Raw genomic sequence first — 143,518 nt, forward strand, 5'->3', positions numbered from 1 at the left:
AAACCCTGCCCGTACTTTCATACCACTTCCTTGATGAAAATCTTCCCAATTTCCTTTTAGGGAATGAATCATTCCTTCACCTGCCTCCTACAGCACTTGATTTGTATCTTTCCTTTGGCAGTTGTATTCTTCTGTATCAGGTTATAGTTTTTTGTGTCCGCGTCTGTTTCTCCCACTAAATGGTGAGCTTCTCAAGGTGGCCGAGGAACTTGTCTTACCCAACTCTGACTTCTCATACAGCGTGGCCAACCTCTGTCATATGGTGGGTGCTCAATAAATGCGTGGAATGACATGAAATTACAGTGGCTAAGTTCTTCTACTTTCTATATTGTGACTCTCTGGGAAAGCAGTTGAGATGGTAGGCAGATGACCAACTGGTTTTATATTCATTTCTCTCCTGTGCATCTTGAAAGGGGCAGGAAGAGGAAGAGAGTTAAAGCTATCTGTGGATCCATATTCTAGAGATTTCAGCCAGGGATCCTGAGAAGGGGTAATAATATATATAATAGCTAACATGTGCAGACTCTTACTTATACTTTCACACCCATTAACTCTGCTGGGTCTCACCAGGACTCTGGAAAGTAGGCTGGGTGGCAGCATTTGGCTTGTCCCCAAAGTTTCAGTTGAGAAAACCAAGGCTCAGAAAAATGAAGTGATTTGCTCAAGATTCCATCAATGTAAAGTAGGGCTGGGACTCAAACCCGGACCTGTGGACTGCAAATGCCATGTTCTTGATATTGTAGAGGTGACGAGGACACCGTCTATCCTCCTCTTTTTTTTTTTTTTTTTTAATTTTTTTTTTCAACGTTTTTTATTTATTTTTGGGACAGAGAGAGACAGAGCATGAACGGGGGAGGGGCAGAGAGAGAGGGAGACACAGAATCGGAAACAGGCTCCAGGCTCCGAGCCATCAGCCCAGAGCCTGACTCGGGGCTCGAACTCACAGACCGCGAGATCGTGACCTGGCTGAAGTCGGACGCTTAACCGACTGCGCCACCCAGGCGCCCCATCCTCCTCTTGATAAACATTTGCAGAAGGAAACCCATGGCTTAAGCCTTGATAAGGTGTATCTGCACCAGGCCTCAGTTTTTACGCTCATGAATGTTTCTCTGCTTATCTAGCAGTTTAGCTCCTCGAGGGTAAGGGCCATGCCTATTCCTTTATTTCCTTCCCCCCAAAGCCTCCGGTCTTTGGCAAACCCCACACCGTTGCTGGATCTCGGTTTCCATGTCTGTAAAATGAGGAATCTGAGCTAGAAGTTTAAATTGGGTCACACTCCCACCAGCGCCCAGGGCAGAGCCCGGCCGACAGTGTCCAGCACCTTCTCGGTGGACGACTCCCAGCTCCAACACTAGAGGCCTCCAGGACTCCAGCTGACATGGTGGAGTGTGTACCCTGCACGTTGTAGCCTCTTTCCAGGCTGGCTGTGGAAACTGAGCCTCCTCCAGACAGCAGGGCTGCTCCGCTCACACGGATCAAGTTGGGAGCCTCATTAGTCATGTCAGATGACATAGTTAACACTTGGGGCCGGCACAGCCAGTTCATCAAAAGCTCCTATGTGCCTGGCTCCATCGCTGCAGCTGAGGAACTACTGTATGTGGAGCAAGCAGCACATCAGAGGAGCAGGGCCAGAGTGCTTCCAAATTGGTTTTGATTAATTGCATAGACATGTCTTTAATTGGTGCCAGGGTAGCAGCCAGAGAACTTATGGGAAAGCAGGATGTTATGCTTTCATTCCCTGAAGTCCCATAAAGCAGTGAAAGATGAGGAACAGAATCACTGCTCGTTGAAAATTTATTGACCGTGCAGACCCAGAAAACACAAATAACTATCTGAATCAAAACCTAACCTCATTTTCCCAACTCATTGGAAGCCATGCATGTTCCTCTCTGCACCCCCGCCTGCCTGCTGAGATGTACAACTGAGCAAAAGGTGTGATTTCTAAGAAGTGAGTGCCTTAGTACAGTGACAGCACACTCAGCTTTCCCAGATGGGCGCAGAGGTACCTGGGAAGGCCCCTCCCCTTGGAAATATCTCTCCCTCCAGCCCATCATCATCCTAGGAACTGAGATTAGAGGCTGATTCACTTTGGATGACACATTCGTTCACGTATTCATTCTTTCTTTTCCACCTCTTGGAGATTTAAGTCACATGTACTGAGTGTGTGCTAAATACAAAACACTTCTGGTGCCAGGAGGACTATAGAAGGGAGTGAACTAGAGACCTTCTGTCAGGGAAATGGTTACCCAGAAGAAAAGAGAGGACAGATCCCCAGACGAACTAACAACACGTGGTGAGCACGTCACATTGAAGATGAAGCTTTGGGCTTTGGCACCAAGAGGACTTGAGTTCAAATCCTAGCTCTGATTCTGATTACCGAGACACCTCGCAAGTCACTTTTGATGCTCTCTGAGTTTTAACTACAAAATGGGATAATAACACTTAGCATAGATGGCGGTTGTGAGGCTTATGAGAGCAGAACTGAAAGGCCCCAGCACAGGGCCTGGCACTGATCAGTAAGTGGCCGCTAATTCTGAAGAAGTGTCACCCAGGGAGGTTCTGACAGAGTACTACGTGAGTGTTCATATATTTGAGGAACACGTAAATGTTTACTGATCACAGACTCTGGGCCAGGCTCTGTCCTGGGCGGTAGGAGTTTAAACAGGAAGCGCAATCCTTGGTGAGACTGAGGTCCACAGGGGAGTAGCGATGCTGTAGTATGGAAGGAATGGCAAATTGTTACAGGTAAGCGGACAGACACGTACTTGGACTTGGCGTCAATGGGGAGGAAAGGAGACAGTCACTTTGATCTGGGAAAATTAGGGTAGAGTTGCCTAAACATGAGATGCTTGAGCCAAGTCCTAAAAGATAAAAAGATTTTCATCTGCAGATAAAGCGAGAGCAAGTATTTCACACACAAGGCCAGTTTCCTTTTGTTCCTAGAGCAAGCAAAGGTTATCCCCTTGGATCTTGGAATCAGCTGCTCTCTTTGTATGGAAAGTTCTTCCCTTAGATATTCACAAAGCTGCCTCCTTCTTGACCTGGTATTTTCCTATTTGTTCCTTTGTTTATTGTACGGCTCCCCCACTAGAATGACAGGTCCATGAGATCATGAGATCTTGGCTGTCTTTTTCTCCACTCTATTAGAACATTGTTTGGCATAGTGTAGGTGTCGAATATATGTTTGTTGCAGGAATAAACAAAAGGACGCAGAGGAGGGCATATTGCAATCAAGGAACTATAAGCACCGTGCGTGGTGCACAGTGGACACTGAGTTCTTTTCTCATAAAGCTGAACAATGAGGAATGCCTGCAGCATAGCCCGGAGGAATTGAGGTGGGGGGGAGGGGGGTGGGTAACAGAAGAGGTGGCCTCTGAGCTGTGCCCTGACAGCAGAGAAGGATGGCAACGTGATGGGAATGTTAGGAATGGGATCAGCAGGATTAAATCAGATAACTTACAAATCTTTTCCAACCTTGAGCCTCTAAGGATTTCTCCCAAACAAATCATCTCCTGCCACCTTTCCTGGTCCCCTCACCCACACCCCTCCTTTCCACTCCACCCTGTCTGGAGGCTGTAAGGGCATCTGACACACCATTTCCTGCCAATGTAAATCATGGACCGATGTATGATGCTCATTCTTGGTTTTTACCATCCCCCAGGTGGAGATGGTCCCATAACTCAGGGTGGAGGCCACAAGCAAAGCCAGCCTTTCCACAGGGTGGCAAATAAGGGGGAACTGTTTACCCACCAGCACCTTCCTGGCCCTGCTCCCAGATAATTTTATGTCCTCTGGTCCTGGATCTGCTCCTTAGTTGGATGCACCCCAGTTCACTTGCTGGAGCACTGATGTGTGACTGTTTAACTGCTGCTTCCTGTCCCAGGGATCCCGGGCTTCAGGGAGCATGGGAAAGAGACAAGAAAGGGAGCTTTATATGAGGTAAGCTTTGACAGTAATAACAAAGGCCAAAAACCTAACTTATGCTTACATAGTGCTTAACAATTTACAAAGCCCTAGAGAACTCCTATTCATCCTTCAAGACCCTGCACGAATGTTACCTCTTTTCACCAGCCTTCAACTTTCCCAGGCAGAGCTAATCCTTCCCTCCACACTTTGTAAAACCTCCATTATACCCCTAACTACCTTGTAATAAATTTATTTGTGTACATGTCTCATTTCCTCCATTAAACCATCAACCCCTCAGGGGCAGATCTCTTCTCTCCTACTAAAACCCATTTTTTTCTTTCTTTCAAAGTAATTTTCATTACACATATTTTTCTAATTATAAAAGCAATACTTATAGTAACAATGATCAAAAATTGTATGTATAAAAGTATAGTGAAGAAAATTTTAAATCACCTGTAATTTCACCCAGATAAAACCACTGATAACATTTTGAGTACACCTTGAGCCTTTTTTTTTAGCATATAGAAAGTAAAAATGGGAATATAGAATGCATGTAGTTTTACAGTCATATTTGATCACTTATTCTATTGTGAATGTATTTATTTATTTGTTTGTTTGTTTGTTTATTTAGAGGGGGCACAAGTGAGCGAGAGGCAGAGAGAGAGAATCCCACAAGGGGCAGAGAGAGAGTGAGAGAGAGAGAGAAAGAGAGAGAAATGGGGCTCACCTGAAGCAGGGCTTGGGCTCACCCGAAGCAGGGCTATTGTGAACATCTTTAAACATCATTGATGGGGGCGCCTGGGTGGCTCAGTTGGTTAAGCGTCCGACTTTGGGTCAGGGCATGATCTCACGGTTCGTGGGTTCGAGCCTCACGTCAGGTTCTGTGCTGACAGCACAGAGCCTGGAGCCTGCTTCAGATTCTGTGTCTCCCTCTCTCTGTGCCCCTCTCCAGCTCATACCCTGTCTCTCTCTTTCTCTCAAAGATAGATAAACATTAAATTTAAAAACATCTGATGATTCTTCAAAAACATCATTTTTAATGATTGCCTTATTTAATTTAATGAATATACCACAATTTACTTGACAGTTTCCCCGTTGCGGGACATTTGGGCTAGTTACTTCTTTTCACTATTTTGCAAATAAAATGAATAGCTGTATACGTAAATCTTTGTCTGCATCTTTGACTAGTTCCCTAAGAAAGATTCCTAGAGAGGGAATTTCTAGGTCAACTGGTTTAAACTCCTTAAAGCTTCCCAATGCTCACTGCCAAATTGCTCTGAGAAGGCAATACCAGTTTACAATTCCACCATTACTTGGAGTGGACCCATGTCTGGTGCCTTAACTTGCATTAAGTATATCCCATTGGTATATATTTACCAAGTCTAGTGGTCTTCTCACAATGCCTCTCAAGGTGAGTAATTTTAAAAAATATTTTTTTAATGTTTTTATTTATTTTTGAGAAACAGAGAGAGACAGAGCACGAGTGGGGTAGGGGCAGAGAGAGAAGGAGACAGAGAATTCGAAGCAAGTTCCAGGCTCTGAGCTGTCAGCACGAACTGTGAGATCACAACCTGAGCCAAAGTCGGACACTTAAGCGACTGAGCCACCCAGGAGCCCTTCTTTCTTCTTCTTCTTCTTCTTCTTTTTTTTTTTTAACGTTTATTTATTTTTGAGAGAGAGAGCAAGAGCAGGGGAGGGGCAGAGAGAGAGGGGAACAGAAGGTCTGAAGCAGGATCCTCGTTGACAGCAGTGAGCTTGACGTAGGGCTCAAACTCACAAACTGCGAGATCATGACCTGAGCTGAAGTTGGGCACTCAACTGACTGAGTCACCCAGGTGCCCTGAGTAATTTTTCTTAAACACAGCAGAAATGATACAGCCAAACTAAGAGTTGTCTTCTTCTAAGATGTCAACCTGGGAGGGTATATTTATTGCAACAGTGCTTCAGCTATTTTAAACATTTCTGTAACTTAAGTTGAAAATTGCCTGAGGGGGCACCTGGGTGGCTCAGTTCGTTGAGCGTCCGACCTCGGCTCAGGTCATGATCTCACATTTCTTAGGTTCGAGCCCCGAGTCAGGCTCTGTGCTGACAGCTCAGAGCCTGGAGCCTGCTTCAGATTCTGTGTCTCCCTCTCTCTCTGCCCCTCCCCCGCTCACGCTTTGTCTCACTCTGTTTCTCAAAAATAAATAAATGTAAAAAAAAGAAAAAAAAAAAGAAAATTGCCTGAGAAGCCGACAATCCATGCTTTTACTTCTAAATTGCAATACAGGGGCTCCTGGGTGGCTCAGTCAGTTAAGTGACTCTTGATTTTGGCTCAGATCATGCTCTCACGGTTTGTGGATTCCAGCCCTGTGTCAGGCTCTGCATTGAAAATATGGATCCTGCTTGGGATTCTCTCTGTACCTCTCTCTCTGTCCTTCCTTGAGAGTGTGTGCTTTCTCTCTCTCAAAATAAATAAATAAACATTAAAAAAAAATAAATTGCAATACAGTTGTCTTTGGGGCATGATTTAATTTTAAGTTTATTTATTTTGAAAGAGAGAGAGAGAGCAGGGGAGGAGCAGAGAGAGAGAGAGGAAGAGAGAGAATCCCAAGCAGGCTCCACACTGTCAGTGCAGAGCCTGATGCAGGGCTTGAACTCACGAACTGTGAGATCAAGGCCTGAGCTGAAGTCAGTTGCTTAACTGACTGAGCCACTCAGGCGCACCTGGGGAATGATTTTTAAAATTTTTGGCACTAGTCATACGTCATTAGGAACTGATGGTAAATGAGACGAGGAGCTGCGGCTAGGGTTGGGGTCAGAAATGAGGTGTAATTTTACAGTAATGATTGAGGTCTTTTTATGACTTGTGAAGGCGAATCCCACTGGAATCCCGGGCAGTGGTGGTATCATCAGGACAAGTGCTGAGCCTGCTGAGGCTCCCAGCGTGACGGTTCCAAAGTGGCTGCATTCAGGCAGAGGCATGGGTCTAGCATGTGGAATTATGGAAACTTTTCCCATGACTTCATGGTTGCTCCACGTACAGCCCCAGGGTTAGGCATCAGCTTATTTAAAGCTAATCTCTTTTCACCTTCTCTCTTCATCAAGCCCACTTGGGCCTGATGTGTCTCCAAAAGCAAGACCTTAAGGGCCGGTTTAGTGGGGAGGGGGTGCATGGCGAGAGAATGGAAAGAGCCTCAGAATGCCATCAGGAAGTCTGCATTCTGGGTCTGAGGCCTGCCTCTGCCTTTTACCAGCTGTGTATTAGGTCTCATTTGTAAAAGATCCTACTTCATAGGATTGTTAGGAGAAACGGATGGGTGCCTGGGTGGCTCAGTCAGTTAAGCTTCTGACTTTGGCTCAGGTTATGATCTCACGGTTTGTGAGTCTGAGCCCACATCAGGCTCTGTGCTGACAGCTCAGAGCTTGGAGCCTGCTTTGGATTCTGTCTCCCTCTCTCTCTCTGCCCCTCCCCTACTCACTTTCTGCCTCTCTCTCTCAAATATAAATAAACCTTAAAAAACTAAAAAGAAATGAAGAACACATATAAACCACACACAGATACACAGAGGCACATACAACATGCATTGAGCACTTTTACTCTGTGCCAAGTACTGTGTTTTATATGCATGCAACATGCCCTGTCATTGGCCAGCCAGAAGCCATTTCTCCTATGTTACCTCCCACCACCTCTCCCTTGTTGTTAGGAGTGGCCTTGTGGCCCAGTTCTGGTCAAAGAGATTTAGGTAGAACTGGGAATTTAGGTAGAACTGCCTGGGAATTAATGGGGGAGATTTTGCTTTCCTAATGAAACAAGACAGCTGAGTCTGAACTGTCCTCTCACCTCAACCCTTTCTTGCCTTGAACTTGGAGGTGAAGGCCAAGCATTGCAGTCATCTTGTAATTCAGACGGAAAGGGCAAAGGAGCACCTCTGGAATTCTTGGTATGCCAGAAAATAACTACCTATTTGTTCAAGTCATTGCTCATTATCATTACTTGCAGCTAAAAATATTCCAATGGGCATCCACAGAAACTATCCATACATAATAGATGCTTAATAAAGGGTTTCTATTAAAAAAATTTTTTTTAAATCTTTATTTTTGAGAGAGAGAGACAGAATGCAGAGTGTGAGCAGGGGAGGAACAGAGTGTGAGACATAGAATCCAAAGCAGGCTCCAGGCTCTGAGCCGTCAGCACAAAGCCCGATGTGGGGCTCGAATTCACAGACTGTGAGATCATGACCTGAGCCCAAGTTGGACGCTCAACCGACTGAGCCACCCAAGCGCCCCAAGGATTTCTATTTAAACTCATGTTTACCTACATTTCCTCCCTCTAAAGCACTAATGATATTAATGATGTTTATCTCATATTTATGCATTACTTCACAATTTTCATAAGCTTTTCACATCCATTTTCTCATTTGATCCTCACAACTCTGCAAGGAAGGCAACTTTTTATCCTAAAGACTTTTTTTGTTTTTTAAATTTTAGTTAACATACAGTGCAATATTGGTTTCAGGAGCAGAATTCATTGATTCAGCACTTATATACAACCCCCAGTGCTCATCACAAGTACCCTTCTTAATACCTATCATCCATCTAGCCCACCCCTCACCCACCTCCCTCCATCAACCCTCAGTTCGTTCTCTATTGTTAACAGTCTCTTGTGGTTTGTATCCCTCTCTCTCTTCCCCTCCCCCAAATCCCCTTTGTTCATCTGTTTTGTTTCTTAAATCCCACATACGTGTGAAGTGATACAGTATTTGTCTTTCTCTGATTGATTTATTTTGCTTAGCATAATACATTCTAGTTCCATCCACGTCATTGCAAATTTCATTCTTTTTGATGACTGAGTAGTATTCCATTGCATGCATATATATATATATATATATATATATATATATATATATCACATCTTCTTTATCCATTCATCAGTCGATGGACGTTTGGGTTCTCTCCACAGTTCGGTTATTGTTGATAATGCTGCTATAAATGGGGTGCATGGACCCCTTCAAATCAGTATTTTTGTATCCTTTGGGTAATTACCTAATAGTGTAATTGCTAGATCGTAGGGTAGTTCTATTTTTAGTTTTTTGAGGAACCTCCGTACTGTTCCACAGCGGCTACACCGGTTTGTATCCCCACCAACAGTGCAAGAGGGTTCCCCTTTCTCAGGATCCTCGCCATCTCCTGTTGTTTCTTATGTTGTTAATTTTAGCCATTCTGACAGGTGTGAGGGGGTATCTCATTTTGATTTGTTTTTCCCTGATGATAAGTGATGTTGAGAAATTTTTCATGTTTCTATTAGCCATCTAGATGCCTTTTTAATTGCACAAGGATATGTAAAAAGTATTCTAGAATGCTTCTATGTTACATATAGGCTTCTCTCCTCTCCTCTTCTTTCTTTTTTCTTCTTTCCTTCCCACCTTCCCTGCCAGTCCTGGGCCTGTTTTTCCTAGACCGATTCCCTAAGCCCTCTCCTGCTCTGTTCTGTTTTGTAACACAGGGAAGTAGATCCATTCAGCCTGTGAATCCAGGCTCTAGGACATTTGGCTTCCAGCTGAGTTTGGCCAAAGTTTGGGCCTGATGTGTCTCCAAAAGTACTAGCCAGAGATTGGGAGTAGGTATAGGGGGAGAAAAAGCCAAGGTGTTTCTTTTCCTCCCCATCTGCCTCAGGTGACATCTCCATTGCTCCTGCTCCCATGGACAGGCCTGCTAGGGCTCAAGCTGCTCATCACCTGGCTCCTGGGCCCTGGTGACCCTGGCTTCCCGCTCTGCCCCTTTGCCTTATGCGTGGCAGTGGTTCCTGCTCTTGCTAAGTTCTGGGATGCCTCTCCATCCCCTGTCCCGCCACCTGTGTAACCAATCCATCTCATTAAGGCTCCTCCACTGTAAATAATTGAGGTGTCTTCCTTCTGCTCAGATCTGAACTGATCTGCATCAATCTACCAAACCTTGGCTGGGTGCCCACTCATGGCTGGGCTCCGTGCAGGATGCACAGGGAAAGAGGTGCTCCCAGGTTAAGGGAGCTAAGTGAAAAGCCTCAGAGTATTCCCAAACCCAGCAGAACTTACAGGTAAGTTCTGCCATGACCCGGGCTTCCTCCTTCTTTCAGAGGCAAGCCAAAAACAGTGCACAAGACCCTTGGTATGTCCCGTTCACTGTCCATTGCACAAGTAATTTTGGGGATGCTTCTGGATGGAGAGGGAAATGCCTGTTGGCTTTCACATTCTCCCAGTCAAATGCTACTACCAGGGGTTCTCAGGTTTAAGAAAGCCCAGCTTCCACAAATTGTTTTTTACTCCCTCTTTTTCTCCCCCAAACAGCCTTGCATAGGAAGCAGGAGGAATCTTTTCCAGAGTATTTGTTTCAGCAAAATGCCATGGGTGAATTGCCCATAAAGGCTAACAATGGAGAAAAGTCAGAGGTACCAAGTGCCTTCTAGATACCTAGATATCTTGCATGAGATTTGGAGACAACTTGAACACAAAACCTATTTCCCCACTTAAAAGTTTATGGCTTTGGCAATTTAGACAATTATTCTGAGCTTCACTTTTCTTATGTGTGTAATGGCAACAATAAGTGTCTTCTTCAGGGAATTATTGTTTCTCATTATTGCAACATCCAGAAACATGACCAACTACGTTAATATAGATAGATGCCCCATCCCACTCCCTGCTACAGACACATAGAGATGCTAGATGAACTCCAGCAGAAATGTTTTATTTTTACTACCAGATCTGAAAAATGTGAAGAGAAGGCCCAAGATGTCAGAAATGAAAAAGAAATGAAATCTCAAAGCCAGAACAGGGTACAGGTGATGTGCCTTAGCAGCACACAGGGTTTTCACACTTAGCTATCTAGATCCTACGGGCTGTGGGCTAGGGTTCCACCGTACATTAAGGAGTGGGAGATGAGGTTTCAGTCCCAGCCAGGTGAGGAAGCTGGAACAGAGACCCCTGAATAAAGCCCTGACATTGGAAGATCTGCCCCCTTCCACGCAAAGGACTGGGAAACTGTACCCCAGCGTTAGCGAACTTGTAAGGAAGCCTCATGTCTAAAGAGGCTGTAGGTGGGGGGAAAGGACACTCATGAGAAATGAGAACCCTAATCTCTGCCAAATGCATATGGAGGAGGTGTTAAATTTACTTTGCCTATATGCACAGGCACCTACTGAGATAAAGTGACATAAAAATTGGTCCAGGCCATTAAAATTCTTAGGTTAGGACTGAAGTCAGACCTATTAAAATTCTTAGGTTAGGGCTGAAAGGTATATTCAAAATAGCTCTGTGGGGATGCTTAACAATCCAGGGCTTGAGGAAGTCACTAGGAAAAACAATCCCTGATGAAGAGACTCACAAAATATAACAAACCACATGTGGAAAGAAATGACCAAAATAGAGCGTCAAAGCACATAACAAACTAGATAGAAAAGGGGTAAAAATAGAACCATCTGAAAGAGACTCTGAATTAGGATGATTAAAACAGAGATAAGAAAAGGAATAGAAGCCATAATAATAATAATAATAATAATAATAATAATAAAACAGAATAGTAGGAGAAAAGAGTTGGGAGACTTGAAAAACATCCACATAGAACTTCCAGAAATGAAAAGCAGCCCCTGAAATTAAAAACTCAACGGATGAGTCAAACTACATATATTAGATGTAGTTGAAGAGGTATTAGAAGAGAGATTTGAGGAAACCACCCCAAATGGAGTAAAGACAGAAAAGGATAGAAGCCTTCAATAAGAGCTTAAGAGATATGAAGGATAAAAAGAAAAATTCAAGCATAGGCGTTCCAGAAAGATTTAATAGAGGGAATGGTAGAAAATCATTACTTAAAATATTATAGCTGTATTAGTAAGGGTTCTCCAGAGAAACAGAACCAACATATGTGCGTAGGGATATGTATATGTGTATACATGCACACACACACACACACACACACAGAAATTCATTATAAGGAATTGGCTTACACAACCATGGCAGCTGACAAGTCCCAAGGTTTGCAGTTGGCAAGCTGGACACCCACGAGACCCAATGGTATATTTCCAGTCTGAGTATGAAGGCCTGAGAACCTTGAGAGCCAGTGGTGTAAGTTCTAGTCTGGAAGCCAGCAGGCTTGAGACCCAAGAGAAGCTGATGTTTCAGTTTGAATCTGGAGGCCAGAGAGGGCAAATATCTCAACTCAAACAGCTAGGCAGGAAGAGTTCTTTCTTACCCGTCGGGAGAGTCAGCCTTTTTGTTCTAGTCAGGCCTGATCTGATGAGGGCCACCCACATTAGGGAGGGCAATCTGTTATGTGTCACCCCAAAATGCCCTCACAGACACACCCAGGATAATGTTTGACCAAATACCTGGGTGCCCCCATGGCCCGTTCATACCCTGATGAAACTGTGAAACTGCAAGGCCAAGAGAAAAAAAAATAAAAGCTCTCCGTGAAGAGGGACAGATTTCCAATGTGTTAATTGCAATGAAGGCAGCCTTCTCATCAGCAACAGCAGAAACCAAAAGACAGAAGGATAATATTTGCAAAGCATGGAAAGAAAATAAATCTCAACACGGAATTCTATACACAGTTAAATTCATAAGCGAGAGCTAGCTTTTCAGACAATTTCAGACACGCAAAGCCAATGAGTTTACCTCACACAAACTCTCGCTGAAAGACCACTAGGGGATATGCTTCAGTGAGAAAATTCAGTCCAGAAAGAAGATGTAAGGAGTGGGATACAAGTGAGGTCAGGGCTCCAGCCGGCTCCCCTGTCAGCCCGGAGAGCCGAGTATGAACATTCCAGGAATTTTGAGATCTGCCTGCTAAATATGGTCATCGTTGAACATCAAATTATATAAACTTACAGTTAAATGAATGATTTCTTTAAAAAGGTGAAAAAAAATCCTCACAAATGCATCACTTCTTAATTATTTTACTACAATGCTTCTACTATCTACGTTCTTGGGGTTATTCGTATTTCTTGTATCTAATGGAAGAAGGTGCTACAAAATTGTGTGCTAGTGTGCATTTCTCCTCATCTCTGTATTTCAGTGATGTCAGGTTGGCAACCTGAGCATTTATACCCCAGAGATCAACAAATGCTACAAATCAGGGCTCCCTTACCCAATACCAACGTAAAAACTAGTTGTTAAAACATCTATCAGCACACCACTGAATACAAGAAACAGCGGTTTCCACTTCCAGGTATGTATCCGAGAACTGAAAACATATATCCACAAAAATACTTGGACACATAAGTTCACAGCAACCTTATGCATAACAGCCAAAGGGGGGAAACAATTTAAATGTCCATCAACTAGTGACTAGCAAATAAAATGTTGTTTATCCATACAGTGGAATAGTATTCAGGCATAAAAAGAACGAAGTACTGATGCATGACCCAACATGGATGAGCCTTGAAAACATTATGCTACGTGAAAGAAGCCAGACATGAAAAGCCATATATTATATGATTCCATTTATTGAAATTTCTAGAACAGGCAAATCCATAGAGACAGAAAGTAGTTTAGTGGTTGCCAGGGGCTGGAGATAGGAGGGAATGGGGAGTGACCGGTAATAGATATGGGATTTCTTTGGGGGGTGATGCAAATGTTCTAAAATCGGATAGTGGTGATGGTCACACAATTTTGTGAATATACTAAAAACTGCAGAATTGTATACTTAAAAAGGGTGAATTTCATTGTACGTGAATTATATATTTAAAAAAATTTTTTTAATGTTTATTTATTTTTGAAAGAGAGAGAGACAGAATGTGAGTGGGGGCAGGGGGCAGAGAGAGAGGGAGACACAGAATCCAAAGCAGACTCCAGGCTCCAAGCTGTCAGCATAGAGCTGGATGTTGGGCTCGAATTCACAAACTGTGAGATCATGACCGAAGCTGAAGTCAGACGCTCAACCGACTGACCCACCCGGGAGCCCCACGTGAATTATATTTTGATAAAACGAAGGGACTAAAGAAAGGTAGGCAAAGAAATTAATACCCAGGCTTGTAAATATAAATAATACCGGCTGTTAAATCATCTAATGGGGAGGGGAGGGTGGTTAAAATAAATTGGAACCAAAATACTAAAAACCAAATTACTGGAAGATGGAGGGGGTGGAGATTGGAAATAAAGAATTCTAAGGATCCTGAAATCTTCACAACGAGCTAGAGATAGTGACTGACTTAACAACGTTATTTCAAGTGTGCACATTAATAATGGAAGAACTCCCACTGAAAGAACAGAATTAGAATGTATAACTTCCAAACCATTAGTGAGAATAAAAAGGAAGTAGAGAAAACACCTAAATCAAAGACATCAGGATAAAAGAATAAAGCAAACATGTGGCAAACCAACAAAACAATGGAAAAAATCGCCGATATATCATCCTAATAAGAAATATAAACATGACTGAGACAAGACAAAGATTCTCAGATTCGATTTTTAAAAATCCAGCTGTACGTTGATTACAAGAACACATTCACAAGGTAATGAACCAGAAATTTTAAAAGGCTGGGGGAAAATATACTGAGTCAACACTAATGAAATAATGCAATCATAATAGATTTTAAGGCAAAAAGCATTGTTAGAGATACGGTCATATGCTTTAGTGACAAAAGGGACAGTTCATCAGGAAGATATAATGACCTAGAACCTCTCTGTACCAACGGAAAAAAACACTGCCTCCAGATAAGATTATGCGGAGACAAGGACAAATCCACATAGAGATTCTAACACGTCTTCCTCAGTAGCTGATTAAGTTGATGAAATATTTGTAAGGCTGTAGGAGATTTGAAGACCACAACAGTCAAGCTTTTTCTTTTCATCTTTCTACACACACACACTCCCAGGCCTCGAAAGTTCCTCCTCCCTGTAGCTGCGGAGTCCACTGCCAAAATTTGTGGATTCTCACAGTACAGTGGGTTGGTTCTGTGCCAATCCCCTTTCATCCTATAGCTAGTTCTTGGCTCAGACTGTAGTTGCCTCTTGCCTGAACCACTATAATTGTCTCCTAATTGACCCCCCTGTATTTATGGAGGATCGCCCAAATGACATGTGGCTCAGTAGTTTCATTTTGATGCTATATATTTTATCTTTGGATTAGGCCAGACTAAAGGTATTATGATATTTCAGTCACAGTGGAAGTACTTTTACTAAACTGAGTTCTAGTGTGAAGTTATTGGTTATTTGGAGGGATGGTAAAGACAGAATCCTAGGAAACTCCCTCTGGCTGGTATATTATTCCAGGTACATACAGTTCTCTCTCTATGAGGAATCTTGTGGGGGAAATATTCTGAAATCTATGCTTCTGTCCAACCAATTTCTATATATTTTATGGACACCAAATCATGCAACTGATATTTCCACTTTGCTAGGGTCACTAGGAAACTCAGTCAAATTGGTAGGCCACTTTTTTTTAATGTTTTTTAAAATTTATTCTTGCGAGAGAGAGAACACGAGCCGGGGAGTGGCAGAGAGAGAGAGACACAGAATCTGAAGCGGGCTTCAGGCTCTGACCTGTCAGCATAGAGCCCCATGCGGGGCTTGAACTCACTAACCGTGAGATCATGACCTGAGCTGACGTCAGATGCTTAACTGACAGAGCCACCCAGGCGCCCCCGCAGGCCACTTTTAACAGGTATATAAATAACTAGTATTTATTGAATACTTGCTGTGAAGCAAGCACTGCTCCAAATGCTTTACATGTTTTAATCTATTTAACCCCCATCTCATTCCAATGAAATATGACCACTGAGTCTTCAGCATGCATGTGAGGAAAATACCTGAGACCAGAGAGAGAACTATCCCAAAGAACTAGAAGGAACGATTCCCAAAGATCACCCAGGCTCAGTTCCTGTTCCAACATTCAGAGTAGCAGGCATGTTTCACAAGGCATCAGGTTCATTACAATAGTGGGGCAAAATTAGCCCTAGACTAATATTGCTCTGGTTCCTTCTAACAAGGTTTAAAGGTAATACCCAAAAGTTATTTCCAGAATTGCAAAATCCTTCGATTGAAACTGACCAAGATAAGTAGAATGGGTAGATAAGAACATTAAAACAGTTACAACTGAAGCCCGTGTGTTCAAGAAGCTAGAGAAAAGACTAAGCTGTTAATTAGAGGCATAGAAGATACAAAAAAGATCCAAATCATAGTAGCAACAAACACTCAGTGCCCATATCTTGGTTTCTAAATACCATTCTCCAAGAAAAGAAACAAGCATCTTTTAGAGAAATGTTTTGATTGATGATCTAGAACAGGGAAAATACAAGATGATTCTGGAGCACACTGTAGTACTAGAAAGTAAGAAAGTGTTTAAAAACAAAGGAATGGGAGCATGTCAGAGAGACACAGAAGTCAACCTGAAAGAGCATCCAATGGCCAAAACTGGAACAATTTGAGCAACAAAATAAATAACATCGCGTTGGATTATAATGCAAAATATCAAACAAATATACATGAGATATAAATAAATATATATCTGACTGAATAAACAAATTGGGGAGAAAGATAATTATTTCACACAGAACTCCAAATAATATATGCAGATACTCCCCTTTCGCAAGAGGTGGAACTTAATCACTCCCCTTCCCTGAGTGTGGGTTGAAATGGGTGATTTGCTTCCAAAGAACAGAGTATGGAAAGGGAAAAACAGTATCTTCACTGAAGGAAAATCTATCAAAACTACCTACTCAAGTGATTAAAGTGAATGTCACCAAGGAGGTCATGTGGCTCTCACATGCCCTCTAATTTGGTGTAGTAACAAGAACACTTTACCTCCTATTCTTTCTCAAAATCCATAACCCAAGTCTAATCGTGAGGAAAACATCAGACAAACCCAAATTAAGGGATGTTATGTAAAATACATGACCAGTGCTCTGTCACTGGGGACTGGACCAGTGCTCTTTAAAACATTCAAGGTCATAAAAAACAAGATAAGATTGAGAAACCATCATGGGTCAGAAGAGACTAATGAGACATAACAACTAAATGAGATTGTTCCTGGAACAGAATAAAAGACATTAATGGAAAAGCTGTTGAAATCTGGATAAAATGTGGGGTTTTGTTAATCGTCATGCAACAACATTGGTATCTTAGTTTGGGGATAAGTGCACCCCAGTGATGTAAGATAACAACATTGGGAGAAACTAAAACTGGATGAAGGGCATTTGGGAATACTCTGTGCCATCTCCGCAAATTTTACATAAATCTAAAATTATTCCAAAATAAAAAAAAATTAAAAAACCAAGTCAAATTTCTTGAGATGGAAACTGCCATATTTGAGATGAATACGCAAAATGAGATTAAAATAGAGTGGATGTTTCCGAAGAAAGCATTAGTGAATTTGGGGACACAGCAATAAATACTAGAAGGAGGAGACAAAAAGGAAAAAATTGAACAGAATCAGTGAGCTGTGGGACAACTTCAAGTAGCCTACTATTCATGTGATTGGAGTTCCTAAAGGAGAGAGGGGCAGAAAAATATTTGAAGAAATAATGTCCATAAATTTTCCAAATTTGATGAAAAGTTTAGGCCCACAAATCCAAGAAGCTCAGTGAACCCTAAGCACAAGGACATGAATAAAACCCCCCAAAACAAAAACCAATTATACCAGGGCATATAAAATCAAATCGCTAAAGTCAGTAATAAAGAAAAGATGTTAAGAACAGCAAAAGAGGAAACAGTACATATGCAAGAACAAAGATAAGAATTACAGCAGACTCTTCCTCAGAAATAATGCAAGCCTAAAGACAGTAGAGCAAAATATTCAAGGTACAGAAAAAAAATGTCAACTTATAATTTGAAAATATCTTTCAATAACAGATGTGACAATGGGAAAAGAAAAGTCTTTTCAATAAAAGAAGCCTTTTCAATAAGCACAGGAATAACTTGAGTCCACATGCGAAAGAATGAAGTTGGGACACTTACCTCACACCATATACAAACACAAACTCAAAATGGATCAAAAACCTAAATATAATAGCTAAACTATAAAGCTCTTGGGAAAAAACATAGGGATAAATCTTCATGACTTTTGATTTGGCAACGGTTTCTTAGCACAAAGCAACCAAAATATAAGTCAATAAATAAACTGGACTTCCTCAAAATGAAAACTTTTCTGTATCAAAGGACACTATCAAGAAAGTTAAAAGACGGGGCGCCTGGGTGGCGCAGTCGGTTAAGCGTCCGACTTCAGCCAGGTCACGATCTCGCGGTCCGTGAGTTCGAGCCCCGCGTCAGGCTCTGGGCTGATGGCTCGGAGCCTGGAGCCTGTTTCCGATTCTGTGTCTCCCTCTCTCTCTGCCCCTCCCCCGTTCATGCTCTGTCTCTCTCTGTCCCAAAAATAAATAAAAAAACGTTGAAAAAAAAATTAAAAAAAAAAAAAAGAAAGTTAAAAGACAATCCATAGAATGGCAGAAAATATTTGCAAATCATATATCAAATGAAGGTCTAGTATCCAGAATATATAAAGAACTCTTCCAAGTCAACAATAAAAAGACAACCCAAATAAAAAGTGGGCAAAAAGGCTTGTGTAAGAGACATTTCTCCAAAGATACACATATGGCCAGAAAGCACACCAAAAGATGCTTGACATCATTAGTTTTTAGTTTTTAGGGGAAAAACAATGAGATTCCACTTCACATTCACTAGGATGGATATACATATATCATATCCATCCTAGTGAATATCCATCACTATATATGTGTATACATGTATACATATATACATGTATATATGTGTATATATATATATCTCCCACTATATATATAAAGGGAATCCACTATATATCCACTATACATATAAAGGGAAAATAATAGGTGTTGGCAAAAATGTGGAGAAATTGGAACCCTCACTTCATACACTGCTGGTGAGAACGTAAAACGGGCAATCACAGTGGAAACAGTCTGGCGGTTCCTCAATAAGTTAAGCATAGAAATACCATATGACCAAGCAATTCCATTCCTAAGTATATACCCAGGAGAATTAAAAATGGGTGTTCAGGGGCGCCTGGGTGGCTCAGTTGGGTAAGCGTCTGACTTTTGATCTTGGCTCAGGTCATGATCTCACAGTTTGTGAGATCGAGCCCCACATCTGGCTCTGCGCTGACAGCATGGAGCCTGCTTGGGATTTTTCTGTCCCTCTCTGCCCCTCCCCTGCTCGCACTCTCTCTCTCAAAATAAATACACATTCCAAAAAATTTTTAAAAAATAGGTGTTAAAAAAAACTGTACACACACATTCATAGTACCACTATTACTATTCATAATAGTCAAAAGATAGCAACACAAAAGTATATCAATGGATGAATGGATAAACAAAATATGGCATATCAATACAATAGAATATTATTCAGCCATAAAAAGGAATGAAGTACTGATACATGCTACAATATGGATGAATCCTGAAAACATTATGCTAAGTGAAAGAAGCCAGGCACAAAAGGCCACATATTGCATGACTACTTTTATATGAAAATTTCAGAATAAGCAAATCCATTGAGACAGAAAGTTGATTAGTGGTTACCAGGGACTCCGGGTGGTGGGGAGGAATGGGGAGTGTCTGCTTAATGGATACAAGATTTCCTTTTGGAGTGATGAAAGCCTTCTGGAACTAGATAGTGGTAGTGATTGCACAATACCATAAATATTCTAAATGTCACTGAAACGTACATTTTAAAAGGTCAATCTGGTGAATTTTGTTATGTGAACTTCGTCCCAATAAAAAAAAGCAACTACCATTGAAGTCTATTCTTTTATTCACCTAGCAAACAATTGTTGAACAATGCCAGGCAAGCTTTAATCTGGATGCGGGGAATACGGAGATTAATTAAATGTGGTTTGGCTTTTGGGGAGCCAAAGCCGGTAAGGTAAGGGAGAAAAAACATTCTGCAAACAATTCAGGTCAATTAAGTGTTAAAGTTTCCTTGACCTGAGAATGTGTGGCTGCTTTCCCATTGCAAAGAACAGCAAGGATAAGGTTAAGGCTTGAGTTGCTGAGTAGGAGTTTGCTGGGTGGATGGGGGGGGGGCGGGGGAATTCCAGGCAGAGGGCGGGATCTGTGGAAGCTCAAAAAGCTGGGGTCCAAAAGCCTCCGGTTTTCAGTACACTTTAAACCATACAGCACGTGTGCGGGCAGTGTGGAGGATGGACTTCAGGATAGTGAGGTGACAGGTTGGTAACCGCCTTCATCTGGTTGCAGTGGGTGATGCCAAGAAATGTTAGGGGAATGACATGGACCTCACTGAATGTGAGGGTCCAAGAAAGTAGGACTCCAAGATCGGGCCGCTTGGTGGGTGGTGAATCCCGCAGGTCCCTAAAGTTGGTCTGCAAGACTTTCTGTTCTCAGAGCACATCAAACCAGATTCACACCCCTCTCCCCCTTCGTATATATTCTACTTTTTTGATGATTTTTTTTTTTTTGCATTTTAAACCTACTTCCCTTTTCCTTAGGCTTCCTGTTTTCCTGTTCGAAATATGCGTTACTATGGAAATGTCATGGCACAGTATAGTGGCATTTACAAGTGAAATGTAAAAAATTTTCAGAACATCTCAAAACGCACCAAGTCTATGGTTTAGGAATATAAACCCTAATGATGTGAGAGCATTCACGCCTTCAGACACTGTGTCATAAATATAAACACACCCGGAAATTCGAGACGGCAGAGAGGAGATAGCTGAGAACTTTATTAGGATTTACGTGTCCAGATTTTAAAAACGTGTATGAGAAATATTAAAAACATAAAACCCAACACACTACTTGAAAAGGACATCTGGAAAAAATGAATGACAGAATGCCAGCATTTACTTGTGAATACACACCTCTGGTAGAAGGACCAGAGGGCCTGGACACCCCAAGGAAACTTGGAAAAACCTTTGTCCTACTTCTGTGCTATAAATATGTTCCTTAAAAATTGCATATAAATCAATGGTTGGTAAATCATATATGTATCAAACATAAGGCTGACTGCTGTTTTAAAGATACCTTCACAATGTACACATCAGTAAAGGCAATTATTACCAATGGAGTAATGGAAAAAAACTCACTGCACTGAGTGAAATTCAAGGTCCTTCATTATTATCCTGGCTCCGCCACCAGCTGGATGTGTGATTCAAGAAAATCACTCAACCTCCCTGGGCCAATTTCCTCATCGAATCTGATTTGTGGTTCAATGGATTCCTCATCGAATTCCTCATCGAATCTGAGTTGTGATTCTGAATTTTCTCTTAGTAGGTTCCTAGAGCAAGGTATAGGGGTACTGGCCTCCAGCCTAACATCTAGTTGCTTCTGAGAGACAATACCTCACACTGAATCCTGGGGATGGTATAGCCAGCAGGCCACTTACCACTGCTCTGTGTATTTTGTCTCTCTGTACCCCACTTTCTCATTCCTACAATCACCCTGTGTATGATCATCCTAACTTTTTGCCCCAAATTCTGTGTAAAAGCTTGTTCCTTACAGTCGTCCTCTGGAAAAGACTGACAGTTGAAGGTGGGAGCCCATTCTCAGTGGTCTCTCCACCTCTGGCCCTGCCTCCATGCCACGAGGCCGGGCACAGCCTCAGGGCAAGGGCTGTACCCTCTGTGCCTACCACAGGCCCAGACCTGAAGAGGAAATTCAGTAAATGAATGGATGTTTCTGGAGGAGGAAGATGAGCCAGGGAAATGGGTCTGGTGAAGTACCTGAACCCCTAGGGGTGAACTTTTGGCTGCTATTTTCCAACATTCCTTGAACCTTCCAAAATTTCCACAATGGGGCAGAAATATAAACATACCATAAGCATTAAACCCGCCTTTTCCTGGCTTTTTGTCAATGCCCTGGTATCCCATAAATAACGCAAACTTTGCCTGGCTCACCAGTACTGGGAATAGGGCATAGGGCACACAGCTTTAACAGAAACAGCCATTGTGGTCTGTGCATCTGTTTTACTTAAACAGCAATGACACCCCCGCATTTGTCTTTGTGGACCTAACACCTGCCATCTAGCCCGAGGCAAAGACCCCTGCCAACTGGCTTCAGAAAAGGCCATTTATCAACAGTGTTTAGGCACCACCTTGAGTAATCTGCCATACAGGAAGTACAAAACAAAACTGTAGGAATTATTTGTCTTCTTAAGCAAAAACAGGTTTAAGCCTTATTAACTGGCAAGAGCTAGAAGGCAGAGTCAGGATTTTTGCCGATTACTACCATGTTGTAGAGTAATTCAAGAGACATTAGGAAGACTAAAGAAGCAAAGGAAGAGGTGCCTGGGTAGCTCAGTTGGTTGAGTGTCTGACTCTTGATTTCGGCTCAGGTCATGATCTCAGGGTCATGGGGTCAAGCCAAGTCGAGCCCACCACCCCCGCTCTGGTGCTGAGCCTGCTTAAGATTCTTCTCTCTCTCCCTCTACCCCTCTCCCTTGCTTGCACTCTCTTTCTTTCTAAAAACAAAAGCAAACAAAAAACAAAACAAACAAAAAAAGGAAATTACTATCTACTTAGTACTACATGCCAAGTCTTGTGTTGGGCATCACCTATGTTATTTAATGTAAGCTTCACATCTAATCATCACTATCTAACATGCTATATTCTTGCTCTTAAATGTATGCTCAGAAGGAGGAACATTCTTTTGTCTCATTTATTGCTATATCTTTAGAGTCTAGGACAGTGTCAAATACACATAAGCAGTCAATAAATATTTGTTGAATGAACAAAACAAACAAGTCCATGAGATAAGTGTTATTATTCTCCTTTTACAGATGAGTAAACTAGAGTGCTCCAAGGGTGCAAATGAATTGCCCAAAGTCACGTGGTCTATTAAGGAGCCAGAACTAACACCCATGTTTCACTCTTCTGTTCTTTCTACAGACCAACACTTACACTTCAATATTAAAGAACTCTCTCAGCTTGGCAAATCCATAATTTATATGCCTATAGAAGATGTACGTACTCAACTGAAAGTTTGAAATTTTACTGAGAAGATGTTTGGCATTTTAATGATAAACGTTTTGCTACAGCAGCAATGGAGGACACATTTTCCCAACATAACAGTCGCATTTATGGATAGGCATTAGCTACATCATTTCTCACTTTAAAATCCTGTAACACGATTACTCTGAAGACATAGATAAAAAGCACAGCAATTCCAGATCCCACCAAAATAACATTTGCAAACTTTAGTTTTGTAAGTTACAACATTACGATGACTCATGATATGCTGTGGGATTCCCAGTTTGGAATACCAAATATTTCCATGTGCGTCCAGGTTGCTTGAGCATCCCAGTATGGGAGGAGGCAGGCTTGGCACATCAATAGGCATTTCTATCCTAAAAAAATGATATGGAAGGCTCAAGGATTCTTCAGAGAATCAACTGCAATAAAATCCATCTTGAGAATATTCACTTTGTATGAGAGAATGCGAGAATGAGGTTAATTTTGCTCAGGAGAGTATTCCATATCCTTTCCCATTGTCAGAACATACCTGATCCATTCGTGCTTTTACTTACCTAGGATTACATAACATGGTACCTTCTCATACCACTTTGCCTTTTTTGTAGGGATCCTGGTCACCTGCCTTTCCTCTCGGGCAGGCCCTTTTCCCTTCTGTCCCACTCTTGCTACCCGCAATGCAATGGCATACAGCCTCCGTATCCACCCAGACAGTTCATTATTCATGGACCAAACTAGCGGTTTGGCCTTCACTGTCTTCCATCGCCACCTTTTGGTGCTACTGTCTTATTCTGATAAAAGTAATAACATTTGGACAAATGTTGTTTAAAAGAGAAGAAATGGAAAATTTAAAAAAAAAAAAAACTTATAACCCAACCACACAGAGTTGGCATACCCGTTCTGGTCATTTAAAAGACTGAGCCTGGGTGGCTCAGTCAGTTAAGTGACTGGCTTCAACTCAGGTCATGATCTCACTGTTTGTGGGTTCGAGCCCTGAACTGGGGCTCCGTGCTGACAGTGCAGAGCCTGCTGGGGATTCTCTTTCTCTCTCCCTCTTTCTCTGCCACTCCCCGACTTGTGCTTTCTCTCTCTCTCTCTCTCTCTCTCAAAATAAATAAACTTTAAAAAAAAAGAGACAATTTTGGATTTATATATACTATTTTGTATAACACCCTTTTCACTTAATATAAGCATTTTGCCATGGTGTTTTAACTGTTCATAAACGTTAATTATAATGACTGCATAATAGTCTATTGTATGGTCATACTGTAATTTATTTAACCAATTTTCTACTGTTGGACTTCTGGGTTGTTAAGCATAAATTCTGCCCACATTTTAGACTATTTCTTTAGGACAGAGTCCCAGAAGTGGAATTAGAGCATCAGGAGATATAAACATTTTTAAAGCTCCTGATAGATACTGCCAAATTGCTTTTCAGAAAGCTGTTGCCAATTTACACTTCCAACACTGCCAGCGTGTTTTCCTACCAATACAGATCTGTCTAAAGGATAATAAAATCTAAGTGGAACATACAGTCCTCAAATTATTCACACAGTTGGAGAGGCTTCACGACCGCAGCACAGAGACTTACGGCAAAGGTCATACCTATTTTCAGGTATGCAATTAACAATAAGTTAGTGTGGGGACATGGAAGAGAAGTTCTACCCGGGTGAAGAGTAATATAATTAGATTTTAGACTGTCAGATCTAAGGCCCATGTCTGTTTTCTCCATTGCTGCACCTCAGCACACAGGACAGTGCCTGGGACATATAGTCGCTTGACAAAAATTTTTGGAATTAACACAGAACCTGCTTTCAGATGCAACTATTCAGCAGCTGTAGTATTTCGTCACTCCAGGATTCAAGAAAACTTGACTTGCTGGATTAAATACCTTTGTAAACATCTGTTCAATCCTGAGATTCTATCTCAATTTTGGGAAACCAGTTTAAATAAAGGTGACACAATACGGCTCTCTTTGGGGGAAAAGCAAGTAAAACAAGGGTACACCCTTGGCCCCAGCGTGCGCTGAATCGTGAGTGTTGTCGCTTCCACAGTAGTCACTTTCATAGGTAAGAACATAAACTCATTCAAATGCTGCCCATGGTCAAGGCAATTTTGGAACCACCTTCAGCTCCTTGTTATCACTGGTTGCAACTTGGAACCATTTGCAGCATCGCCAAAATTGTTTCTGAGATACGAAAAGGGCATAATATAGGTAGTAGTTTGTGTAATATCACTTTTAGTCAAAAACAGCATAGAACTTATTTTGTGAAACAGAATGTGGTTACGATAAACAGTCCATCATTCAGTTGTAGTTCACTCTCCTGGCATCATAAAGATTCCCTTCAATATTCTACAGTCTCCGTGCAGTAAGTGGTCAGACACTAGTGGGTCAATATGGCGTTAACATTATCGATGGAAGAGGATCAGTCATCTGTCATTTTATATACACACTTTACATACACTGGACCAGGGGCAGGCAAACTATGGTCCATGGGCCAAGCCTGGCCCATCATCTGCTTTTCTGTGGTGTATAAGCTAAAAAGTCTAAAAATGGTTTTTTACATTTTTAAATGGTTGAACAAAATCAAAATAGTATTTTGTAACATGTGAAATTCAAATTACAGTATCCATAAAGTTTTATTAGGACACGGCTATGTTCACCTACTTCCGTATTAGCTATATCTGCTTTTGCAATAAAATGCTGAGCAGTTACAACACAGACTGGATGGCCCACAAATCCTAAGACATTTCCTTTACGGAAAAAGTTTTTGTTGACCCCTTTACGAGATCCAAGGGTTGTTGGAAGTATCGAAGTTCCCCACTATAGCTTTTTTATTTCTAGATATTAATACTGGAGAAGGGTGATGCAACCGGTAAGTGTTTGCAAGGATCTGATACGGCAGACTGGAGAAGAGAAATACACGAGGGTTGCCTTGGATAGTGTGTAAAGCCTGGTAAGATCTGAGAGGTCTGATCTAACCAAGAAGCAGTTGGAGAACACAGGGTTACATATACAGTTCCAGGAGCAAAGGAACCTCTTGCTAATTGAGCCACGTGAGACCCTGGTGAGACCCAATCCCAAGGACCTAGAGGTGAAGTGGTCTGCAAATAGCAGGCTGGCTGAGCAGTGCATGTGATGTAGAGACAGTTCCCCAAGGGTATCGCCGTCCTTTACTAGATGGCCTCAAGTCATTTGGCACCCACATTTATCAAGGCATGTTCGCTGGCAAATCTGAATTCTAAGAAATGGATTTGAAAGGAAGTCTCTGGAAAGCAGGCGCCAGGTACACATTCTTCCTAAATAATAACATTTCATTGAGGATTCAGAACCAGGGGCAGAATTCAGAAGATTGCAGAACTATCCACATGTTTTTTAAAATCAAAGATTGGTGAATATTTAATTCTTTCTGGGTTTTTTTTTTTTTTCATTACCAGTGGGACAGGTGGAAGTAAAATAGTGTGGTGTGAGGGGTAGAGGAAGAATTAGATAAAATCACTGATGGGATGATCTGCCCTGGAAGGTGTCTATTCTCGTGGACTTCTAGTTGTGGAATGTAACATTCCGTGTGGATTTTGAACCAGAATGCGGATGGGGATGGAGATCAGCCTGAAAGCCAAAGAGATTCATTAAATGACTGTGTTGAGCTTGAGAATTACAGTCAAGGTTTGCAGATGGCCAGCTCTCCTCCTGATGTCCTACAGAGAGCCAGGCTTCATCTTCTATGTTTCCATGGAGCTTACCCAGAGAGGATGGGATTTGGATCTTCTATTTCTGAAAAACTTTCCTGACTCCTGAGCACCAGAGGTAACCAAATTTCCTCTTTAAGAAACCTGTTAACACTGGTTGGCTCTGGGGAGCAGAACCACTGGTGGCTAAGGGTGGGAGGGAGCTTTCTCTTCCTCCCTGTATGTCTCTTAGATAACACAAAAATAAGAACACATACCTCCATGTTGTCCCACCCTGCTTCTTGAGGATAGGAAAGCAACCTGGGGCCACTTTCCCCACTCAAGACTTTAGAGCTGAAGTGAAGAGCTGGAAGAGGGATCTAAAAATTAAGAGTTGTAATGGAAAATCTTGACCAGAAGGGGGAGAGGTGTGATCCTGAACCAGAAAACAAAGCACCAGTGTAGCAGAGGAGAGAGAGCAAACTGGTAGAGAATAGACAGAGGTGTATAAGAAAAGCCAAGGACAAGAGCCTGGGGCACGATGTTGGGTAGATTCTTGAGACTACAGGATTAGCTCAAGAAGCCTGGGTGGGAAGGTGCAGTTCAGGGTTAAAATTTGTGTCGGCAATAAAACCGATTTGGTGGGTGGGCACATAAGGGATACTGTTTTATGAGAACTCTCCTGTCTGGGGATACTCTAGATCATGATCTGGCCTCAGGTTTAGCAACTCTGAGCAGCCACGTATAGATGGTTTGCTGTGGATGAGTGTTAGGGCAGAAATTTTACTTCCCCAAATCTGAGCTGTCTTAGGGTCTATTATCATTTCATTGAATATTTTCCGGGATGCCTTGCAAATGGGCAATGGGCCCCAGTAGTACCGTAGTTCGACCTGACTAGTACTCAGCACAAGAGCTAAAGTAAAACATTAAGTCCTTTTCCTTATAGCTACTTGTAACAATTTGAATTCACACTCTTGATTACCTGCTTCCAGTAGCTGTGTCCAAACCCTGTCTGGGCCACCATTGCTTGTGGTACCCTATGCTCCAGCATGGTCTTGGTCCAGCATCTTTGGAAGGCTCACGCCAGCCCTGTTTACAGGACAGGAATGAGTCCAGAAATAAGTTCTCTCAGGTTGGAGATGTTGCCTAGAGATACTGTTGTAGGATCCTGGCCCTGGCCGAGGAGCATCCAATTCTCCAATAATTACCACTGAACCTAGCAAGGATTAATGAGGTTCAGCCCCAAAGTTGCAACAGCCAGGTACGGGGCCTTTGTTCCAGAAGTGCAGCGTTCCTGGTGGCAAGTGCTTGTGGGGAACCCAGAACCTCTTCTGATGTGGAAGACGTCAGATGACGTCCTGAAACAGAAAGTCTACAAATCGCTAAGTAGGTAGAAGTCTATGAGCTGTTGTTTGGTTTAAGATTTTTCTTGCACAAGATCTTTTATTTGTTGCATAAGGTGTAGGTTTAAGGGTGCCTCAAAACTGACAGGTGTTAGTTGGGAACATGCCATTTTTTGAAGGGGACAGAGATAGTGAAAGAACAGAACTAAAAATAACTGTGTTGAATAATTAAGTGCCGGGCTTCTCTCGACCAATATGCTTTACTAATCTACTAGTTCAATAATAGGAGCTTTGCATGTGAAAACCCTTGGGTAAAACAGACATTGGCTATTCCTGTGAAATGCTGTTTCTAACCACTTTCCACTGCATCTCCATCAGGCATTTCTGAGATGTCTCCAGTCTATGTGGTATTACTTGGAATCCACTTGGGAAAAGTTCCACTGCATAAATCCTGGCAGAGAGGCAGAAAGAGATAAAGGAGTTCGGACTTGCAGAGAATGCTTTTTTTTTTGGCATGGGGGGGGGGTGGTCTGATGGAAAAATTAGATAATCAAATAAGTGAATTATTATAAACCTAGCCACAGACTCAGGGGATGCAATTTATAAAATAATGGCATAGTTGGGGCAGAGGAAGGGAAGCAAATTATCCCAAATTGTTCATCTTCTGCAACACTATTATCTTCCTCCAGACTTTGCTATTTCAGCCAAGAGCGCCATCATTTTCACACTGATGCAGGTTTGAAGCCTCATGCTGTTTCACCTGCTTGGGAAGCTTCTGCTAATTTCTTAGCCTCCTGTCTCACCCTTCCTTATGGATCCAGTTTAGGAATCATCTCATCTGGAAGTCCACCCACCTTGTGGTGACCGTGTTTTATAATTTCACACTTTCAATGCCCAGGAGTGTTTTTAAAACTGCACGTGCTCAAAAAACACCCGACAGTGTTGGTATTAGTTATAGCTGTGTGGGAATCAGCACATGAGCAGCAGACGCCCTTAATTCAAGGTCTAGAGTATCCTCTTGTCTTCCTCCTCACACATCACAGCCTGGGCCTGAGTCTCCTCACTTATATTTTCTAGGACCAAATCCTCCTTTTCCAGCAGAGGAGTTACCCAAACGAATGGGGGTGCGAAGCATGGGACTAATGAAACAAATCCAGCTCTTCTGTGAGAGACAGGTCTGTGAGATTAGTATGGGTGGCCAACCTCTCAATACTGAGGGGTTCCTACTGAGTCATTTGGGCTGGATATGCCCTTAGCATTGCTCACTAGGTCGGCGTGCCACAGCCTTCTGTACCGTACCTCAGGTCCTGCCTGGGAAGCAGGCTGGAACTGTAGGCCTTCTTTTGGGGTCCTCCCAGAAGAATATGCCTTCCTGGGGACAGAAAGACTCCAGGGGGTCCTGTTCCCACCTTTCAATGGTATGAACCCCTGAGGCAGGATGTTGAGAACACGGGAACAGGATAGCCACAAGCTAAGGTCTGGGCAGCAAGGAGATCCAAACTTGTTAAGCAAAAGAATTCAAGAACAAACAAGTACCAGCAGTCAACAGCCAGAAGTTCTTCAAAACTGGAGGATGGCCCAGCAGTCCAGCAAGAGTAACTGGGAGGGCTGTGACATGGGGGAAGGGATGGTAAAGACTGAAAATGGAGGGGCAGCAAAGGAAGGTGCCCAACTGTGAGGCAGCTTTCTACCTCAGGCTCGGCCACCTCACATTCCTTTCACCATGGTGTGAACCAGTCCTGAGCTGCTCTGGTGGGAAGGCTTGTTGATGATGAAGCATGCAGAAGCTGGCTGGCAGGGAAGTGGTTCTGGGGATGAGATACAGGCAGAGGTATCTCCCCGCCAGCTTCACACTGGAGATGAGTCCATGTTTCAGAACTTGTTATCTTTTTCCTTACACACGAGCTATTTTTCCTAGTTTCCCTTGAAAGATCAGACCGAAAGTCAAGTTTCCCAGGCTGAGGTTCATCCTTCAAAATACCTGAGAGGACTTTTGCAGAAACTTTTCTCATATTTAAGTTTTCTTTCAGAATGAGTCTAACAGTTTCTTTATCTAAATTTAACTCTTCGGCCATCATCCTCACTGTCAACCGCCTGTTTGAACAAACCAAGTCCTTGACCTTCTGAATATTTTCATCCGTCCGGTGGGTGACTGGACGGCCACTTCGGGCGTCATCTCGAACGTCTTCCCGCCCTTCCTTAAACCTTTTGTGCCAGTCGAAAACTCTGGCCCTGGACATGACTTCATCCCCATAAGCTTCTTTTAAAAGGTGGTGGGTCTCACTTGCAGACTTGTTCAATTTGACGCAAAATTTGATACTAATCCTTTGTTCTAGATAGCGGTCACTCATTCTGGCACTTAACACAGGAACGTTAAGACCACGACTGTAAGGGAAGACAGAGAAACCAATCTCTATAGGGCTGCAAGTGGAATCATGTCGCTATTAATGCTCCTCCAGAAGCCTCACCAGGGAGGAGTAATTGCTTTTCTGAGTTTTTGCCCCTCAGCTTCCGGGTCGAGGCTGGGGAGGCCTGTCCTGAGAAGCTAACCTGGCCCGAGGGCCAAAGAGAAGCTGTAAAGCTGGGGAAAATGAAATCTACACGTCTCCGTCCAACTTGTGCACGTAGATCTGCCAAGAGTGTGCCAATCAGTCAGCAAGGTCTTCCCGATTCTGCGGCCCTTAAGAGTGTATGGCGATTTCTGCAATAGAGGCCTAAGTGGTGGCAATGGAAGCAAGCAAGGAGAGATGCACCGGCGATACGACGTGCAAGCTCGCCCCAGATCTGCAAAAACCCGCGCAAGCCAAACCTACCGAAAGTGCCGGGGGCTCGCCTGCTCTAGAGTCCCGGGAGACACGCCCGCATGCGCATTACTCTCTCCTCGCGGGGTAGGTTGTGCGCAGGCGCACTGCGGCAGCCCGCGCCAGGCCTCGCCTCCACCCCGCCACACCCCGGCCGGCGCGCTTCTTTGCGCGTGCCCGCCTGCGGAGAAGTCGGCGGAAAGGAGGGGGCGGGGGAGGAAGGCTGAGAGAAGAGAGGGCACCCCCGGGCGCCAGGGTGCATTGTGGGAAGGAGGCGGCAGCGTCCCGGGCGGGCGGGAGGTGCACCAGCGGCAGCGGCGGCGGCGGCGGTAAATCCTCCCGGCCGCTCACAGCACTGTGGAGCCGCGTCCCCAGCCCGGCCTCGGACCGCGGCGCCCCTCCTGCCCCTCGCGGCTTCTCGCCCGCCGCCCCTCCCCCCGGCGCGCCGGCCTTGCAGAGCCGGCCGGCCGGCCTGGCTCCCCTCCCCGGCCCCGACGGGCGGGCGGGCTGCCCTGAGGAGGCGGGGAGGGGAGGGCTGGGCCGGCCGGCGGGTGGGCGACGATGCCGAACTTCTGCGCTGCCCCCAACTGTACGAGGAAGAGCACGCAGTCGGACCTGGCCTTCTTCAGGTTCCCGCGGGATCCGGCCAGGTAAGCGGCGGGCGCCGAGCCGGCAGCCCGGGCCCACCTCTGCGGTGCGCACTGCCAACCGCCGGCTCCGGGGCTGCGTGGGGAGTGGGCCACGGGTCGTCGACCCCAGCCTCGGTCCCAGGTGGGGAACGGGCCTGGAGCAGCCGGCCGGCGAGCGCCCGGGGACCTCGGAGCACGTGCGCCAGCGGGGGCTCGGCGCCGAGGGCACCACCCGAACCCAGAGGCAACTGGGGCGGCGCGCGGGCGGGATGAGCTGGGTTCTCGCCCTGGTTAGCTTGCTGGGTGACCTCGGGCAGGTCGCTTTCCTCTCTAGGCTTTAGTTTCCTCAGCTGTCAAAAGAGGGACTTGGATTCTGTGGTTGTGGTCACCCCAGGGCCCTTCCTTCTTCTTGCCACCACCCCGGGACAGTGTTTCTTTTTAGAGTCCGGTCACCTTCTTTGATCTCAAGTCACAGTTACTTCCTCCATCGGGCTTGTTCACGGTTCAAATTCTGGCTCTGACCGTTACTCATTGTCTCACTTGGTTAATAATGGGGATAACGGAGGGTAGAGTGGGGGGATACGCCCACAGGCGTGGGAATTGGTATTGAAACCTCTTCCTTGAGTTAACCCACACGTTCTGGTGTCCGTTTAAAGAGTGATAGAGTAGGGACTGTGATAGTCGGAAGAATTTTCTCTGGCCTCTTCTTGTTCATTCGTTCATTTCAAACCAGTACTTACTATGTGCCGAGCACTAGTGTTAGGTGCTGGAAATTCAGATGTGGATGAGACAGTGTTGCTGCCTGCAGGAAGCTCACAGTCTGTTAAGGAGACATACGGAAGAAGGCGATTATAATATAGCACCCTGTTTATTCCACAAATATTTATTGAAGGCCTCCTGTGTGCTAGGCATTGGTCTGAGCATTGGGAGTATACAGATGAACAAATCAAAGCCCCTGCTCTCATGAAGTTTACATTCTAGCAGGAAAATAGACAAATAAATATGTAAATACAGTATGTTATATGGTGATAAATACTATGGAGAAAAGGCAAATGGGGGGGGATGAGAAATGAGTAGCAGGGGAGACACAATTGCTATTTTAAATAGGGTGGTCAAAGAAGGTCTCACTAAGAAGGAGAATTTGAGCAAAGACTAGAAGTAGGTGAGCAGGCCAACCATACAGATACCTAGGGGAAGAGCTTTCTAGTCTGTGGAAACGGTAAATGCGAAGTCAGGGCATGCATGTTACAGGTACAGCCAGAAGTACATGGACAGTAGAGCTGGTTTAAGGAAGGAGGGAGAAGGGAAAAAATGAGACCAAAAACTGTATGCATTTGTATAGTGGGGGCAAATTGTGTAGGCCATTGTAGGCCATGTAAAGCACTATGGCATTTATTCTGTGACAGGAAGTCATCCAAGGGTTTAGAGCAGAGAGACTACTTGAAACAGGATGGCTGGCTACTTGTTAAATAGGTTGTAGGGAAGCAAAGGCGAGAGCAGGAAGACCAGCTAAAGGCAATTGCAGTAATCCAGGTTAGTAGAGGAGAAGGTGGTAAGCTGTTGTATTTGAGATACATTTTGAAGGTGAAGCCAACAGGATTTGTTAAATGGTTTAGATGGAGGTTGTAAGAGAAAAGGGGAAGAATGACTCCTTTTTTTAACCTGAGCATTTACTGAGCTGTGGAAGACTGGGAGGAGCAGCTTTGGAGGAGGCATATTAAAAGTTGGTTTGGGACGTGTGAAGTTTGAGAAGCTTGATTGATGTGCAGGAATAGATGTTTTTCTTCATACCGTATCCAGAAACGAACTCAGAATGGCCCATATTTAGATCAGTAACCTAAATATTTTAGAGCTAAAACCATAAAAAGATAGTCTGGAATTTAGAGACTTCCAGACTAGAGATTGTAAATATGGGTTGTTCTGAGTTTATAGAGGGTATTTAAAGCCATGCTACGGGGTTAGTAAAGGAGTAGGTCTGAGGATTGAGCCTTGGGGCATTCCTGGTATTTAAAGTTCAGGCAGGTGAGGAAAACTAGCTCAAAAGAGTGAGGAATAGCTGTTGGGTTTTATGGGAGCAGAGAAGAGGAGCATCCGAATCTGACTGGCCTTACCCCATTAAGCATTATCTTCCTTTTACCCAAATTGTAGCCCAAGGGCATTCCTGAGAGTTTATTTCATTTGCATAATGAGGGCGCCACTAGTTGATTCTGAACCATAGATCTTTTGTATCCATATACTATAGAGAATGCTCTTTTCATTACACTCCTTGGGAGTATAGGGGTGTACAGTCTCAAATTTAGAAGGAGTTTTTAGATCTAGTGCCATTGGTCCCCTTTGAGAATCTAAGGTAAAGACTACTGGAGAAAAGACATAGACACAATTTTGCATTCCACTATCAAGGTATTTATGGACCCTTTAGGGGCCCTGTGCGTGCCTGAACAGGGGGGTCTTTGTTGAAACACCTCCAGTGACTCTTTGCTTTGTGAAGGGACATTTAAGATGTTGTAAGGGGCCCCTGGGTGACTCAGTCGGTTAAGCGTCTGACTTCGGCTCAGGTCAAGATCTCACAGTTTTTGAGTTTGAGCCCCGCGTTGGGCTCTGTGCTGACAGCTCAGAGCCTGGAGCCTGCTTCGGTTTCTGTGTCTGTCTGTCTGTCTGTCTCTCTCTCTCTCTCTCTCTCTCTCCCTCCCTCCCCACACACACACACTTGTGCTCTGTCTCCCTCCCTCTCTCTCTCTCTCTCTCTCTCTCTCTCTCTCTCAAAAATAAATAAAATGTTAAATTTTTTTAAAAAATAGATTTTGTAAAGCTTTGGCTCTTGTTTCTTCCTTGTATTGAGTGGAAACATGCCTCCCTATAATTTATGCTTTGGAGATCTGGTTTTATTCCCAGGGTCACACTGAGCAACTCTGTGCCCTTTTCCGTGTCAGAGCCCTTTAAATATTTCAAGACCAAATTATGAACTTTTCTTAACTCTTTTAACATCTTTATTGAGATAATAATAATGCATATACCACCCATTTAAAATGTATATTAAATGCACTCTTAATATACATATTTTAATGCATATTACATATTATTCAGTATATATTACATTATTAATTTTTAAACATTTGGTAAAATACATAACATAAAATTTGCCATTTTAAGTGTATAATTCAGTATATTACATGTGTATTTGTATTACATGTATACATGTAATTACATGTATTACATGTATACATGTATATTACATGTATATTACATGTGTACATGTATTACATGTATACATGTATATTACATGTATATTACATGTGTACACATGAATGTAATGTGTAATTACATTCACAGTGTTGTGCAAGTACTATCTATTTCCAAAGCTTTCTCCATTACTCCAAGCAAAATCTGTAACTGTTAAGCAATAACTCCTTTCCTCTCCCTTCCCCACCCCCCCATTCATCCCATTTTCAGTCCTTGTGTGTTCTGTGTACTTCATGGAAATGGAATCATATAATTGTTCTCTATATCTGGCTTATTTTAGTGGACATAATGTCATCAAGATCCTAACTTTTTATCTAAACCAAGTCTTCCCATACTAAGGATTTCAAATTCTTCTGTATTTGACAGTTTCTTTTTTACTGTGCCCAGAGTTAATTATAATAAAGAAGTAGTTTTCAGAGGTGTGTATTAAATTACCAACAGTATTTTTAGGGTTATTTATAATTAGTTTTTTTCCTGTAAATGAGTCAGAGAAGGTTGATAAAAGGTGACATTGCTAACCTATTCTTGAAAAGTTAATATTGTTAACTAACAATAAAGATAAATATATTTAATGCTATTAAATAGTACATTTCCCATTTGTTATTTTTGTTACTTTGTTATTTTTTATTTTATTATTATTTTTAAAAGATTTTATTTTAAGTAGTCTCTACACCCAACATGGGGTTCAAACTCAAAACCCTGAGATCGAGAGTCACATGCTCCACTGACTGAGCCAGCCAGGTGCCCGTTTGCCATTTGTTATATTTATAAATTCCACGGACACTCTTATAAACAGCTATTTGAAGTAATTTAAAATTCAAAAGTGTAGTTAATAAAGGGCACAATGTGGAATTTCAAAATATAGTACCTTTTATTGGTTTAGAAAAAGTGGCATTAATGTGCTTTTTATTTGTTTATTTTAGTTTTTTTTAATAGTTGACACAGTGTTGAACATTAGTTTCAGGTGTACAACCTAGTGATTCAACAAGTCTGTACATTACACTGTGGTCCCACAGCTGTAGCTACCGTCTGTCACCCTGCAGTGCTGTTCTAATACCATTGACTATATTTCCTATGCTGTACCTTTTATCCACATTACTTATGCATTTTTTTTTTAACTATAAAATAATTGAATCAACTCACCTTAGGCAGGTGGTACGGAGAGCATAAATTATTTAAAATTAAAGTTAAAATTTTATTTATTTATCAAAAAGTTATTTTATTTTTTTAAATTTACATCCATATTAGTTAGCATATAGTGCAACAGTGATTTCAGGAGTAGATTCCTTAATGCCCCTTACCCATTTAGCCCATCCCCCCTCCCACAACTCTTCAGTAACCCTCTGTTTGTTCTCCATATTTAAGAGTCTCTTATGTTTTGTCCCCCTCCCTGTTTTTATATTAGTTTTGCTTCCATTCCCTTATGTTCATCTGTTGTGTCTTAAAGTCCTCACATGAGTGAAGTCATATGATATCTGCCTTTCTCTAATTTCATTTAACATAATACCCCCTAGTTCCAACCATGTAGTTGCAAATGGTAAGATTTCATTCTTTTTGATTGCCAAGTAATACTCCATTGTGTGTGTGTATGTGTATATGTGTGTGTGTATATATATATATATGTGTGTGTGTGTGTGTGTGTGTGTGTGTATATATATATATATATATATATATCGTGTCTTCTTTATCCATTCATCCATCGTTGGACATTTGGACTCTTTCCATACTTTGGCTATTGTTGATAGTGCTGCTATAAACATGGGGGTGCATGTGCCCCTTCGAAAGAGCAAACCTGTATCCCTTGGATAAATACCTGGTAATGCAATTGCTGGGTCGTAGGGTAGTTCTATTTTTAATTTTTTGAGGAACCTTCATACTGTTTTCCAGAATGGCTGCACTAGCTTGCATTCCCACCAGCAGCAAAAGAGATCCTCTTTCTCTGCATCCTCGCCAACATCTGTTGTTGCCTGAGTTGGTAATGTTAGCCATTCTGACAGGTGTGAGGTGGTATCTCATTGTGGTTTTGATTTGTATTTCCCTGATGATGAATGATGTGGAGTATTTTTTCATGTGTCGGTTGGCCATCTGGATGTCTTCTTTGGAGAAGTGTCTATGCATGTCTTGTGCCCATTTCTTCACTGGATAATTTGTTTTTTTGGGTGTTGAGTTTGATAAGTTCTTTATAGACTTTGGATACTAACCCTTTATCTGATACGTCGTTTGCAAATATCTTCTCCCATTCTGTCGGTTGCCTTTTAGTTTTGCTGATTGTTTCCTTCACTGTGCAGAAGATTTTTATTTTGATGAGGTCCCAGTAGTTCATTTTTGCTTTTGTTTCCCTTGCCTCCAGAGACGTGTTGAGTAAGAAGTTGCTGTGGTCAAGATCAAAGAGGTTTTTGCCTGCTTTCTCCTCAAGGATTTTGATGGCTTCCTGTCTTATATTTAGGTCTTTCATCCATTTTGAGTTTATTTTTGTGTATGGTATAAGAAAGTGGTCCAGGCTCATTCCTCTGCATGTCGCTGTTCAGTTTTCCCAGCACCTCTTGCTGAAGAGACTGTCTTTATTCCATTGGGTATTCTTTCCTGCTTTGTTAAAGATTAGTTGGCCATATGTTTTTGGGTCCATTTCTGGGTTCTCTATTCTGTTCCATTGATCTGAGTGTCTGTTTTTGTGCCATATCAAAACCTTTTTTTTTTTAATGTTTATTTATTTTGAGAGAGAGACAGAGCGTGAGCAGAGGGGGGACAGAGAGAGAGACACAGAGTCCAAAGTAGGCTCCAGGCTCTGAGCTGTCAGCACAGACCCCAACACGGGGCTGGAACCCATGAACCACGAGATCATGACCTGACCTGAAATCGGACGCGTAATCAACTGAGCCACCCAGGCTCCCCTAAAGTTAAAAATTTTTTAAACTGCCTAAATCTGGATTGCCCCACGATGGCTTGACTAATGCCAAGGCTTGGCAGGAACCTGGGGGCAGCTCATAGTGGGGCTCATCCCCAGACTAGGTGAAGGTACAAGGAGAGCTAATGAAATGCTTCTGTTACAGTGAGCTGAACAATTGAAGCCCTCTTTTTGCTTCTCAGCCAATTAGCTCTAACTCACCCCTGAGGTGGTGAGGTCTTCCAAGGTTTTTATGGCAATTTAATCAAAGTTAATTGAGAGTTGATATACTCTGCCTTGTAAAATGTAGAAGAGTGGTTTTTTTGGGCACTCATGAAGGAGTGCCACAAAGTAAAAAACTATTTCATAATGACACTGATGTTATTTGCCTTTTTCTTGCTCATTCTTTCAGGAGTGTGCAGTGGGGTTTCTGAGGGGCTACATAACATAGTAACGTCATTGCTCAGTAAGTTGTATGTTGTGTTTTCTAAGTATGATTATATAAATGCCAATGTTTGTAGGCCCTTTCTTGGAAATGAGTGAGATAAGCCTGCCACTTCAAGGGAAACAATTGAAATTCAAGCAGAAATGACAATTTTGGAGAATTCATAGGCACCACTTTGAGCTTGACAACTCTCTAAAGCTTTTCTAATGAGATGAGTGGTGACATTGATAAATGTGACTTTTAAAATAAATTGTATAGTGGTCGTTTGCATAACTCGCTGAACTGGTATTTTCCAAATTGACCAATTTGTGATTTTACAAAGACATGCACAGATAAAAGCTCTAGTCAAAGTGTAAGATACACCAAGATGGATTTCAGTGTAATAGAGTGAGAAAGCTCATTGGTCTGGTTTCAGATTCCACATTGCAACTCATCTTTCAACGTTTTTTATTTATTTTTGGGACAGAGAGAGACAGAGCATGAACGGGGGAGGGGCAGAAAGAGAGAGGGAGACACAGAATCGGAAACAGGCTCCAGGCTCCGAGCCATCAGCCCAGAGCCTGACGCGGGGCTCGAACTCACGGACCGCGAGATCGTGACCTGGCTGAAGTCGGACGCTTAACCGACTGCGCCACCCAGGCGCCCCGCAACTCATCTTTAAGAAACCACCACTTGTGGAGTTTTGGTGTAGTATCAAAGAACATTCACAGTAATATGGGTAAGGGAGGAACATTTTAATTACCTTTTTTAACTGCATAGCAGTGTGAGGCCAGAATTTCTTCATATACTTCAGCCAAAACCACATGTGACAACAGATTAAGAGACATTAAGAAGATTTGCAGAGATGGAAAACAATGCCATTCTTTTGGCTAAATGTTTTTTGTTTGTTTTGGAAAATGCAGTTCTTTCTTTCTTCTTTTTTTCTTTTTAAGTTTATTTTAAGAGATAGCATGAGTGGGGGAGGGGGAGAGAGAGAATTCCAAGCAGGCACTGTGGAGTAGAGCCCAGTGCGTGGCTTGAACTTAAGAACCATAAGATCATGACCTGAGCTGAAACCAAGTATTGGTCACTCAACCAACTAAGGCACCCAGGTACCCCAAAACTTTTTAAATTTTAATGAAACAGTTGACTAGTGTTCCTTGAAATATGTTTTTGGAAATGCTGCATTAGTAGAGAACTATCAAAGGGAAAATAAAAAAAAAAAAAGGCTGAATAGTACTGAAAAGGTGATTAAGATGAAGATAGAAAGTGACCATTGGATTTGGCAGGGTGGAAGTCATTCATAATCTTGAGCAGTTTCAATGGAAAAGGGATAAAGCAGAAGCCTCCTTGGAATTGATTGAGGAAAGAATGTGAGATACAGTGAAAATGGGCTCTAGTTTTGCTATGTAGAGGATACAAGTTAAGAATTATTTAGATGGGATATACTAAGGCGTGTTTATGCTCATGGTAATATAGTAGGTTAAATACAGGATGTTGAGAGACCATATACAGAGAGGAAGAGGAGTCTTCTCTGTTTGTGTGTGTGTGTACATACTCATACACATATGTATACATACCTGAATCAGAAGAGTTTCCTTCAAGAAATGATCTTTGGGGCACCTGGGTGGCGCAGTCGGTTAAGCGTCCGACTTCAGCCAGGTCACGATCTCGCGGTCCGTGAGTTCGAGCCCCGCGTCAGGCTCTGGGCTGATGGCTCGGAGCCTGGAGCCTGTTTCCGATTCTGTGTCTCCCTCTCTTTCTGCCCCTCCCCCGTTCATGCTCTGTCTCTCTCTGTCCCAAAAATAAATAAAAAACGTTGAAAAAAATTAAAAAAAAAAAAAAGAAAAGAAATGATCTTTAAGATAAGATCTGAAGGCTGATCTTTGCATAGGCTTTCCTTAGCCAGGGAAGTGAAAAAAGACAAGAAGATACTAGGGTGAATAAACAGCATGGGGAACAACCCTAGAAGTAATCACAGTGCATTCATGGAACTGAAGTAAGGCATGTAAAGAGGCAGAGAGTAGAAGAGTGGTTCGATAAGAAGATTGAAAGGTAGACAAGGTCCAAATTGTTCAGGGTCTTATGACAGGTAAGGAATTGTTTCTTTATCCTAAGAGTCATGAGAAGCCACTAAAGGATCTTAAGCGGGAAAGACATTCTGAAATTGGCTCTTTAAAACGTTTACTCAGCAGGGTTGCCTGGGGCTCAGTTGGTTAAGTGTCTCTCTCTTTTTTTTTTCTAATTTTTAAAAATGTTTATTATTTGTTTTTGAGAGAGAGAGACAGAGTGCGAGCAGGGGAGGGGCAGAGAGAGCGGGGGGTGGGGGGTAGGGGGGGGACAGAATCCGAAGCAGGCTCCAGGCTCTGAGCTGTCTAGCCAGAGCCCAATACAGGGCTTGAACCCATGAACCATGAAATCATGCCCTGAGCCGAAGTCAGACGCTTAACTGATTGAACCACCCAGGCGCCCCCAAGTGTCTGACTCTTGATTTCAGCTCAGGTCATGATCTCACCATTTGTGAATTCATACCCCACATCTGGCTCTTTGCTGACAGTGTGGAGCCTGCTTGAGATTCTCTCTCTCTCTGCCCCTCCCCCACTCATGCTGTTTCTCAAAATAAACTTAAAAAAAAAAAAAAAACCCAAACCCCAAAACTTTAAAACATTTACTCTCAGCATGGAGAAGGTGTTAGGTAGAGAAAGGTAAAAGACCAGTTTGGAAGTTAGATGGATTTGGAGAGTCACTTCACCTGCTAAGGGAAAAGGCTATGGAGTCTGGAGTGCATGAACAGCGACAGAGAGATCTAGGGAATGGGAGACAGTGGTAAATTTGAGAGATAATTATATATGTGCCTAAAAGCATATTAGAGTGTGTGTGTGTGTGTACGTTTGTGTGTATACACAAACATATGCATGTACATACATGTATATATGTAAAAAAATTGTAGTCAAAAAAACTTCAATAATTGGTGTAAAACACATGTACACAGATGATCACCAAATCATAAGTGTGTGGCTTATTGGATTTTCAGAGTGACATGTCCATGAAACTTTCACCCAGATTTACATATATGTATATATATCTATATATATATAACTATATATATTATATATATTATATTATATATTATAGATATATTATATTATATATATATATAATAGATATATAATATATATTTATATATAATATATAATATAATATTATTTATTATTTATATTATATTTATTAATATTTATAATATATTTATACTATATTTATATATTATATATATAATATATATTTATATATATATTATATATATAGTATAAATATATATATTATAAATATATATATTATAAAATATTTTATATATAATATATTTTATATTATATATAAATATATAAAATATTTATATTTATATAATATTATTTATTATTTATAATATATTTATATATATATAATATAATATAATATTAATAATATATTATATATATAATTATATATATAACTATATATAATATATTATATAATATATCTATTATATATAATATATAATATAATATAATATAATTATATTATATATATAATAGATATATTATATAATAATATATTATATATATAATTATATATATAGTTATATATATAAACTATATAATTATATATATCTATATGTAACTATATATATGTATATATATGTGTATATATAAAACTAATATCCCAAATTCTCTCTCCTCTGAGGCTCTCTAAGTCATTATCCCACTCTCCCTAGTCAGAGTCACTGTCTGACTTGACACAATTAGGTTAGTTGGTTACTAACAATAAGGGACAGAGTGAAGGAATCTTTTATTGATATATGACATATATAGAAAGTGCAAAATTAGTAGACTGGAACGTGATGAATTTTTTTAAATGTTTATTTTTGAGATAGAGGGAGACAGAGGATCCCAAGCAGGTTCTGCACTGACAGTGCAGCCCTGATGCGGGGCTCAAACTGACGAACCATGAGATCATGACCTGAGTCGAAATCAAGTCGGTAGTTTAACCGACTGAGCCACCCAGGTGCCCCAGAATTTGATGAATTTTTATAAAATGAATACCCAGGTAATGTTTGAGATATAGAACATGTTTCTACCCAGAGAAACCCATTAGAGATCCAGTGCCTAAAGTTTTTATTGGGATCTGGTCACATAGACACACTCTGCCTAGCACGTACTAAAATTCTAGACTCCCAGAAGGAAGGCAGATGTTCAGTATGAATCATATTGTTTGCACAGTCTAAGCACAATGAGCCACCTTATCAGTTAGGGAAAGTTTTTGTCAGTGTAGGGAACTGCTTGTTAGCCAGATTTCCAGGCACAAGCCAAAAGGCCATCCTTACAAACAGGCCTTTATGAAGGTAGCAGTCTTGGGCCTGCTATATTAAGTTTTTTCCTGCATAATCACCATAGGTGAGTTTTGCCTGTTCTTTTTTTTTTTTTTTTTTAAATGGCATCTGATTTCTTTCTTATGTATGTATGTATGTATGTATGTATGTAATCTCTATACCCAACATGGGGCTTGAACTCACAAGAGTCACATGCTCTTGCAACTGAGCCAGCCAGGCACCTCAAGTTTTGTCTATTCTTGAACTTTATATAGAAGAAATCATGGCATGTACTCCTGGCTTATTTTGCTCAGCATTATGTTTGTGCGATCTAGCTAGTTCATTCATTTTCATTGCTGAATAGTATTCTGTATACAATAGTATACTACAGTTTATGCTCTTTACTGTTGACAGGCAAAGTTTTTTCACTTTCTTATCAATCTTTGGTATTATCTCTTTTGCATTGTAGTCATTTTTGCAGGTATGTAGTAATATTTCGTTAATGGTTTTTATTAGTATTTCCCTGATGAGATTGAGCCCTTTTTTTCCCATGAACATTTTTTTCGTGTGTATTGGCCATCTGGGTAACCAACTTTTTTTAATGTTTGTTTATTTGGGGGGGCGAGGGAGGGGCAGAGAGAGAGGGAGACAGAATCCGAAGCAGGCATCGTGCTGTCAGCTCAAAGCCTGATACGGGGCTTGAACCCATGAACTGTGAGATCACAACCTGAGCCGAAATCCAGAGTCAGTCACTTAAGCAATTGAGCCACCCAGGCACCCCAATCTGGATAACCTTTTATTGTAAGTTACTTTTCCAAGTTTCTTGCCCATTTTTATATTGGGTTGTCAAATTTATTTGCAGGAGTTGTAAAGATATAGTTTGGATATGAGTCTGTTGTTGGATATACGTATTACAGATACCTTCTTCCATTTTGTAGGTTGCCATTTCGCTCTTAAATGGCTTCTTTTAATGAAGAAAAGTTATTAACTTTAAAGTAGACAAATTAGGGAGGCCTAGGTGGCTCAGTCGGTTAAGTGTCTGACTCTGGCTCAGGTCATGATCTCACTGTTCATGAGTTTGGGCCCCGCATTGGGCTCTGTGCTGACAGTTTGGAGCCTGCCTCAGATTCTATGTCTCCCTCTCTTTGCCCCTCCCTTGCTTATGCTCGCTCTCTCTCTCTCTCAAAAATAAATAAATAAATATTTAAAAAAATAATAAAGTAGCCAAATTAATTCATCTTTTGGTTTAGAGTTTGTGCTTTCTGTTGCCTTCTTTAAATTATCTTTGTCTTGGCCAAGGTAATGGAGATAGTCTCCTGTGTTATCTTTTAGCAGCTTATTGTTTTACTTCCATAGTTAGATCTACAGTCTACTTGGTATTTATTTTTGTGTATATGATACAGAAGTAGGGGTCAGATTAATTTTTTTCATATGGCTATTGAATTTACTCAGCACTATTAAATATTTTTTTAAAGTTTATTTTGAGAAAGAGAGGGAGAGAGAATCCCAAGCAGGCTCCACGTTGTCAGCATGAAGCTTGATGTGGGGCTGGATCTCACAAACTGTGAGATCATGATCTCAGCTGAAATCAAGAGTTGGACACTTAACCAACTGAGACACTCAGGTGCCCTGACTCAATGCTATTTGTTGTAAAAACAAAACAAAACAAAAAAATTTTGTCTTTGCTGCTGTGCAGTACTACCTTAGTCTTAAGTGTCCGTAGCTCTCCATTTTGTTTCATTGTTTTATCCTTGTCCCAATACCACACTGTCTTACTAAGCTTTATAATAAATCTTAATATCTGATAGTGTAAGTCTTTCAACTTTTTTTCTCACAGTTATCTTAACTATTCTTAGTCCTTTGAATTTCTGTATAAAAAGTTTTAGAATTGCCATCTCTCTCTCTCTCTCTCTCTCTCTCTCTCTCTCACTCTCTCTCACTCTCTCACACACACACACACACACACATTCAAAGAGACATGCACAAAAGAACTTGTTGGGATTTTGATTGTATTGAATCAGTAAATCAATTTAGGGAAGATTGATATATTTAGAATTCAGTGTACTAATCCATGAATTTATCATTTAAGTTATTTAAAAAATCTTTTCATTTAGGGGCATCTAGGTGGCTCAGTCGGTTAAGCGTCCCACTTTTGGTTTTGGCTCAGGTCATGATCTCATGTTTCGTGAGTTCAAGCTCTGCATTGGGCTCTGCTCTGACAGCTCAGAGCCTGCTTGGGATTCCCTCTTCCCTCCCCTCCCCTCCCCTCCCCTCCCCTCCCCTCCCCTCCCCTCCCCTTATTTCTCTCTCTCTCCTGCCTCTCCCCTCCCACTCGTGCCCACTCTCTCTCTCTCAAAATAAATAAACTTAAAACATTTTTTTTTTTTTGTTACAGGTCTTGCACATCTTTCACTAGATTTACTTCTTGGTGTGCTCACTTTGGCAGCACATATACTAGATTTACTTCTTGGTATTTGATGTGGAAGACAAGATGTAGTTAATCGGGCTTTCTGCCCAATCTATTCTTGATTGAATCTGAGTGCTTGTGGTATAGGAAAGCTGTCTCAACTTAGTTCAGAGATCATACAGACAGTAGTATTCTGTATGGAAGGTCTTCAGAGATGTAAGAATTAAAAAACAGCTGTAACAGTATGGCAAATTATTTTATAGTAAGACAGTTTTTATACTAAGTATTTGGACGTTGAAAGATGAAAGTTTATGAAATCATATTGCACAACTGTGCAAAATATTAAAATATGGACATCATAGGCATCATTGGCATCATAGGCATCATTGCTGTGCAATAATACTTGGTTGAATGAGAAGCTATACTATTTAGGTGTGGTTTTAGTTTCAGTTAGATAATCAACATTTCACCATGGTTTTACATATTCAGAGTGGAGGGAATTAAGTGTCAGTGTGTGTGTGTGTGTGTGTGTGTGTGTGTGTGTGTAGGTGTAAACTGTAATGTTAAGACATAATATACTATGATGTGATTATAAAATGAATGTGTTTTCAGATTTGTGACTCTTTGTGACAGAATTTTTATTCCTAGAAACTTGAGAAATAAAGGAAAGAAAGATCTAGTTGTAACCTTTAGCAAATTACTTCATATTTCTGTCTTCATTTCTTCATCTGCATAAGGGGGATAATGTACCCCTTTTGGAAAGGACATAGAACAGTGTCTGGCTCATAGCAAGTGCTTAGTATGCATCATTGTTGTTTTCGTTTTTCTGCAGATATGTAGGTACCAAGAGGGCATGGACTTGGTCTGTTCATTATCTTCAACACCTTCTGTGTGCTAGATTGTGTAGGAACAATCCCTGCAGTCCTGGAGTTTACAATCTACATATCTTACAGTCTGTACATATTGTAGATTATTAATAAATTATGTTCATAATAAGGCAAATTAACACAGGCGTCATGCTCCTGTAAGAAACTGTAATTATTTATAAAACATCTATTTACTAATTTTTTGTAATGACATTGTTGTTTCATAACCTTATTTAAGTTGAAGTCCCGAGGGAGTGTGTTAGGCTGTTGATTTCATGGTTGTGCAACTTTTGCTTGAACTACTGATAATTGATTCCTCTCTGGTGCTAGGATGTGCTGAGAATTGAAAGACTCAGGTTTAAGTTCTAGTTTTGCTGCTGATTTTGTACATGACTCTGAGCAAGTTATTTCTTAATCTTGTCTATAATTGAATGTATTAAATGATTTCTAAGATTTCTTCCAGCTCTCATTTTGTTTTCAATCATCTTCTCCAAATTACATCATGTTCTGCAGGTAGAAGGGAGCAGGAATCCATTGTCCATAATATTTATTTGTCTTATAACTGAATACTAAAATTTATTTATTTATTTAAAAAAGATTTTTTTTCATGTTTATTTTTGAGAGAGACAGAGACAGAGCATGAGCAGGAGAGGGGAAGAGAGAGAGGGAGACACAGAATCCTCAGCAGGCTCCAGGCTTTGAGCTGTCAGCACAGAGCCTGACTTGGGGCTCGAACCCATGAATCATGAGATCATGACCTGAGCTGAAGTCGGACGCTCAACCGACTGAGCCACCCAGGTGCCCCTGAATACTGAAATTTAAACGGTGAGCTCATATTTCATAATTGGTTTTATTTTGGTTTTATTTATAGGTGCCAGAAGTGGGTGGAGAATTGCAGGAGAGCAGACTTAGAAGATAAAACACCTGATCAGCTAAATAAACATTATCGATTATGTGCCAAACACTTTGAGACCTCTATGATCTGCAGAACTGTAAGTAATAGAAGGGCTTGGGTTTTTTTTTGTTTTCTCTCTCTCTCATTCACTCAGTATCTGGTTGGCAGTGTAAATCTGTATCTGTTAATGTTGGAGTGTATTCTTATATCCTGCCACTTTTTTTTTTTTTTTTTAAAGATGAAGACAAATTTGGAGCTGAATAGTATCTAATTTGTTCTTAAAAGCCTGGTATTTTTTTTTAACCCCTCTGTTTCTGATGCCCCATTACTACTCAACAGAGGTTGCCCTTTTTACATTTCTTATGCAGCCTTCAGAAAATTTCATTTTTTTATTTTTAATTTTTTAAAGAAAATTTTAGATGATTATAAAAGTGTTTGTTTAAGGTAAAGTTTGTGTTTTTATTTGGAGCAGATTCTCCAGAGCTTTTTTTATGAGTGAAATCTTTATCAAGAAATGGAGCTCTTTGTTTTCATGTTTTTGTATGTACTGGTAGAACCAACCCTTAATTTTTATGTGCAAGTTACAACAAGAAGAAAATTGTATAATTAATGTGAAAAATAATTTCTTTCAATAATTTGCAATTTCGTATCAAACCTGGATCTCTCAAGCTTACTTCTGTTAACTATGTGAATTTGGCCAGGTCACTTTCCCTTCTGGGTCCCGAATTCTAATAAGAAGATTAAACCAGATAATTTCTGAAATCTAAGATTTTTAACCCTCTGTGATTCTGTTATTGCTATGACTTAGACAAACAGGGCAGATTTGATTGAAATGAAGCAGATTTGAAACACTTAAACTAGGGAGATAGTTTTGTTAAATAATATCTTCTTATTTAGGTGTAACTAATGTATCATCTCAGATATTGGGATAGACATAAACTTGATTTGAAGATACACTATATATTGTTATGCAGCAATTTATTTTGATATTTTTTTCAGATACATTTTGCAGAGGCTTCAGAAAACTAAAGAATGATTGGGTTATTTTATTTCTCAAAATTAATTGAAGCAGATACTTGTGAAGTCATTGGGAGGTGAGCCAATTCCGGTTCAACAGTTTAATCACAAATATTTGAGGGATATTTTTGCCTTGTTTTGTTAAGAGGGTAATAATGATCAACCAAAATAGGGGATTTTGTATGTTTAAAAGGCAAACTACTTTTATGTTCTTGACATTAAGTAAAAATATCCCAAATTATTATTTTAAATACACAAGCCATAATGCATTTTTATTTAATAATAAATATGGTCTCTTAATTACATAATTCCAATAAGATTGTTGTGAGACATGTAAAATTGTAGTTCCTCATATTCTTGTTTAGTCAGAGCATAGGACAGAAAGATGAGCTATTTTTGCTTTTTAAATTTCCACAAGATTCTTAAATCTTGAATAAATTAATGCAAATGCGAGAAAATGTTGTCTCTACACATGATATCTGTATCTAAATGTTTGAGAGTTTTGACTTCATTAGTTTGGCATTGAAGGTCTCATCAGTAAACATTCATGGCTAGTTCCACTGAAGCCAGATACTATCCTTGATGCTAGAGTAAGGTCACTGCTTTATGCTCAAACCTTAATTCAGCAGTTGAAGATTAAATCTTGATACTGAGTTAAAACTATCCTGCACATAAATTGAAAATAGCTCTTTTTGGAATGCGTACTTATAAATAAATATTTCTAAAAAGTAACATGTTTTTAATTCATGTTCTGTTTTTCGGTCTGTAATTTGGTTTGTAGCAAATTGATGTGAATTTAAGAAATTCATTAGGAATGTTTTATCCCTCCTTATTTAATAATTGGTAAGATATCAAGAGTGGACTGTATATGTTTGTGTCTGTTGTGACATGTTTGCTAAGTGGGAAAGATGAGATGTTTGGGGTATAGTATAGTTTTTGCTCCCTTCAGTGATTGTGTCACTGATCAATCTCTGATTCAGACTTCTTAATAGACTCAGGATAATTGGCCCAGCACTAGAAGCTGAGTGGCATTGAGAAATAGATTTTCTTTTTGTTTTTTATGAGGCATGGGGGTGATCTAGAAAATGAATCTGAATAGAAATACTTCCCAAATGTGTTTAACAACTCTTTAGATAAAACTTGAGATAGTGTGTTCCCTTTAGTTATATATTTTTTCTTCATATCATCCTAATCTTCCTTCTCTGGATGAAAAAATATAGATAGGAGTTGTTATTTTTGTTTGGCATATACTTTGAACATGCTTTAATAATCAGCTTTGAAATAATTGCTGCTCCCAAGAAAGCTTTTTATTTCTTTTATTTTTCTTAAAGTTTATTTATTTTGAGAGAGGTGAGGGGCTTGGGGGGAAAGGCAGGGAGAAAGAGAATCCCAAGCAGGCTCTGCACTGTCCGCACAGAGCTTGACCCAGGGCTCAAACTCATGAACTGTGAGATCATGACCTGAGTCGAAATCAAGAGTCGGACACTTAACCGACTGAGCCACTCAGGTGCGCCCAAGAAAGCTTTTTAAAAAGAAGAGTATTTTGTCTTTATCAGTGCAGATCTGTGAAGAAATTAAAAGACATTGTTTCTTTGACTAGCTGGGGTGAACATATGCAGTTATTTATCTGTTACTCTTCCTGTTAATAAAATTCTTGTCCCTACCCGACCTCTGGGTTGGCTGCTGAAGACTGTCAACATCTAAGTATGCATCTAGCGTCTAGCCAGGTTGGATTAGGTTAACGGGAATTAGGATAGAGAATGGTCATCCTTCAGTGATAAGAACATTAGAATTAGAAATTTAGAAATACCTAGTTTAGTGTTTGCAGAAATATGATTATATATATCATGGTATAAATGAATTCAAGTGGCACATGAATCAGTTTTTATTTTAGGAATTTCACAATATGTGTTAAAAATATAGCTCATGAAAATCATTATTTTATAGTTTTTATTGCTTAAGACAATGCTGACTTAAAAAGTCAGTGGATTATGTGAGAGTGCAGATGGTGGTATGCAAGTGTTATCATTAGTATGTGAATAATTTCAATTTGGGAAATATGGTCTAGCTCAACACTAGAAATTTATTCAGAAGAGGCAACTGAGGCCCAGAAAGGGAAAGTATTTGGCTAGGATCTCACAGTGAGTTACTGGTAGAATTTGGACTAGTTCCTAGGTCTCCTGGGTCCCACCAGTCCATCGTACCTTGATACTTCTCAGTAATAGTAGTGAAAAGTGGATAGAACCACGGGGAAAGTAGGGAAGAATTAAGAACATAGAAAGGGATAGATTGAGAAACTCTTGTGCCTGCTGTAGATTTGGTGGGCTCATGGAAGAGCTAAACAGTGAAGTAGCTGGGAGGATGAATTAGAAATATATATGCAAAATGCAAATATATTTTATTTTTTATGCTTACCATGAACTTCGTTCCTTAATTTAAAATAGTAAGATTGCCAGAAGGGCAAAAACAAAAAGAGTTAGAAATAATACCTGATCTGGACGGACATCATCATTCTGCAAGTCTCTACACTTTAGAGCTGGAGGTGAAGGAGTACTGGGGAAGTCATTAACATAGCATTTTCTTTATGTGTAATACATTCTTAAGGACTGTCTCTGAATTAACACATTTTTCTTTTTCAGAGTCCTTATAGGACAGTTCTTCGAGATAATGCAATACCAACAATATTTGATCTTACCAGTCATTTGAACAATCCACATAGTAGACACAGAAAACGAATAAAAGAATTGGTATGTCAAACGTGCTTTTGGCTTTCCCACCCCCCCCCCATAATACTGTGAAATCAAATATAGATGCATTCATCTTAAAATTGAACCCAAGTTACTATTTCCGAAGGTAACATGGGAAATAAATGCTGTGGTTATTATTGAAGAAGGATGGATGTAAGATGATTAGTGTTTAAATTGGAAAATTGTTCTCAAATTTAGCCAGTTGATACTCATTGACTTGGGCCAAAGTGTGCTGTTAATTATAGGCCACTAGCACATTCCCTTCCTGGGAACAAAACAAAACACTACCTTTTCTTTTGTAGTGAGGAAAGTGGAACTGAGGGATATTTCCAGAATTCAGGACAAAGGGATAAAGAAAGGGAAAGTATGAAAGTTAAGACATGGATACTTTTACCTAGAGATAATGGTTCCGTCACTATTAAGTACTGACAGGGTTAGAAAAAGCTTTTAAATCTCTGTTTATGGCATCATTTATGCATGTTTTCATGTTCCTTTGATACCCTTTAGTTCTAATAATTGAAACCTACCACTTGTTGTTAATATTAGGTGAACAAAATTAAATTAATCAAGGCTCTTCAGTCCATGACTTTCTGCCATCATTGCCACCAGCAAGACCCTTATTTTGTTTATTATTTTTTCTCTTCCTTCCACTATTACCATTCCCGTTTTCTCCCCCTCTTTTTGGTATTCATGTTAATGTATTTAATATTTGTCATTTTAGTCTACCTACTGTGTGCTTTTTTAAGACAACATTTATCTCATTTTCCTCATTTTTTCTTTGTTTACCTTTCATATTTAGATCTTTGATCCATTTGGGCTTTGTATGTATGGTGTTCAGTAGAGATCTAATTTTATTTTTCTCCTTATAGAGAATCAGTTTTCTCAATATGGTCTGTTAATCTGTCCTTTCCTTCACTGGTTTTAAGGTGCCACCCCTGTCATATACCAAGTTTCCATATATGCACAGTGTTTCTGGGAGCTCTGTTCTGTTTATTGGAAAATGTGTTTGTTCACATATGTACCACTGTTCACAACAGTACCACATATGTACTGCTTTTATTACCATGGCTTTATAATTTATCTTACTTGCAAATACAGTGGTTTCTTAACTCTTCTTTTTCAAAATTGTCTTAGCTACTTGTGGACCTTTATTCCGCCATATGAATTTGAGAATTCTTTCGTCCAGTTCTTCTAGAAATTGCATTGGGATTTTCAACACAAATGCTTTGGATTAACATCTTAAAATATTAATTGGTCCCACCCATAAACAGAAAAAAATAGCTTTCAGGTAACAGCAGCCATTGACCAGACTAAATACTAGTTCTTTGAATACACTATTAACATACTTTAAGGAGTGCAGAAAGTCAAAAATTTGAAAAAACTTTAGGGTTTTTGCTGCAGTTTTTTAAAAGAGAACAATGTGTACATTCCTTAAATTACTTCCTAAATACATTATGGTTTTTGTTGGTATAGGTTATGTATTCTGGTTGAGATTGTTTCCAGCAATTTTGAAGAACTAATTTTGGTTAATTCCTACTAGTCTTTGGAGTTTTCTATGAAGTTGATTTTATCATCTCCAAATAAGGACAAATTTGCCTCCTCTAATCCTCATAATTTTAATTTTTTCTGTTGCTTGTGTTACTGTTTAGTCAGGATCCTGAGAAGTGCTGTGTTGAACAGTCCCAGTAATGTCACAGATGATATGCTTGCCTTGTTGCATTAAGTGTGATGTTTGTTGCTGATACTGTTAAAGAGGGTTTTTTGGGTTTCTTTTATTTGAGACAGTGTGTGTTAGTGAGGAGAAGGGCAGAGTCTTAAGCAGTCTCTTTGCTCAACATGGAACCCAATACAGGGCTCAATCCCATGACACTGGGATAATGACCTCAGCCAAAATCAAGAGTCTGACACTCAACTGACTGAGCCACCCAGGTGCCCCTGATACTGTTTTTATCAAGTTAAGGAAATTCCTTTCATTCCCTTTTAGTCCTCATATTCCGAATTTTTATCATAACTTGTTGAACTTACCAAAAGCTTTAACTGCATCTATTGAGTAGAAAAATTCAGGTTTTTTTAATGTAGTGAATAGCTGATGGATTTCTGGTGTTGAACCATCTTTGCATTCCTGTGATGAACCCTAACTGATTGCATTATCTCTCTTCATTTGTTTGATTTAGTTGGTTGATATTTTATTTAGGATTTTGCATTTATAAGTATTGTCCTGTAATTTTCTTCCGTTGTACTCCTCTTATCCAGTTAATGATGTCAGGGTTCTATTAGCCTTATAAAATTAGTTGGATAGTTTTCCTTTTCTCTCAGATTTTCTGGAAAAACTTGTATAAGGTATATACTCTCTGCTCATGAAAGTTAAACCATAAAACCATCAGAGTGCTTGGGGTGGGTGAGGGAATATTTTGTTTGCAATTTTGATTCATTTATTGGTTTTCTCTTGTATTTCATTTGTTTTTAAGAACTGCATATAGGATTTTGGAGCGCTTGTGTTTTTCTGACCCTAAGATTATTTAAAAAAAATTTTTTTAATGTTTGTTTTTTAGAGCAAGAATGACGGAGGGAGGGAGAGAGAACTAGCAGGGGAGGGGCAGGGGGAGACACGGAATCCGAAGCAGGCTCCAGGTTCTGAACTGTCAGCACAGAGCCAGACACGGGCTCGAACCCATGAACTGTAAGATCATGACCTGAATCAAAGTCGGACGCCTAACTGACTGAACCACCCAGGCATCCCTGATCCTAAAATGATTTTAATATTGTTTGCAAGGAAATCAGTTAGTATTATCAATGATTGTTGCATTGTGATTTATTTGGTTTCATCTTGATTTGAGAGATTTATTTTTTGGCTCTTTTTCTGACTTCTTGAATGTTTAGCTCATATTTGTATGTATTCACAGTTGTACATGTCTAAGTGTGTTTTAGCTGTATCCCATAATTATAGACATGTAGTGCTTTTGTTGATTAGTCAGGAGTGTTTTGTAAATTCCCCTGTTCCTTTAACATAGGGTTATTTTTGTTTTTAGTTTCCAGGCATGGGTTTATTTTTTAAAACCATTTTGTAGCTTTTATTTTGTAATATTAAGTTATTAATAATTCATGGAGTATATATGTAGTCTGTGTGATATTGATTCTTTCTAGTTTTTGCATTTGTTATTTCTATTGAAGTGTGATGCTAGCCTAATTCTTGTTACTTTTTAGATGATTTGCTTTTCTCCCTCAAAGTCTTTAGTATTTTTTCTTTATATTTGACATTTTTAATTTTGCTAACCTGTGTCTAGATGGTTTTTTAGTTATCCAGACTGACACCTTTAAGTTCTGAGAAATCCTCAGTTTTTATTTCTTCATACATTTCTTTCCCTCTATTTATTTATTTTTCTGGGATGTCTCCTAGATGAATGGTGACACACCACTGTAGTTTTCCACATCAGCTCTCTTCTTAGCCCTACGTACCAGGAGTGAGGAGCTCAGCCACTTCCCATCCTCCAGCTACCATTTCCCTATATTCTGCCCCTTGGGAACCTCAAATACCTTAATGCAGACATACTCTTATAGGTTTGCCATCCTTGTAACTGTAGCTCATGGGATAAGGAGGGAATGTTCTAGATTGGCTAGCCTGCTGATGTTTCTTGTTATCAGTATCATGTTCCTGTGCTGCCTAGCAGGTACCCTTCTAACTCAAGCTGTCACTGGTAGTGCTCCTTGCCTGCTCCTGAATAGTAATGGGGTGGTTTGTGGTTTAAGCATTGCAGTGGGTTAGAGGAAGAGAAAGGACATAACTGGAAAGTTCTTCCTCGGTTTAATCCTGTATGTACTTGGCCCTCTATGCTGTATGCATCCATTTCTCTTCCATACTGGTACTATGTTACTTTCTGCTTCCCAGGGAATTCTCACAGCTTTTGTGTTAGGTTCTGGGATCCAGCAACTCTCTCTTACGTGGCATCCCCCAGGAACAAATTGGAGGGGACATGATTTGTGACCCCTTGGATTTGACGCCAAGCACCATCCTGTACTTTCATGCCTTTTATTAGCTTTCAAACACTTGTGACCCAAAGTTAAGTTGATTTAAGTATAAAGTAAGTTAAGCGATGTATTCTTTCTCCTCAGTGTTTTTAAAAAAACTTAATAAAGTTTATTTATTTATTTTGAGAAGGTGAGAAAGCGGGGAGGGCAGAGAGAGAGAGAATCCGTGCTCTCAGCATGGAGCTGGCTCACGAACCCGGAGAGCATGACTTGAGCCAAAATCAAGAGTAGGATGCTTAACGGAGTGAAGCACCCAGGCACCCTGTCTCCTCTAGTATTTTATTATGAGCTTGGAATCATTAGTAAATTATTTTTCTGGTTTTTCTGTCATTTCTATGTTTGAAGAATGTATTCATTGTAAGGAATTTATGCTTTCGAAGGAATTAAATTTGAGTCACAGTATGCTTTTTACTTATGAGTCTACAGTGATGTGCTAGAGTTCAGTTTTCTTAAAGGTGTTTTTTTTTTTTTTTCTTCTTTTTTCTTGTCACTTAGAGTGAAGATGAAATCAGGACACTGAAACAGAAAAAAAGTAAGTGATAGTGTTAATGACTGAACTTCTGAATGCCTTTTAAAAAGGCCTTGACCTGGTAAGGACAAATAAATATGTTGTATGTCCAAAACCTACCGTGAGAGTGATGTAAGAGTGTGGTAGGCATTTTCCTGTGGTCTGGAATTGTCTGTGAGACAGAAGTCTTAGTTTAGTTTCTTGATTGAGTGCTACTGTGCCACGTACTTGGCCGCTTCCCTACTAGCTGTGCTCTTGGTGTGTGGTGGGGTGGCAGGCACACAGTGTCCCCATGGAGGGAAGGAAAGGCAGCAGTAAAGGACAAGAGCAGAATCTTTGTCCACCCGATGTGTGGTGCATCATAAGTTCTTGATAAATGTTTAAGGAAAAGTGCTTTGAGGACACTTAGCCTAATAGAGAGTAGGAGTCACAGTAGCCTTTCTGCAGGTGCTGATGCCTGACCTGTGTCACCAAAGGATGAGGACTAGTCGTTGTTTTTGTTTTTGTCTATTATTACTATTATTCCTCCTTCTCGGTCTCCTCCTCCTACTGTGCTATTATTAATATTATTTTTATTAACATAACTGTTTATGTTAAGTCTTTAGGTGCTTTACTTAGTTCATTTAATTCTGACAGTAGTCCTGAGGGAGTCAGGCAAAGGAGGGAGATGTATTCTGCGCAGAAGTAGAGTAGCTTGAAACAGGGTGCCTGATTTGGAGAATTATACTCATTTTGTTGTTAGAGCTTCTAATATCCTATGATGATTAGAAAATGAACCTAGAGGGGACCACAGGGTCTAGGACTTGCAAGGTTGTGTATATGACTATGGGCAGGACACTAACCTCAGAGGCTCAGTTTTTCAATCCACGTACAAAGAGATTTGGCTAATACTTCTAGTAGTCTATTATTTGCCCTAAAAATTGCGTCAATATACCTTATGTTATGTTGGCTTATATAATTCTCATCTCCCATATTAAAGTGTAGCTTAATGATTTCATAGAAATTGCATTAGCATGGACCTTGGAACCAGACACGTTTGGATTTGAATTTCACCTTCATCCTTTTAACTACATCTGTGACCTTGGGCAATTATTTACTTTCCTCATTTGTCAAGCGGGATTGATAGCACCTGCCTATAGAGGGAGTAATGTGATACATATAAAATGCCAACACAGTGCTTCAATAAATATTAGTTCTCTTCCTCTTTTTCCTGAGGGCACGGACCGTTACTGGTCTGGACGTGTTTTATGTGACGTGCCTTGTTAAGTTTGTAAGAAATCGTTCCTCTCTTATATATAACATTTACATGTAGGATTAAAATCTCTGTATACAGTTTTTGTCTCCACTAGAGTGTGTCTTATTTTAACCTCTGTATCCTAGTCTGTGGTCCAATAGGTACGTTGTGAATGTTGAATGGATGAGCTCCTGAATTTAAATATTTAACCAATCAAAAACATGATTTTTTTTGTTTGTATCATTCCTCATGAGCCTGTTTATAAAATTGATTCTTTGTTTTCCAGTTGATGAAACTTCTGAACAGGAACAAAAACATAAAGAAATAAACAACAGCAATGCTCAGAACCCCAGTGCAGAAGAAGGGGGTGAAGAACAGGATGAAGACATTTTACCTCTAACCCTTGAAGAGAAAGAAAACAAAGAATACTTAAAATCTTTATTTGAAATTTTAATTCTAATGGGAAAACAAAACATCCCTCTGGATGGGCATGAAACTGATGGACTCCCAGAGGGTCTCTTTACCCCGGATAACTTTCAAGCACTCCTGGAGTGCCGGATAAATTCTGGTGAAGAGGTTCTGAGAAAGCGCTTTGAGACAACAGCAGTTAACACATTGTTCTGCTCGAAAACACAGCAGAAGCAGATGCTAGAGATCTGTGAGAGCTGCATTCGGGAGGAAACCCTCAGGGAAGTGAGAGACTCCCACTTCTTTTCCATCATCACTGACGACGTAGTGGACATAGCAGGAGAAGAGCACTTGCCTGTGCTGGTGAGGTTTGTCGATGAGTCTCATAACCTGAGAGAGGAATTTGTGGGCTTCTTGCCTTATGAAGCTGATGCAGAAATTTTGGCTGTGAAATTTCACACCATGATAACTGAGAAGTGGGGATTGAACATGGAGTATTGTCGTGGCCAGGCTTACATTGTGTCCAGTGGATTTTCTTCCAAAATGAAAGTTGTTGCTTCTAGGCTTTTAGAGAAATATCCCCAAGCTGTCTACACACTTTGCTCTTCCTGTGCCTTAAATATGTGGTTGGCAAAATCCGTGCCTGTTGTGGGAGTGTCTGTTGCATTAGGAACCATTGAGGAAGTCTGTTCTTTCTTCCATCGATCTCCGCAACTGCTTTTAGAGCTTGACAATGTCATTTCTGTCCTCTTTCAGAACAATGAGGAAAAGGGTAAAGAACTCAAGGAAATTTGCCATTCTCAGTGGACAGGTAGGCACGATGCTTTCGAAATTTTAGTGGACCTCCTACAAGCACTTGTTTTATGTTTAGATGGTATAAATAGTGACACAAACATTAGATGGAATAACTATATAGCTGGCCGAGCGTTTGTACTCTGTAGTGCGGTAACAGATTTTGATTTCGTCGTTACCATTGTCGTTCTTAAAAATGTTCTATCTTTTACAAGAGCCTTTGGGAAAAATCTCCAGGGGCAAACCTCCGATGTCTTCTTTGCAGCCAGTAGCTTGACTGCAGTACTGCATTCACTGAATGAAGTGATGGAAAATATCGAAGTTTATCATGAATTTTGGTTTGAAGAAGCCACAAATTTGGCTACTAAACTTGATATTCAGATGAAGCTCCCTGGGAAGTTCCGCAGAGCCCAGCAAGGTAACCTGGAATCTCAGCTAACCTCCGAGAGTTACTATAAAGAAACTCTAAGTGTCCCAACAGTGGAACACATTATTCAGGAACTGAAAGATATATTCTCAGAACAGCACCTCAAAGCTCTTAAATGCTTGTCTCTGGTGCCCTCTGTCATGGGACAGCTCAAATTTAATACATCGGAGGAGCACCATGCTGACATGTACAGGAGTGACTTACCCAACCCGGACACACTCTCAGCTGAGCTGCATTGTTGGAGAATCAAGTGGAAACACAGAGGGAAAGATATAGAGCTTCCATCCACCATTTATGAAGCCCTGCATCTGCCAGACATCAAGTTTTTTCCTAATGTTTACGCATTGCTGAAAGTCCTATGCATTCTTCCTGTGATGAAGGTTGAGAATGAACGCTATGAAAATGGGCGAAAGCGTCTCAAAGCATACCTGAGGAACACTTTGACAGACCAAAGGTCAAGTAACTTGGCTTTGCTTAACATAAATTTTGATATAAAACATGATCTGGATTTAATGGTGGACACCTATATCAAACTCTATACAACTAAGTCAGAGCTTCCTACAGATAACTCAGAAACCATTGAAAATACCTAGGAGACTTTTAAAGTAGGCTTTCTTTTATGTTTGATATTTGGAAAAATCTGTAAGAAATTTGAAAACATCTTACGGAAAAGCTGTCAGGTATACGTAGGCCACTTAATCACTGAATATCTTGACCTGTCGACCTCTCATTGAGTACATTAGCCATTGATAATCTGCCTATTTAAATGGCCCCCGTTTGAACTCTTATGCTTTGGAGACATAACTGTTCTTCCAGAAGATAGCGTTGAAAGTGCCACATTACATTTCTGTGGGATCTCTGCTAATGGCACTTTGGAATTGTTTTAGTTAAGTCATTTTAGACATAACATTTATTATCACTGGATCCAGTTGTCGGGTATTGAGTTATCAGTTCTTAGAAGAAATAGATTTGGAAGAGGTGTGGGAGAAAGGAATATATTTCATAAAATGTTACAATGAAGCTCATGAGTGACCTGGAGTGTTAAGTATGTTAAAAATCTGTAATGGAGATTTAAGGGAGTTATCAGACAGCTAGAGAGAGAGAGAGAATGGAAAACATGTGAGCTTGCAAGGATTTCAGTGTAGATTTTGTCTTTATCAAACGAACTTAAAGGAACAAGTTACAGTTAGAGTTTGAATGGGCTAGCCTGCCATTGTCGGTCCACATTGGGTTGTTGCTGTTTACATTCCTTTGTTGAGCCTACATCTTCATAAGCTTTTTAGCAGGTATTTGTTGAACACCTCTGTTTCATGGTCAAGACAGGATCAGAGGCCATGGATACTGACAACTGATTTGTCTGTTTTCCTCTGTCTTTTTCCATGACTGTATCTACTGCCTCGTCTTGATTTCTAAACAAAACCTGGAAAACCTACAAAAATAAGTGTTTTGTGGTTTACCTAGGAATAATACAGAAAATATTACTGTTATTTTTGGTGAAGAAAATCAATTTTGTATAGTTTATTTCAACCTAAATAAAATGTGAATTTTGTTTAAAGTTCGGGCACATTATTTTTGGTGGGGACAAAACAGATTCTTGTGGTAAATTGTTTTTTCAAAAATATCTCCTTCACAATTGAAGAATGTAGGTTTTTGGTTTGTTTTTTTTTGGGGGGGGTGGTATATAGCTTACTACTTGGTATATAAAAGGTTCTTTAATAACTAAATAATAAGGTTCATCTAACTGATGTTTTTTAATATTATATGCTATATGACCCTGTTACAAATTTTCAGGGTTTGTGTAATTGTTGATGGCTAAAATGTAAACACGTGAATATAATTGCAGAGATGTCATTGGATTATGTTGGGATACCTTAGTGTTATATCTGAGTTTCAGAAAACGGAACGGGGTGCGTTTGCAGAGTGCAGGTCTTAATGATAGCTGGAAGTGCATTTGCCTGTCGTGGACAAGGCTGGTGGATGTGTCAGAGCAGGACACGTTACTCATGCAGGTTATAAAAAAGATAACAGAGTTTATCTTATAGTCAGAGCTCTAAGAGGTGCCTCTGTCTTTGGCAGAAAGAATTGGTCAGCTTCATGATGGCAGGATGACAATGAGGGAAACAGAGCCGGCCTTCTAATACCTGCTTCTAGTCCTTAGGGTATTTCAGAGTGGTGTGACCTTGGTAGATTTTTTAACCTGGGTATGTTTCCTCAACTATAAAAACCACATTTGTGGGGCGCTTGGCTGGCTTAGTCGAAAGAGCACGCAACTCTTGATCTTGGGGTTGTGAGTTCAAGCCCCACTTTGGGTATAGAGATTTACTTAAATAAAAACTTAAAAAAATAATAAAAATAAAAACCACACTTATTTATAGTTATGCCATGAAGGGTAGATAATTTATCATCAGTTACCTGTGGCTGCTTGGCAACATCCCAAAACTTAGCAGCTTAAAAAAACCAGTTCATCTCGTTTCTCAGTTTTGTGGCTTGGTTGAGTGGTTCTTTTGCTGGTGTCATGTGGGTACTCTGCATTCTGCTGGCAGATTGGCTGGGGGCTGGGTGGAACAGCTGGGCCTCTCCATGTGGTCTTTTACCTTGGGCTTAGGGCATAGTGGTCTCAGTACCAAGGAGGCAAAGGCAGGAGCTTCAAAGCCTGAGCTCAAGAACTCACAGAACATCACTTTCACCACATTCTTTTGGTCACAGGAGGTCATGAGGCTGGCCCAGATTCAAGGCGTGAGGAAATCGGCTCCTCATCCTGAAAAGACAAGCTGCAAAACGCAGCCCTGTTTGCAGTCTGCCGTAATCATGTATGCAAAACAGCCATGCAACAAGCATTGGTTAAGCTTCTAAGGTGCCCATCATTTGTTTTTATAATCTGTATATTCTCTAAATTAATGTGGGACTGTAGTGAAAGCCCCCAAACCCTAATTTATTAAATGCATTTTTACAAACTCTGGGTCTTTGAAGATAGATGGAGTCATTGGGTCACGTAAAACTGGGATTGTCATTTTCGCAAGATTAGATAGAAAGTTGTGGGTGTTGTGACTGCTTATGAATTAATATGAATATTCCACAAATATCAGATGAATGCCGACTGTGTGCCAGGCTTAAGGGCTGCGCTTTCTCACTCACTGGCGCTTGCAGTCTTGAGTTGCAAGTACAAGTTACAGAAGTACAGTTGTACTTATTTGTAACTATACATAAACACACTTTACAGAGTTAGGTGAATCGAATTTATTAAAAGTAAAAGTAAAGAAGACAGGCCATCTATAAAAGCATGTGCAGTTTTTAAAAAAATGCTGTATTTAAACAGTTGGCAAAATATGCCAGAAAATAGATTTAGATTTAAGATTCAGCTAATCTAACTGGAAGAATTTTTGCTTTTGACATGTCCACTCAGATTTTTGGGAAAGAAAAAAAGTTAACATAGTTGAAGCCTAACTAGGATGTGTTACCTGAAAAATGAGAGCAAACACTTTATTAGTAATTTTGTGTCATTTTTATTTAATTCTTAACAAAAACCCTGAGGTGAATAGTAATTGAGTTGAAAGAGACCCTTCTTGAGGCCAGTTCCTCTGCAGTGACTTAATTGGACCTAGTTTTGTGTAATTTTAGGGACAGCTACTTTTTAAGTGCTATTGAAAGAGTGATTCATAAAGCAGGAAAGTTGTCCTTGCAGTGTTTATTAATATTTACATGATACCTTAGAGCTTACAGAGCACTGTGACTATATCATTCAAGTTCTCCGAAAAAAGCAACTTATTATCCCCATTTTTCGGTTGAGCAGTCAAGCTCACAGAGGTAAATGAATTGCCCCAAATTATATAGCTAATAAGTTGCCATAGCCAGATATTTCAGTCCTTCAATCTTAAAATTGATTATGAAAGCCACTTCATTCTTATGGTTTATAAAAGAAATATTTGCTTTAGGAATAGGCTTCTTTTATGTTCCTGCTTTATCCATTGCCAGCTTTCAGCACAGCATCTCTAGAATGTGCTCATTATAGTCAACATGGGTTCTTTGCAAAAAAAAAAAAAAAAAAACCTGAAACTTCTGAGACTTCACAAACTGGGTGTAGAAATGCTGCCACCTTTGTTTGGCTGCCAAGACACTACCACAAAGGACTGTAGATCCAGGTCCATTTATTTCACAAGAGTGGGTGCAGCTGTCTTCTTGCTGTAATCAAATGCTCCTCTGTAGCCAGCTTTTTGTGGCCAGAAAAAGCAAAGTAATTTTTAGTACAGATTAGCATAAAAATCTCTACTAGATCGGTTTCAGGAAACAATTACTAGCTTAGAAACAACAATAAGTGTGATCTATAGGTTGGTTAAAATGGCAGTTAGTTTCCAGACTTTTTTAAATGCCCTTTATTTCTCACCATGAATACTATATAAATAGAATACACTACCTGCCGCTGTATTTGGTTTCGTAAATTATTTGGACAGGGTGAACAACAGACTTCAAAACTAAGTAGAGGTAGTAAATCTGCCCTTTTTAATGAGTTTGAATTTACAGTAGTAGTTTAAACATCTGGAAATTTAAAGTCTTAATTCATTCCAAATGTTCAACAAGGATCTATTGCAAAGAGGATATTGTAATGGGGGTGGGGGGATCAAGAAAACGACTATTGACTCAATTTGAAGCCTTTCTAGTTTTCTGTATATACATTAATCACATAAAACTTGGGAGGCTGACAGTTCAAAAAGGTAGAGATGGACCCAGATATCTAAGTTGGCATGCTTATAGAAGAATAATTTTTAAGAGAGGGCAGTTGTAACAAGGATGAGGTTTTAAGTGCTGTTATTATCTAAGGTATGGCCAGATAGTGCTGCTGTGTTCTATTTTTCTTCTGGATGCGAGGTGGGCTTTTTATAATTGTTATTTAAACTGGACTGAGGGGACTCAAATCCTGTGACTTATAAATTGTAATTTTGATTAATGCATCTTGTAATCCAAGAATCTGGTCTGCAGCCAGCACCTAGCATGAGACCAAGCATTCATTTAGTGCACACTTCCTGAGCCCCTACTGGTTGGTCATTAGGTGTTGGTCTGATTTTCTTACGGCAAAACGGTTGTGGCCGCAGGAGGATCAGTAGTCCTTGTCTGTGGCAGCTGCTGCTAACTGTTCATCCTTTGCCAGTGCTGTGCTGAAGCACTTTAAACTTACCCAACCTGTGAAAAAGGCAATATGATCCCCCCTTTTTTTCAGGTGAAAACCTAAGGATTAGAAAGTTACGTGGCTAGTGAACATTTGAACGAGGATTTCAGCGTGATGTAAAGATTTACAAATCTAATTTGTTGTCTCTTATAGTTTGCTTTTCATGTTAATTTTCAAATACTGTCTTGAATGCCTGTAGTGGTCAATCTTTTTAGCCCCAGGCATGAGGCTAGGTGTCATGGATACAAAGATGAATGAAGTGGAGCCCATGCCTTGGATGCAAAGGTAAATAAGCTTGATCCCATACTTCGGTCAGCTGAGTCACCTGGGGAAGCCAGACCTGCAAGTCAGGATCTGCCAGGAACTAGGCTAAAGGTAGGGTATTGGTATAATTGATCATCCCATCCAGAGCACTTTTGGGAGTATAAGGAGGCACTTTTAATAGTTATGCCAGATAAACCGGGACTCTCCAGAGCAAACCAGGACTTATGGTCACTCTAGCTAGAGGAAAATCCACGGTGTGAGTGGAGCCGACTGGAGGAGGTGATGCCCCAGGTACACTTGGAGTGCAAGGTGTGAGACCTGTTCTCGTCTCTGGTCATCACCCTCACACCCTTGCAGTTCGCTCTTCAGACCTCAGCTTAGATGACACTTTTCTGGAGGCTTCTGGTCCCTGAAATCTGAGTCAAGTGACCCTTACATGTGCTCCCAGGCTTGCCTGGCTCTTCCATTAAATGTAAGCCCTGTGAGAACCTGTGTGGTTTCTACATGTCTCCCTGTTTGAGGCTAAGAGAAGACAGTAGGGAACAGCCTTTGCAGCAGCCTATAAACACAGCAATGTTTGTTTTCCCACATATTGCCTCCTTGGATTGATAATGGTATATAAAACTAAGCCAACTTCACCAACAATTGCCAGTAAGTCCAGTTGGAATAGGTTTGGAGCCGCTGAGAAATTGACATTTGTTAAGAGTAGACCCACCTTTGAAAGTTGTGTGTACATGGGACTACATGACTCTAAATATTTTTAGATTAGTCCCTCGCTTCTCAGTGAAAATGTGACTTGTTATCTTAGTATTAGAAATATATATATACAGTTGACCCTTGAACAACTCAGGGATTAGGGGCACTGGCTCCCCTGCACAGCTGAAAATTGTGTATAACTTTAGGCTCTTCAAAAACTTAACCAGTAGCCTCCTATCGACCGGAAGCCTTACTGATAACATAGTTGATGAACACATATTTTGTATGTTATATGTTGTTATGTACTTTATTCTTACAATAATACCTAACTTTATCTTATCTTTTTGGTATTTCTAGGCTATGCAGTTCATCAATGAATTTTTTCAAATTGCCTCAAATCTCCAAAAAAATTTCCCAATATACTTATTGAAGATAATCTACTTGTAAGTGGACCTGTGTTCAAACCTGTGTTGTTCAGAGGTCAACTGTTAGGTTCTTCATTTCCCCTCAAAAAACAGTAGATAATCATTGTGATATTCAGTATCCTATTTCAGGCTTTCAAGATATCTGATGAAGACAGTACTTCTTCCTCAAACCAGTATCACACATGTTAAGCTGTTAAAATCTACATGGCAGTAGAGTTTTAGAGCCAGAAGGAGTTTGGGAAACTATATAGACAAACTCTCATTTTACAGAGGACTGGACAGGGCATCGTGCTCTGGATGATGCCCTCAGTGGTGGCAGAGGCCAAGGGAGAACAGAAGTGTTCCTACAGTGTTGTGCTCTGCCATGCCACACAGACATAAGATGGAGAGCCTGAGAGAATCATTTCTTGGCAGGTGAGCAGTGTCCACCCTTTAAGCTGTTACTAATGTAAACAGTAATCCCATAAGTATGTCAGCTTTATAGGAGATTTATTAAGCAGGCCAGGATCTGGGGTTAGTTTGTGTTACTATAAAATTTTGATTTAAAAAATATTTGGTATTGCTTACATCTTATTTGGCAAATTCCTATTCTTGGTGTGATTATTTTTCTTTAGAAGAGTACATGTGGTTGGATTATGGGTTTACAAAACCTTTTTCCTAAAAAAAAAAAAAAAAAAAAAATGTTGAAAGCTTTCCTTATGATTGCATCTCGTGGGATTTGGGCTTCGTTTTAATGAGAGCAGCTACTATGTATTGAGCACTTACTATGTACCAAATATCATCTTAGGTACTTTGTATGCATCATACATTTAGCTTCACCATAATCTGATGCCGTAGGTGTTGCTGTCCTCATTTCACGGGTGCCAAAGTGACTTGTCCAAGGCCATTCAGTGGTGGAGTGGGATTCAAACACCAGCTGATTCTGGTAGACTGGGTTGCTCCTCAGAGTAGAAGTATCCACCTTTTAAAAAATGTGTGAAAATATGTGAAAAGACTTGGAGAAAAGTACATCAAAATACTAACGATTAACTCTTGGTGGTGGGCGTATGAGGAATTACGAATTTTTCTTTGGCATCTACTGTTTTCCAAATTTTCTATAATGTGTATATTTTTCCTATCTCAGAAAAGATTAAGTAGCATTCTGGAAAAGAACATTTGAATTTCAAAAGCATTTACGTGAAAACATTTTTCTTGCAGAGGGTTTGTTACTACTTTCCCAGTTGCTTTTAACACACATCATGCCAGGCATTGTGCCAGGCATTTTTGCTACAAAGATAAGATACTGACACTGGGGGCAAGTTGTTAGGCTGCTGATTCTTAAGGTCCAGCTCAAGCGCCACTAGTGCACCCGCACCTCTTGCCCCCAGTTACTTCTTAACCATCTCTGCCGTTGCCACTGTAGTTCAAACCACCATCCGCTCTCTCTCTCTCTCCCTCCCTCCCTCCAAGTTTGTGTTACAGCTACTAGCCAGAGTGATCCTGGACCTCCTCTTCTCAGGGCTTTCCAGTGGTCTTAGACCAGAATCCAAGCTCCAACTGGGACTGGATGTACGTGATCTGGTCCTCTGCCAACCTCTGGCATCTCCTACTCTGGTTCTTGTTCACGCTGCCGACTAGTATAGTTTCGTTTTGGTTTCTCCCACTCACCAAGCCCATTCAGAGAAGCTCGTTGAGGACCTTTATACTTGCTATGCTGTGAAGGCTGTTTAACCCAGTTAGCTTCTAGTTCACTTTTGCATCATTTTGATCTTTTCTTAAATATTATCTCCACAGAGAAGTTTTCTCTGCCTCCCCTTTCAAAACTAGTCTCCCTTTACTAGAAATGATCAGTCTTGCATTCTCGTGTGTAAGTTCTCTGAGGGCTGAGACCTTGTGTTCACCGCAGTTGTGTCCCAGTGCCCTAAACGGTGCGTGGCGTGCAATAGGTGCTTTGTATTTGTTGAGTGAATGGCCAGATGATGTGTTCTAGTATCAGTGGGAAATTCAGAGTGGCTGGAGGGCTGAGCGGAGGAAAGCAGCTGGAGCTGAGGATGGAAAGGCATAGGGAGCTGTCCAGTCTCTGAAAACCTTTGAAATTCCTGCTTAGGATTAGCCGTCATCCTCTGGTCAGGGCATACTCCAAGAGATGCTAAGAGCCTGGGCCTCTTTCCTGTGTGAATTGCCACAGGAGTAGAGTCCTTCATAGGTGCACAGATGAATATGGCAGAGTTCGGCCTGCAGTTTCTGGGCATGTTTAGAAAATGCGAGAGCACAGTTGAACTAAAAAGCAAACCCTACATTGGTCACTGTTAATCATAATTAATAACATCTGTGATTTGTATAGTCTTTCTTCCAAAGTGTTCCAAGTCTTGAGACGTGATCCCTTTGGTTCCCCCCAGGCCCTGCCACAATAATGACCTTGGCATGTGACTCACCACCCTCCTCTGCCATATAATACCCTCTTATTTATCACCCGTCTTACCCCTTCCTTTCCAAGTCAAGTAATTTCTGCCTTGTTTTTTCTTCTCTTCCTTCCCTTCTCAAACCACAACCCATATAATTTTCATTGCCCTCTTTAGTACCTGTTTGTGTCTTGGCTCCAGCCTTCTTATAGAGAAGGGGAGCAGACCTAGAACGGTAGGGAGGGAGAGGTGTGCACTTTTAAATTGCCTCCGTTTTGTAGTGGCGTTTTCCTCTGAGCTGCAATTCCTTTTCCAGCTTTGCAGTCTCCCTGGGTAATAGATGACTGAACACCAAGGGGGCTGCTGGTGCTTTAAAATCATTAGCAATCTCAGTGCTCATTTGAGGTTAAAGTCTCTACCTGTAGTAGGAGATTATCAGTATGCTTAAATAATAGAATTAAAGTAATGGTTTCTGCTATGCTTCATATAATGACACTTACACTTAAGAAGGAACTTAATATTTATTGGGTGCCTCCTGTATGCCAGGCACTGTGTGAGATACATTATGTACATAATCTCATTTAAGACTCACATTTTGATGAGGCTGATAAATTATCCCCATGAGAGAACTGAATTTCAAGGAAATTATTTGCCTGCAGTCACATGGTCCATGTCTGTCTGAAGCCAGAGCCTGTGTCTTTGCAAAACACTGTGCAGCTAGCCTCAAACTGCCTCCCCCGCCCACAGCAGGTGAGAGTGCCCCCAGGGTCTTTGCAGACCTGTCCTTTCAGTCTTCCCGAAACCTATGAGATTGGTGGTGTCATCCCCAGCCGACTTGCCAAAATACAGCACCACTGGGACTCAACTCATGTCTCCTCTAGCTCTGTGGCCCTGTGATTCGGAGTCTGGTGTTTGGGGAAGGTTCTGTGCACATCACTGTGTTAGATGAGGGATCTGAGTCCAGCTCTAGAAAAGTTAGAGCATTGGTGGGCTATGCCAGAGGGGCCAGACCACAACCTCTGTGACATCAGTGAGAGCAGGGATGTGGGTACCCATTCCCCTGGGGAGGCCTGGACGAGACTGCTATCCCTTTCCTGCTGGTGAGAGTGAAGGCGGGCCTGGCTGGGACCTGGAAGCACCCGAATGACAGCAGGGGCAGAGCTGGCCAGACCAGCAGTACAGAGTAGAGGTTTGGTGTGAGGACAGCCAGCCAGTGCTGCTGCTTGGGAGCGGTAACCACTTTACCTCACTGACTTCAGGTGTCACTCTGTTTATTGCGCAGTCATGGGCAACCCTCACCACAGCTTGGAATGCTACTTTGTCCAAGGGAAGACTTGGCTCACCTGAGTGCTGGTTATGGTTAACTGCCCCAGAACAAGCAGGAGGTATTGAGCACGTGAAGACCCTGGAGACCCACTTCTCTTCTGTGCCCTTAAGAGAGAGGTTAGGCAGGTTGCTGCCCCTCCCCGGGCCTCAGTCTTCTCATCTGTGAAGCGGGATGCGAATATCTCCATGATTAAGGACGAAGTATTTAGTCAGTTACATATGCGATCATGTTACTGAAATGCTCTGATGCAAAAATGCTTCCAGATGAAATTAAGAAAGGATGAGCTTCACGCCAAAGGACCTGCAGAGACTTCTTGGAGCAGTGTGGTATGGGTAGGTCCCAAGGGCTGGACAGGGGTCAGCAGGGAAAGATGCAGAGTTCAGGCAGACAGCTGGGGCAGCAGCCCAGGAGTCCTTCCAGACAGGGAGGACCACTGCTCTGTCTCTTCCCTTCCCATCTGACTCCATCAGCGCCTCCCACGCTCACAGCTCCAGCCTTCAGCTCTCAGTTCTGAGAGGCTATTAGTTATGAGACCCACTTTCAATTAAATAGCAGCTTTTAGGGGAATAAAAAAGTGTCTCCACTGTAAACACACCTTGGTTTTAAGTTGCATCTTGGTTTCAAAACCATTAAGTTGTGGGGAAAAAGTGTATCTTAGAATTGAGAAAATACTAAATATGTCACTTCAGAATAAATACTACCAAAAAAAGTTCATCATGTGGACCTTGAGACCAATATTCGTGTTCCTGTTCTGCCACATACTAACTTTATCATTCCGGGCAAGTCGCTTGATTTCCCTAAGCATCAATTCATTTTTTAAATGGTCTATAAATTGCCTGGGCATAGGAGATGAGCAGTTAAGGTTATTTGAATCCGAATGTTGATTCATTTTGGAAAGAGATCTGTAGAACATATTTTGTCTAAAATTAGGGGTTGCCATAGTTAAGAAAACCCCACAAACCTATATATTGTCATTTTAGGATAGTATAACAGAGCAGTGGTTCTCAGCCTGGGGAGATTTTAACCATCAAGTGACATCGGGCAATTTTGGGCATTTTTGGTTGTCATAGCTGGTGTGGAGAGGGAGCTACTGGCATCTAGTGTGTAGATGAACATCCATCAATGCGTAGGACAAACCCCCGCCCCCCCAGAACAAAGGACTTTCTGGCCCCAAATGTCCATAGCATGAGGGTATGAAATCCTGACACAGAGATTAGGAATATTGGTTGTGGAGCCCAGCTATCTGGATTTGAACCCTGGCTCTGCCACCTGCCAGCTGTGTATTCTTGGGTCAGTTACCTGACCTGCGTCCTCTGGAGGAGAATAGTAATGGTTTCTGCCACATGGGGTGGTTGTGAGGTTTACTAGGACTTAATTTAGGTAGAGAATTTCAAGTGGAAACTGGCTTTCAGGAAGCACCCAGTAAGTGTCAGATGTTAAGGAGTTGAATAAGCACTAGACTTTGTGAATATATTTGGTGACCAGAACTAGGACCTCAAATAAGTGAGTTAACTCCTTGTGCCCCAGTTTCTCCATCTGTTAAAAAAAAAATGCGATGGAGGGGCGCCTGGGTGGATCAGTTGGTTAAGCATCTGACTTTGGCTCAGATCATGATCTCACAGCTTGTGGGTTCGAGCCCTGCATCCGTCTCTGCTCTGACAACTCAGAGCCTGGAGCCTGCTTTGGATTCTGGGTCTCCCGCTCTCTCTGCCCTTCCCCCCACTTGCACTCTGTCTCTCTCTCTCTCTCTCTCTGTCTCAAAATAAACTTAATTAAAAAAATTTTTTTAATGTGATGGAGATCAAATGAAATCAAGAAGATGATAGCACACTGGAAACAGTGGAAAATTTTACAAAGACATTTGTGTCATTATTACTGCCTCAAAAGCCAGTAAGAGAATGTCCTGGGGTGACGCAGTGAACTCTCCTGGGTCGGGCTGTAACTCAGAAGGAACAACAAGAGAGAGGAGGTGCTCGGAGCAGCACGTTGCAGGCCCAGCAACGGACGGCACCTTAAGTACATCCTCAGCTGTGAGTCCAGGAAGTTGCCTTTATTGCATAGTTATGTGCAAACTGCGCCCCGGCTCCACATACCACTTTCCCCGGAGGAGTACTTGGCGAATCAGCATACACGCCTGTTCTGCAGGCTCTAAACTCAGGGAAAAACAACAGCTTAGATGGAAAGAAAGTCCTGCAAAGTCCCTTGGCCAGGGATCTGTTCCTGCTCTGCCTGTGTCTTCTCTGGCCCATTTTCTCAGCACTGAGACGAAGGAACTGGATTGCTGGCCTGGACTACAAGATCTGCCTGAACTCTAGCTCTGACCATACGGGATTGAGTGAGGATTATCTTAACAATTATATCAGCAAACAGTTAATGTAGCAGAATTGTGTCAAGCAATTTACATAAATAAACTCACGTAATTCATAGAACGACATTGTGAAACAGAGTATAACGTCCATATCACTGATGGTATCACCGAAGCTCAGAGACATTGAGCAACTTGCCCAAGAATGCATATAGAGCCAGGTCCACACTACTGTTGACCAACACACCGCAGTACCCCAAGCCAGATGTGCAAAGAGCCTGGGAAGCACTAGGCACTTAATATCTGTTCATCGAGTTTAGTAAATGAATGCCCAAGGGCAGATCACAAAGTGGCCTGTTCCTTCTCCAGTTCTGTCCATCCCTGCCTCTTATCACCTCATCCCCTCTCCTTGCCTGGGCTCCCAGTGCCTGCTCACTCTGGCCAAGAGCTTGGCACCTCTGGGCAGCACGTAAAACTGTTCTCTAAGGGACCTTCAGGGGCAGCAGCAGAGACTAGCCTTTCCCACTATTCCATCTGGTGAACCCACTCTGTGCCAAGCCTGGGGGTTGGGCACACAGCTGAGTCATCTTGAGCATCTGCTCTGAGGGGGATCCACATCTGTGCGGCGTCAGTGGGGTGAGAGGGAGACTGATGAGAATACCAGCTAGTTATAAGCAGAATGATGCAAGCAAGTCTTGAAAGGGAAAGGCTCGGAGAAGCCTTCCCTGGGGGTGAGGATGCTTTGAAATTTGCATACCTATACTTGGTGTAGACTGGGCCACAGCTGCCTTCCCATCCATCCCAATTTATCCTCCTCCACTCAGTGTCCTGGCACCACACAATTGAAAACGAAACAATAGTCTCTCTAGCAGCCCGGAACCTGCACTGGGGAAGAAGGGAGAAAGAAACTACTGCTAAGCGCCTACTATGCCAGGTACTTTCATCTACTTGAACTTAATACTCTTCAGAAACCAGTGAGGTAGACACACTCATTGTAGAGTTAGGGAAAATGAAGTTCAAAGAGGGTAGGCAATTTGCTGAAGGTTCCAGAGGAAATTGCTTATCGGTTGGCCTCTTTCTGTTCTGGATCCCCGTGCAGGTCCACCCTCACACCACCTCTCTGAGAGAGGCCAGCGTTGGGGTGTCCAGTGAGCTGTAGAGGCTGGGTGGGGAGTGTGGGTGGCTCAGTTTCTGCAGACCCCCACAAGGTTCTCTGGTCAAAACAATTCAAGGGAGGGGCGCCTGGGTGGCTCAGTTGGTTAAGCGTCTGACTTCGGCCCGGGGCATGGTTTCCCGGCTCGTGAGTTCGAGCAGAGCCTGGAGCCTGCTTTGGATTCTGTGTCTCCCTCTCTGTCTCTCTACCCCCTCCCCCTCTCCCCCACTCATGCTTTGTCGCTCTCTCTCAAAAACAAACATTTTTAAAAATTAAAGAAAAAAAACAAACGGGAGTGCCCGCCTTCTCTGGAGTGCCCATTGGAGACCGTCTCAAGGGCAAGGGCACATAATGTGGTAAGACACCTGCAGATCTACATCCAGAGGTGGGCATTTTTCTCAGTGGGGTTTGGATAGAGATGAGAGGGTGAGGGAGAGGCTTAGGAGAGAGGGACTTCTCCACCTGTCCCTGGGACTGCCCAAGATCGGGCCAGCAGGCTGCTTTGGGACCTGCAGTCAGACCTCCAGAGTGGAAGTTCTGCCTGCACCACCCATAACGAATAGGATTGTGGACACATGTATAACAAGCTACTGCATCACCCATTATTGACCTGAGCACAATCACCCCTCTTAGTTTAATTTTCCACTCTATCCCTCCCTCTTCCCTCCCTCAGTCATTCCTCTATTGCACTCAGCAATTACTTTCTTTCAATAAGTGTCTGGGGACACTTGTCAGGCATCTGTAGAATTTTGCCAGGATCCAAGAAGCCTTCATCATAGTGCAGAAAGCATAAGACCCAAGCCTTGACGGATGACTTAAACTTTGGCAGGTAGAAATGGGTTAAAATGAAGAGCAGTCCAGACAGAAGGGATGGTGTGTGAGTGAAGACAGAGAAGTAGTAAAATCTGTAAGAAGTGTGAGCAATAACTTGTCATCCACTTAGGCAGAACACTGTTTCCCAAGAATATTTGACCACGGAGCATCTCACAAGATAAGTGACCTGAGGAATGTACTTCAAGAAAGACTGAGGCACAGAGTGGGGGCGTGGGGCAGAGAATAGTGTGTGTAAAGGCATCTGTGCTTGCTGCTGGAGGTGGTGATTCTCAGCATCTATTCCACGGGATACTGGCCCCCAGAGGTTCTCTGTGGTCCTGCAATAAGCGTGGGAAGTACCACATACAGTGTCCTCCTCAGGATTCACGAGGCACAGTGGTATATTAAAGGCTACACCCCCACATACCCAAAATCCTGCAGCAAAGACACGTTAACTTTGCTTAACCCTGCATGGACCGAACTTCCTTTACCACGAATCCCTTTGTTTCAGGGAACATTTTTATTTGGGGGACTAGAGGGTTAATTATTATTATTTTTTTTAATTTAAAATGTACTTATGAATGCATTTCAGACAGAGCAGTGGGGTATCCTGTGAAAATTGTCTTTCCAGCCTTGGCTCCCTTAGACCTAGTTTTCTTCACGGGGTAGTTTCTGTATCGTCCCAGAGAATTCTAGGGTACACAGGATGTAAATGTATATTTTCTTTTCAAAATGCACATGAAGGCAACTGATAAGCACGTCTCTTCTGCACGTGTATTCCATCCTAGGGATATGTGATATGTGATTAGGCATTCCTCTAGTATTGGCATCAAGAGATTTCCTAGTCTTAGGGCTCCTGGGTGGCTTAGTCGGTTGAGCATCCGACTTCAGCTCAGGTCATGATCTCGTGGTTTATGAGTTGGAGCCCTGCACTGGGCTCACTGTTATCAGCACAGAACCCACTTGGGATCCTCTGTCCACGCCCCCACCCCCGTCCCTCCCCCGCTCACACTCTCTCAAAAATAAATAAACATTAAAAAAAAAAGATCTTTCCTAGTCTTTCCTAGTCTTTTGTTCATCTGAACCACGGGTTGGTTGCTGTGGCCTGCTGGCTAAATCTGGCCCTCTTTCTTTCTTTCTTTCTTTCTTTTTTTTTTTTTTTTTTTTTAGCAGTGAACCCCTATGGGTCTCAAGCCTAAAATCGTTACTGTCTGGTCCTTTATAGCTCCAAACAATACTGTAATGAATCTCCTTACCCATTCTTGGAAACACTTGCAAGTAGATCTCTCCTAAATATATCCTATTTGGTCTAAACCAGTCTGAGGGACACAGCTCCCTGTTTAATTGATTTTTCTTTTGTTTGAAGTGAGGTTAAGCATCTTTTCACAGATATAAAAATGTTTATTTTTCTTTTTTGTAAATTTCATTTCTTTCCAATTGAATAAAGAATAGGAACAAAGGTATTTTTCTTACTGCCTTATAAAAATATTAAAGGAATTAGCATTTTGTCTGTCTTGTGTATAAATGTTTCCTCCATTTTTCGTTTGTCTGACTTTGTTTATGGGCTTTTTTTTTTTTTTTCCACGCAGAGATGTACTCTGTGAAGTGAAGGTGAGTTCAGGTACTGACGGCATAGGGGGTGGGAGGACCTGACCCAAGCAGGTGGTTCTTGTTTTTGGAGCCCCTGTCTTGTTCTAGGTCCTGGGAATCCAGTGGTGAACAAGACAGGCAGAGCCTCTGCCATGATGGTGATGATGGGAGAGTAGGGCAGTGTTCAGCGAGAATGTCACAGGGAAACCTCCCCCTGTGGAGGAACTACCCAGGGATCCAGGCTGCAGGAGGAGCGTTCTGAGCGATGATCCATTCAAGGCTAGACCTCAGAGAGATGGAGGTTTCAGAGTTCATGTTCCTGGTGCCCAAGGCATCCTGGGTGGTGGTGAGGCACCTGGCACAGCCATGTCTGGCTGCTGGGGGCAAGGACGAGAGTCCAGGAAGCCTCCTTGACAGAAAGTTGCCCTATCAGGGTCTGCCCAAGGCAGGAGTCTTGTCTCTGTACAGAGAAGGAAAGCGACTCCCAGGGCTAAGCCATGGCCAGTAGAGACTAAACTGAAGTCTGAGTGGTTAGGACTGGTTGGGGCAGTGCTGAAGTGTTGCTCTAGGAGCAGCAGAGGATGGGAGGAAGATGCTGACCTCTGCTGGAGTGAAGGCCTCTCCCTGCTCATCCACGGCCCTGGCCTTGTGCACACCTCTCAAGAAGACTAAGAGGGACAGAAAACCACATGTGCAAAAGAGGGTGGCAACCGGGGAGGGAAGACGGGCAGGAGGGAGCAGTGATGAGAGAGAGGGGCCGAGAGCCTCAGGCCTTGAATGCCAGGCTAAGGCAGCGAGAGGCTGATGGGGGTGATGAGGGCCAGGAAGTCTGGGAGCTGCTTTCCTGTCTGGAGCCCCACTCCCTGGGCTCCTTGTAGGCAATGACAAGGAAGAGGGGGGAGCCGTGGGGAGAGCCAAGAGCTCACAAAGGTTCCGCTGTGCTTGGCCAGGGCCTCCGCCAGAGCCCGCTTGCCTGCTTGCTTGCTCCGGGGGAAGGATCTGATTCGGAGAAAGGTGGTTGCCCGCGGCCCAGGGCCAGGCCTGCTGGCTGCTAGCCCAGCACAGAGCCCCCACTCCAGGATTCCCATCCCGGGGCCTCCTCGTTCCTCTTTATTTTGGTGCTCTCTGTTAGGCCCCGGTAAAATTCCACAGCCTTGAACTGAGGACTCACTCGGTGCTGGGGGGCCAGTGCTCACCTGAGGACCTGAGGGGGAGGGGTGCACAGGATGGGCCAGTGAGCACTTCATAGAGCAAGAAACACGTGGAAGCTGCCCCGCACTGAGCACCTACTGTATGCCAAGCACTAGGCATTTGTAGGTTTCACATTCAGTCCTCCCAGCAAGCTAGCATGGTAGGTATTCTTTCCATTTTACAGACGAGAAAAGAAAATCCAAGAAAGGCTAAGTGACTTGCCCAGGGACGATAGTGAGTCAATAGTAGGGCTAGAATTCTGACTCAAGTCAGCCCTGCCTGTGAATCTAAGCTCTACTTCAACCCTAGAGTGCTGAGTGCAGGATATGACCCTGTGCCTTACACATGTCTGGCACAGAGTGAGGTTCCCATGAAAGCTGACTCTATCCTGTACTCTCTCTGCTGGAGCTTGTGAACTCATGGCAATTCTTGAGGCCAGTAACCTTCCTCTCGATTTAGTGATGCGAGCTCAGAGAGGCCAAGCAACCGCTCAAGGTCACATAGCTTTGCAGCAGAGGATGGGGGAAGTCGGGGGAAATTTAGAAGTGAGTGGGGCAGAGCGAGCCAGCCCAAGTAATGACAGGAGTTTTCAGGATGCCCAGGGTGCCAACTGAAGACCGGAGGTATCCCTGCGAGCTGGGTGGCAGTGCTGCTCACGGAGTATTCCGCCCTGCCTCTCAATGGGGTTCTCACTCACCAGAAGAGCAGTGCTCCAACAGCTGGTCTCAGGACACCTACCTGGCCTCGTGTGTTTCCTATGATACCTGCAGCAAGAAAGGGCCTTAACTGGGCCTATTTCCTCTTCTGTCAGATGAGAGCAGCTGGAATAGGTCTTTGATTTTCCTTTTTCAGCAGTGGTACCTTTAAAAGAATCTTAAATTGAACCTCAATATTCTTTCATCCATTCAACAAACTATTGAGACCTTCCAGGTGCCTGGAACATATGGCCGACCGGATTTTCTTCCTAATTAAGTGTCCCCAACCCTCTGCTCGGGACTAAAATCGGCCACCTGGGCCACATCCTCATCTGGGAGCCTACCCACTGTAGAGTTGGCCTGAGAGACTCACCGTCTGTGCTGACAGGGACCTTAGAGATATTCACATACGGACAGCCAACCACATCACAGATTAGATGATGAAAGGCCCAAAGGGCAGACCAGGCCGTGGGGCCCATGACAATCTCTTCATGGCATCATTAATCGAAGAGACTTTGCAGAGTCATTTGAGACTGGGCACGTCTATGAGGAGAGAGAAGCAGGGAGGAGGCATGGCCTGAGCAAAGCCCTCGAGGTGGGAAAGAAGCTGTTTTGCAGAGGCCAAGCCCCTCCACCTTCTGTCTCCTGCCTGGCAGAGCCTTCTGAATAACCTCCCTCTCCTCCACTCACTCCCGCTATCCTCTGCCCAGAGCCAGGGTGCCAGCTTGGGTCTGGTGACAGCAGCCTCAAAGGAGGTGTTGGATGGCTGAAGCCCTCCACTGTAGAAGCTCTGGCATCTTCCACAAGCCCAGCCTCGCCAAGCTGTCCTCCTGCCAAGCTGGAGAGTGGCTGGCTCCTGAGGGGGACCCTCTCCAGGCAGGTAACTTGATCCCCGGCAGCACAGCACCAGCCCATCTCTGGCTACCAGAGCCAGAGCCCCAAGGGGTTTATGGCAACCGGGCAGGACCTCGGAGCAGTTTTCAGGGTCAGGAGAAGGAGCTACCAGGAAGAGTTGGGGCTGACAGGCCAGAGGCCCGGGTTCCAGCCCCAACCCTTCGCCAACTTGCTGTGTGATTTTGGGTAAATCACTTCCTCCCTCCAGGCCTCAGTTTTCACGTAAGGGAGTCTGACAGAGGGGTGGTTCCCAGAAGCCTGGATGGACTGAGCGGCCCGGGTCTCTGACACAGGGCTCCTTGGTCTGCCGCATCCCTTTCAGGTCGAGGTCTGATTGCTGTGCGCTGGGTGGTCAAGGTGCCTGCTGGCTCTGAATCCCACCACCTGGCCTCCTGCCCCTTCAGGTAGGAGGGGGAGCAGGGCCTGGTGCTTGCTGTCTCAGTTCTCAGCTCTCAGAACATTCTGAATTCGGTGGGACTCCACTGGGTGTGGTTTCCATTTCCTTCAAGATAACCAAGTGAAACAGGGTTTTTCCTCAACAACTGCAATAAAGCTTAGGAACAAGCTGGATATAGAACTCTACTTCCTGTCTGAATCCCTAAGTTGACAAAACCAACGTGTGAGTGATATTGTGAAATAGCTTTGATTGTTCCTCCCTGGGATTTTTTTCACTATCATATCATTTATTTTATTTTTTTATAGAATGAGGACATGTCCCTTTTGGCACAAAGGCCTGACTTTTTTTTTTTTCTTAATGTTAATTTATTTATCTTGAAGGAGAGAGGGGTGAGGGAGAGAGAGAGAGAGAGAGAGAGAGAGAGAATCCCAAGCAGTCTCCACGCTATCAGAATCCAAGACACGGGGCTCCATCTCACAAATGGTGAGATCATGACCTGAGCTGAAATCAAGTGTCGGACATTTAAGTGACTGAGCCGCCCAGGCACCCCCCCATCATATCATTTTTTTACTATCACACATATTATTTTTTTACTCTTGTCTTATAAAGTATGCTCTTATAAACTTACCACTGCCCTTTTTTAGAAGGACTGTTCTTTACTGAGATGATTCCTTTCCCAATTTACAGCATTAAAATGTCTTTTTTTTTAGATGAAATGACGGGGTGATAGTACATGGTAGTTCTTGGAGTAAATTTTTTACGAAGTCAAACACGTAGAAGAGTCATGCTCACACGTGTCCAGCCTGATGCGTTCCCACTAAGTGAACACACCACATAACCACCACCCGGATCAGGAACAGAGCATAGTGACAGTTCTTTCTCTAATGTTCTTTCCCAAGCAAAATAAGAAGTTGGCAACTTTACGTTATTCTCCCCACTATTTAGAATGTGCCCATCTGTAAAACCTAACATTTGGGGGCCTTCTGGGCCAGCTGATCTAATGTCCCGGGCAGGGTGAGCGCTCTGTGGCTCTGCCTGAGCCCTCGGAGCTGGCATCTTCGATGCTGCACCAACCAGAGGGAAGTAGGCCTGGCCTGGGACTCTGCCCAACCAATGCCCGAGGACAGGGCGAATCTGGCCAGATATCCCTCCAGATGTGGACCTCAGCACTGCTGGCTGCTGAAAGCCAGGGCCAAGGGACAGTGAAGAGGAGTGGCTTTGGGCAAGAGATGCCGGGGGGATGAATCATTTCTTCCACCCAGAACTCTCTCCAGCCGCTTTTCATTAGCCATTACTCTTCCCTTTCACCCACTCACATTCCTACACACCTAAGAATCCCTAGGGGCTCTTTTGTGCACCAACATTGCCTCTCTCCCCCAACTCAATTCCCAGGTGATGCTTCCCAGACTCAGGAGGTCATTCTCTACCTCTTGTCTTTATTGATTTATGGAGAAATCCTGGCACCTTTCTGAAAGATGAAGGAATTTGTTCAAAATCACACGGCATGCTGGGAGTCCAGGAGGCCACATCCGCTCCACCAAGGCAAGGCACATTTATCAAGGACTTGCTTTGTGCCAAAAACATAGGTAAGGGTGACTGTAAGGAAAAAGAGGCTTTCTGTTCAATAAGTATTAAGTGTTATTCTGTTCAATAGCACGTGCCCAGCCCTCACGACATACTGACCATTCACGCATTCAGCAAATATTTATTGAGCAGCTTCTCTGTGTCACTTGGCTGTAGTTACTGTCCTTGGGGAGTTCACAGCCTGGTGGAAAGAAAGAATACCCACAGATGAAGCTAGACAGTGATCATAGCAATCAGAGTGGGATAAGGGATGGGGGAAAGGAAGGGTCATATGAGGCTGCGGGGACCATGGAAGGCTTCTGGAAGGCATGGCATTTGAATTTGCCCCTCAGTAGATGAACTACATTCCACCTACTACTTAGCTTAGCTCCCCAGAGTCCCCCCAGAACGTTCTTCTCCTGCTAGCATTTCAGTATCGGTCAGTATTAGGCTAAGCCTTCTGCTAAAAATGACCGCCCTCCTGCCACTAGTAGCCTCAGCTCAGGGGTTTGTTGTCACTCAATTAAAAAAAATTAGTTGTGGGGCGCCTGGGTGGCTCAGTCGGTTAAGCGGCCGACTTCGGCTCAGGTCATGATCTCGCGGTCCGTGAGTTCGAGCCCCGCGTCGGGCTCTGTGCTGACAGCTCAGAGCCTGGAGCCCGTTTCAGATTCTGTGTCTCCCTCTCTCTGACCCTCCCCCCGTTCATGCTCGTCTCTCTCTGTCTCAAAAATAAATAAACGTTAAAAAAAAAAATTAAAAAAAAAATAAAAAAAATACTCTATGATTACTTTTCCTTTCCTGCCTAACAATTACAGTTATGTAATCTCTCAATATGTTTAAATGTGTTGGGTAGTCTGCCAGTTTCATTTCCTTGGAGAAATCTCTTCCAGAGTCTCCCATCCTGTTCCAGAGAGGATTGGTTGCTTTCTACTGCACAACTGTTGGCCTGGGGACTCCTCTGCCCCTCCTTTGTGGCATTTTCTCTTCCTTAGATACCATGTCCTCCCCTTTCTTGGTTTGCTCACTTGTTCATTTCTGCTAAAGCACATCCTCCAGCAGCTTCCTGAGAAAGTGTGCAAAGAGATCTTACATGACTAAATAGGTCTTTATTCTCTCTTCACTCTTTATAATCATTTGGCTGGGCCCAGAATTCTGGGATGGAAATAATTCCCCTTGGAATTTTGAAGGCACTTTGCCATTAGCTTCTAGGTCCCATCTTGCTATTAAGAAACCCAATGTCAGTATATTTCTTAATCTTTTGTGTGAATCCTGCTTCTTTTTTTTCTTCTATCCAGAAGTTTTTGTGATCTTCTCTTTGTTCCCAGAGTTCTGAGATTTTGACGTCATGGTATCAGTCTACGTTCATCCATTGTGCTGAGTCCTCAAGGGGTCATTTCAAGCTGACACTCATGTAGTTCAGTCCTAGGATATTTTTTTCCTAATCCCTCTTCCTAGAATCCCTGTCATTCAGATGTTGAGTTCCCTTAACTCGCCCTCTAAACATCTTGTCTTTTCTGCTTTCCATTTCTTAGCCTTTTGGTCTGTTTTCTCAAATTTATATCTAACAATTCTTTTGAGTTTTTCATTTTCTGCTATCATCATTTTTAATTTCCAAGAGTCATTTAAAAAAATTTTTTTTAATGTTTATTTATTTTTGAGAGACAGATGGAGTGTGAGTGGGGGAGGGGCAGAGAGAGGGAGATACAGAATCCAAAGCAGGCTCCGGGCTCTGAGCTGTCAGCACGGAGCCTGATGTGGGGCTTGAACTCACGAACCGTGAGATCATGACCTGAGCTGAAGTTGGACGCTCAACCGACTGAGCCACCCGGGTGCCCCCCAAGAGTTCTTTTTCTTGTCACTCATGGATGCAATTAAAGATACATTAATGATGGTTTTCTCTTTCAAGCCTTCTGCTTTTTGCATAGTTGCTATCTTCCAAGTTTCTCCCCTTGTTGTTTGTTCTAACCTCTTTCTTATTAGAAGCTTTCCCTCAGACGCTTACTCATCTGCTCATAGTAGTCTGTTCATATTTAAACACGGGGCACTAAAACACAGATTGGATACCTTATGGACACGATTGGGGCTGGGTGCATGGAGCTGGTTGGGTCGTTCCATGTTTTTTTTCTGTTGAGCTGGTCAAGAAAAAAGCTCCTTTAATCTCCTGGCTGGGGGGGGGGAGCGGGGGGGTGGTAGGGGTTACTATCTCAGCAGCCAGAGTTTGGGTAGTTGAATGGAGAAAAAAGACTAGAGACATCAATATTGGGTCCACAAGTAATTACTTGATTCTGTTGTCAGAGCGCCCCCAGAATAGAGATCCTCTGCTACTCGCTTTTGAGAATGGACCTTTAGCATTCGACTAAACACTAAAGGTGAGGAGGGTATCTGGGAGTCTAATTGCCTCTTAAATAGATTTTCAAGCAATCTTCCTATTTTAAGCCTCCCCACCACCCACCCAATTTCCAGAAGTACCTGGTACAGCCAACTCCCGAACCATTTGGGGATTTCACAGTGTAAATTGGGCCGCTTTTCAGCTTTCTTTATTGCCTATTTAGAATTCAATCGCTTACTATTCTTTGTTGGCTGTGTCTGGTTTCTAATATTTTGAAAAGTCCCTTTACTGTTGTTTTAGTTGGTTTCAGGAAAGACCACAGTGTGTGTTCAACTTGCTATCCTTATCCTATTTCAATTTTTAAATGAACAGCCACAACACGTTTTAGAGCAGGAATTCTCTGCTGCCAATTTATAGAAGCAAACTGAGGGTAACCAGCATATGGAAGAGGCCTTCCCCACTAGTTCTTTACCCCACTAGTTCTTTTCTGGCTCTAAAAGCCGAGGCCAAAAGCCGTCCTTTGTGATGCCTTCCTCAGTCTCCCAAGCTTGTACCTGGTTTTACCCAAGTTGGGTCTACTGAGTGATAGACATTCTGGAGAAGCTTACAGACATTATCCTTTACGCTTTACACCTATAGAGACTCAGGGGGATCCACAGACCAAGATCCCCCCACCAGTGAGTGACAGGATTGAGATTTGAACTCAGGTCTGTCTCCATCGCTGAAATTGACATCATCGTTAATTCTGAGGAGTCTCGAAGGAGGAGCTCACATTCTAGTGGGGAAAAAAAAGGGCACATGTACCTCAGCCCCAAGCGCAGGAAAGGAGTACCAAATAGGAGTAAAGAAGCTGAGTGGTGGGCAGTTCAGAGGAAGGAGGGCTTCAACCCGAGGGACTGAATCAGGATGGGCTTTACAGAGGAGGTGGTCCCTGAGCTCATCACCATACCAGGCTGACCTCTCCCCTTGCTTAGAGGATTGGAGGACTGGCAGTGACAGCTAATAATATCCGTTGGTGGTGGTTCGTTTGCAAAGCACTTTCCTGTAAATCTCTTTGACTTTAGAGAACCCTGCGGGCTGTTATCTCCGCCTTTAGGCACGGAGAAAATCGAGGCACGGAGAGGTTAATCACCAGCTCCTGGTTCCCCAGGGGAAAATCAGAATTCAAATCCGTCTCTTCCAAGTTCAGGCTCTCTGCGTCCCCCAGCCTGTCCATGCTTGCTTTATCCTGGCCATCAGTTGAGGGGAGCCTTCCTAGTCTAAAATATCTCTTCACCAATATTTCACAACGTGTGGGTGTATGGCCTGCTTGTTTTGGGCCCCACTCCAGGCCCACCTAATTTCTGGGAGACGAGGACCTAAAATCTGCATCTTAACAACTTGTCCCGGTGGTTCTCGTGCCCACCCAAGAGTGAGCTGCCCTCGGCCTACGGCGATGCCACGTGGCGCAGCGGGCAGAGCGCGGACCAGGACTCGGCAGTGCCCTTCTTGGCTCTGTCTCAGGACCGCCTCAGTTTTCCGCCTGTGAAGTGGGCCGAGTCACGAGAGGCAGTGCCACAGCGCCTCGATCTGCTTACCCCACGAGCAGAGCGGAGCTGCACACCTGCCTCCCTCCCCAGGCTCCTTCCCACCTCCATCCGCCCGCCCCGCCCCGCCCCGCCCCGCCCCGCCTGGAGTGGAAGGAAAACAGCTGGGGACTCTCCGCTTCCAGGCTGCGGTCGCCTCCGAATGGGCAGCGGACGGGTCCCGAGGTTGGGGACTCTGGGCCGCTTTCCGCACGCGCCGAAGCCCCGCCGGGGACCGCAGGGAACCCGAGCGAGCGGCGCATCCCGCCCGCGGGGCAGTCGCGGCCCCCGCGGCCCCGCCTCCCTCCCCGCTGCCCTCCGGCAGCCCATAAATATTCCCTGGGCCCGGAGGAGGCGGAAACGGCCTTTCCAGCGCGCCTTCTGGCGCGGGTTCACCTTCCCCTTCGCGGAGCCGGTGCAGAAACCTGGACGGGACTCAGCGCCTGGCCACGGCGCCGAGGGGCGCATGCGCGCGCGGGTGCCTGGCGCCCGAGCTGGGGATTCTGGAGCTCTGGGTGCGGGGTAGGGGGTGCGGGGTGAGGGAGCGTGGGCAGCGGAAGCCACCAGACCCACCTCGGGACTCTGCAGGAGGCTCCCCACTCGACCCAGGAGGCAGGGAAGGCTTCCTGAAGATATGTAAGCTAAGCTCTGAAAGCTGAAAGAATACGAGGGGCAGAGGGCACAGACTATGAAAAGGCCAAGAGGGTGGCATTTGGGGGAAATTACCATCACTGTATTGAGTTCAAGGTGACGTGTCAGAGGCTGGAGAGGGTACCAAGGGCCAACGAAGCAGAGTCTTTTAAATTAGGCTAGGCAGGACCGTGGCCTGGACAGATTATTCGCTTTTAAGACAGACCCCTCTGGCTTGGCGTGGGAGGTGGCATTTAGGGGTTGCAGGAACATGGGTGAAGAGTCTGTAGACAGAGGCCATGGGAGCTGGGCCAGAGTAACTGCAGTGGAAATGGAGAAAACGGGGATGGGCTGGAGAATTTCTGAGTGGAATGGGGTAGGACTCTGTGATATGATAGACTGGACGTAGGGATCAAGAAGTGAGTGATGGGTGGATGGTCTAGCTTTTCCTAAGTAGGAAGCAAGAGGGAGGATGATGCCTCCTCCTACAATGAGTCCCTCCTGGAAAATCCTCCTCTTTCCCTATCCATCCAACTTTAGTCAGAGCCTCACTCAACGTCCCACCTCACCACCTCCAGGAAGCCTTCTCCGCTCCCTTATGGATTTCAGAACATCAAAGCTTGTATTTGGTTATTTGCTGTGTTGATTAGTTCTAGTATTAATTTGTGTGCATCAGCCCTCAAGGGAGCTGGAAGTGGTTAAGTGGTTAAGATCACGTTAGAATCTTAGCTCTCCTGCAGAATTTGCTCTTCGACCTGCGAAAGTCAGTCACTCTAAGCCTCACTTTCGTCTGTACAATGGGGCGGATAATCTTGAAGGATTCCATATGACTGGCATATGATATGTGCCCAGTAAGTGAGCTTTTTCTTTTTTTTCCCCCAGTAGAGTTGGTCAGCCTGGAGACCAAACAAGGGCGTCTACAGTGTCTCCTGAAACTTCTTGTCTGGGGCTTTTGGATAGAGATAACAGTGGGGTAATAGAAAGATTTTAAGGCCAGGGATTGGAAGGCATGAGTTCCTGCTGAGGACTTCCTATGCGACTTGAAGCAAGTCAGGGCCCCTTTGTCTACCTTGGACAGCAGGGAATGGGGTGGATGGCCCCAGAGATCCCCACTGCTACCCTTGGTCATTCGGTTTCTGGTGGAGTTCCCTAGCTCCCAGAAGGCCCTGAGCCCTGTGGGATAAGAGTGCTTTAATCCACTGGGACTCACTGAGGTCACAGCCAGGCCCCTGGGACTGGTGCCCCTTCCCGGGTGGACAGTAGATGGCGCCGAAGCTCTGTTTATCCAGCCTCAGGGGCGGGGCTACCTGGCCTTCACCTAGGCGGGTGAAACGCCTTATCCAGCGCGGCCCTGGTGCTTCTGGACCCTATCTTCTGCTAGTGAGGCTCTGAGAAAGGCCTGGCTGGGCTTTTCTCTCCCTCCTCCAGAAGCTGGGAAAGCCACTTGCTTTGCTTTCCAGAGCCACAGGATGTGTGAGCAGGGAGAGCCTCCAGGGCTCTCCTGGCCCATTTCACTGAGGCCCAGAGGGAGAGGGGGGCTCGCTTGAGTGGGTTAACAGCCCAAGAGTGGTGTCAGTGTGCTGGATGTGGCAGGTCGTCCCGTCCTTCCTTCCTCCTAAGCCCCTCACCAGTTTCCTCCTCCTTGCTATCCCACTTGCTTTGGCCACTCATTCCCGCTCAGTCCTCAACCATCTGCCTGGCCAGGACCATCATCCCAGCCTCCTCGCAGGCCCCTGTCCTGTGGATTTCTTCTATGGCTGCCTGTGCCTCTCCCCACCCCTGTCCAGGGATTTTCTCACACTTAGATCCTACCATCACCCTCCCCTGCTGAAGCCCTTCCCTGCCCCACTGCCCTGGAGGTGCCTTAGTCCAGCGGTCCCGGCCTTGGTCATTGGCCTGAGGCCCTCTCCCTCTCCCAGGCCTCAGCCATGCAAGTCTGCTCTGAGCCCCTCACACCTTTGCCCATGCCGATCCTCCCTTCCCTGTCATACTGTCAAACTCCTACTCATCCTCCACCACTCAGCGGAGCCTCCCAGATGTGGGGGCCCAGGTGCTCCTCCTCAGCTCCCATGCCTGTGACTGCAGTATGTGGACACCCCTGTGCTCGTCTCCTCTGCTGGGTGACCCTAAGAGCCTCTGGGTGGGGACCTTGGCGCAGGGTTTGGCCTCCCATTGGCGCTCCGTCTTTTGGGGTGAATAACAGGATAAGTGTGCCGGGAAGAGCATTACCGGATCATAGCACACTGCTGTGGGCCAGGCCACATCGCCTCTCAACCACCACAGCACAGACAGGTCAGAGACTGCGGTTTTATCATCCCCGTTTTACAGGAGAGGAGATGCATGTGCAGAAGGTCACGTGGCCAATGAGTGAGCGAGTGGAGCCGAGCTCAGCAGCCTGTGGGCACCGTAAGGCCTCAGGCCACAGCTGAAGGGGGCTGCAGGGTGGTGGGAGCCACACGTGCCCGAGGATGAGTAAGGCTAGTGTGGGGCTATCAGGAGGCCACTGGGGATGCCTGGGGCAGAGGTCCCTCAAGAAATGAGGCTCCCACCCTGTCTTAGAGCGTTCAGAGCCCCCAGCTGTTCTGAGCCAGGCAGGGACTTGGGGCCTGAGTACCGGAAGTGTTCCTGTGGCAGCTATGAGGGAGAGACCAGTGCCTGGTAGCCAGGGAAGAGGTTGACCTGGTGATCCAGGGAGAGGCAAGGCCCCGCTTGGCGGGTGGCTCATGGTCTGGCATCGAGCTGGGCTGAAATAACAAGGCTTTCCAAGGAGCTCTGTGGTCAGCAGGCTGGAAGCTGGGAAGCCAGAGGTAAGGCTGTCCACAGAAGGCAGGACGTGGTAACAAGCTGCAAATATTTGCTGCAGAGGGACCTAGGGGCTGGGGCTGGGCAAAAGGAGGGGACTGTGGAGTTTCTCAGGTTTCTGGGTCACAGTGTCAATAATGGGATTGTCTTCAGCTTGCTGTACAACATTGGTGTGGTCTAAACACCAATAAGGAAATTTCTAGCCTGGAGTCCCCCAAGGAGCCCCTGGGTCTGGGTGCCCAGTCTTGAAGTTGCACAGAAGCCAGAAATAGCAGGGCCCCGCGGCTGACACCTGAGCCCTTCATTATCTGAAGGAGAAACTGAGGCCCAAAGAGGGACTGTGCCTGCCCCGTCCCACAACAAGCCAGGCCCAGAACCCGGGTCTCCTGATTCCCAGTCTGATTTGGTGGCGACTCGAAGCACATTCCCTCCTGTTGTTCCGAGACTTGTGCTCAGATTCTTTGGGGGAACCGTTGGAGGTCATTTGCTACAGCCCCTGTAGCTGGGCAGCCCTCCCTTAACCCTCACCCCCTGGGAGGGAGCGTTCGAAACGCCTTCCTGGTTTAAATTCATGCGGAGAGTGCCGGAGAACTTCTTTGGGTCTACCCTTGCCCCCTCTAGCTGCACCCAACCTGCTTGGGGATGTGTTTGGGGCAGGGCGGTGTGAGGAGTTGCTGGTCAGGAGAGGGGTGTCTCCTAACCAAGGGGTGTCTGCTCAGTGGCAGCACCCAGCTCAGCCTGACGCCTGCCTGCGTGTGGGCATCACACTGGTTGATGAGGTCATCCTCTCTCTGGGAGGCTTGCTCCCAGGGGCTCTCATGCTGTGCTAGTCAGGTCTTCTCCCTGACTCAGCCAAGGGGTCCAGCCACTTCTTGCAGGTAACTCTTTTCCTGGATCGTCAATGTCATGTTGGGTCACCTCTCCCAGACACGCAGTTCTGGATCATGGGGCCTCCGATCTCTGCTCCCCAGCTGCCACCAGCTTGCCCCGTGGCAGCTTGCCCCAGGGGTCATGAAAGGCAAAGCATCATCCCACCCCAATTAGAGAAATCAGGCAAGTCTTTTTTTTTTTTTTTTTTTAACATTTTATTTATTTTTGAGACAGGGAGAGACAGCATGAACAAACAGGGGAGGGTCAGAGAGAGAGGGAGACACAGAATCTGAAACCGGCTCCAGGCTCTGAGCGGTCAGCACAGAGCCTGACGCGGGGCTCGAACTCACGGACTGCGAGATCATGACCTGAGCCGAAGTCGGCCGCTTAACCGACTGAGCCACCCAGGCGCCCCAAAACCAGGCAAGTCTTAACACGCTCCAGAGCTTCTGTTCCTGGCCTCCTGGCTCTTCCTCAGGCTCTGCCTCATCTCTGAAACCTCCTGTCCCTTCCCAGAGAAGGGCACACTGAGGGTGCTCACCCTCCTGGGCAGGAGGACAGGGGACACTGAGTGAGCTCCCGCTGGTACCTGGTGTAAGTGCCTTGTCTAGCAGTCCATACAGCCACTCTATGTGGTGTGAGGGTCACCATACCTGAGGACCAGCTGAGACCCAAGCTACTAAGTGGGGGAACCAGAACGTGAATGTCCCTGTTTGTGTATGGGACAAGATCATTATTGTTTTTTCTTAAAGTGACTGTGTAACTGGTGGTGGGAATAACCATATATATCAGCTAACACATAGTAGGGGCTCGATAAATATTTGTTGAGGGAAGCAGTGAGTCAATGAACTAGTTCTCAGTGGCTGGGGGTGCTGGGTGAGGACCTGCCCTTATTGGCATTCAGGCCCAGAGAAGAGGTGCCCGTTGGGGACCTGAGGGCAGAGTCACCCTTGTCCCTCACAACTAGCTGGGGTATCATTTCCTGTTCCTTGTCCCCCACCATTGAAGGGTAGGCAAGGCAAGTCTAACGAGGGGAAGAAGACCAGGATTTGGTGGAAGCTGAATTAACAGGGGAGTGTCCCCTCCATGGGCTCTTGTATCTTGTCCTCCTGCATGGCTGTCCTACCTCTGTGCTCCCTGCTCAGCTGGGAATGCACTTCTAGGAGGCCCTCTTCTCGTACAGACTCGACCTGCTCCAGGAAGCCTCCTTACACCAGATCCTGGAGTGGGCCTCTCCCTGGGCTCCCCCAGCCTTGTGAATTGTTGTCACGCAAGCTCCATGTTGTCATTGACTAGTTATGTGGTTGTTTTCCCATCAGACCAGGAGTTCCCTGAGGGCAGGGCTTGTCTTCCTACGAAAATGCCAGGAAGGAGGGTTGTTGAACCAGTGAAGGAGTGAGTGAACGAACAAATGAATGAACCAAGGCATAGGCAGCACGAATATCCCCAGTTGGCAAGCCTCGGGTCTCAGTTCTGCCATCAGCTGGCTGGTCGACACTGGGCAAAGCCCTGCTCTACTTTGATGTCAAACATCACATCTGTCCTTTGGACTAATGGGACCTTCCAGCTGTCCCTGAGAGACCAGGAGGGAGGGCAGGGTTGAGTGCGCCCGCACATGCCCACATGAAGCTGTCCTGCTCTCCCTGTCTGCTTAGCCCTAAGCCCCACTGAAGGAGGGTGGAGGAAGGACCCATCAAGTTGCTTTAGCCCCACGCTGCTTCATATCGCCTCATCTCAGAAATGCTTCATCTCAGCTCTGATTTCTCTGCCCCGAGCAAGCCTGCTTGGCCAGCAAACCCATTGACATCAGCCAGGGCTTGCTGGGGGCAGGCCCCGCCATCCAGCCCCAGGGTCAGACAGTGTAGGCAACGCTCTACAGGTTACCAAGCCTACGCCACTCCCCACCCGGTCTCCCCACATCCCAGGGGGCCGGCCTTCATTTGGTCACCAAGGAAAGTGGGACCCGCAGAGGGAGAGACTGCACTGGCCCTGAGTGCTCAGTGCCCAGTGGCTTAGGTAGGAGTCTGAAATCAAGTTTTAAACTCCAAACCGGCTTATTTTAATCCCCAGTGCTGCCTGAAGGTGTGATTTGGGCAAGTGGGGAATTTTCTCTGGGCCCCATTTCTTTATCCATTTTGGGTAGATAACTTGCCCAGTAGTCCTGAAGGTGCCTGCAGAGCTGGAGGGATCACTTGTGGACAAAATGCTAGCCTAGGAACCAGACCCGCCTCACCCGTGGGATCTCAGCATCTTGCCAGACTCCCTTCCCCCTCTCACTCACCGCCGACACCTACACAAACAGGCAGGAAGCTCTGCGGCTACTCCCTCCAAATAAATTTCCACTGTTTCCAGTTTTCTCTGTTTCTACCATCACTATCCTCATTGAACGCTCATCACTAAAGTCTTCCTGGGATCATGACTGTTGACCGGCTGGTCCCTCTCATCCATCCTCCATGTGGCAGTGGGATGCTTTTGTAAAATGCAGACCCGACCGTGTCTGCTTGAAATTCTTCCAGGCTCCCCGTTGCCCGTAGACTAACACCATGTTCTATGGGTCAGTGTCCGGCTATGGCACCTTTCCGGACTTATATTGTGCCCCCTTACCCTTTATGCCTGGCCTTCTTTCAGCTCCTCAAACTCCTGCCCCAGTCTTTGCCTGGAAGAATGTGTCTTTCGGCCCCCTGCAATGCCACCCATGGCATCCACTGCTGGCCAATTTCCTCCCTCCATCGCTTTCCTGGAACTGTCTTACCTGACCACTTGAATCTAGTTAGGTTTCTCTGCGTACTCTCGGACTGCCTCCCTTCCTTGCGAGCCCCCTAACTTCTCCGTTTCCTACCTTCCATGTCTCTGCTCACGTTTATTAACTACCTGCTACGTACCAGGCATAGGAATACAGTGATGGAGGAGAATAAACGTGGTTCTTGCCCTCCTGGAGCTTGGGGTCTACTGAGGAAGACTTACGTTAAACAAAGAACGTGAAGTAAATAACCACACATCAGGACAAGCATTTGTCACTTGGCACACAGCAGCTGTCGTAGGTTGGCCTCCCTGAGAAGCAGTCCCTGAGGTGGAGACTGGCATGCAGGAGTGCCCTTGGAGCTACCTGCTGTGAGAGGGAAAGAAGGAAGCAGGATTGGGCAGAGGGAGAAGGCGGGCTGTGATCTGGTCTCATGAAGGTCTCAGGCGACCCCATGGGGGCTCTGGAACTGGGAGGAGCCTCAGAGTTATCCCAATCTGGGGTGAGGGGCTGGGCAACTCCACCAGCTGCTGATGAACTTGGCCCTAGAAGGGGGCGTGATCTCGGGCAAGGCAGTCTTCTTCAGCAGAGCTAGTCCCCCAGAAGGCTGACAACTGAGGGAGCACCCCCGGCCCTTCATGCCTGGCGAGGGACCCGCCGGCCCAGCACAGCACAGGCACGACACATGGGAAACAAGCTCCCAGAGGTTCCAAGAGTTGCCTCTGTGACGGCATGGCTGCCCAGCTCCCGCCCATCTGTCCACTCCCAAACTTCCTTTCTGTCCTTGGCGTCTGCTTCCCCTTGGGGAACTGTGGAGGCAGCTGAGCACCCGTGGGTCTGAGGGGTACTTCAGATCCAGTGCAGGGGCAGGGAGGGGTCGGTCCCTCTGCCGCGTGGTCTCACCTGGTGCTTAGAGAGTTGTCGCAGGAGTCACCTCCGGGCCACATGAGAGGGAGGGGGAGACCTTGGGCCTCCTGCTGCTGTTTTACAGCCTCATAACTGTCCTCACTCGGCCCTTGGTGCCATCCCTGGCCTCCCATACCCTTCAGAGGCACGGCCTGGGTACAGGCTGAGAGCCAGCCAGTGACGTAAGTAATATGTTTTAGGAGAAAGACAGGCAAGCCCGAGCTGGGCCCTGCCATTCCCAAGATCACGGGGGAGACAGGCTAAACAACAAAACAAAACAAAACACCCAATTCCCCAGCCATCTGGAAGCATTTACCAAGAGCATTCCCTGTGCTCTGTGTACATTGAAGGTAGTTCTCACAACCCTGTGAAGAGCTACCAATTATTATCCCATTCTAAAGATGGGGAAACTGAGGCTTGGAGAGCTGAGCTAGTGACTTGCACAGTGGTTTCCAGTTAATAAATGGCAGACGGTAGGCACCTAGATAGGAGAAGAGAACTCAGAATGAAAGGTAGGAGTGGGAGCCAGGAGAGAGTCCCCGACTTGGGCCACTGCCATTTTTCCAGAGCCCTGGCAGCCATCCAGGAGGGTGGAGAGAAAATCCCTTGAGCCCAGGACCAGCTAGGCTACCTAGAGCCCACGCTTGGAGGTATGTTGGAGGTAGGACTGGTTAAAGTTGTCTCAGCCACAAAGCCCTAAGTGAATCTTGTCTGAATCTTTCTGCCTGGCGTCTGCTGACCCCTGGGTGTTAAGGGAAGGGAAGAAAGAGGGAGTGGAGCCACCTCCCCCAGCATGGCCACTGGCTACAGAACAAGTTCCATCTTGGGCAACAGAGAGGGGAGCCTGATTTCCAACCACCCTGCCCCATGTGGAGATCCTTCTTCCAGGGCTAGATGAAGGGGACAAGAGTTTATTATCAAGAAGACTCTTCTTGGGGCACCTGGGTGGCTCAGTCGGTTAAGCATCTGACTTTGGGTCAGGTCATGATCTCATGGTTTGTGAGTTTGAGCCCCACCTTGGGCCCTGCGCTGACAGTGTGGAGCCTGCTTGGGATTCTCTCTGCCCCTCCAGACCCCTCTCAAAAGTAAATAAGTAAACTTAAAAAAAGAAGAAAAAGAAAAAGGAGGAGGAGGAGGAGGAGGAGGAGGAGGAGGAGGGGAAGGGGAAGGAGAAAGAAAGAGAAGGAGAAGGGGACTCTTCTTACCAGAGGTTGGGATTTAGGGACTTAGCAGGAGCTACTTGAGTGCTGTCCTGGCTTAGCAGGTCTGGCACTGAGTTCAAATGCTGATTCACCTGTGTGCACCTCATGTGTGCTGAGCCCTGTGTGCTAAGTCAGTGGTCTCATCCAATTTGCCCAGGGGCCCACGGGGAGAGAGGTTGTCACCTCCATTGCTCTGATGGGGAGACTGAGGTCCAGAGAGGTGCAGGGACTCACCCAGATCTCCTCACTCCCAGCCCAAGGGTCTCTTGATTTTCCCTAGCAGTGTCCCCAAAAGACAACACCTGTCCCTTACAATCCCCTAAATTAGGGAGCAAATTCCAGGGGGCAGGAGCCTTTGTGCCTGTTGGGGAGAGATTTTGGTCAGACCTGCCAACTCACTTTCCCCTTTTATTAAATGGGTATTAATACTAGGAGTAGTGCTAATAAATCAAGTGCCTTTCAGCATATGCTGTGTGGTTTAGGGGTTAGCACAGGCCAAGGGCCTGGAGCGCAGGAGGGCCCTAGCAAGTGATTGGTTGGTATTTCAGGGTCGGCAAGGGAAGAAGCAGGCAGACAAGTAAATATGTAGCCTCCTCACCCTTTTCAGGGCCTGTGCCCCTTGCCTCTTCCCGACAAGGTCCTCAGCAGTGCCTGGGCCCCGCTGTGGGTGTGTGGTTCACACACTTGCATTCATGCACGGAGGGGCTGCTTCTGCCCTCAGACCAGGGCCTCGAGGGCCCCCAAGGCCACGTCTCTCCTTCACACTGGGGCTCAACCCAGAGGGTTCCGTTCATGGTGCCTGATTGCTTAATGAGCTTGGCATCAGGGTATGAATAATTGCACCATAAAGTATGTAAATCTAATCATAACAACACCATGCTGGGCAACCTGCATTCTCTCAGCTCTCAGGTGCCCTAATCCCGGGACAACAGTTCCGTGGGAACCACATCACCCAGCTCCCTCCTACTTTTCTGAAATTATCACTACAGTGTGTACCTTGGCCTCAGCAATTACAGTTGCACAAAGGGCTCCCTGCCCCCATCCCATTCGAGTCTCACGGTAACAATGAGTGAACATTTATGGAGCGTTGATGGTATGGAAGGCAAAGGTATAGTCATTTTACGTAGAGTAACTCATTTAATCCTCCTAATAACCCTGTGAGATAAGCCTCATTGGATCCCCTGTTTCACAGATAGGGAAACTGAGTCTCAGAGGGGCTTGATAACTTGCCTAAGGTTGCACACAGCTGCTAAAGCAAGACGCTGGGAAATTCTGCAGGAAGGGAAACTAAGGCACAGAGAGAAAAAATAGACCTTTTCCAACAACTCGTAGCAGTTCAGGGGTTTGCCAGGTCCCCTGGGACCTCGTCAGCCAGTTTTGGGTCCGTGAGGTCCGGACTGTCACCCCGATGTGTGGCTGTGTGGCTGAAGTGTGTGTGTATTGGAGGTGTGGACCGGGGCCTCATTCTGGGAAAGTCAGGGGATACAGCCAAAGCAAAGAGCTATTTTAAGGCCTCCCCTGCTCCCCACATAGCCCCTCTGCTGAGCCAGGCTGCAGTGGCCCGGGGCCTGGGCCAAGCGTGGAGAGTTTGTTCCGAGAGCAGAGGGAAGTCTTGGCTCCAAGATATTCACACTCAATGAATTACTTCAACGCTAGATTAGACTTGCAGGCTTGGAGCAAAGTGATAATAGGGCTCAATTAAATTAATTTATATGGACTCTATGCTCCGGGCCCCTCCCTCAGTGTTGGGGCAGGCCTGACCCACCGCACCTTGGCCCTCAGGCCCGGCCCACGCTGGGAGTTTTGGATAGCGGTCAGGCATTGGGTGCGGGGGCTGCTCCTTCTACGGTGGGAAAAGCAGTGATGGGGCTGCGGAGGGAGAAGCCAGGATTGTTGTTTTGTTTTTGTTTTCAGTCTGATGTGCAGGTTGGGAGAAAACGACCCTAATTAAACAAAGACTTCAGGAAGCGAATTCCTGGTTAGAGAAGGTAAGGCCTGGCAGGTCTGGCTAAGGCCTGATTCCCAAGGTCCTAGGGAGGGACCTTGAAGAGATCATCTGGGAAGGCCCTTAGCCCCTGTCCAGGCCTGTGTCCCTCACTATCCCAGGCAAGGGGACGTGTGGCTTTTTGTGCTGAGTGGATGGGTACAAGAGAGGGCCAGGCACCCAGGCCACAGGCTGGGCTCTCCTGGCAACTTGCTGTCAGAATCGCGGACCCCTCACAATCCAGCCCCTGCCTGCCTGCCTCTCAGGCCTCACCTTCTGGCCCTCGTCTTTCTGTCCAGCCTGACTCCCCTCCTACTCTCCAGATGCCCTGAATCCACCTGCAGTTCTCTGGCTGGCATGCTTTGCCATCCCACGACCCCTCTGCCCCCGGGCCTTTGTATTTGCTGTTCTCCTGTCCAGGACGGCCTTTCCCCCACTTTTCCTAGAGAGTGCCTGATTCTTTCCCTATCCCTACACTTAACACCCCAAATGTGGGGGTCTGTCTCAGGGTCTGTCTCTCCAGGAAATGGCCTTCTGGAGGGCAGGGGCAGATCCTGTGGCCCCAGGGCCTAGGACAGTGCCTGGCACAGAGGTGGCACTGGGGGGGGGGGGGGTTAGATATTCTTGAGCGTCACCTGCAGCACTAATGCTGTGATTCTGTCATGGTGTCCAGCCCAGGCCCAGGATGATCGCTCAGCTTGCACGGACCACACTGGATAGAGAACCAGGTGCCTCGCTCGTGGCCCACCTCATTCACTGGCCTCAGGTGGGTTACTTCCTTTCCCTCAGTTTCAGTTTCCCATTCTGCGCTGGGACCCCCGGCTCACCCCTCCAGGGCCCCAGGGGCAGGGACTTGCTGCCCTGCACCTGGTGCTCAGGAATTCTAGCCGTTTTTGGTGTAGGCCTTGCTGCAACAGGTAGAGGCCGGTGCTGAGGCCGTGAAACTGAGGGTACAAAGGTGGGCGCTCTGAGCGGAGTCTCAGCGTACAGACTGCTTGAGGGGTTTCCCAGCAACTGGGCCTCTCTTGCTGTGTTTTCTCCGGCAGACGGGGCTCCGCCCACAAGTATTCATCAAGTGCCCAGTGTGCTGTGGTCCCGCCTCCAGCTCTGCCACGGACCCTCCACGTTGGGGTCCTGGCTGCTGTCTGCAGGACGGGGGGCTCCTGCCAGGCCGGCGTGGCTCTGAGCCCCAGAGAGCCCCAAAGGGAGTCAATCTCCCCTCTTTGCTGACCTGACCCCCTGTTTTTTGGAATCCAGATCAAGGAGTTTGAACTTCACCTAAGAACCGTGGGAGTCCGTTCAAAGCAGGAAATGTCCTGGTCAGATGGGGGCTCAGGCGGTACGCCTGTCCCGAGATGCTTCCACGCGGGGTCCCCTGTGGGCAGGCTCCGCTTCCCCCGGGGCAGGCCCGTCTCTTCCCCTGCCATTTTGTCTTCCTCAGACTTTCCAGCCATGGAAAAACCCACCCTCCCCCACCCCACCCCCATCCCCCAAGGATGCCAGGCCTTTTTGGGGTTGTAAATTTATGACTAAAGCTGAGGGCCAGGCCTGCTGCAGGCCGACTTTGAACCTCAGCCTCACACTCAGCACCCACCAGGGGCCTTTCCTCCAGCCAGCAGGAGGAGCAGGCCTTTGGCCTAGAAAATGAAAGGCCTCTGTGGGGAGGCAGGAGCCTGCGTAACCCCCCCGACACTCACCCCCCTCCAGGGCCCCAGGGGCAGGCCTTGCTGGCTGAGCTGCGGGCATGGCTGGCTTGAAAGCTCAGAGCCAGCTCGGGCCCTCCAACTCCACAGGCCTCCTCCTCATCTTTCTTTGGTCAGGACAGCTAAGGGATGGAAGCTTAGAACTCAGCGTCCCAACTTTCCAACTGTGTCTTCTCTGGGCCTCAGTTTCCTCTTCTGTGACCACAGGGCGTTAGAGAAGTTCACCTGTAAGTTTCACTGGGGATCTAATGTTCCACTGCCTTCCACCGTCCTTTCTGAGCCCCTCTTTTGTGCCAATGCCGGGATCGAGAGAGATGCCAGGGCCTATCGGTGTGTGGGGAAGGGGGACGGGGTGTGGGGAGTCCAAGACCAGCTTGCTCACTCTGGAGGCAGGAGGAGGGAGGCCCGCAAGACTTCCCACTGGGGGTGAGAGCTGAGTAGAGGACTGGAATGGTCGATGCATTCATGTATTGATTAGACAAACATACAGTGCCGACTGTATGACATAAAGCACACTTCTGCTGCTGCTGTGTGTGTGTGTATGTGTGTGTGCGTGTGTACACGTGTGTAAAACAATGACGAAGAAAGACATAACTCTGAGAACAGAAGTTTTCAAATGGACACGGAGGGAGGGCATTCCACGCAGGAGGGGCACTAGGCAAAGGCAGTGATTCATGAAGGAGCATCCTGGGTTTGGAGAAGGACACAAGGTTATGTGTGGCTGAAGCAGGAAAGGGGTGAGTGCTTTCTGGTGTAAAAGGTTCTGGGACCAGAGAGACGCAGGATCAGATCCCAGTTCTGCCCTGACTAGCTGTGGGACTTTGAGGGTTGTTTGATTTGTCTGTGTCTCAGAGTTTGTCGAGAATGGGACATACTTCTTACTTTTCAGGGTCGTGAGAATTACGTGAAAAGAGGTAGGTAAAGCACCAGCCAAGGTCTGGCAGAGATCAGTGCAGATACATCCAGTGGGGGGCACAACCAATAAACAAAGCTTTCTAACAGTCAAAATCTTCTTACTGTGGAAGAAACTGCCATGTAGGGAGGAAGCTCCCTGTCATGGGAGGCATATAAGCTGGACTAGGGTTTATGTCAGGGAGGCAATGGGGAGAGATCTTGAACCAGAAATCTTTAAGGTCTTCTAGCTCTCAGGTCTATAATTCCATCAAACACATATGGCCATCTATCCCACGACATCCTTGCAGAGGCCTAGGACTGGCACCCTTGACCCAAGTTTGCTTTTCTCCAGGCTGACCTGGCCCAGAAAGCTCAACACTCTCCACATGTTCTGGGTTCCAGAGCTCTTACCTCCCCAGTCACCTCCTCTGACCACAAATTTCCACTCTGTAGGAATCCAGTCAGTATGGAGTAGATTGAGAAAATCACCTCCCTGGATTTGGGCACAATCTCTATTGATGTGGTCAAAGAAGTCAGTGGTTGTTTGGCAGCTTGCCTCTCGCTCAGCTGCAGCAGGGAGACCCCCCCACTTTGGCTAAATGCTCTCAGACATCTCAAGATTTGTAGAAGCACAGAGCATTCCAGGGAAGTGATAAATCCTTGTGGGATGAATGAATGAAGTGTCTGACTTTTGGCTCAGGCCAGCCCCGAGGAAGGAAATCCAGAGAATTAGGGGGCGCAGAAGGATCCTCGGCTGGGGGCCATGTTTCAGTTTTTCCTTGGGAGCTCAGAATGCTTCCTGTCTCCCCATTCATCATCACCCCACCCTGCTGGTTGCTTTCTGTCTTCACAATACCCCTCTTTGGGGGATGAAATGGCAGGCTGATAGACTCATAGAATCACAGGTTGTCAGTTCTGAGGGGCCTCCACAGAAGGTCCAGTTCAACCTCCTCATCATATAGATGGTGAGACCAAAACCAGAGTGGAGGGGGCTGGCAAGGTCTCCTAGAATCACCTGGTGAGTGCCTGATGGAAGGTGGTACAAGCGGGTGGTGAGGATCACATTGGATGACGTTGAGTGTGGGTGACCCTGACCCAGGGGGACAGCTGGTTCACCCTATTTGTGAGGTCTTTAGGTTAACCCCATCTACCACCACCACCAAGAACCCTGCAGAAACTAAAATCTCTGGGCTTAGTGACCCCGGCGGAGTCCCCGACCCCAGACCCCCCTGGAGGACCCTGGCAGGGGACCGTGGGAAAGCATCCATCCTGGGGTGTGATCCCAAGGTCGGTACAGGGAGAGAGCCTCCAGCTTAAGTTCTGGTACTGGCTTTGCCGCTGCTCTCCGTGTGACCCTGGGCAGGATCTACCTCTCTCTGGGCCTCAGTTTCCCCATCTGTGAAATGACGGTGCCGAATTGGACCCAGAGACCTTTGAGCTCTCACCTGCTGTCTATCTGAATGCTTCAGCAGCGAGGAATCTGAACTCACCTTCAGCATTTCCTGCCTTGGCACACACCAAGCCCCCTATCTAATCCTGGGGTCCCAGGCCTGGCCTCCAGGGAGACATTGCTATGATTTAAGGTTCCAGATTTCCTGCACCATTAGCGTCATGATACCTTATAGCTGGGCCTCAATTGCTTTTTAATTAAAAACGAATCCCTCCCAATCCCTGGTTTTACGTGCGTCTCGGGGAGCCTGCGGAGACCCCGTTCTACCTGATGCTTTATGTAGCCCTAGCTTTCTGCTCTTCTGTTTCCACCCTTGTTTCAGGAAGAGAAGGGTCTGGGATTATTTATGGACACCTTCTTTGTGCTGGGTGCTGAGGCCCCGTATTGTATACCATCGATGCATAGCATCCCACATTTGAAGACATCTATGCGGGAATGAAAAAAGGGATGGCTTCAAACCTGTTCTGTGACCGGCACTCATTTCCAGCCTAACTAGGAGATAAAGCAGGGGCTAGGAGGACAGGCCTGGTGTGCAAAGAACTGTCCCCGCCTCGTGGCAAGTCCTGGAGTTTGGGGGCAGAGAGATGTGTGTCCGATTCTCACCTGAAACACCGTCTGAAGACCTGAGGCCTCAGGGAGAGGGAGGGAGCCACATGGTCAACCCTGCCTTGCCAGAGTTTGGCAGGCCAGGACATAAGTTTCCCATAGGCCAAAGTGGACACTCTGGAATGGAGTAGGGCACAAATCATTTAGCAAGGGCAAGTCCAGGGATCTGCTGCCTGCCAGGGACGGGTGACCCCAACAGAATGTGTCTGTCTGGGGTGGAGGAGAGGGTGGGAGACAACAGCTGGGAGACGGGGCATCACCCGTGTCAACAGATTGTTTCTTGGCAAGGAGGGGAGTCACGGAAAACTCCGCATTACACCCCAAAGAGGGAAAGCTGGGCTTTGGACATTGCCACCAGAGGAGGACCCCCTCGGCCAGATTCCAGCACCTCCAGGTAAGCCCTACTGTTGTCACGTTATGTCTAGTCCCCCCCACCCCAGTCCCCAATATACACCTGCCTCTGGAGGCGGAGAGCCACACGGAAGAGTAGAAGGAGGGGGGCAAATAGAAGAAACCCACTATCCCCTCCCCCTCTCGGTGGCTAAATCCGGAAATGGCCTGAGCTGGGGTAGGAGGGTGACCTACTGAGGTCAGATTGGGTGCTCTTGTTGCCACCTGGAAATGAGACTGTCCCTTAATGCCTAACATAGAGCAAGAAGGCTGGGTTCCTCCATAGGTCCCTTCCAGGGGTGGAGAAGGAGAGCCAACAGGGCAGGCCTGAGAGACAGGGTTGAAAGATAAAGTGTTTTCATTTGCATGCCTGAGAATCCAGCCTGTCCCACACGCCACTTATAAATACACATCATTTCATTGAATCTCAGAGCCATCTGCAGGGTCAGTTTATCACTTCCAAATCACAGACGAAACAAGGGGGTTTGGGGAAATCCCCTGGCTTGCCCAGGGGCCTTTGATTCAGGATTTGAATGGACTCCAGCGTCTGGGCAGGACTTTCTAATCTAGCATTTCTCCTCAGCCTTCAAGCTCAACTGTCAGAGATTCTGATTCCAGGAGGTCGGGAATGGGAGGGACCAAGGACTCTGCATTTTCTTTCCTTTTTTCTTTTGCTTTCTTTTGTTTTCTTTTGCTTTCTTTTCTTTTCTTTTCTTTTCTTTTCTTTTCTTGTTGCTGGATAAAATATCAGCAAGTACTTTAATTGCATAATTGAGTTTCAAAAATGTAAAGAAGCTCCTCGGAGACTGAAAACAAGGAGGATACATACAGCTGAGTAGATTCCTTGAGGATTTTTGAAAAGTTTTTATTTTAATGACCCGGTGCTCATCACCCCATCACCTATCTCACCCATCCCCCCACCTCCCTCCCCTCTGGTAACCATCAGATTGTTCTCTATAGTTAAGAGTCTGTTCCTTGGTTTGAAGGATTGTGCATTTTCATAAGCACCTGGGAGAACTCTGGTACAGGTAGGAGAACACGTCCTGGGAAATACCACCCTCGCCTCGATGTCTTTATGGTTAAGAATAGCATTCTTCAGGCAATTGCGGCAGCTCTGGAATGCCAGGACCAGAAGATGTCCTTTTTACTCCCGTGTTCTCTGTGCCCTCCAGTCCCCATTCATGACTCACGAATGAACGTTCATGAATGGTCATTTGGGGCTCTGGAGCCAGACTTTGCAAGATTGAAGCCCAGCATTGCTGCCTCTTAGTTGTGTGAACTTTGGGCAAGTTACTTCTTTCTGTGCCTCAGTGTCCTCATCTGTAACATGGGATGATTTTGGTACCTACCTCATAAAGTGGTTGCGAGGATTAATTAAGTTGGTATATGTAACTCAGTGATATGTCACATGTAATATATAGGGAGTGAGCAGTCCAGAAATGCTAGTTATTATCGTTATTATTAATATTAGTGGTGATAGTATCATTACCTATGTGACTGAAACACATCAGGTCCTTCAGCACCAGGGGAACTGGAGGGCAATGATTTGTCTGCAGGCCAGGTCCCAGGAGAGCCATGAAAATCAGGATAGAGAGCTTGAGAGGAGCTGTTGGGTACAGGCAGAAGACTCTGGAACTGAGGCTTCTGTAAGGAGATCCTTGGCAACCCAGGAACAAGAAGACCATCAGCTGGATTGGGGTAAGCCCCAGAGAGAAGCAGCCTTGCTCACGACAGAATGTGCCCGTCCGTTGGGTCAGTGGTTGGCACCGTCCTGCCTGGAAGGCAAAGCAGGGACAAAATAATAGCACCTTGACTGTTGGGCACCGTGACCCGACCCCCACAACAACAAGAGGTAGATGTGGCTGCTCTTATTATTCCCATTGTAGAGATTAGGAAATTGAGGGCTGGCTTGCTGAAGTGCCCTGCTGAAGGTCACAGGGCGAAAGGCAGAAACAGGATTCAAACCGGGGTTGACCCCAATGCCTGCGTCTGTAACCATGGCCCCCCACAGAAGGGAAGCAGAGGGAGGCCTCTCCAGCTCCCTCTCTCTTATACCTGAGGACCACACAGGGGTCAGTCCAGTTTAGGAATATCGCCAGTCCTTCAGCAGCACCTCCTCCATCAGATTGGTTGAGTTGAGAGCCATTCCCCCTCGTCTCTCAGGCCACAGGGGCAGCAAGGCGGCAGGGGAATTTATCTTGGCGGTCCAGTCTCACCGGCCCTGGCAGCTTTCCTTGGGTTAGAGGGTGCCATTGCTCCCTGGAGAGCTCGGGGTTCCCTGGGTAAGGGGATCCTGGGCGGTCTCAGGGCTTGTTAGCCGCCTGCAGTGACTTTATGGGGCTGCCGTGTTCGTTGGGCCCATAAAACACACGGAGTTTGAAGCCCTCAGAGTTTCCATGTCTCCCAGGCCCAAGGCCAAAGTACGAGGAGCAGGGAGCCCCAGGTAGCGGCACTTTGTGGGGCGGCTCCCCGCGCTGGCGCCTGCCCCGGGGCTCAGAGGCGGCCACCACAGGAGCCGGGCCAGGCACCTCAGTCCTCACAGCCCCTCGAGCGGATGGGACCATTCCTGGTTTTGAGAATTTTTTTCGGTTTGTTTTGATCTGGTGAAATAGTCTTGTATCCTCATTCTACAGAAGATGAAAATGAAAGGCGCAGAGAGGTGAAGGGACCTGAAGAACGAGGCAGCCGGGAAAGATGGGGACGAGGAAGAAGAGATGACCCAGAACGGGCCTGTCCTGGGGGCCACCTCCACCCCCCATTACAGAGGGGGATCTTGTACCTATGAAACTGTATTCAAAGCAGAATGTGTTTTCCCGCCAGTGTGTATAAAAGAAAGAACATAAACAAGGTTTTTTAGGTTTCAAAGTTGGAGGGGCGGGAGTAGGAATTGCTTTGGCCTCAGTACAGCTCTGAGAGCTGATGGAGAAGGTGAGGGCACTGAGGCGATGGCCCTACGTGAAGCCACACGGTGAGCTGGTGGCAGGCCGGCCTGGGCCATTTGGGCAAGGAGGCCATCTGGTGTGGAAGCCTCTGGTTCTCAGCAGGCCCCCGCCTCCTCCTGACCTTCGGAAGGTCACCTTTCAGCTGGCTGATCTCTGGCCTACCAGCCCTTCCTCTTCCTCATGGGAACCAGCTCTCGTCCCCAGCGGCTCTGTGGAAAGAATCTCAGAACCAGAGACACCAGCTTTTCAGGAGGGAACCCTGGCTCTAGAAACCCCAGCCAAGTGCCCTCCACAAGTGATTCTTCCACCCCTCCCTTGATGGGGAGCTCACTCCTCCTAGGGCATCACCTTCATAGGTCTATTCTGCCTGAGAAAAGGTTCTTCCAGACACTGGTCAAACAATTATCTCCCTGTGCTGTCTTTCTGTTGGCCCTCACTTTACCCAGTGGGAGCCCTCTCCCTCCCTCCCCCTCCACCCTCCCCCTTTTCCTCCCTCCCTTTTTTCCTTCCTCCCTCCCTCCCTCCCTGTCCTCCCTTTCTTCCCTTTTCTTCTCTTCCCTTCCCTTCCTTTCCCTTCCCTTCCCCTTCCTTCCTTCCTTCCTTCCTTCCTTCCTTCCTTCCTTCCTCCCTCCTCGTCCTCCCTTCCTTCCCTTTTCTTCTCTTCCCTTCCTTTCCCTTCCCTTCTCCTTCCTTCCTTCCTTCCTTCCTTCCTTCCTTCCTTCCTTCTTTCCTTTCCCTGGCCTTTCCTCCCTCCCCACCTCCCTTCCTATCCCCCACAAATATCTGTGAACCTAGTATGGGAGGAGTCTATGTCTGCCATTCCCTCTGTTCAGTCAGCCCCTCTGGGATGAGTGCTCTGACAGGTCCTCTTGAGGCTGCCCCCCGCCCCCCTGGGGTTAATCCTCAATTCTTTCCTTGCCCCTACCTTCCTATCACCTGGCTGCCCCTCTGAACAGTTATCAAGGTTCCATACAAAGCCGTGATGGAGTACATACAGCCTGGGGCCCCAGTGGGGCATGAAGGGCCTGGGTTACAGGTGCAGCTGTCTGTCTGCTCCCTGTGTCCCCCTGTGGTAAATGCGTCTCTTCTGTACAATGGGGAATTTAAAGTAGATAGTATTGAGGGGCCGTCCTTTTCCCCTGACCCTCAAAGCTCTGTACAAAGGCCACCTCTAGCCCTCTGATGGCCCAGGCTGTATTCTTTCAGTTCCTCCTCTGGGAATGGTTACCTCCTCTAAGTATTTTCTATGTGTGAATCTAACCTGCCCTGGCAGAGCCCTGAAGGTTTATCCCATATCCCTGCCCCAACACCAGGCTGGGTACAGAGGAGGGTTTGGACCCTGACCACAGCACATGCCTTCTCTGTGGACTTGAGCAAGTTTTTAACCTCCCTGAGCCTCAGTTTTCCTACTTGTAAAATGGGAATAATATTCAGAGACAGAGTTAAATAATATAAATATGTCAGGGGCGCCTGGGTGGCTCAGTCGGTTGAGGGTCCAACTTTGCCTCAGGTCATGATCTTGCGGTTTGTGGGTTCAAGCCCTGCGTCGGGCTCTGTGCTGACAGCTCAGAGCCTGGAGCCTGCTTTGGATTCCGTGTCTCCCCCTCTCTCTGCCCCTCTCCCGCTCGTGGCCTGTCTCTCTCCCTCTCAAAAATAAATAAACATTAAAAAATAATATAACTATGTCTTATTATTGTAGGCATTCAATAAATTATATTGAATTATGTTATATAATATAATGTATATGATATCATATCATATCATATTATTTTTACCACATAAGGCCAAGCGTTCTTTACAGAGGTATCTAGGTATTCTGTGGGAGTGTACCCACAGAATGTAATTGTATTGAATTTACCTGGCTTTGGCACTATGTGCCCAGGCTGTCATATTGAACTCCCAACCGTGCTTACCAAGCTTCAGGGGCTGCACAAGGAAAGCAGCCAAGCAGGCTGTGTGGCCAGTGGCTGGCTGGTGGTAGTCGACAGGCCTCGGAGCGCCATGTTGCTGGAGGTCTGGCGGCCAGCACGGGCAGGCTCAGGGGGGCCAGGCCGCCTGCCAAGGTTGGGCAGGCTTGATTACCTCCACCCACCCTCCTGGCCTGGCCCCGTTAAAAGTTTCTGCCCCACTGGACCTGGAGCCCCTGGGGCTGAGGACCTCGTGGGAGAGGGAGGGCCCCAGCTCAGGCCAGGCTCTGCACACAGATGCCCCCCTCCCTTTCCCAGCCAGTTCAGTTCACTCTCTAGCCCTTTTCTGAGCATCTACTGTGCACCAGGCCCCGGCCGGAGGCTTCACACGCGTTATCTCATTGCTCTTGACTGACCTCCGAGGTAGGGGTTATCATTCCTATCTTACAGATGCGACTCAAAAAAAAGGAAGTGACTTGCCCAGGGTTACCCAGTCTGCAGGCTGTAGAACCAGGATCTGAACTTGGGTGTGTGTGATCCCAGAGCCCAAACGTGCTCCTGCCAACACACTGTGAGTGATGGGTTCTGACACCGCACATCCCTTCCCCCCATCCCCTCCTTCTTTCTGTAAACGTGTCTGGGGTTGGCGCTGGGTGGCTACATAAGGCCCCTGCCCTCAAGGAGCTCATCATCTAGTGGGCAAACAGACAGGAAGCTGACAGTTACTGCATGGAGGGAAAGTGGGAAGGACAGAGAGGGAGACGGAGAGGACCGTGAAGAGGGCTGCACTGGGGGAGACGATGTGTTTGCATTACTCTTCATCCAACAAACTTTTACTAAACCTTCAGATTATTTATTTCTGGCCCACCTCGTTCCAAAAGGGGGGTGGCCTACAGACATACGTAGAATACAACCACTTTTTATTTTATTTTATTTAAAAAAAAAATTTTTTTTTTACATTTATTTATTTATTTTTGAGAGACGGAGAGAGACAGAGCACAAGCTGGGGATGGGCAGAGAGAGAAGGAGACACAGAATCCGAAGCAGGCTCCAGGCTCTGAGCTGTCAGCGCACAGCCCAACACGGGGCTCGAACTCACAAACCGCGAGATCATGACCTGAGCCGAAGTCGGACGCTCAACTGATTGAACCACCCAGGTGCCCCTACAATCACTTTTTATAAATTTTTTTTTAACGTTTATTTATTTTTGAGACAGAGAGAGACAGAGCATGAACAGGGGAGGAGCAGAGAGAGAGGGAGACACAATCTGAAACAGGCTCCTCCAGGCTCTGAGCTATCAGCACAGAGCCCAACGCAGGGCTCGAACTCACGGACCGTGAGATCATGGCCTGAGCCGAAGTCGGACGCTCCAACCAAGCCACCCAGGCGCCCCTACAATCACTTTTTAAAGGAAGAAGGGATAGTAGGAGAGAAAAAATACCAGGATACAGGGGGTGAGGTCAGCTCACAAAACGCCAGCTGGAAGGTTGTCTCTACTCACCAAACATGAGCCTAGAACACAGCCCTGGGATTCTGAGAACCCACACGAGACAGGAGAGATACCAGTGGATTTCTATCTAGTTTTTAGCATTGTGTCTCATTTTCCAGAGGAACTCTTATACAGAGCCCCAGTGAATATATACCGTGAAAGGGAAAGTGTTCTGGTTGAAGGGAGGTGAGAGGGCTTGGAATCCCAACCACTCAGCCTTCTCTCAACCCTCTCGCTCCTGGGTCCCCTCTGAGGACCCTGAGGGCTCAGTCTAAGACCACTAAGCTACACTCTTCTTTGTCCATTAGATGAAAAGTGAAAGAAGCTGGGGGACCCTAGCTTCTTCCATACCAGGCTTGTACTGGGCAGTGGGGACCCAGATGAGTTAGACCACCCTTGCCTGGGAGCCTCCCCTCTGGTGGGAGAGACAGATATGTGACAGGGACATTGGCTGGTTGAGCCAGCATTCACCTTTCTTCTGCCCCTATATCTGCCTCCATGTACATGTTTTTGTTTTTGTTTTTATGTTTATTTATTTTGAGAGAGAAAGAGAGAGCGCATGGGGGAGAGGCAGAAAGAGAGAGAGAGAATCAGGCTTCACGCTGTCAGCACAGAACGCAACGTGGGGCTTGAACTCATGAACAGCAAGATCATGACCTGAGCCAAAATCAAGTGTCGGACACTTAACTGACTGAGCCACCCAGACACCCCCATGTACATGTTTATAACTACAACATGGGTAGGGGGATGTTTGCTTCCATGGTGAGAGGAGAGGGAAGACTTTGGAGTCCTGGCTAGGGTAAGAAAACCAAGTCAGAAATTTCCATCACTTACTGAGCGCTTACGATGTGCTAGGGAGGGTTGGATCCAGTTTTGGGGGGCCCGAAACTTAAACAATATTGGGAGCCCTCTTCAAGGAGAACAACACAAAATCAAGCCCCAAAGTGAATATTTATTTAGAGTGAGAAAAGAAATCACAATCAATTACACATTAAAAAAAATTTTTTTTAATGTTTTTATTTATTTTTGAGATAGAGAGACAGAGTGTAAGTGGAGGAGGGACAGAGAGGGAGGGAGACACAGAATCGGAAGCAGGCTCCAGGCTCTGAGCTGTCAGCACAGAGCCTGATGCGGGGCTCGAACTCACAAACCGTGAGATCATGACCTGAGCTGAACTTGGACGCTTAACCGAATGAGCCACCCAGGTGCCCCTCGATTACACATTTTAAAAAGTGGAAAAATACCAAAAAAGGCCCCAAATTCAGAAAAATATTATTTTACTTAAGTGTCAGAAGCACTTTTGTAACACTTTATAACTTTGGACTAAAAACTATTTGCCTCCTCATATTATAACAACTTTCATAATATTTCCTGTAGAAAGAATAGAAAGACAACTGATTCTTTCCCTCTTATGTGATCATTAGTTTATTGAATACTCATTGATTGTTTTTGATAGTTATAAAATATGCCACTTTAGACCCTAATATACTTGTTTGTTGTGCTGCTACAGATTGTGCCCTACAAATACAAAACTTCTGATAAGTTCTGTTTCACACGATTTCCATCAAGGGAAAAAAGGACTTATTTATTTATTTATTTATTTACTTACTTATTTATGAGAGATAGAGAAAGCATGTTTGAGTGGGGGACAGGAGCAGAAGGAGAGAGAGAGAGAGAGAGAGAGAGAGAGAGAGAGAGAATCCAAAGCAGGCTCCATGTTTAGCGTAGAGCCGGGCGTGGGGCTGTATCTCATGACTGTGAGATCATGACCTGAGCAGAAATCAAGAGTCAGGCGCATAACCTACTGAGCCACCCAGGTGCCTCTGAAAAAGAGCGTGTTTATACTTTCTAATATGTTGGCCTCATCATCAGTGACATTGCAGACAGGAGAATTTCTGTTTTGATGAGACCTAAGTTATTTGCCAGCAATTTGGCACCTCTGATGCTTGATAGAATATTCCACAGACTAACTTCCAGCTCCATACATTTCAAACCTTGTTTCTCTTCCACGATCCACATACCTCCAGGGCCGGTCACAGTTCTGACGCTAAATGAGTCGACACAGCGGGCAGCAGGGATCTTGGTTCTGGAAGCTGTTCCTTCACGAGGGCAACTGGCACTCACTCTACCCATAAGTGACTGTGAAGCATATAAATGTATACCACTAATCCCAAATTACTGTAAATGTGTCCTCAACTTCCCTTTGGCTAGATTTCCAAAATGCCTCGGCCCCCCAACATCCCTCAACAGGAAAGAAAGACGGAGGGGGATTCAAGGTGAAAAGAAACGGTGCTATCAACCCTTTATGGCTCAAATATCTTACATTTTACAAAAATTTGCAAAGACCTATGGCCATGCGAACGCATTTTGAGGGTCTCACCCAGAGAAGGGACAGATGTAAGCAAAGGGCCTTGCAATGCAGACTTCATTACCTTCTGGGTGAATCTGCTTCAGTGTCAGGGGTGGTTCTAATCAGTTGACGTGTATTGTCTCAGGGAATCTCATTGCTACCCTGTGAGGTAGGGTTTTTAAGGATGAGGCTGAGAGACTCGGAGGGGGAAGCCAAAGGTCAGGCAATGGAGGGCAGTTTTGGATTCAGAACCATGTGACTCCAGAGCCTGTGCTGGTTGTCTTTCTTCCCCAGAAGCTGATGGGACTATTGTCGAGAGATGGATGGATGGATGGATGGATGGATGAACGGGTGGTTGGGTGGATGTATTCCTGCCTTGTCCTCTGATGCATTGGGTACCCTTTTATTTATTTATTTATTTATTTTACTGGCAGTTTCATAAACTCTCCAAAGGCAGGACTTCCCTGCTCCCAAGAGCTCCGCACAGGGTACAAAGGAAGAACTTGGAGAAGGGCCAGGCCAGGGACAGAGGGCTGAGGAGACCCAGGTGCCTATCATCAGGAGCTCAGCAAGGGCAAGCCCAGGTCCTCCCCACAGGCCACCGTGGCAGCCCCCAGGGGATTCTTGCGTGGGCTAGAGGTGGGGGGGTGCACAAGGGGACCTTTCGGGTCCTGAAGCCCTGCAAACCCACCCTTGTCCACTCCTCTGCTCTGAGGTATTGCCAGGCTGCCCTCTGGAGTTTTCCAAGATGTCTAGGGAACGAGATGCCCACCCAGGTGGCCCATTCCAAGGTTGAAGAGCCGGAACGGACGATGCCAGATTGCTCCAAGCCGAGCTCAGTTCCGCTTGAGGCATTTTATGGGCCCAGCCTGGGTAAACATGGGCCTCATTAATGTACGGGGGGCTCCACCTCTGCTGCTGTCAGCCTCACCTCCCAGAGCCGCAGGCGCTGGAGCGTGAGGCCCAAGGGCGGTGCGGAGAAGACAAGGCGAGGGCTGAAATGGCTGCATGGCAGGGACCCTCAGACACTTTCTAGTCTTCACTCATAGACGGGGGACAGAGGCTTGGGGAGGGGAGGCCACAGGGACCCACTGAGGCAGAGCCAGAGCTCGGACCCCTGCCTCCCCACCGACTCTGGCCATGCAGCCCACCGTGTATCTTAACCGCCCCAGGTCCTGTGCCCTCCCATCCACACAGGTGGTGCTTTCCAAAACATCAGTTGGGGCACATGGCCTGACAACATCCGGGTCCTTATGGGAGCAACTGGAAAGAAACTGTGAAATCATAACCACCTTGAAAACTCTAAGACTCTGTCTTCCCTCTCTTATCACTGGGTTCCTTCGCTTACTCCGCACACCTTTCCTGATGCCAGCTCCACTCCAGGCCCCAAGCCGGGGCTGGGGACCCCAAGATGAGTCAGGCCCAGCCTTTGTCCAGAATGAGGTCATGGTCCGGTGGGGAGACAGGTGTGGACACAGGCAATGCCAATGACAAACTGGTGTGCTCAGTACTGGGACACAGGGCAGTTCAGGGACTGTGGAAACCCTGAGGAGGGGCCCCTAGCAGAGCCTGGGGTCAGGAGGGTGGGGGGGGGGGTCCCCTGGAAGGAGAACTGAATTTTAAAGATGAATTAATCAGGCAGCTACGCTATGGGAAGGCCCCTAAGGCAGAGGGAATGGCACTTGCAAAATGACAGTCCTTTAGCAGCTATAAGATGGTTGGGTAAGAGGGCGTGGCACCTAGAAAGCCCTCGGTGAATATCTTTTGAATGAATTAATGTTCAGAAGTTTGGTGAAGCCGGAGTGTGGGAGTTTCAAGGGCATGGGGGTTGGAAGGCACTGGAGAGGAGCTAGAAACTGAGAAAGTCTTACAGACCTTGCTAAGGAGTCTGGGGGGATCCTGTGGCCAGAGGGGAGCTGGAGAAGCGGTTTAAGCAGGGAAGAGATGTGGCCAGATCCGCCTGTGAGAGGGGCCACTCGGGAGGGGTGGAGGTGCGTTGGGTTAGAGATCAAAACACAGGACACCCGGTTCAGTCTGAATTTCAGATAAACAATGAGTGATGTTTTTAGCGTTAGAGGACCTGGCAACCCTAATCTGGAGCCGGGGTGGGAGAGACGGGGAAGCAGACCCCTGAGGAGAAGGCCCGACAGTGGTCCAGGGGGAAGCTATGATGGCCTGAATGGTGGGGGCGGGGGGAGGAGAGGAGGGGACAGCCAAGAGGGTTAGTGGTCTTTTTTTTCCTTTTTCTTTTCTTTTTTTAACAAAGGCTCATTAGTGAAGTATATGAACACACCTGAGGAACCGCCACGTCGGCCCAAAGACAGAACAGTGCCCTGTGCCCTGCCCAGGCAGGACCTCCTTCCAAAGTGACCGCTATCCTGCCTTCCGTCCCTGCAGACTAATTTTGCCTGCTCTGGGGCTTCTTGGTTCGGGAGGTGCCTGTGCGAGTCTGGCTTCTTCCGTTCAGCGTTAACGTCCGCGAGGGTCATCCGGGTGCTGCATGTCACAGAGCAATGTCTTGTTCGCTCCCGTTGCTGCATGAGCAGGGTCCGCTGTGTGAGCAGAGCACCGTTTACGTGCCCTTTCTACTGTCGGTGGGCATGTGGCTAGCCAGCTGGGGGCTATTAGGGTTAGTGCCGCTCTGAGTTTTCTAGTCCATTCGTGCCGGCTATACCCGGCGCTGTGCGGGAGACAGGCTGCACTGGCTTCCAAGACTCCATTATGTGCGTCTCTTCGCAGCTCTGCGTTCAGGGCCATCCCATTGGTGCTTTGAAATGGACCGTAGTGGGATTATTTCCACCACAGGAAGTGGCAAATGCTACGGATCAGGGCTCCCCACCCCCAACCCAAGAGCTAGCGGGTCGACATCGACCAGCACAGCACTGGGTATATAGCCCTAAGAGTAGACTGCTGGGCTCCTTGAACTTGAATTTGAACATTGGCCATGTTCAGCTTTAACCGCGACACAGTTTTCCAAGGCGCTTATGCCGACTGGCCCTCCCCCAGCCTTGTGGGAGAGGTTGGGGGTAGGCCGCGTGTTCACTGTAGAGAGGCTTTCGTGGGGTGGGGTCGCCAGACCTCGTGGATGGGCTCACCGAGGGGAAGGAGGGCGAGACGGGCCCCTGGGGAATGCCCACGCTCTGTCTGGGCCCGTGGAGGGTGGCAGAGACAACACAGTCCGAGACTGGGTTTGGGGGTAGGTAGCGCTTTGGGACAGGTTGGGTCTGCAGGGCCTGTGGGATGTCCAGGGGTTGTTGGATGTGCGTGTGAGCAGTCAGAGAAAGGTCTGGGGGCCTGAGGGTGAGTGTGCTTCACGCCTCTACTCATCGCTCCCCCAGAGCCTTCCTCAACGCCCCAGACTTCACACCGGTGCTCCCACCTGGACCTAATCTCTGAATGTCTTCTCCCTCCTTTTTCACCTTCCTCTTCCCCTTCCTCTAGGGTTGTGGGGACCGGGGTTCAGTGCCCCCTCTCCTGCCCCAGCCACCCTGAGCCACACTGACTCGGTGTGGGACCGGAGACAAGATCCTGCTCCTCTCTGGACCTCAGTGTCCCCTTCTGCACAATGGAAGGCCTGGGCTGGAGGACCCCATGGAGGTAGTGAGGGGCAGACCTTCAGGTTCCCAGTCCTGGTTGGGGGGGGTGTGTGTGGGCCGTCTCATCCACCTGTGAAACTCTTCAGCACTTCCCAGAGTGAGTTGTTAACTTAGCACTGAGTATTTGTGGCCCATTAGCCTGCCTATTAACTAAGGCCTTCTAGGGTTTTTACAGTGTACAAGCCCCGCTGGGAGCACCTTACTGCCTCCGCTCTCCCCCACAGCTCTGCACTCGGGGAGGACATCCAGGGCTTTGCCCAGAGCCACACGGCCTTGGGAGTGGCCAAGTTCCAGGGATGACAGGGTCTGACTTTTCTCCATAACCTCAGTGTCCCCATCCAGACTGGCAGAGTCGTCTGGGGCAGGCCCTGCTCACCCATCACGGCAGTGCCCACCGGGTGCCAGTGCCAGGCCCTGGCACGGAAAAGATGCTTGGTGGAAGCCTACCGAACAAAAGCACATTCTGCACCGGCCCCCAGTCCTCTGTGCAAGGCCCCCCAGGCAGGAGTCCTGGGATCAAGCCTGGGGATGGGCTGAATATGTACATCTGGTGGGGTGGGGGGAGCATATGAGTGGGCAGTAGGGGACAGGGGGAGAGGAGAGAAGGGGGACACATCACTGACCAGCTGGGCAGTGGGGGTGGGGGTGCACAGACTACCCTGAGACCATGGCCCATTTCACCTGGGCAGCTCTCTGCGAAGCCAGGAAGTGGTTTGTATTTTCAGAAGGAAATGAGTGGGTTTTACTCACGGGGAGCAGACGGCTCTGGGAAACAGCTCCAAGGGAAACAGGCCATGGGGTGGGGGGCAGGGGGTGAAGGCCAGAACCAGCCGCTCCCCTCCCCTGCCAAGCTAGTGGGGGGCAGGTGTCAACCAGCAGGCTGACAAATGAGCTGACCACGTCCCTTTCCCGATGCTGGTGAGAGATTCCTCTCAGAGGTGCCCAGGGGCTAAGCGGGAAGGGGAAGGGTGCCTAGGTGCTTTTCACCACCTCGGGGACCCCACAAATCAGGGCTGGTGAAGGGAGGGCAAGGCCCACTGCTGTCTTGCCTGGGAGGCCGGCTCAGGGTTGCCAGAGGGGCCCGGACAGTAGCCAGAGGCCATTTGTTGGTTAGAATGTTCTTTCTTTGGTCGCTCTGTTCACCTACCATCCTTCCACCAGCCAGCCAGCCCACACCGCACCCGACCGAGGTCCCTGAGCTGGGACTGGGCTCGTGCCCTGACTTCAAGGGGCGTCAGACCTGATGTGGAGGGGGGTGCCCACTGGTAGACGGCTGACAAATGATATGGGGGCACCGTGACGCAAGAGTGGCCGACCCTGCCGGGCAGACAACAGCAGCCTCAGGGGGAGTGGCAGAAGGGAAGGTGGGGACACAGCCCTCTAGGGCACTGTGAGTGGAAAGCCCCTAGATTCTCAGGCCCCAGGGATCTCTGAGGAGAAGGGCAGTGGGAGGAGGGGGCTGCGCTGGCCTGGGTTCTGCCCCGCTTTGAGCCCTGGTTCTCCACATGAGGCCCACGAGGAGTGACCCCTGCTCTGCTCAACCCCTGGAGGCTGTGGAAAGACTCTGGAAACCCTGGGCAAGGAGGTAAGAGTGGAGGCTCAGCTCCCCAGCCTGGATGGGGACACAGAGCTTGGCAGGTCCATGTGAGGGTGGGTGATGAGTTGCCCGGGAGGAGAAATGCCAGAAAGCATGGAAGAGGCTCAGTCCAGAGCTTGAGAAGCTCGTATGAATTTGCCCCCTTATTCCCTCCATGGTGGGGCTCGGGCTGTGGCCCCTGCCCTTTCCTGGGCTTCCAGTCTCGCCCCTTCCTGTCCATCCCCTACCAGCATCCAGGAGGGTCCCTGTCCCTCCAACCAATCCCATCCATCGCTACCTAGTGCCTGACCTGGCCCTTGTGCCCCTTCTTGGTCCAGCCCTGCCCTCTCTCCAGACCTCCCCTTGCTCCCAGCTCTTCCACCCCCTCGTTCCTCAGCTCTTGGGGTGGTTTCAAGCCTTTGGGGTTTTGCACGTGCTTTCCCACTGGTACCCTTTGTCTGTCTGAAGGATTATACTCATCATTCAAAATCCAGTTCAACATCACCTCCTCCGAGAAGACTTCCTTGATCAGCCCTATCCCCGGCAGAGTTCAGCCCACTCCTCTGGGTGACCCCTGGCCTCCCACAAGCTCACATCATTGTGTTTCAGAGGGTGTCATACGACTATCTTCCCAGCAGACTGGGAGCAACCTCAGGGCAGCTTACAGAGCGGGAGGTCAGAAGGGGAGGTGAATTGCACAGCAGATAATGCCTCTCTTAAGCCAAGATTGGGTGTGGGGGAGTGAGGTGTAGACCATACTAGGTCCAGGGTGGGCACTCGACCAAGGGAATGAGCAGACGGGGATGTCAGGGCTGGGAGAGGTCAGCATGCACAGGGCTGGCCCAGCAGGTCTCTGGGGACACAAAAGCTATGGGGGAGAGAAGCACACCAAGCAGGGGACGGTCTGGGGAAAGACAACGGGCAGGAGCACATGGAGAGTCAGTGATGGGGAACAAAGAACGGCAGGGGGTGACATGATGAGGGGTCCTTTGGGGAGGCCCCTTAGGAATGGCTCTTTCCCTTTGAGCTCACTGTGGCCAGGCCATGTGCCCAGTCCTCTGTGGGATGTTCACATAGCTCGCCTAAACCACACCGCCACCTGTGAGGTAGGAGAAAACCGAGGCATGGAGAGGCCTGACCACCTGCATAGGTCAAAGCCAGGGTCAGGGCCCATGGGAGTCTGATTCCAAAGCCCAAGCTCACGACCACCATATCTTGCTGTGCCTGCTCCACTTGACAGAGGGGGAACCTGAGGTCCCAAGAGTACTGTGGCTTATCCGAGGCTGCCCAGCACGTCCAAGGAAGAGCCTGACCTTGGGCCCAGGTCGAGCAAACCATCCTGGCCAGGCCTCGCTAGCTGCAACCCCCATGGCAGGACCCTTCCTCAGTGCCCCTGGAAGAATGTCAGAGGTGACTAAACTGGTAGAGCTGGGAGGGAGTGGGAGGGACATGTGGTTTGGCACCTCTGTGAAGATAGACCCTAACCCCAGCGGCCTCTTTGAAGGAGGCTGAGGGCAGGGGTGGGGGCCAGAGGAATCCTTGGAATGTTCATTGTCTACCAAGCTCCAGGCTGGGAGAATGATCCCAGAAGGAAGGGCTGAGAACAACTGGGGTCTGGAGGTGGGGACTCCTGGGGCAGACAGGGCGGGGCCGGGAGGGGCAGGGCTGGGCACCCGCTATGCAAGGCCCTCTGGGTATGGGTGGCTCAGAAGAAACCGCAGACCAGACAGGGAGCAGCCTCCTTTCTCCGGGACCGAGTGGGGCTGAGCACCTGCACCCCGGAGGATGCTGGCTGTGACAACCCTCCTTGGGCAGGATGCTCAGATCTCCGCAGGCCCCGAGCAGCCCGTGGGATAGGCTTGGTGGTGACCACTCCCCTTGACAGGCTGAAAAACTAAGGCTCGCGGGGCTTCCCTTTCGACACCAACTCTTCCTTCTGTCCTCACCTCAACTCCACAGAATCCGCGGGGAGGCCGAGCCCGTCAAGGCAGACACCATTAGCCCCACGAGGGTGCGATGGGTTCCCTGGACCCGTGTCAGCGTGCCAGGCGGCCAGGCCGGCTCCCACATACACCTGCTGACTCCGCATCACCCCTCTCCTCCCCCTCCCGAGGCTCACTATTCATTTGCTTGGGCTTCACTGAGACTGCAGAGTGAGTGGTCCCAGGGATTTTTGTGATCTTGCCTCTTACCTTCCCTTTCGGGGAAGCAATCCTGAGAGAAGGAAAGGGTGTGGCTTGGAGGGTCAAGTCCACATGGGCTCAAATCCCGGCCCTGCCACTTCCTGCCGTGTGACCTTGGGCAAATCACTTCACGTTGCCTGCCTCCCTTGACAGAGGTTGTGAAGATTTCACTAGACGCCGGCTGTGAAAACTCCGGGCCGCAGGAGCTTGGATGCGGTCTCCCTCCCCCTTCCCGTGTCCTCCCTCACAGCCTTCTCTCCACCCTGTTTGGCCCCCCAGGGAATTCAGTAGGTCAGGCCAGCAGGGTCTGGGTTGGGGCAGAGAAGGGTCCGCCTCAGCACAGGCTTCCAGCCTCTGTCCCTGAGGGGCTGTCCGCTGGGGGTCCGGCGGGGGGGGGTCCCCGGTGGGGTGTCTGACACAGAGAAGGCTGCCATCACTGGCCCAGAGCCTGTCTTATGCTTCCTGGGAATTCTTTTTTTTTTTTTTTAATTTTTTTTAACATTTATTTATTTTTGAGACAGAGAGAGACAGAGCACGAATGGGGGAGGGGCAGAGAGAGAGGGAGACACAGAATCGGAAACAGGCTCCAGGCTCCGAGCCATCAGCCCAGAGCCTGACTCGGGGCTCGAACTCACGGACCGCGAGATCGTGACCTGAGCTGAAGTCGGACGCTCAACCGACTGAGCCACCCAGGTGCCCCGATTCCTGGGAATTCTAATGCACTGGGAGCCAGGCACACCTCGGTCTCCTTCTCAGAGAGCACCCCCAGGATCTCACGCTACTGAGTCCCATCACGTGCTCCCCTATCACGACCCCGGCCGGCCACCAGCCTGCCTGCACTGAATGGGAGCCGTAGCCCCATGGTAGCCGGGCCCAGTGCTGGGGAGCAGAGAGAGAGAGAGAAGTCGCACCCAGGAGCCCCAGACCTCAGGGTGACCCCAGACTGTGGGACGCCAGGGTGGGGAAGACTCAGGGAGGCTGCCTGGAGGAGAGGCTGTCGGTCTGAGTCTTGAAGCGTGGGCATGAGTTCCAGGGAGCTCAGGGGAGGAGGACTGGCTGGCAGGAGACTTTCGGGCGTTGGACCAGAGAGATGGGGCGGATGCAGACACACGGCACCCAGGGCTGGGGAGACAGGAGAGGGAGGGCTGCCTATCTGCACACTGGCCGGGCTTGTCCTGGGGCATGTGGTGCCCACCCCAAGGTCACACTGGGGCCCATGCACCGAGGCTCCTGGACGCTGGCCCCCTCCCTGCCTCTGCCCTGTGGTGGGAGACCCTGGGGCCCAACGGAGCCCCCATCCAGAGGGGTGGGCACCCATTCTCTGGGCCGTCCTCTGGAATCCCTCCCTTCTCTACCAGCCATCCTCCCCAGGCCTGTTGCCCCAGCCTCTCTCTGCCTCCTTTCTTGGCTTGTGCTGTGCCCTTCACACTGCAGACGGAGAGTGCCTTCCTGGAGCACATGTGTCCTGTACAACAGCCTCTTGTCACCAGGCCTCAACCCGGCATTCAAGACCCTCTCAATCGGCCCCCCGTGCCCTCTCCAACCCTGTGCCCTGCCACCTCTGTCCACACCCCGTCTCAGTCCTTGAGCCACACCGGGGATGCCCGGGGGCCCAAATGGGCCAGGTCTCCTCAGGCTCTGAGCATTTTGCATGCCGTCCTCTCTGCCTGGACTCTGTCCCCTTCCACGAACACCTCCCGGGGGCCTCCTTTATGCCAGGCACCCACAAGAGACCTGCCCTTGTGTGGGGGTGGTGCTCGTACCCTCTAGAAGGAGTGAGACAGATGCGGGGAGGCAGGGAGGCTGGGGGATGATGTGGCACAGTCCAGCTGAGGGACACGTGGGAGTAGGCCACGGTGAGGCCGGAGCGAGCTGTGGAGGCCTGAGCGAGCGGCCCCAACTCCCTCCTGGGCCTGTTTTGGCCACAGAGCTCTTGGAACATTAATCCTCGGCCTCGGTCAGGATCACACATCTTGGAGAAGTAGAGTCAGAAGAAGACGCTTCATCGTAGAGGCAGGAATCCTAATGTCCAGAGGGGGCCGAAAACCTCCTAGGCCACAGAGACAGGGGTCTTCCTAGTTCAGCCCAGCCCAGCCCAGCCCCCCTTCCATCCACCGGTGCCCCACCCTTACCCCAGAGGCCCATCCTAGGCAAAGGTTAGGAGCACAGTTAGCGGAGACCAGCCTCAAGTCCAGGCTTTCCCAGTGAGCATCTGCACGGAGTCCCTGAGCAAGCAGGTACAGGGGCAACTGGCCTTCGCCAGTACCCCCCACACTCTCCCATCTGGGACCTCTGACAGCAGGAAGGAACAGCCCGAATTAGTATTTTCCTGGCTCCCCTGTTAGGATAGCCCCCGTGATCACTTGGTGGAGCCCCTGCCATCCCGTTAGGGAGCCAGGGGGCCCCTTATCTGAGCAGAGTACGCCTCTAGGCCCCACCTGGAGCCCTGCTGGGACAGCAGGCAAGGGCCCGAGGTTACATACCAACAACAACAACAGTAGGAAGAATAAGCAGGGGACCCCTCCCATCACCAGCCATGGGGATCACACGCACTGTCTCGCTGGATGCTTCTGCCAACCAAAGGGCCAGCGGGAAGACACCGAGGCTCCGAGGAGCTAAGAGGCTTGCCCAAGGCCACCACACAGATGCCGAGTTCTGAGTTCTCGCCTGGCACCCTTTTCTCTGCCCCTACCCCTCCACACGCCCGCTCTGGGGTCTCTCTGGATACAGGAGCTTCCCCAGGAGCTGCTGTCGCCCTTCCCTGGTCCTGTTCTGGAACCATCTTACGCCCAGCTTTTTCTCACTTCGACGTAGCTACAGAGCTGTCATCCCAGCCTTTGATGACATCTTCACCTGTACTCTGTTGTTTAAGGGTCCCAACTGGCCCCAGTCTTCTCCCTCAGCCTTTGAACTTGACCAGGGTTGGGTCGCCCACTGTCTGAGCCTCCCCACAGGTGTGAAGCTTCGGGCAATCCCTTCCCCAGCCACTGCCCCCCGTTTCACCCCCCTCCCACCCCATGCACGCAGACACCTGCTGAGTGGTCTCCAGTGACAATGCATTCCCTCGGTCAGCAAATATTTGCCGCCCTTGCTTCAGCCCACCTGCAGGCCACCCAGGGTAGGAGCAGAGGGGAGAGTGGCTGTGAGCCAACAGTTCCAGGCTACAAAGGAAGCCAGTATCATCTCTGGCTGCATCACCGAGAGGCATAGGGGCGAGGACCCTGGAGAGAAGGTTCCACTTTGGAGAACCGCCCCCTCCAGGCTCTGCAGACAAACTGGAGCTTGTCCAGAGGAGACAAACAAAGTTGGCCGGGTCCTCAAGCGCATCCTGTGACATGTGGCTTGGATAGTGGGGACGCCCACCTGGAGAAGGGGACTTGGAGGTGAGGGTGGGAGGATCGAAGGCCACCCCTGTCGGCTCCCTATGGGTGAACCATGAAAAATGGCTTTCTCCTAGATGGAGCCAGCCCACAGTGGGAAGGGGGCATGCCCGTGAAGGTGAGCTCCTTCCACGGACGGTATACAAGGTGATAAATGTGAATTCCTGCCTTGGGGTGTTGACTAGTCATGGTTGGTGAGTCCCAGCGGGCAGCTGGGTGTGAGGAAACAGCACCAGACTAACACATGGCCTCCAGGTCTGGCGCCGTCGTTGACTGTGGGATCTGACGTAGGTCCCCCGGCCTGCGGAGACTCAGTTTCCTGATCGTAACGTGGGCACGCTCATGCTTACCTCCAAAGGCTGTGGGACGGCCGATGAGATGGGGCCCAGCACACAGTAGGTGCTCTGGGGACGTCAGTCTCCTTCCACCTCCCAGAGACGGTGGATACGCAAAGATAAGTTCGGCTTTACAACGCACTTAGAGAGGTTTGGCGATATGTCGTCGGGCGCCCTCAGGGGGCACTGCTGCTGGTGCCCCCTGACCTGGGGACATGGAAGCTGCATGCTGCAGGCGGGCTGGGCCTCCCTGGGAGCAGGCAGGGGTTCTGCACTCGGGGTGCCTCCAAACGCACGCTATCCTTGGAGGGAAGTCATGACCTGTCAGATGGACAGAGAGCATGAGGTGAAGGAACACCCCTTCCCCGCACTTCTTGCCGGATTCCGCAGTCCTGCTCCTGCCGAAACCCACCTCCCATCTGGCCACTGCCTCCTCCAGAACGCTCTGTGGCTGCCCAGTGCCCACAACATTCTTATAAACTTCTAGGCTACAGCTGTGTCCTCAGCCTGGCCTCCCTCTCCAGCCTCACCCCTGCTGCCCGCATCCCCCACCCCGACCCTCGCTCTTGCTGCTGCCTTCACTTGCAATACCCTTTCCACCCCATCTCAGCCTGTTGGCGCCCATCACCAGAGATTGGAGAAGGCTCGAAATAGCTGCTGTGGATAGAGTAGAAATAAGCTAACTAGGTCAAGTCTTCGGAGTTTGGATCAGTGTTGACTGTCTGTTTGGGTGTGGTATGAAACCGTAGTGAAAAAATTTGCCTTGTTGTGTGGCTTGCTTTCTTCAACAGCACTGGCTGTTTGGGTGTAGGCATTGAAGAGTCGTTAGTTGGGTTCCTCTGCCTTCAGATTATTTTCAAATTTGCCGCAAAAGAAAAGGCAACGGGGCTGGGGTATTCGCAAGAGTGTTATTGAAATGATGGACTGTGGATAAGGAGGGAAGCAAAGAGAGAAGGCCACTGGAGGAGTCGGAGAATTGTTTGGCTACTGGGACAGTAGCACAGACACCCCAGAAGGAGGGTGTCTGTGGCAGAGTGGGGGTGCGAACCAGGGACCATTATGGTGGTTATTATGGCGGGTGGCAAGGGCTGAGGTGAGGCTGTGGGAGTGGGCGCCGAGGGAGGGGAGATGACAGCGGGAAGAGACGGGAAGGTCCCAGCAGTCCTCCAGGACCACCCCAAGGCCAGGGCTGGACAGGACAGCTCGAGCCTGATCGCAGAGCTGTGGTTGTATAATGGAGGGCGAGTGGGAGATCACAACAGAGGTCGGCACACTTATTCTCTAAAGGGTAGACGGTAAACATTTTAGGGTTTACATTCTGTGTGGCCTCTGTCGCAGGTACTCACTTCAGCCTGTAGGGCAAGAGCAGCCCCAGGCAATGTGGAAATGAACGGGCCAGGTCCCAATAAATCTTTATTTACCCAAACAGGCACTAAGCCGGATTTGGCTCACGCACACAGACTGACAGCCTCTGGATTTGAGGGTGATAGCCTTGAACTGGGGATTGCCTAGTCTTTCTTGAAGCTGGCAGTGCTCGACACAAACTTTACAGACTTTAATTGTGGAAAATTTAAAACATGTTCAAAAGTATATAGAATAGTCCAATGAAATCCCGTGTACTGATCGCCCAACTTCAACAATTACGAATAAACCTCCAATCGCTTCCACCTCCGGCATGAGGCCTTCAATCCTGCCCCACATTCTGGCCACAGCATCAGCTTCAACAGGGACCCCTGAGTTCATGGAAAGGAGGGACCGAGACTGGTCCATTTGGGTCCGTCACCCACCCCAGGGCCTTGCTCACTTTAGGTGGCTTCAAGGTGGTTGGATTGAATCACCAAGAGGAGGGGAAGGAACATTGTCTCCTGAGGACCAGCTCTGGTTAAAGGCCCCTTCCATGTGTCATCTCCCTGTGAGGGAAAGGCTATTACTCCCATTTTACAGATGAGGAAATGGAGGCACAGAATGGTTGAGTATCCTACCCAAGGTCACACAGGTAGAAGATGGGGGTTAGGAACCTATGTTTAGCCCCAAGCCACACTGCAGTCCTTGTCAATCCACCCCCAGAGAGGAAGACTGCCACATGTCGTTTGGGGAAGGGAAGTAGATTTGGGAGCAGCGTGGGGTGGCCCAATCCTGAGCCTCTTCTCATTGTGTGAAGGACCTAGCCTCAGTCAGCCAGGCAGGTGACCTTGTACCCGCACAACCACACGAGCCCCCCTCCACCTCTGCCACTCTCCCAATGTCCTCAGAGAGACCTCCTTCCTTCCTCCCCTCTGGCAAGGATTACCTGTCCCCAGCCCTGGACCCATGGGTCCCCTGTATGATCTTACTGCCACTGCTTCCCTTAGCACAGGAGGGCCCGGGACACGGTATGACTAAATCCTCAGGGACTTGGAGACTTACTAGGCTGACCCACTCACTTTCCAGATGGAAGACTAAGACCCAGCCAGGGGAGAGGATGTTGGCAGCAACTCTAGGGTAGCCCTTCTCATGCAAACACTGCTTCTCTGTTGAAGGAGATCTGGGTCTCAATCCCTGCCCTGGCCCTGACTCGCTGCTTTGCGAGGGTTCGTGGTTAATTGTCAGAACGACCTTATGAGGTAAACATTGATATCAGCTATCAAAATATTGCGTATCGTCCGTCGGGGATACAGAGAGGTGAAGGGGCTTGTCCAAGGTCACACAGAAGTGGCTGTGATTTGAACTCAGTAGTGTGGGGTCCAGAGCCCCCAGGCTAAGCAATTCTGTTCTCGCTAGCTGGAACCGACTCAAAGTTTCCCTGCTGGCTTTCCGGGGGCGGGGGGAGGGGGGGTGCTGGAGAATGCTGCTGCTGGCCTGGAGTCCTCTGGTCCCTCCGATCCCTCTCCCCTCACCCCCTGACTGGCTTGACACCCATCCACCTGCCCCAGCAAAGTCGGTGTTGATGGGCTATTTGCTCCCACACTCCAACAAGAGGGGGAGAAGCAGGAAGGCCCGGGTGGTGCTGCCGTCTCCCCTGGCTCTGCAGAGGGCCCCCCCAACCTACCCGAGGTAAGAGTCCCCAGCCCGGGGCCTGTCTAGCCCCAGGTGGGCCTCCCAGTTCATCCCGCTCGCAAAGCCAACAGACCGTGGCATCTGCAGACCGTGACCTCCTCCCAGCAGACGGCACCTCCATCATCATCACCAGTTCTAACGCCTCAGTGCGCCTGGCGGGGCCCAGCCCCAGGGCCCATCCCCCTACCTCCCAGAGCCCACCCGTGTGTGAGCCAGATAGGGGTTGGGGGTGGCGAAGGAGGCCCGGGACGGAGAAGCAGTCTGGTGGTCCTGGCTCAGCTGGGCCGCAGTGTGGCTGTGTGACCTTGGGCAAGTTACTTGAGCTCTCTGAGACTCCCTTGCCTCACCTATTCTTTTGCAGGTTCAGTGAACCAAGGTATGGAAATAGGCTTTGCACGGGGTAAGCCGCTGTGCCGATGGGAGGGGCTCCCATTACGCTCACGCTCTCTCCCATGACCCATTTCTCCCAGCCTTTCCAAGTGACCCCTGTGGTCACGTCACATTGAAGAGGAATGCTCTCGTGAGCTTCAAGGACCATTGCTCTGGCTCGAGGGCACACACTCTCATGCAGAGAACCCACACCGTCCAGGCAGTTGGGGGCCTGGGGGATCCCTCTTCCAGCCGCTGCTCATTCAGTGGAGGCAAAGAGACCCGGATGGGAAGCTACTGGTCCAGGCAGGGGGAGAAGCAAGCACAAGAAAGGGTATGTGCTACAGGGAGAGAGGTGGGGGCCACACAGCAGGGCAAGCACAGTGAGTGGGGGAAACCTCGGGTCCGATTTTGGCCCGGAGACACGGGACGCAGGAGGGCCATAGAACTACACAGATTGGCCCTGTGCCACTCTAGGGGCCCCCCTTCCCATTACTGTCATCTGTGACTTGAATATGAAGGCAAGATTCTGCTCTGAGGAAGGGTTGCCTTTCTATATGTGCAAAGATGCCAGCTCCCTGCTTTTTGTCATCTGTCTCCCCCTGTATTTCTTGTGCTTGCCTGGGACTATGAGAAGTCACGGACTGGGTCTGATCACCGGTACCGGGCTTGCCACAGAGAGGACTGTTTCTAAGCATTTGCTGAGTGGCTGAGTGACCCCCTGTGTGTGCAGCTGAGAACCCTGGAGGGCCTGAACCAAAAAAGAAGTCCCTCAAGCACCAGACAGACGGAAGAACATCAGAAGTGCCCAGGTAGGGGCGCCTGGGTGGCCCAGTCCGTTAAGGGGCGGATTTCAGCCCAGATCATGATCTCATGGTTTATGGGTTTGAGCCCTGCATCAGGCTCTCTGTGCTGACAGCTTAGAGCCTGGAGCCTGCATCACATTCTGTGTCTCCCTCTCTCTCTGCGCCTCCCCTGCTCTGCTCGTACTCTGTTTGTCTCTCCCTCTCTCTCAAAAATAAATACTAATAAACATTAAAAAACATTTTTTTTAAATGCCCGGTAGGGGTGCCTGGGTGGCTTAGTCAGTTAAGCATCTAACTCTTGATTTCAGCTCAGATCATGATCTCATGGTCATGATCTCATGGTCATGAGATTGAATCCCATGTCGGACTCTGTGCTGACAGTGTGGAACCTGCTTGGGATTCTCTCTCTCCCTCTCTCTCTGTCCCCTTACTCTGTCCAAATAAATAAATAAATAAACATTTTTTAAAAAAGAGAAATGCCCAGGTAGGAGACTGCAGTGGGTCAGGAAGGGTGTTCCCCCTAGCCTAAAGCCCACAGGGTAGGTGACATTCAATCTGCCTTCCCTGAGGCACTCCTGCCAGGGTTATGTCCAGGTGTTGAGGTTGTGCACTGCACAAAGGACCCCCCTGAGGGGCTGGGAGCTGCAGTCCATACTGAGTTCCCGCACTCTGGAGTGAGGCTACACTACCAGGGGGAAGGAGCAGATTGTTTTAATTTGTACTGAGACGCCACACGGGACGGCAGCAACCCTGCCCCTGCCCTTTTCCAGACTCAGACCTTTCTCCAGAGCCTCCCAGGCCTCCCCATCGTTTGCTTGAGTCTGGGTTCGGCAAATTGGGACAGGGCTGAAGACTTGGGGTATGGGTAGAGTCCCTATGATGCCAACATGTGACATGACAGTATGGCCAGGGCGATAATCAGGGGCTCTGTGGTCAGACAGATCCGGTTCAAAGCCCAGCTTTACCACTTGCCAGCTGTGTGATCCTGAAAAAGTCGCTGAACCTCCCTGAGCCTCAGCTCATTATTTTTCTCTAACATGACATTTAAAAACAATGGAGACAACAGAAGTGTAATTGGCAGAGAGTGAAGTACATCAATCTTCAGTGTATATTTCAGTTGCTTTTTCCATACCTGTGTAGCGCCACTTGCGTTGACATACAGATTTTCACCCCCCTGGAAAGGTCCCTTGTTGGGTCTCAGTTTCTTCATCGGCAAAAGAGGAGACACCAGAACTTCACAGAGTGCGGTAAAGATGAAGTGAGAGGGAGCTCGTTTAGTGTTTAGCCTGGTGCCTGGTGTGTAACATGTGCTCGTCCATGGTGGGCCGCTGACGTTTCCCTCTCACATACAGACCCTTAGCATTTTTCTGCCTCGTTTGAGTTTCTCGGCAGACCTATACTTTACCCCTGGGGAAACTGAGGCTTGACGAGGCGGGGGCCCTGGCCTGCCATTCTGTGTGACCTCAGGAAAGTCACTTTCCTTCTCTGGACCAGAGAAGGAGTCAAATTACATGCTCCCCTGAGTCTCATCGGACGTTTTGGAGTCTGTGTTTCAGTTCTGCAGTCTGAAGGCGGGGGCCCTTCACTGGTTCTGCTCAGCCAGAGGGTCTAGGCCTCTGTGACTCGTGTGTGTTGGGGGTTGGGGAGGTAGCTGGCTTTTGGCCGTCAGCCAGCTGGCCCACCCCTGGGGATGCACCCGCCGAGCCCTATGTCAGCCTGAACTTACTTCTCAGCCCCAAGTTGCATGCAAGGCACTTTTAGGGATCTGTTTACCTCCCCCGTGGTCCCCAACCCATTTCGCATTTGTCAGGGAGAAATCGGAGGAGCCAGAGTTGCCGTTCCTCACCCCAGCCACCCCCGGGACATTCTTGGATCAGACGAGAGTGGAGGTGACAAGAGAGAATAAATCCTGAAAGACAAAGCTGCACATTTCCTCCATTGGATACAAGGTCATGCATTCCAGCCCCCCACTCGGTCCAGCTGGGGGAGCTTGGAGCTGGAGGCGCCGAGGGGAGCAGAAATCTAGATTTGGAGAAGAGGAGCCCGCTCCCCTGAGAGAGGAAAGTCTCAGCCTCATCCCTACTACTCAGGTCACTTTGTCCTCGATTTATTGCTCACCGGCTGAGTACAAATGAGTATGACCGAATGCCAGAGTTGGGCGTTCTAGCTGCCACCCGTCGGGGGTCCCATACTTCAAGATCGTGCAGAGAGTGAAGCCAGGAAGAAGCCGGCGGCCTCGGCAGGGTATGAACCCCTGTCACTGCAGGGTCCGAGCAGGGAGGAGACGTTCCCCGGGCACGGAAGTTAAATGATGATCCCAGCGTGGCTCGAGGCCAGGTAGACTAGCATTTGAATTTTGGCTCCCTCTTCTACTCGCTGGTTGACTCTGGACTAGGTGGCACTTCCCTGAGCCTCAGTGTTCTTAACCTTGACATAAGGATGACCACACCCATCTCCCGAGATGGCTAGGGGACCACAGGTGACAGTGTCTGTCAAGGGCCAACCAGAGGCATGAAAATAGGATCGAAAGGAGTATTGCGATAGTGGGAGCTGCTACCTTGCTGTCTGTATTCATTTTCTACGGCTGCTGGAACAAACGACCATGGATTAATGGCTTGAAATAACACGCATTTATGTTACAGTTCGATAGGCCAGGTGCCCAAGACGGGTCTCCAGAGGCCAACACCAAGGTGTCAGCGGGGCTACGTTCTCTCCTGGAGGCCTCTGGGGAGGCTCTTGTCTTTTCCAGCTTCCAGAGGCCCACCCCCTCCTGTGCCCATGGCCTCTTCTCTCTCCAGCAGTGGCCGATTGAGTCTCTCTGGCACCCCGTCACTCAGACACTGACTCTTTTTCTGCCCCATCTCCCACACCCTAGGTGGCCCTTGTGGTTACGGTGGGCTCATCCAGGATGGCCTCCTTTAAGGTCAGCTGGTTAACAACCCCAATTCATCCACAATCTCGGTTTCCCTTTGCTGTTTAATATAACACATTCATAGCTTCTGAGGGCCAGGATGCCTTTGTGGGAGACATTATTCTGCCGACCGCTCTACCCTAGTAACGGGTTCCTGTGTCGGGAAAGGGAGACTTTGCCATTCCCGTTCATCAGGAGCAGATCAGTGCGGCAGACTGCTGGCCCCTATGTTGTTCTCCTTTTTATTACTTACTTTATTTCAGAGAGAGAGAGAGAGAGAGAGAGAGAGAGAGGAGAGGGACAAAGAGAGAGGGAATCTTAAGCAGTCTCCACACGCAACGAGGAGCCCGGATGTGGGGCTCGATCCCGCAACCCTGGGATCATGACCTGAGCCACAATCAAGAGTCTGACACTCAACCAACTGAGCCACCCAGGCGCCCCGTGTTGTTTTCCTTTCTTCCCTCTTTCAAATAGGAATTGCTATCACAGTTGCTCTGCAGTCTGGAGTGATGGCGTGGGGGCCACATGTTGCCTGCCGGGCCTTAAGGACACATCAGACTCCGATGGAAAAGAATATAAATCACCCAGAGATTCTAACCTCACCAATTATATGAGTCTTTCACTTGTCTTCCGTTTGGAGAAAGGGAAGAGAAGGGCGGGGTCTTATTTTGTATTTGAATAAGGGCATGTGTGGCTGTCAGTCCATCCCAGGGATGGACGGTCATTATTTTTGCCATCAACGTCATTTCCCCTTTTATTCTGGTAACAGCACCCTGCTTTTGCTTTAGGGCCATCGTCTATGTCAGCCACTGTCCCACTCCTTGGCTCATGTATTTCTGAGAGTGTTGTCCTCACCCTCCAGCTCCAGAGCTGGCTGTGGGACTCAGGCCTGAGCAATCAGACCATCGCATTTTCCACACCACAGGGGGCTTGTTCAGGGTTGGACTCGTGGCCTCAGAACCAAGAAGGTGGAATATTTGAATAGTTGTGGGGGGCAACTGAGAGAGGGTGCTCTCTCTGCCTCTCTCTTTCTGGCTGGATCTGAATCTGGAACATAGCTTCACAGTCATCTTTCTGCCACGTAAATCTTTTTTTTTTTTTTTTTTTTTTTGCTTAAGCCAATATTTGTCACTTTATGTGTCATGGGACAGTGATTATAAATAATATCCTTACTATACTTTATCATTTACAAGGAACTTTTATATCTGTGACTCCATTCAATCATCACGAAGCTGGGGGCGCCTGGGTGGCTCAGTCGGTTGAGCGTCTGACTTTGTCTCAGGTCGTGATCTTGCGGTGAGTTCAAGCCCCGTGTCCAGTTCTGTTTTGACAGCCTGGAGCCGGCTTCGGATTCTGTGTCTCCCTCTCTCTTCGTCCCTCCCCCACTCACACTCTGTCTGTCTCTCTCTCTCTCCTAAAAAACAAATAACATTTAAAAAATGTAACAATTACTAAACTGAAGTAAGGATTACCAGCCCTGTTTTATGGATAAGAAAACTGAGTCTGAGGGAGTTGATTTGATTTGTTCATGGTTACACATTAGTTACACGCCAGGGTCAGATTTCCTAAGTTGGAAACTTACACTTTTTCTCCACTCTCATAGCACCTTTCTAGAAGGCGAGGAATCAGAAGCAGTTCTGGGACAAGGCAGAGTTTGTGCTGAGCCTTGAAGAATGGGTAGGATTCCCATAGAAGAAAGTGGGAAGAACATTGTAGGGGAAGAAGCAGGTGTGCTAACGCCTGGAGATGGAAGTGTGTGTGATGGAGGGTGATGGGCACACAGGTCAGGGCAGGCTGCCACGGCCTGGCCCCCTAGGGATGTATAAGGGCCCGAGATGTCTGAAGAGGGCGATGCTGAGCACAGAGGGCAAACCGCTGCAGATGGGAATCGAGGCCCCCCCGTGTCTGAGAAGACAGACTTTGAAAGGGGCGGCAGGGTCTGTCCCCGGTCCCACGCATCACACACTGTGGCGTGATGCCACTTTGCTCAGTTTCCGGAGGCGACCTCTCTGTGTCAGATCTGGGCGAGGGAGGGGTCTGCTGTCGTCTTAGCTTGAAGTCAATAGCCTGGGCCTGCATATAGCCCTTCTGCTTCCAACACGTGTGACACTGGGCAACCTACTGCACCTTTCTGAACCTCTGTGTGCCATCCGGAAGTTACAGAGTGTGGTGACGGCTCACTATAATGCAAGTAAAACACTGAGCAGGCACCCTGTGAATGGTCACTGTTAGTGTGACTGTCCTCCCCCTCCTCCTCCTCCTCCTCATCATCATCACGGTGGGCCCACTTCTTCCATTTTTGCTCCCAGTACAGCCGACGGACCAGCAGCCTGATTCCTCTCCCTGATGTCTTTTGGGCCTGGAAGTCTGTTCCCCGCAGCTTTGAGCTTGGAGTCTGATTCCATGCCTGCAGAAGGACATGTTGAGTCCTCTGACTCAAGGATATTGCGATTCTTACCACAACTTCAGCTCATCCCGTATCCTTTCGAGTTCATCCCCCCTGCTCTGTTCACTTCTCACAGGACGGGCCTGGATCTGTCTTGGTCAGCATCCTACTCAGTGCCTGGTGTATAAAAGAGGCCCCCTAAATATTTGCTGAGAGAAAGATCGAACGAGTGACCCATGATTGAACTCTCGGAGTGAAAAGGCAGCAACACCTCGGCCATGGATTCCTGGGGAGGCCCCCATTGGCCGCTTGTAGAGCTCCTCCTGGCAGCTCTCTGAGACTAGGAGGATTTATCCCCATTTTAGAGTTGAAGAAACTGAGGCTTACAGAGCCTTGCTCAAGATCGGCCTTCTGGTAAGTGGTGGACTGGGAGTCGATCCAAGATCTGTGACCAGGGTCCCTCTCTCAAAGCCCATCCGACGTTAATTTCAGTGCCCACAGATCTGCGTGTTTATTTTCATCTGAATGTTTTATTTATTTCACCGACGATTGCTGTCTGCAATAGAGCTTTTGTTCCGCAAGATGGTGTTGGGCAAACCTAGAAAAAGGGGCGAGCATTGTGGAAGTGTTTTCCAAAGTTATGATGGACGACGGTATCGGGATGCCAGCACCTACCATTGTTCTCAAAGACCCTGATGGAAGTCATTACACAAGCAAGCTGCTAACCTGTAAGCAAATGTGTCAACTTACCAACAATCAAGTAATTCCCCGATCCTTGTTGGATATTAGCCAGGGGCTGGATATCAGCCAGCTGAATGAGTTGCACAACACTCTCCCTGGAGGGGGATTGTTGGATGGGAGGGATTTTCCAGCTCGTGACTTGGATGAACCTGGAGTTATTTCCCCATTGAGCAGCTCCAGCCTGAGAGGCACCAGCAGCCTCGGCTGAGGGTGGCTGGGACAGAGCTGGGGAGTGGGCCAGCCCAGCCTGTCCACGCCTGGCCCGATGGTGTAGCCCTCGGAAGGCTCAGTAGGATTCGGCCTACACAGCAGCCCAAGAGAGCCCCTGGAAACCCAGCAGCTGGGTCGGTAGGGGGCTGGTTTCGAGGGAGACAGTGTACCCACTGCCCGGCAGGCACAGGACCGGAGCCTGATGAGAGGCCAGAGCCGCAAAGGAGGAGACCCCGGCCCTTGGAACTGAAGGGTCCAGGGTGGGGGAGGAGAACACCGTGTGGGAAGAGGGCAGGAAGGGGGATTTGGCACAGGCCTCTGCTGCCTGGTCTCAATTTACTTGTGAGGAGCCTCCTAATAGCCGGGTGAGAGCCGTGCACGCTTTCCTGAGAGCCTGCTAAGTGTTTATGGAATGATTTGTGAGGAGAAGTTTCTTTGGAAGCAGCTTGGGGAAGGTATGTTATTAAGAGCTCTCTCTCCAAGTTCCCGTTGGCCCGCTTCCCCCCAGGCCCCTGGGGTCTGGGCAGCCCATGGTCACAGCAGCTGTTTGCTATTTTGTAGACCATGGGGCCGGGAGTGTATTGGGGCTGGGGGAAGTCAGGGAAGTGGGGCAATTTCCTCCTCCCTGAGGTGGCGTCATGCTGCAGAGGGCCGGAGTCAGGAGCTTGCCCTGCCCAGGGAGATGCCCCGGCCTGGGAAGGTGTGGGGTCTGTCACAGGGGCTGAGACGGAGGGAGGTCAGCAGGGCCAGAGGCAGCTGAAGAGGTTGTAGATGATGGGGACCGAAGTGTAGCCATTAGCATCTGATAAGATGGAAACCACTGGGGAGTGATAAGGACGAGCCACAAGGATGGAGTGGGGCCCGTGACCCAATGATGAGTGGGCCTTCTCCACTAGACTGGGGCCGACCTGGGCTGAGGGACTGTCCGCCTCATCTCAGTATCCTCCGCATCGTCAGGCATCAGGGCTGGCCCAGAGCAGGGGCTCAGCTTGGTGAGTAGTGGGCCTTCACCCAGCCGACCATCCCACCCAGCCGGACAAGGGCACAGTGAAGGCATTCGTCCAGCCCTGCGAGTTAAGTCCTCGTGACTCTTGGTGTGGGAAGCTCAGGACTACCTACTAATCATCCTGTCAGTGGAAATCTGCCCAACCCGGTGTCCACAGAACAGCCTCGATACCTCAGGAGTCGGCGGCCAGCTATGCAAATATACTGGGAAGCACCGGTGACTGGCCATTTCTGATTCTCTGGGGCCCCTGCCAGGGCCTGGGGGCCCACCGTGAGCTTGACCCCAACTCATTTGCACAGCCGCGGTGGAGGACCGGGCTGGCCCCGATGTTAAAATGGGCAAAAAGCTGAAGTCCAAGGAGCGTGGTGGTTCTGCTGAGATCACGCAGTGAGTACCTGCGCCAGTCGGGGTCGAACTTCTGTTCAAGACCAAAGCTGGCGTTCTTGCCGTTAAACCACATGGGCCAAAGGCGCTCAGCTCTGTGGTCTTACTTGGCACACCGCATGGCCACTGTGATGTTTCTCTGGCTATCTCCTCCCTTACCTGGCTTCCACCTGGGGCCACCGGTCCCAGTTCTGGGCCTGGCCTGGAGGAGATGGAAGGCCAGCCGACTGGCTGAACTCGGCGTCAGAACTTGGACGATAAGATTCGAGATGCGCGGAAGAGCCCGAGCAGGTTAGCGAGGTTCCCAGCATGGTGGGGTCTCAGAGAGTGGCCTGCCCGCGGCGAAGGGGTAAATGTTTGCGGCAGCCCGTCTCAACGGGTGCCAAGGACCAAGCCGAGGGGCCGTACTGGAAATCCGTGGGAATGAGTTTTGGATGTCGCGGTGACTGGGGGTGTCCCCGGGCGTTCCCCAAGTGGGGTTATTTGAAAGGCACGGGGAACATTTGCGTGAACGGCAAGCCGAGGGCTCGGACCTAACTCCGCTCTGTGTATAAACACAAATCGTATTTTTTGCATGGTTCTGATACACACCAGAGTTCCCAGGAATGTAACTGATTTGTAAACTGGAGGAAGACCGTCCTTTGCGCAGAACGTGGTTGAGACTGGTTCGCCATTTCAGAAAAATTACGTCACCAGCGGCAACCCTTCTCACGATGCCGGAGCGAGACCCGCACCTTGCCGAGCCTGCGTGCAGGCCCTTCTATTGTGTCTTCTTAGGGGAGCTGGCCCCGAGCATGAGCATAATGAAAGATGTAGTTTTGTTACAAATTGCTTTCCGTTCATTTCATTTCGGTTTTATTCAGTGGCGTGCTGGAGCCAAGACGCACAGCAGCACGTGGTGTGTATTTCTCCCCAGCTCTGAGTTCAGTGTCATCACGTCGGTAGTTTGAAATTAGCCGTGGTGGAGGTTTTTACACCATGGAACTTGGCAAAGGGTATAAATCAAGAGGTGTTCCCCCCCCACCCCCCTTCAGTGGTTTGATTTGTTAAAACATTTACCAGCCCACTGCTGGTTACATTAGCTTTCTACATTGTACAGGGAAGGGAGGCAGGCTAGGTTATCTAGAAAGACCATTTTGGCATAATAAAGGGGGGCGTCGCACCCGTAGATGGAGAACCACAGATGCAGGGAAAGAAGCCCACAGATGGTTATTAGTGAGGACATCCTGCCCAGGGCAGGTGAGAAGTGGCCTCCGGCCGAAGGGAGGGAATCCCTGTGTGGGGGCCGGGGGTGGTGATGGGGTATCGAGCACAGAAGGCACTGTTCCCATCCCACCTCCAGGGAGACCCGAGCCAGACCGAAGGCAGCCCCTGCTCCCTCCCTGTGCTGAACTGCTCTGTTCTCTGTTTTGACAGATAAAGCTGGCCAGAAAAGGAGAGGCCAGGGGACAGTGACAGCCCTTGACTTGCCCCCCCGCCCCCGCCCCGGGGCCCTCCATCAAGTACCCCTAGCGTCAGCCCTAACCCTTCCCACCCTGTTGCGGTCCAGACCACTATCCAGGGCTCAATATCTACCTAATGTTAACAGCGCCCAGCTTTTGAGCCCCTGCTGTATGCCAAGCACAGTGCTAAGTGCTTCCTGTGATCCCTTCCCCTCTGCCTCCTGTGGGAAAGTCGTCGCATTTCCCCCATTTTTCGGGTAAAAAGACAAGCTCAGAGAGAGGAGATGAGTTGTCCGGGGTCACCCAGCCAGCAAGTGGTGGAGCCAGAACGAAAAGCCAGGCTGTCTGACTCCCCGCTGGACTCTTAACCCCACACTCGAACTTTCAAAGGGAAGATGGTATCTGTTCAACTCCTCCCTTTGATGAGGTCCAATGTGTAGGTCAGAGCTGGAAGGGACAAGAGAAATGACCTAATCCTACGATTCTCAACAGTTCATAAATCCACCCCACCCCCCAACGTACACCAACTTCGCTATCAGGGAACCTGCTCCTGCCGTGAGAGAAGCAGAGACCTCTTTTTCTAAGAAGGGATGTTTCTGCCGGTCTGTTTATCGTGTAGGTAGGGTCAGGCTGAATAATGGTGATTTCAGCGGTGTCACTGGGAGCCAATATTATTGCTATGGCTTTAAAACACAAACAAAAAAAGAATCTATTAGTCACCGAGGAGTGTAATGAGCCTGTTGAGTAATCAGCCTGCCGGCCATGGTACCTGTAAACCACACAGATGATAAATGAAATACCACGGCCAAATTCCTGGACACCTGTGGGTGGGTGTGAGGCCTGTGGGCCGGCGGGTCATGGGCCTTGTTCTGGAAATTCTGTTTCCTACCACTGGTGTGAGGACCCCTGCCCAGGTTCAGTTTCCCATTTCACAGATGGGGAAACCAAGGCGCAGAGAGGCAAAATGGTTTACCCAAGGTCACCCATCGAGTTCAGGACAGAGTCAGGGCTAGAGGCCAGTTCTTGCTGGCTGTCCACAAGCTGGGAGGACAGTAAGTGCTTTCGAGCTGTGGCTGGGGTCACATGGGGTGTTCTCCATCCCTCTCTGACCTGCTTTCCTCCTCCCTCTGACATTCTCTGGCTGATCTCAGACCCTCTTCTCCCCTCCTTTGCAGATAAGGCTGCCAAAGTTTCCAGAGGGACCTGGGGACAGGGTGTGGCTTCCGGAATGTCCAGCCTTGGGGACGGGCTGGAGAGAGACCAGGATTCGTGACTGCTTCCCCCTTCCCCAGGCCTGTCCACTCACAGCTGCGTGGGTGGATCCGGACACTCTAGAACTTGCCAAATGAACAGAGAGACCAAGGTTTCCCCAAAATCCAATCAGAAAGGGCCTCCTTGGAAGGAAGAAAGACTGGGAAGGATCTGGCCAAAGTTATGACTTCTGAGCACACTGAGACTATCAGCCACTAGTGTGAGCCAGTCATTTCCCTTGCCCAGGCCTCGGCTTTCCTCTTCTGTAGAGTGGGTATAGGGATACTCATCCATTCAGCAAAACTTTGAGTGCCCCGTCATCAACGTTAATAGTTCAGCTCTTCTCATGTTTCAGGCACTGAGCTAATCACTCTCCATGCATTCTTGTATTCAATCTCACGGCGACTTTAAAGCTAGGATTTAGATTTCCTGTTTCAATGATAAGGTAACTAGGGCTCAGAGAATTTTAACAACTTGTCCAGGATCCCACAACAAACCGAGGATCCAAATCCAGGGGCCAAAGGGAGGAACCTGTGCCACATTCTGAAGGTACTTCAAGCTGGGGAATGGTGTCAGCTAGAGAAGGACCCTTAGGTCAACCCCCGGAGTGATCGGGGCACCCTCAGAGGATGCTGTGCACTGGGCACAGAACCAAGTCCTGTGGCCCAGCCACTCTGGCCGGAGAGGGGGGGGATCTGGTGACCTCCATCATGACATCACTGATAGGCTGCTGATCACCTGGCAGCTGGGGGCCCATTGGCAGAGCTGGACAGGCACAGGGCTGTCCCAGTGCGCCTCCCCTCTGGCCAGCTCCCTGGATAGCAAGTGTGGATGCTGTGAGGGGAGCTGGGTTCTAAGAATGACAGCAGTTACGAGGCCAGCCACCAGAAAATGAGTCAGGACTTTCCAGACGTTTGCTGATTTGATCCCCCACCAGTCTTGTGATGTGGGGGTTATTAGCCTCATTTACAGATGAAGAGACTGAGGTCCGGAGAATCTGTCCACAGCCCATGGTTTTTCACTGTCCCTAGCACCAATGTATATTTGTTGTAGCACTTGGCATGAGTCATTACACCTCCCTAGGCCTTGGTTTCCATGAAATGAGAAAATTCATTCCTGCCCTTGTTAAAAAGTGCTGGAAGATTTCAGTGAGGTCATAGATGTAGATGATGTGCTTTCAAGTTCTGCCCATGATTGACACTTTGCTCTTATGTGATTTCAGGGTTATTGGTGACTCCATAGCCTGGAAGTATCATCTCCTCTGGCCTGCCCCATGCCTTAAAATTCCACCCTTAGAGATAATTTCCAGAGTCTGACTTGTCCCCAGTAAGTCCCTTAGCAGAGCAGCGTGTTTGGGGCACAATTACCCACCATCGTCGGACAGCAGGACCTTTACAATATTGCTATGTGATTCGGTCAAGTTCAGTCATTTCCTGGACTGGTCTGGGAAGGTGAGCAGTCCCTCTAGACCTGGATGAAGTCCTGTCTAAGCTCAGTCCCCTCCTCTTAGAGGCAAATATACCACCTCCCATGGAAGGCAGAAGTGGTCAAAAGATTCTGCAGCCACCACTGCCTTGGGCCCCAACGGGTCCGGTGACTCAGGTCTGGAAGTCAGAGAGGTGGGCTCTGGGAGATCCTCCTGTGTGGAATCTAGACAGACAGAAGGCATTTGGGGAAGATGGACAGCCCCACTGGGTGGCCAGAAGGTAGTGTGACCAGTACAGAGATCAGAAGCCAGTGTGGGTTCTGCCAGAATGGACAGGCAGAGTGAGGTCAGAAGCAGGAAATGGGGGGCAGGATGTCTCAATCATTACCTGCATGATTTTAATTTCTAGACGTGACTGAGCGTCTGAGGCGATGTCATCTCTAGCAGCGAGCTTCTGGGCCAGGGCGATGTCATCTGGGATGTGGGGACTGGGGTTATCTTTCCCAGGTGGGTCACCGTGGAGCTGATGTGGGGCTCAGTGCCTGCCATGTTTACTTGCAACAATGACTCCTTTGGAAGGACCCCCAATAATAATAAGACCATAGTTACCAGAATGGTGTGCAGCCGCACTTGACTTTTGGTAGAAGTTTAGGTTCTGATGGGTCCCCTATCAGATGAGCCATTGCCCGGTCTGTGGGACAATCTGTGGTTAATGCATCCCAGGGGAACATGTACCCTTGGTTTGGCCTCCAGCACTTATGCGATAGGGGCTAGATCAAAAATTTATAAGGGTAGGTTAAGGCCTGGGACAAGGTAGAGGCTCATTTAGGGGGTCTCTATTCCTATTTGCTAGATAGGAGTTTTAAAAGGAGTTGTCTGAGGAGATCATTATGCTTCTCAGTTAAACTGGCTGTCTGGGACCTGCTAGGGACATGAGGGTTTTATTGGATGCCTCTTCCAGGAGCCCAGCATTGTGTATTTTGAGAAGGGAAATGGTGTTTTGGTTCCTACCAGTGATGTAACTCTGAAGGGAATGAGGAATGTCCCGCCAAGGCCTTGTATTGGGGCCTTAGTACATGTGGAGATGGGTGATTTTTATTTATAGTGGGCATCTGTGAGGCAGGAGACTTCCAGAGTTCTTTATCTTGTAAAGGACAATTTCTAGGCAATGGCCCCGAAGTGAAGGCGGGACCACTCATGGGCCAGAGCATCCAGTGCAAGACAACTGATTGGCCCAAGTTTGGCCCAGTGTATTGTTTCATGGCTCCTACCTTTTATTAGGGATAGCCACGCTAAGGGATGGAACTCAGCAACATTCTGTTGATTTCTGTCATGCCACGTGCTGGCTAGCTGTACCCTTCTCTCATGCTGTTTACTCAGTTCATCCCAAGGGGCTTCCCAGGTAGCCAAGGGGTCTTGGGGAGGGGTAACCTTCTCCAGCACCATGACATCTGGCAAGGGACCGAGGACAGGGGAAGCCACCTCCTCCTGTAGGTGGAACATGCCAGAAGGCCCAGGTTTGGTTCCATCCTATCTTCAGGAGGTCTTAGTCGCATTGCCGAGGTTTTGAGGTCCCGTTTCCGTGACCCAAACCACAATGGGCAGCTGGCTGTGGAGGGTCACAAGCTCAGGGTCCGTGAGAGCCTCTACTTCCAGGAGAGCCTAGTAGGTAGTCAGGCTGGATGTAGGAAGGGGCCTGGCAACATGGATGAGACCATGAGGGGCAGCCAAGTGTCCGAAAGGGTGGGGCTCCTGGTTGGGGGAGGTGCAAAGGGCCAGTGAAAAGCTGGAAAGTACAAAGCAGGGGGAAGCTGCTGCCTGCCTCTCAGTTTACTCCAGGAACCGGTTTCTGTCCAGTCCCCTGCGAAGGCCAGGGTAGGCCCGCTTCTGGGAAGGGCTCAGCAGACTGAGGTGGCCACAACAAGGTCACGGTTTGCTTCAAGGTCTCTGGCTTTGGCTCACACCAACAGCACGGTGATCTCTGCACAAAGGTGGGACTCCGATTTCACCCTGCAGGGATGGGAGTGTGGAAATGTGTATCCATTGCCACATTACCAGGAAAAATACCACTCACGTCCTGTCCCTCTCTATCAAAAATAAGTAAGTGTAAAAAAAAATTTTTTTTAAATAGAAAAATTTTAAAAAGTAAAAAGAAAAAAAAGAAAATCTGTTGTTTGAAAATATTAAATTTTTTTTTTAGTTTTTATTTTGAAATACTTATAGATTCATAGGGAGTTGATCTATAGGTTTAACTCAAATCCTATCAAAATCCCCGCAAGGTTTTCTCTTTGTAGGTATAGACAAGATTATTTAAAAATTTACAGGGAACGGCAAAGAAACTTGAATAAAGCAGTTTTGAAAAGGGATAATAAAGTGGGTGAAATCACCTAGCTGATGTCAAAACTTACTGTATAGCTACCGTAATCAAGACTAAGTGTTATTGACAGAAAGATAGACATATAGATCAATAGAACTAAGTAGAAAGTCCACAAATAGGGGCACCTGAGCGGCTCAGTTGGCTAAGAGGCTGACGCTTAACTTTGGCTCAGGTCATGATCTCATGGTTCGTGAGTTCAAGCCCCGTGTCAGGCTCTGCAGTGACATCATAGAGCCTTCTCGGGATTCTCTCTCTGCCCCTCCTCTGCTCTTGCTCTCTCTTGAAAATAAGTAAGTAAATAAAGTTTAAAAAAAAACCCCACAAATAGACCCTCACAAATATAGTCATTAGATTCTCTAAAAAAACTACTCTGAAATAATCATAGATTCACAGGAAGTGAATACAGAAAGATAGTCGAGAAATGTCCTGTGTACCCTTCACCCAATCTCCTCTAATGGTTGTATCTTAGATCATTATAGTGCAATATCAAAGGCAGGACATGGCTGATGATATGATGCACGTGCGTGGCTCTGTGTCATTTCATCACACGTAAAGACCCATGTTACCACGACCACAGTCAAGATACAGACATGTTACATCGCCACAAATTCTCCCTTGGTGCAGTCACACCCACCCTCTCCACACGCAGGCTCTTGGCACCCACCTGTCTCCCTGTTCTCCGTCTCCTCCACCTCTCGCAGTCCCCAATCCTCTGGACCCCTGGCCGCCCCTCCTGGTCCCACCTGTGTCACCAGATGCCTTCCATCCAGCCTGACCGTCCCTAACCCTTAACAACCACTAGTCTATTCTCCATCTCTGTCATTTTAGCATTTCAAGAATGTCATGTTGGGGCACCTGGGTAGCTCAGTTGGTTAAGCAGCCGACTTCGGCTCAGGTCATGATCTTGCGGTCCGTGAGTTCGAGCCCCGCTTCAGGATCTGTGCTGACAGCTCGGAGCTCAGAGCCCAGAGCCTGCTTTGGATTCTGTGTCTCCCTCTCTCTCTGCCCCTCCTCTGCTCATACTCTGTCTCTCTCAAAAATAAATAAACCTAAAAAAAAAAAAAAAAGAATGGTCATGTAAATGGGACCAAACCACGCGTGACTTTTTGAGACTGGCTTTTTCACTCAGTGTCATGCCCTTGAGACCCACCCAAGCTGCTGCGTGCATCGGAGCTCCTCCCTTTATTGCCGAGTTGTGGCCCGTGCCGCCTTCCGAATCTCAACCCTATTTCCTTCTCCCAGACTTCTCTTCCTGGCCTCTGAGCCAGGTACTCCCGCCTGTTTCCCTCTCACCCGGGCTCTGAGTGGAGAGGGGACCGGGTGCATGGCCTTGGGACTGCGGGCACCTGGCGGGCGTGCGTTGTGGCTTTCTCCTTCAGCCTCGGGGAGACACAAAAGCGTGCACAAGCCACACAAACCATCCCGTGGCTCTCTGGACTGCTTTCCTCACTCAGCTCTGTGCTGTAGTTATATTGCATTTCTGCTCTCTTCTCCCCTTTACCAAAGATGGTTCGGGTTGTGCCCATCTGCCGTCTTAACCCCATTTGGCCAGGGCCTCGGCGGTGAAGGCGTCGATGCCCCCCACTCAAGGCTCAGACTGGGAAGCCCGGCCCCACCAGCGGCGGCAGCCTCTATGAGGCCCGCTGGGCATGAGGCAAGGAGCCACACCCAGGGTCTTGTGACCAAAGGAAAGGATCTGGCCCGTGTGGTAGGATCTAGGCCAGGGGTGCCAAGGAGTGGGTGGTCTCCAGGGGAGACTCACTGCGTGGCCAGGGCCGCCTGTGTCACAATCTCGGGGGACGAGAGGTGTTGGGGGGTCTCCTAGCTCTGAGCTGATGCCCTGGGCTGTTGTGAGCAATCCTACCAGTGCCTCTTCACCTGCAGTAGGGTTTGGATCCCCCGGCCTCAGGCCACTCATCTGTGACATTCTCAGGATGCCCAGTCCCTCCCTCTACCAACAAAGACCATTCCTGGCTCCCAGCTGCCCTCAGAGCGCAGTTCAAGCTCTTCCGCATGGCAGACAGGGCTCCGCATGAGCAGACCCCTGACGACGCGGCTCCCCCAACTCACACCACGTCCCGCCTTCTCTTTTTAGGCTACGGCCACATGGAGTACCAGCGGTGATTCCTCAGCCCCGCGGGCATCCTTCCCTCCCTGATCCGCTGTCCTCATCTCCCAGTGCAGAGAGCACCTTCTCGTGGAAGCCCTCCCTGACTGCCTTCACATCCTGTGCTCCTGCTCTTATTCAAACACCCCCCTGTTCTCGTCTGTCTTGCCGTTCCCTGCACTTGGCTGGCCGCTCCCCACGTGATGTATGGGGACCAAAAATGAGTGACACAAGGCCCTGATATCCCTCACAGGGCCAGGCATGACACAGATCCTTGCGCCGGCCACCTCCAGCCTGAGGGGATGGTGCTGCCTCTTTGTCCCCCTCCCCTTCTCCCCTCCCATCCTCCCTCTCTCTCTCCTCTCCTCCTCGCCCCCCCCCCTTCCTTCTCTGTCTCCATGGCCTGTCTTGCCCCAGGCGTGGGTGAACTCACACTCTGATGTGGCTTGGCCAAGCCCAGTGCTTTCCTTCGAACGCAATGAAAACCAAACAACACATTGCTCATCATTGTTAGAAAAGTCGGTAGGATGGAAAAGCTGCCTCTTTACCCTCTTCCCACCATGGTACCACCCCGGCTGGATTTTCCTATTCCTCAGAGCCCAAGCTCTCAGGAGACGGTAGAATTCTAGGATCTTGGAATCGCAGGATAATGGAATCTTAGACTAATGTAATGCTAGAATCCTATAATCATCGCATCACAGAAAGCCACGATAATGGTATCTTAGTATTATATTATGTTTGAGCCACAGATTCCTTTTACAACATGGAACCTTTGCCTATGGAATCCTAGAATCCCCAGCATGCTGTTGCCAAAAACATCAGATTGGGCCCAAGAATCCACCTCTTGCAAGATCCGTGTGCTATGGACTGAAAGCTTGCCGTCCCTCCCCCCACCCCCATTCATATATTGAAGCCCTAATCCCCAGTGCAATGGTATTTGGAAGTGGAGCCTTCGGGAGGTCATTAGGTCATGAGGGTGGAGCCCTCACAAATGGGATTAGTGCCCTTACAAGGAGAGACACAAGAGAGACTTTCTCTCCAGCACGTGAGGGAGGACACAGCAAGAAGGTGCCCATCTGCACGCCAGAAAGAGAGCCCTCACCAGACACGAAATCAGCCAGCACCTTGATCTTGGACTTTCCAGCCTCCATAACTATGGGAAATGAATGTGCGTTGTTTAAGACACCATGAAAACTCTTCCGTCCAGTGTCACAGCAAGTGAGAAGTGAGGAAGGCTGTGGGCCTCCCAGGTGAGACCCCTGCCCTACACAAGAGCCGAATGTCCTCGGTGCTGGGAGGAAGTCTGTGGTGACAGACGGACCTGAGTCCGATCCCAACTCCACTGATCCTTCAGCATGCAATCTGGACAAGGCACTCAACCTCACTGACCCCCCCGTTTCATCATCGCAAAGCTAGGGTAATTTCAGGTGACCCGTAAACCGTTAGCTCGTGTCTCATCAGGGTTCTAAGCTTTCTCCCGATGTGAGGCGCTCAGGGTCTTGAACAGCGCTGGGCTTTCTGAGAAGCTTTGGTGACCTGACTGGATTCAGAGGTGCAGGGCAGGAAAACCTGGTTCCTGGGGACAAAGCCAGGCTGAGGCCGCGAGCCACACCGAGGACAACGATGTCAGGTCTGCTAGGGAAGGGCACAGATGGGGCCTCTGGTTCAGTCTTTCTGGAGCGTCTATTCCCAAGCACAAAGCCTCCTTGCCAGTAAGTCTGGGACATTCATTTACTTACTTGCCTGAGCCTCAGTTTCCTCAACTGTAGGGTCCAGAGAGTCACCCTCTTGGCTCAGTTCCCAGCCACCCCCACCAGCTCCTGGCCATGCTTTTCCTCTCTCTGGGGCCCAGTTTACTCGTCTATAACTTGGTCCCCAGGCCTACAGTTTCCTGAGGGCAGGCCAAAATGCATCCACTTTTCAGCCTACCGCACAGTGTGGGCCACAGGCCCCACCACCCGTTACAAACACAGACTATTATTCACTGTGTGTCCGAAGGGACAGTAGTGGTCACCTCACCTGCTCCGTCTGTCACATGTCCTTTTCTCACACAGGTCAGATGTTCATGCTGTCATTGCAGCCCCATCCCGGAGAGGCTGGTTGCGTCTTCTAGGTCACATAGCAAGAAATGGGTCAAGAGGTGTCTCAACCCCAGGCTTCTGTCTCCCTAAGGCTGTTTTCTTTTCTGTTTTACTCCACTGGGTGGCATTTGGCTTCACAGTGTCCTACTTATTTACATATTAGGGGACAGGGGGTTGAAGATGTTTCAGGACATCAAAGTCGACTGAGCCTCCTGCGCCCTTAGTGGGAGGTCTGAAGGAGCCTGCCCCGTCAGCATGTCAGCAAAGCCAAGGCCCCTCCAGAGGGGCAGGGATGTGCAGGCGGTGGGGGTGGGGGTGGGGGTGGGTTGGGATCAAGTTGCCCTGAATGGAAACAAACTCCAACCCCAAACCAAACCCAAACAGAGATTCCAGGAGGAACTGGGTGTCCCAAGCCGCCCCAGGCTACAGGGACAGAGAGGGGTCAAAGGAGGAAATTAGGGCTCCCCAAGGGGCGTGCGGTTCCCAGGCCTGGGCCGAGCGGCCCTCCCTCAGAGACCCAGGCAGATGGAATTTCCATCCCCTGAGCCTGCAGCCAGTGCGGGAGAGCTGCTCCAGGCCTGTGTTTACACCAACCAGACAAACATCCACAGAGGGCTTGCTGTCTCCCAGCGGCCACCAGAGAATGCAGCGGGTGGAGAGATCCGGCCAGAAGCAAGGCTTCCAGATTAGCAACATGAATGCTGGGGCCCATGACACCGGCATACTAGGCTGGACTTTTTGGGGCCCTTAGCACTTCCGAGGGCGCTGGTTTAGGCACAAGCAGGGGCTCGGTCAGGGGCTCTTGGCCAACAGTCTGCACTCATTCCTGTGCTTCTCTGGCTTCGAGGGAAGTAGCAGCGGAGGGTAAACCAGGCCCCGAGACTCAGAAGGGGAGGTAAGAGCTGACCTTCACCGAGCGGGCAGGTCTTCTACTTCAAGTCTATAGGACTCTGGGTTAGGAGGAAAGAACTGGAGAGAACTGGCAAATGCCGCGTGCTTATTGTTTGTCGGGTCCTGGGCCAGCCTCTTATTTTTTTTTTTTATTATTATTTTAAAAAAATGTTTATTTATTATTGAGAGACAGAGCATGAGCAGGGGAGGGGCAGAGAGAGAAGAAGACACAGTATCCCAAGCAAGCTCCAGGCTCAGCCAGCGCAGGGCTTGAACTCACAAACCTAGAGATCGCGACCTGAGCCGAAGTCAGACGCTCAACCAGCTGAGCCACAGGACCAGCCTCTTATTAAGGTGAATCCTCTCAGGGCGCCTGGGTGGCTCAGTTGGTTGAGCACCCAGCTCGTGGTTCTGGCCTCGCATCGGGCTCCGTGCTGAGTGTGGAGATGCTCTCTCTCTGCCCCTCCCCCACTCACACACTCTCTTCCTAAAATTAAAAACGAAAAAAATGCATTCTCTCATTGAGTCTTGACCACTGCCCTGACAGGCGGATTAGCACCCCCATTTGGTAGATGGCCAGGGGGCACAGTGGTGAGTGGGGTGGCCTAATCACATGCTCTGACTGAATTCGGGGGGGTTGGGGTTCATAGCCCTGGTTCTCAGTCCACCAGTGAAGCTGATATTGTGGGACAGGTGAAGGGAGGGCTGAGGGACATCTGTCCTCCCCCATGAGTCCAGGAAGCCAGGTGCAGAGAGAGGTAGCAATAAGAAAGAAGCACCCTGGCCTCACCTTCTCAGGTCTGGACTGTTTTTCCAACCCTCACCCTTGCCAGGGGTTCCATGGAACACCATGCCCTTAAGGTGAATAACCATTTTGGCCTAAGCCTGCCTGAGAGTCTTTTTAAAAAAAAAATTTTTTTAACGTTTATGTATTATTGAGAGACAGAAAGACACAGAGCATGAGCAGGGGAGGGGTAGAGAGAGGGGGAGACACAGAATCCAAAGCAGGCTCCAGGCTCCAAGCTGTCAGCACAGAACCCGACACAGGGCTCGAACTCACAAACTGCGAGATCATGACCTGAGCCGAAGTCGGACGCTCAATGAGCTGAGCCACCCAGGTGCCCCTGCCTGAGAGTCTTAACAACTAATTTTCTGCCATTTAAAACTGGGAGAACCAATTAATCCCACAGGATCTTGGCTCTGAGTTCACTGAAGCAGTACCCACCCTCAGCTTTGTCCACAGTTCCAGAGACTTCCCCACGAATAAAACCCTCCTTCTCTTAGTGCCCTCTGCCTTCAGGGCCATGTCCTCTAGATGCACACACACACACACACACACACACACACACACACACACACTGCCCACTGCCCTAAGCCCTTCACCCAGACATACCCTCTTCTACCCCCACCCTTCTAGAGGGCTCCAGACTCCAATATCCCCTCCCACTGCCGTGCCCATCTCCAATCACCCTTGAAATTCTTGGTTTTATAGGATCCATGCCCCGCCCAGGGTTGAAAGAGTAGACCTTCTTTTTGATTCCATAGGCATTTTTATGTCTCATCTCTAGCAACCAGGTCCCCACCCGAGGCAGTCTTCCTTTCCTTCCTTCCTTCCCATGGATGTCACCACTTCCCTATCCCATGTCCCAGGTCGGGCATCCTTAGAGAACACCGTGGCCAGCGAAAGGAGCACCTAAGCAGCTGGGATAGTAGAAGACCTGTGGCTTGGGAAGAAGGAGGCATGGGGTCCGGTCCCCTGTCGGCTGTGGGCCCCCGTGCGACCTTGGGAGATGTCTCTGTCCTCTCTGGGCCTCTACTCTGGCACAGATAGAAGTCAAGTCCAGATGACTCTGCCTTTAAGGCTGCATTGCAGATACTGAGAGCCTTCCAAAGAGGTCTCTCCAATCCTGCGCCCCTTGGACAGCTAGGATGATCGGTTGGA

The 143,518-nt window shown here is 47.3% G+C and overlaps 2 protein-coding genes across 4 annotated transcripts; one reads left to right on the top strand and one right to left on the bottom strand.

The window, feature by feature from the left end:
- Positions 1–330: 330 nt before the first annotated feature.
- On the bottom strand, positions 331–30,691 carry GVQW3 (GVQW motif containing 3). 2 transcript variants are annotated; one of them, XM_042906254.1, is made up of 2 exons: positions 27,458–30,691; positions 331–405 (listed from the first exon to the last, which is right to left on the bottom strand). In XM_042906254.1, exon 1 carries the CDS (start codon positions 30,167–30,169, stop codon positions 29,537–29,539), a length of 633 nt encoding a protein of 210 aa, XP_042762188.1. In that variant the 5' UTR covers positions 30,170–30,691; the 3' UTR covers positions 331–405; positions 27,458–29,536. The 2 variants fall into 2 exon arrangements, with proteins under 2 accessions (XP_042762188.1, XP_042762186.1); XM_042906252.1 differs by lacking the exon at positions 331–405 and adding an exon at positions 22,478–23,183.
- A 441-nt stretch (positions 30,692–31,132) lies between these two features.
- On the top strand, positions 31,133–59,023 carry THAP12 (THAP domain containing 12). 2 transcript variants are annotated; one of them, XM_042905617.1, is made up of 5 exons: positions 31,133–31,269; positions 46,286–46,406; positions 49,966–50,073; positions 54,595–54,631; positions 56,128–59,023. In XM_042905617.1, exons 1-5 carry the CDS (start codon positions 31,181–31,183, stop codon positions 58,059–58,061), a joined length of 2,289 nt encoding a protein of 762 aa, XP_042761551.1. In that variant the 5' UTR covers positions 31,133–31,180; the 3' UTR covers positions 58,062–59,023. The 2 variants fall into 2 exon arrangements, with proteins under 2 accessions (XP_042761551.1, XP_042761552.1); XM_042905618.1 differs by lacking the exon at positions 31,133–31,269 and adding an exon at positions 37,787–37,838.
- Positions 59,024–143,518: the final 84,495 nt, after the last annotated feature.

The sequence above is a fragment of the Panthera leo genome, chromosome D1 (genome assembly GCF_018350215.1).
Source record: "Panthera leo isolate Ple1 chromosome D1, P.leo_Ple1_pat1.1, whole genome shotgun sequence".
In the NCBI taxonomy this organism is placed as follows: Eukaryota; Metazoa; Chordata; class Mammalia; order Carnivora; family Felidae; genus Panthera; species Panthera leo.

Bases quoted from the DNA above. Each gene is read 5' to 3' on its own strand.
- THAP12 (XM_042905617.1), top strand. From the start codon at position 31,181: ATGCCGAACTTCTGCGCTGCCCCCAACTGTACGAGGAAGAGCACGCAG. The intron at 46,407-49,965 runs GTAAGTAATAGA...TTTCTTTTTCAG, and splicing joins CCTCTATGATCTGCAGAACT to AGTCCTTATAGGACAGTTCT. The intron at 50,074-54,594 runs GTATGTCAAACG...CTTGTCACTTAG, and splicing joins GAAAACGAATAAAAGAATTG to AGTGAAGATGAAATCAGGAC.
- GVQW3 (XM_042906254.1), bottom strand. From the start codon at position 30,169: ATGAGTGACCGCTATCTAGAACAAAGGATTAGTATCAAATTTTGCGTC.